Source organism: Dromiciops gliroides, chromosome 6, assembly GCF_019393635.1.
Source record: "Dromiciops gliroides isolate mDroGli1 chromosome 6, mDroGli1.pri, whole genome shotgun sequence".
Classification (NCBI taxonomy): Eukaryota; Metazoa; Chordata; class Mammalia; order Microbiotheria; family Microbiotheriidae; genus Dromiciops; species Dromiciops gliroides.
This window is the reverse complement of record NC_057866.1, coordinates 43,161,916-43,306,094: the sequence shown is the minus strand read 5'-3', so window position 1 is coordinate 43,306,094 and position 144,179 is coordinate 43,161,916. Positions and strand designations below refer to the sequence as shown.

General features: G+C 41.4%; 1 protein-coding gene across 5 annotated transcripts; it reads right to left on the bottom strand.

Annotated features, from left to right (window-relative positions):
• Positions 1-33,956: 33,956 nt before the first annotated feature.
• Positions 33,957-117,561, bottom strand: BDNF (brain derived neurotrophic factor). 5 transcript variants are annotated; one of them, XM_043971093.1, is made up of 2 exons: positions 117,281-117,561; positions 33,957-35,278 (listed from the first exon to the last, which is right to left on the bottom strand). In XM_043971093.1, the coding sequence occupies exons 1-2, from the start codon at positions 117,281-117,283 to the stop codon at positions 34,517-34,519; spliced, it is 765 nt and encodes a 254-aa protein (XP_043827028.1). In that variant the 5' UTR covers positions 117,284-117,561; the 3' UTR covers positions 33,957-34,516. The 5 variants fall into 5 exon arrangements, with proteins under 5 accessions (XP_043827028.1, XP_043827024.1, XP_043827027.1 ...); XM_043971089.1 differs by lacking the exon at positions 117,281-117,561 and adding an exon at positions 116,194-116,755; XM_043971092.1 differs by lacking the exon at positions 117,281-117,561 and adding an exon at positions 115,902-116,016.
• Positions 117,562-144,179: the final 26,618 nt, after the last annotated feature.

Sequence of the window (144,179 nt, the reverse complement as noted above, 5' to 3'; positions counted from 1 at the left end):
GACCTGGGGGGAAAAACACCTGGGAAGCCAGAAGACAAAGATGAGGAGACAGAGCAGTCCAGGATTTGGCCGTGGACAATAAAAATTCCAGGAGCCCAGAGATGGAGGTCTTGTGTGAAGAACAGCCAGGAGTACAGATGATTCTTCTGGGACTGAGGAAGGATTTAAGAGGAAGATTAACCCCAGGGTGATTTCTCCATTCGTAGCACAGGACAAAGGAACCGGGTGCTAGAATGTATAGTGCAACAACCTTCAAGTGTAGGGACCCGATTTAAAAAAAAAAAATTACACGATAATTTTATTATATATTTAAAAGGAAGTTGTGCATAATAGATTTGCAGTTTCATGTGTGATCATCTTTTTAAAAAATATACTATGGGGGGGGCAGCTAGGTGGCACAGTGGATAGAGCACTGGCCCTGGAGTCAGGAGTACCTGAGTTCAGATCCGGCCTCAGACACTTAACACTTACTAGCTGTGTGACCTTAGGCAAGTCACTTGACCCCAATTGCCTCACTAAAAAAAAAAAAAAAAATACTATGGGGGCAGCTAGGTAGCGCAGTGGATAGAGCACTGGCCCTGGAGTCAGGAGTACCTGAGTTCAAATCCGGCCTCAGACACTTAACACTTACTAGCTGTGTGACCTTGGGCAAGTCACTTAACCCCAATTGCCTCACTTAAAAAATATATATATACTATGCTATGGAAATGCATGTTTTATTCCATGAATTAAAAATAAAACAAGTGAAAATTTTTTCAAAAATCCTGTTTCTGCCAAAAACTCATTCTGTGAACTGGGAAGTCACTTCTCCTTCCCAGCCTCATTTCTGCATCTATAAAACAGACTTGGAGTCTGATCAGGTGAAGCAAACAGGTAGATTGAAGCATGAGGTATCAGCAAGAGCCCCAGAGAAAGGAAGATCTTAGTTTTAGGACGTACTGGGGAGAGGGGGAGGAAGGAGAACAAGGGAATATTCCAGTGATTTTCAGGGGTTACTCTGTTTCTTCCATAGCATCTCTCGCTCTCGCTCTCGCTCTCGCTCTCTCGCTCGCTCGCTCTCTCTCGCTCTCTTGCTCTCTCTCTCCCTCCCTCCCTCCCCCCCTCTCTCCCTCCCTCCCTCCCCCCTTCCCTCCCTCCCCCGCTCTTTCTCTGTATATGTGGGTGTGTGTATCTGTGTGTTTGTGTAACATATAGACAATACTTCCTGTTACAGACGAAGGTGAACAGACTGGAAAGCTCTCCCTGCCCTCCAAAAATGGAAGAAAAGCTTCAAGAAGAAAAGGAAAAAAAAATACACTGAGAAAGCTGAGGGGAATCCAAACATGAGCCAAAATTTTGGCTCATGGAAGAAGTTAATGCCGAGAAAAAAGGGGAAAAGGGACCTCTGAATAACTGGAGCTACATGATAAATTTGTGGGTTGTTGTTTAGACCTTCTCTGGAGGAAGCAGTTTTCTTTGCTCTGAATTGTGATTATGGAATGATGATGAGAATTTTCAGGTGAAAGGCTATCTATCTACTAGCGGCCACAAAGAGATGAGCCAAGTCCTGGTGGCTGGCAAGTCCCCACTGAGTGGTATTGAGATTGTCATGTTTCAACATGACCTTAACAGCTGGGAGGTCTTCTGTCTTCTGCTGCTATCTGGGATGTGATGGCAAGCCTCCCAGACTTGTCAAACCTGATGAATAGGACTCATTTTGCCGTGATTCACATGGAGACAAAAGATGCCTTAAGAGAGAAGTACAATCTGGCAGAAAGACCTGGATATAGAGTAAAAAAAAAAAAAAGATCTGGGTTTGAATCCGGCCTTTAGTATTTAGTTAAGCTGCATGACTCAGTTTCCTGATCTGATTCTTGGGAATAATAAAACCTTCAGTAATCCCCTCACAGAGTTGTGATGCTCAAAAGAGATGCTGTTTATGAAGCGCTTTGTAAATCTTTTTTAATTTTAATTTTTTTTTTAAAACGGGGCAATGGGGGATAAGTGACTTGCCCAGGGTCACACAGCTAGTAAGTGTCAAGTGTCTGAGGCTGGATTTGAACTCAGGTCCTCCTGAATCCAGGGCCAGTGCTTTATCCACTGCGCCATCTAGCTGCCCCTCATGCTTTGTAAATCTTAAAGCATGACAGAAATGACAGCTATTATTATGACCTTGGTGATGTCAGAGGATTGGTTTAGATTTCCTGGCTTAAGGCTTAGGATATAGACTTAGATGGGCAGCTAGGTGGAACTGTGGATAGAGTTCAAAGCCTGGAGTCAGTAATATTCATTTTCATGAGTTCAAATCTGGCCTCAGACACTTACTAGCTGTATGACCCTGGGCAAGTCACTTCACCCTGTTTGCCTCAGTTTCCTCATCTATAAAATGAGCTGAAGAAGGAAATGGGAAATCACTTCAGTATCTTTGCCGAGAAAACCCCCAAATGGGGTCACAAAGAGTTGGAATGATTAAAAAAATGTTCCAAACACAATTCATTGTTAAATTGTCTTTTGATCTCTTTATTTATATAAGTTATAAAAATGCTAATTGAGATAAAAGCCTGTTTTTGTTTTTTTTTTTGCAGCACAATGAGGGCTAAGTGACTTGCCCAGGATCACACAGCTAGTAAGTGTCAAGAGTCTGAGGTCATATTTGAACTCAGGTCCTCCTGAATCCAGGGCTGATGTTTCAGCCACCTTGCCACCTAGCTGTCCCTAAAAGCCATTTTTTAAAAAAGGAATAGCTCTATCAATATGCTCAAAGCAGTTAAATTTAATTCAACTAAAGATAGGTTTTATAACATTGCAATACCATGATTAAAAGGAAATGGACTTCTTAAGATTGGTCAAGTATTCAGTGAATTTGAAAGTCTTCATGTAAAACAAAACAAAAATCTTTTCATTGAGTTGCTTATGATTGTGAACCAGTCTAATTTTTTGTAGCCTTATTGACTGATCCCCCTTTCTTTTTATGGAGTTGAGTAAGTTTATGTACTAAAACCTTCTTCAGGCTTCTCTGTTCATGGTCACCAGATAGGATATCAAACTGCAACTTTATATTTATTTCTTTTTTATTTCTCCATATATTTTGACTGCTCCTTGAGTATCTTTTGTAGCTTTAAATCTAGCATGGTACTCTCTATCTCTTTCCAGCAAGCACATCAACACGTTCAATTTCTGATATCACTGTCAAAGTTTTCTTCTCTCTCTCTCTCTCTCTCTCTCTCTCTCTCTCTCTCTCTCTCTCTCTCTCTCTCTCTCTCTCTCTCTCTTTTTTTGGTGGGGCAATGGGGGTTAAGTGACTTGCCCAGGGTCACACAGCTAGTAAGTGTCAAGTGTCTGAGGTCGGATTTGAACTCAGGTACTCCTGAATCCAGGGCCAGTGCTTTATCCACTGCGCCACCTAGCTTCCCCCAAAGTTTTCTTCTCAAGAACACATGTAACCTTAAGGAAATTTAATGGTTTTTTAGGCAACTCAGTTAGCATTATAACAAATCATAAAGAAAAAAAAAAGACTTTCAAATATCTAATCTAGTGTTCTGTTATATGTATATTTCATGGACACATGATCTCCAGTTTTTCACCAATTTCTATCAGAATCCCTAAATAAACTCTTCTAAACAACTGGGACCCATAATCTCAGTTGCAAACACTGAAAAGATTTACCTTGTATGATAGATTTTGGAAGAGCTGATTCAGAGTTCAAAAAAAGAAGCACTGGAATGATTTCATGGCCTAAGGTTCTACTGGGAAAGTCAGTTGGTAGTACAGAGGATACAGCCCTAGGCTTGGTGTCAAGAAGACCTGAATTCACATCTGGCCTTAGACACTTACTAGCTCTGTGACCCTAGGCAAGTCATTTGATCTGTTGGCCGCAGTTTCTTCAAACATAAAATAAGGATCATAATAGCATCTACCTCCCAACATTGCTTTGAGGTTCAAATGAGATAATATTTGTAAAGTGCACAGCACAGTTCCTAGTATATAGTAGGTGCATGATAAATGCTTATTTCCTTCCTTCCTTCCTCCCTTCCTTCCTTCCTTCCTTCCTTCCTTCCTTCCTTCCTTCCTTCCTTCCTTCCTTCCTTCCTTCCTTCCTTCCTTGCTTCTTTCCTTCCTTTCTTCCTTCCTTCTTTCCTTCCTTCCCTCCATCCCTCCTTCTTTCCTTCCTTTCTTTCTTCCCTTCCTTTCTTCCTTCCATATCTCCTTCCTTTCCTTTCTTCCTTCTTTCCTGTGTGTTATGATAGTGTCAAGAATAACCAAGAAAACAGAGCTGCTCACTTCTTGTTTTACTTCTGTTCTATCTGCCAAGGACCATGGTCTTGGGCCTAAAAAAGGGAGAACAAAAATGGCTAATAGAAAGTAGATACATAAAATAAATAAAAGTAGTAAAAGAGAACCTGCTTGCCCTCAGTGAATTCAAGTTACTTGACCCAGAAGAACCACATTCTCTAGTACTGAAAAAAAACCAAACAAACAGGCAGATATGATTAGCAAACAAGGAGAGAAACTGCAGGACTAGAAAAAGGGTAAATGTCCTTGTTTTAAAAAAGGGAGAAATGGATTCTGAAAACTATAGATTGGACAAAATTAATTCTTGGCAAAATTCTATAATGTATTATTAAAGGAATGATTAGCGAACACCCAGAAAAGGAAGCAGTAATCATAAAAAGCCAGCACGACTTTATCAAGAACAGATCATGCCTGACTAATATCATTTCCTTTAATAACAGGCTTACTAAAGTGGTAGATCAGTGGAATCATGTAGATATAGCTTCCCTCAATTTAATTTTGTTATTTATTTATTTATGTTAAAGTTTTATCAGTCCTTTGATTTTTATAACCAAATTAATTTGCCAATATCCATCTCACTTTTCATTTTAATCCTATCTATTAACAAAAAAAAGGTGACATAAAATTTACCAACAAAACATTTGCATTTGACAGAGCCCCACCTTTCTGCAAGAGAAGTGAAGTTTTCTTCACCTATTCTCTGGGACCAAAATAGGTCACTTGGTTTGACTGCCTATTATTAGCATTTTTAAAAAGTTTAGATTATATAGTCAATTTTTTATATTGTTCTGGGCCTGTTTACTTCATGCTGCATCAGTTTATATATATCTTCCCATATTTCTCTGAATTTTTCATGTTTTTTTCATTCACATAACACAGTTCTTTCTCATATCCCCCGGTTGATGGGCAAACACTTTGTTTCTATTCTTTTGCTATTGAACATTTTGATATATGGAGAACCTTTCTTTCTATCCTTGATCCCATTAGTGGAGTAGCTCAAAGGGTATAAGTTACAACTTTTCTTGTATAATTGTTTTCCAGAATGGTTAGAATAATTTGGGGGCAGCTAGGTGGTGCAGTAGATAAAGCACCGGCCTTGGATTCAGGAGGACCTGAGTTCAAATCCTACCTCAGACACTTGACACTTACTAGCTGTGTGACCCTGGGCAAGCCACTTAACTCTCATTGCCCTGCAAAAAAAATAAGAATAATTTGCCACTGTGTACACACACACACACACACACACATACATACATAATGTATTATTACAATCGACAGTCTTACTAATAGGTCCTCCTGCAGCCCTTCCAAGATAAACTATTTTTGTCTCCTTAGTTTTGCCAATTTGAAAGGTGTGAGGTAAAGCCTTACCTTTTCTGTAATTTTCATTTCTCTTATAATTAGCACCTTTTTCATATCTACCAAGATTTCAGCAAAATATTTCATTAAGTCTTTTACATTATTCTTGTGGAAAAGACTGAGAGATGTGAGTTGGACGGTGATACAATTAGGTAGCTTCAGAAGTAGATGAATGGCCAGACCTAAAGAGTAATTAATCAATAAGCATTTGATATCAACTTGGATTATTCATTCTCCCTGCCTTACTTCCTGAATTGAGGTTTAAAGTTTTAGGGTTGGGCTCTGTAACATTTTGTATGGTCCTGATCTATATTAACTGGCATCCAGCTGCTGCCTTCTATGGGTATTGAGTGCTGTTTTCTAAAAGGATCTCAAGCTAGAAGATGCAAACTTTCAGTGGACCTTAAGTGGTTTTATCCAGGGCACAGTCTGATCATTGACAAATTGGTCTGAATTTTTCAGGTTCTTGACCTCAGTTTGGGTTTGGGCAGCACAACTGCAGGTTTGGCCATGGTGAGAGCTCCACTAAACTGTTACAGACCCCAGACCCTGTTCACCTGTTGGGAAGCTCTGTAGGTTCAGAGCAACAATTCCATTTAGTTCAATAAGCATTTATTAAGCACCTACTATTTGTTAGGCACTGGCTCACCTTTGGTCCACAGTCCACAGTCCATGCCCTTTTTACTCAGTGCAGGTTTGTGGACTGAATCCACAACCCTGATCCAGGGTCAGAGCAACAAAGCTTACAGGCCCACCTGTGGTCATAGTCCCTGTCCTCATTACATACCTGTGGACTGAATCATTATCTTAGCCTAGAAAAAGGACCCATTGTGGGTTTGCCTTGGATTTCCAATCAATACTTGGTCTGGTGCTCTTCCTTGATCTCTGTTGAAATAGTTGTAGGAGACAGTTGGGATATATTGCTTCCTCTCTCTTTCTCTGCCATCTTTGCCAATGTCAGCTTGGAAGGAGGTATTCAGTGGAGTACCTCAGTCACCTGAGCTTTAAATCTTTTTTAATCAATGGCTTAGATAAAGGCATAGAAATAATACTTATTAAACTAAAAATGACACAATGCTATTGAGAGGTGGCTAACGTAATGGGTGGCAGAATCTGGTTTAACCAACATTTTGACAATCTCCAACACTAGGTTAAGACTAATCAGGTGAAAACAAATAGGGATCAATTTAGTCCTTGAGTTCAAAAAGTCAACTTCACAGATACAAGATGGAAGATACTAGGTGAGAGAGCAGTTTGTCTGAAAAAAGAGGTGAGTGTTTTTGTGGACTACAAATTCAATATGAGTCAAGAGTAGTGTGAGAGGGTAATGGATTTTGGGATGCTCAGAGGGCCCCCCTCCCCCCACTAGAAGGGATTATATTAAGATTGATTGGATTGACTTTGCTGATCAACTCACTTAAAGTTGACTTGATTGAAACCACACCTACCTGAGAGCCTGGCCCTCAGGGGGTGTGTTCTCTGAACTCTGACCTCAGCACGTTCTGCTTATGGACCACCCTCAGGTCCAGTAAACCAATAGACTTGAGTGATGCTAGCCAATTAGCTTTGAGCAGTGTGGAAGGGCCACCACTTCTCCGGACCCAGAGGAAGCTTCCACTCTCAGTTAGGCTCTCAGACACACTCCTGGGGGAGGACTTGGAGGAAGAAGCAGGCCAGGCTGAACTCTAGGCTAGATAGGCCTTTCTTAACTTTCTGAGCCAAGTGTTCCCTCTTTACTAATATTTAGTATGTTTTAATAAATGCTTAATGCCCCAAACTGGTGCTAAAGCTTCTAATTTATAAGTAACACATATATTAGAAACCCCAGCTAATTTTCCCTAAACTTGGGACAGAAATAAGGCGACCACATATAATTTTAGATGCCATAGTAGGATATGTCAGGCAAAAAAGCCAACATAAATTTAGCCTGCATTAAGAAAAATAAAGCTTCCAGACATAGGCAGGTGAAAATCCAACTGTTTTCTACCCCAGTCAGACCTCATTTGCAGTGTTGTTCTGGGCATCACATTTTAGGAAGTACTCTGGCAAATTGAAAAGTGGCCAAAGGAAGGAAATCAGTATGGTGGATGGTCATGAGTTAATGTCAAATGAGAATTGAGAGCATGTCGAACATCTTGAAACCAGGAACGAACTTTCTTTCTTTCTTTCTTTCTTTCTTTCTTTCTTTCTTTCTTTCTTTCTTTCTTTCTTTCTTTCTTTCTTTCTTTCTTTCTTTCTTTCCTTCCTTCCTTCCTTCCTTCCTTCCTTCCTTCCTTCCTTCCTTCCTTCCTTCCTTCCTTCCTTCCTTCCTTCCTTCCTTCCTTCCTTCCTTCCTTTCTTCCTTTCTTTCTGTCTTTCTTCCTTCCTTCCTTTCTTTCTGTCTGTCTTTCTTTCTTCCTGCCTGCCTTCTCTCTCTCTCTCTCTCTCTCTCTCTTTCTTTCATCTTTTGATCCCCAGCACCTACCATAGTGCCTTACACATAATGGGCTACTAATAAATATTTATTAACTGACTGATGATTTGAAAGAACTGGGGAGCTGCCTCAAGAGGTAGTAGGTTCACCATCCTTAAAGGTCACCCTTTTTCTTCTCCCTATCTTGTTTAGTCTGGAAGTGCAGCAGACACAGTGGCCCAACCTCACTGCTGATGGACATGGGAGCTCTGACCTGCTCCATTTCTGACCTGGTTCTGTTCACCCCCACTCCAAGGGGCTCCCAGAATTAATGCCAGATCTGATTGGACATATCCATCCTGCAGCTCAGAACCCCCAGACTCAAGCAATCCCCTAGCCTCATGCTCCTCCAGTCACAGGAATTACAGGCATAGACCACCATGTCTGGCCTCACCTTGGAGGCCAGACAACCACTTGTCACGTAGGCTGTAGAAGGGATTCTTCATCAGATACAGTTGCCCTAGGTGGTCCCTGAGGTCCCTTATGACTCTGAGATTTCTGTAAGTCTGTGAAATTCTAATGACAAAAACAAATGATTCTGACGAAGAGGGAAAGGAAGAACTGTCTGGGTAGCTCATCGATGACTCAGATTTTAAAAAAAGACATGGAAGCAAGGATAGGGAACCAAGGATGAATACAAAAGAGTGGAGAGGCCTGCAAGATATGTCAGGAGAGCTGAGGCCCAGAATGAGCAGTGGCTTACCATGAATGCTAAGGAGAACAAGGAGGGTATTTTTTTAGCCACACTGGAGACAAGAGGAAGGTCAAAGAGGGGATGGGGATGCTACTCGGGGTGCATGGCATGATAAGATCTGGTGTACAGAATTCAGAACTGCTTCATTCTCCCATGCCTGGAAGATACTCCCTCTTCACCTCAATCTCTAGGAATCCTCTTCTCCCAGTTAGGCTCAGCTCGGTTGTGACCCAGTCCTTCTCTGTTCCCTCTACTTATGACAGAGTCCTTCTCTGTTCCCTCTACTTATTAATACTTTCTCCCTCCTCAACCAGTCTTTAATTTAGTTATCTGTGCAGATGGTATACTTTTGCCTATCCACAAAGGAATACAAGTTCCTTGAGGGCAGGGCAATTTAAACATTTTGTTTTGGCATTTCTGGTGCCTTGTACATGATGGGCATTTAGTCTGTGTTTTGGGGATTGAATCAGAGACTCTTGGCTGGGGAGGCAGAGGGCTTGGGTTCCCATTCCTTGGCAAACTCCTTGGTCTCTCCGGGCCTCAGTTTTAACAACTATAATATGAAGAGGTTGGATTACATGACCTATCAGGTCTGTATCAGTTCTCAATGTCTCATTCTATGAATTGCATGACTTAATTTCAAGTACCTGCCCTGCCTTTCCCAAGCGGAAGGAAGGATTCTCTGGAAGGCTTCCATTCCACCGACCTCTCAAGTAACATAGGATTTTATCTTGACTGTAAGAAGAAATGCCCCTGGAAGGTCAGGGAAAAGCCTTGGTTATAGGTCCCCAAAGCATTTTTTTTCTTCTCTGTCTCTACCAAATACCACCTGCTGGTCAGGCAAGCCAATGTAGCTGAAGTAGTGTGGCACCTTGCAGGGAGACAGCTTGTGCCAGGGAAGTCAAAACTCCACTACCATGATCACAACCTCCCCTCAGACCTGGACATAGTATGTAACCATGAACTCAAGAACCTGGGAATGCAGTGTCCCCCAGAACACCAGCCCGGCTTCCAGAACGGGCACCACCACAACCACTGTGGAGAAGAGGTTCACCTTCCTCATTACCGCCACCAAATATAAATTACTGACTGTCACCAACTGGCAGGCCAGCCAAAAAGCCCCTGGGGGCACCCCACTCACCCTACCCCCATCACTGCTCACAGCCTCCACTGCCATCATCCCAGGAGACAACTCTCATGGAGATGCAGCTTCATGACAGCTTCTATACTGCAGCCACGGCTACCCAGAAATGAAATGTCTTGCCACCAAAGTCCTTGGCACTGTCAAATGGTTCAGTACCCAAAACTGGCATTGTTCTATCAGTGAGAATGACATCAAAGAAGATGCGTTCCTTCTTTTGGCTTTGCCACCATACTTCAAGGACCATGAAACCTTTCCATCCAACTTGCATCTGGGCTATATCCTCCATTCAAATGCAGGTTTACTGAGAATAGAGATTGTCTTACTTTTCTATTTTTATCCCCAGCTTAGCACTTTGCATGAAGTAAGTACTTAGTAAGTGCTTTTTCAGCTCTCCATCCATCCATCCATCCATCCATCCATCCATCCATCCATCCATCCATCCATCCATCCATCCATCCTCTTTCTACTACAGTCTATCCCTGGCCTCCAAAGAAATCCAAATCTTAAAGCTCTACTTAGGAATTCAAGGGGGGAAGTCAAATGAAAAAAATATACACGCGCAGAAACATGGGCATGCTGAGTTACAAAGGGGTTACAATATCCTTTGATTTAATCCTAATTGGTTTTATCTCTCAAGCGCCCTTTCCACTCTCTCCCTGGGTGGGTAGGTTGGCATCCTGCCCAGATTCCCAGGATTTAGAGCTAGAAGGGGCCCTGGGAGATTATCTAGCCCAACCCTTTCATTTTCCTGGCGAGGAAACTGAGGTTTACCAAGGTTAATTGAATTTCTCAGGGCCACTCAGCCAGTAAGGAATATAGTTAAGATTTTTACCCAAGCTCTCTGGACTCCAAGTCCAGCATGCTATCCATTAAGCCATACTACCTTCCATGATTAATAATGGCTGTGCCATTTTAGAATCAGTAGACAGACCACTGCTAATCCTCCCCCAAGTACAGGCCCATGGCAAGGTCCACTGATCTGGAGAGTATGGCGGGAGTGCAGAGGTTCAAGCCTGGGCATTCTTAGAACACAGCAGCAGAGCAAAGATATGACTTCAAGAATCACCAAGTGCTTTTATACATCACTAGTCTTATGATAATCCCATGAGAGAAGCCATACAAGTATTTTTAGACCCATTTGACAGAAGAGGACCCTGAGGTTCAGAGAGGAGAAGTAAGTTGGTCAGGGTCATTATCATGCATGCATCACCCTGTTAGTAAATAGAAGAGGATGTTATCGCAGCTATCATCATTTCCACAGCATTTTAAAGGTTGCAGGGTGCTTTTTATGCATTATCTTATGAGAGCCTAATCCCAGATCTTCTGATGCCAAGACTGTTGCTTCTCTTCTACCACCACTGCCTTTCTATGATCGCCTTGAAATCTTGACAAAAGGAGTGCAGAGAAAACAGGGGGAAGATTTATTTGTTGGCCTGCTGCCCAGCTTGCTGGTTGGTGTTTTCCTCCTCTTTATTTAGGGGTTTCGTCTTCCCCTCTAGGAAGTGGGCACCTTCCCAACAAGGTGTGTCATTGCTTCCTTTGAAGCACCTGGAAATGGTTATGATTAGTTCATTTGTACTGTGCAAATAGACACAGGGGCTTTCTTGCTTGTCAGTCTTTCCCGACCTCCCTGCAACTGTCTTTGACTTAGCCTAGTGACCTCCCAACAATAGAGGTAAAAACCTTTGAAGAGCTGGAGAAAAGGCATCCTTAATTGTGTGCGTGGCATTATTCTTGCTCACGCCTTGAAAAGTGTATGAACAGAAACGAGAATAAAGTTGAGAAATGAGCCTGTTTTCATTTCTCCTTTAGTTTTCTTTCTGCTTGGCAAGCAGGGTCTATGCAATAATAATAATAATAATAACAATTAAAACCATTTGGTACCATGGGGGCCTAAGGCGACCAGTTAAAAAATCAAAAGGAGTAGGAAAAAAACACACTAAGATCGCAGAATCAGAACATGTTGTTAAGGCTGGTTTGACACCCTCCTCCCTAATTTTATAGGTAAGGAGGAGGGGAAAGAGCACTGGTTTTGTAGCCGGGGGATCCAGGTTTTTCCATCTGTGTAAAAGCATCCCACTTCTGACACCACCTGTGAGACCATAGGTGAGCCATGCACGTGTGGTAGACTTGAGGACCACTAAAATCCTTTCTAGCTCTAGATCTAGGATCTGTTGGGCACCGAGGGGAAGGAACTTCCCTGAGGTCCTGCAGTTAGTTAAGGGGCAGAGCCAGGACTAAAGTCCAGGCTTCAGTATTCTCTCCACTAAGAAAATGGAAGCCTGATCGCGCTCGAGATCATCTGGTCCAATGCTCTCATTTTGCAGCTCTGGAAATGGGCTTAGGGGGAAGAAGGCACATCTCCAAGGCCACACAGGAGGGAGTAATCCCGTTCTCATTATGCCTTGGCTCCGAAGACCCTGACGTTTTCAACAGCATTTTCCGGGGAAGGCTAGGACACGCATTCTCTTTCAGTGAACTTTAATCCAAAGAGGTCAATCTTGTGTCCATTAGAGGTGAGGAACCCGAGGCTGGAAGAAAGGAACCCCCGGGGGGTGGGGGGGGTGGGAATGTAGGGGAAAAATTTCCAAGTCATCATCAGAATATAAGATTATAGATCTAAAACTAGAGGGCATTTCAGGTTCTATCTATTTATAACCAACCTCCTTCACTGTCCAATCCCCTGATTTTATTTTATTTTATTTTTTCAATCCCCTTATTTTAAAACTGAGGATTGAGGAAGTCATACAATTTTATCAGAAGCAGGATTTAAACTCAGATCCTCTCTCACCAGTGCCAGTGCTCTTCCCCCTACTCCCCCCACCCCAGCTTGCTTATTTCCTGCTTTCCCATGCCAATCAGTAAAGAATATTATTGTTGTTGAAATAAATAATCTTAATGTAGAAATGCCTTCAACCAGGTTCTTATTGGAGGAACCTTAGAAAACTCTTGGCAGTTCCCACATCTGACACACACGGTGGTTTCTTCTCCCTGAAGCTGGCAGGAGAAACCTTGAACAGCTGGACTGTCCTGCAGACATGCTGTTTGGCTCAGTAGGGGCCCAGGGACATTTTACACCTGAAGAAAAGGGGCTGGTTTTGCAAACTCCTCAGATGCACATTTTCTTCCAAGATTAGGAAGCAGGAGGACAAACATTTGTAGCTGGAATGTGGAACGGATTAAAATATTTAAATTAAGATGTAAACATATGTATTTTTCTTCACTCCGAGTCAAGTCCACTTCGAATCCCGATTTCATTCATGAATTTTGGGAACTGAGGCTGGAACTTCATTTAATTCAGTTGCTAGATTATGAGGCTTTGATTCAGAGCATCGGGAAAAGTTGGCACCGAAAAGGGATTTTAGAGAGCCAATGTAGCCCAGTGTAGCCTTCCCTTCCCCACCTGGGGATGATGGGATGTAAAGGGAGACTCTTCTGAGCAGCATGGGATGGAATGCCTTTATTACATGTGAGAGGCAGCAGAGCTAGAGCAAGTAGAGGGACAGGCCTGGAGACAGAGAGCTGGGTTCAAGTCTTGCCATGGGCATGTAATGAATAGTGTGACCCCATGGAGGTTATTTAATCTGTCAGTGCCCTAGGCAATGCTCTGAGGCTAGAAATTACAGACAAGAGACAGCGCTGCATCAGGGAAAGATGCTTCAACACTAGAGAGTTATCCACATAGATGAAATTACATGCCTGGATTCTATCTCATGCATCTATCTATGAATCTGGTTATCAAAGTGTGCTCTCTCTCTCTCTCTTTCTTCCTCTCCTCTCCTCTCCTCTCCTCTCCTCTCCTCTCCTCTCCTCTCCTCTCCTCTCCTCTCCTCTCCTCTCCTCTCCTCTCCTCTCCTCTCCTCTCCTCTCCTCTCCTCTCCTCTCCTCTCCTCTCCTCTCCTCTCCTCTCCTCTCCTCTTCTTTCTCCATCTCTGTCTCTGTCTCTCTCCTGTCTCTCCCTCTCTTCTCTCCTTTTTCCTCTCTCCTTTTTCCTCTCTTCTTCTTCTTCTTCTTCTTCTTCTTCTTCTTCTTCTCATTCTCCTTCTCCTTCTTCTTCTTCTTCTCCTCCTGTTCCTTCTCGTCTGCCTTTTCTTCTTTTCCTTCTTCTTCTTCCTCCTCCTCTCTTCTTTCTTCTCTTTCCTTTCCCTTCTACTTCCTCTTCCTTTCCCTTTTCTCTTTTCTTCCCTTCCTCTTCCCCTTCATTTTCCCCTTCCCTTCCCCTTCCCTTCTCTTAGTGATACCTACTGTTTGCCACTGGAGCTCTTGTTCATCTTTGTCCTGGCTGGTCTGACTGGGCATGCCCTGTAACCTAAGGTCCAGGCTGCCACAAAAAAGAAGCATGCCAGGAAATAGCTACAGGATGGGGCCCAGAGTTTTACTTAACTTTGCCTTATTCTCAATAGGTGCTCAACATAACTTGAATTTTATAATTAGAAAGGGCTTTGACTTTATTATTTAATAGTATATTACCAGAGGAACCTGATGGTACTACAGCAGACAGAGCACTGGGTCTGTCATCAAGAACTGAGTTCAAATCTGAGTCTCAGACATTTACCAACTGTGTGACCTTGAGCAAGTCACTTAACTTCTGACTGCCTCAGTTTCCTTATTTCTAAAATAAGGATAATAATATTACCTATCTTTGCAGGGTTGTTTTTGTGATTAAATGAGATTATACTTGTAAACAGTGCTTAACACAGTGCTTAGAACATAGTAGGCTATATAAATGCTTATTCCTTTCTCTTCCTTTTATCTTATCCAAATTTTGTAAATTTAGAGCCAGAATCTATTAGGAAAGCAATAGACATTTATTATCTTTTATGTGCTAGTCACTGGGCAAGACCATGAATGAAAAGACAAATGCATAGTCCCTAATTACTAATTTACATTCTAAAGGAGACACGTACATGTATATATGATTATATACATATGTAATTATATAGACACAGATATAAATACAAAATCTGTATCTCCATATTACACACACATATAGACACATACAAACACACACATATATGTATAATACAACGTGGGCTATATAGGGTGCTCAGGGAGGACTAGGACATCTAGTGTGAGGGATCACCAAGTCAAGTCCTTTTCAGGGCTGATCACCCACCTTTAGTGTCCACCTTCACTGAACTCTCACCTGTGGCTCCAAGAAGGTGTAGCATGTGCAGTAGCCACATCCTGGTAAACCGTCTCAGTGGACAGGCTAACCCAGGTTGAGGGTAACCAACAGGCCTCAGACCGGTTGCTGAGTTAGGAGGGTATCTACCCCAAGCATATGAAGACTTCCTCTCCAGCAGAATGGGCAGATGAGAACAATTTGTTCTAATGGCCCTGAAGGCAGCTGAAGCAGGTGCTATGGAGTGCTAAGGTCCTTGGTCATGGAAGACACCAAGGCCGTCCACTGCATCCTGGGGCATCACTAGTCATTTTGATTTTTGTCTCGCTACTGGACTTTGTTGACTCGGGAAGAGAGTGTGGCTGAAGACTTCACCAAACTCCACCTCACTTAAATCCAATTCGCTTGCAAGTCAAGACATCACCTCATGATGTCATTGGTTCTTTTCAAATACAAAGGACAGATAACAACAACAAATACAACATGAACACAAGATAATTTGTAGGGGAGATGCCAGCAGCCAGAAGGAATCAGGAAAGACTTCCTAGGGGGGTAGCTGGGTGGCACAGTGGATAAAGCACTTGCCCTGGATTCAGGAGGACCTGAGTTCAAATCCAGCCCCAGACACTTGACACTTACTAGCTGTGTGTGACCCTGGGCAAAGCACTTAACCCTCATTCCCCTGTGGGGGGAAAAAAAAGACCTCTTATAGGAGGTGGCATTTGTGTTGAGCCTTGTAGATAATTTGGGATTCTAACAGGCAAAGGTGAAGAGGGGGACACATTCTGGACATGGGGATGGTCATTCTAGAGGAAAGGAGGTGAGAGATGGAGTATTATATGTGAGGAACAGGAAGAAGGCTGGTATGGCTGGACAGAAGGTGTGAAGAGAGTAATATATAATGAGGACATAAAGATAGGCTGGAGCTAGTTTGTGAAGAGTTTTCTGAGACAAACAGAGGATTTTGCACTGAGGTTTACTGAATAGGGAGTGACAGGGTCAGATTGTTTTTAGGATTATTGCTTTGGCGTCTGAATGGAGAATGGATTGGAAAAGGGAGGCATGTGGCTGGGAGACCAGTTCAGAGGCTACTGCAAGAGTCCAGGTAAGGGGTGAAGGATGGATGGAGACATGAATTTAGGGCTAGAAGGTCCTTGAGAGGTCCTCTAATACCACATTTCATGGGAAGCTTTACTTGATCTCTATAGCTTCAAGGCCCTCCCTAAACTACTTGTATTTATTTTCTATATATCTATAGCCACATCTATTCCATGTATAACTATATATTATCTTCTATATACATATATGCTATATGTCCTTATGTAGTATACACACTTATATATGTACATATCATCCAATAGAATGCAAATTCCTTCAGGGCAGGGATTGTTTCCTCCTTGTCTTTGCACCCTCAGTGCCTAGTGTAGTGCCTGGCACGTAGTAGGTTCTTTTTTCTTTTTCTTTTCTTTTTTTTTTGGCTGGGCAGTGAGGGTTAAGTGACTTGCCCAGGGTCACACAGCTAGTAGGTGTTCAATGTTTGAGGCTGGATTTGAACTCAGGTCCTCCTGAATCCAGGGCCGGTGCTTTATCCACTGTGCCACCTAGCTGCTTCCACATAGTAGGTTCTTAATAAATGTTTGTTGTTGGACTACCTAAAATGCTTATTGATGGACTAAGAAACCCACGCTGCCCATTCATAACAATCCTGTCCAATGTTAAGCAATATAAAGACCTTCCTCCCCATTTTTGTAGATGAAGGTGCTGAAGAAACTAAGGAGGCCAGGCTCAGCCCAGGGCCATGTAACTAGTAAACAAGGAGCAGGGGAATGCAGCTCTCCTTATCTACAAGTCTTTTCTCACTCTACTATCAAATATAAAATCCAGATCCAATTTGACATCCTCAATTTGGCCTTTAGAGCCTGTCATAAACTGTCTCCTTCTGAACCGCTCCAGTTTTCTCACATTTCACTCCCCTCCATGTGCTGTGATCCATGACACTGGCTGCCATCATCGCCTGGCCCCATTCCTGGCACCATTTCCCTCTCGCCTCTGCCCACATTTATTAAATGTCTTCTAGATCTGAGACACGGCACTAGACTCTGGAGGAGTGGAGATAAATAGTCTGACTTCCTCATTTTACTGAGGAGGACAAGGGAGGTTCAAACAGGCCAAATATCCAAGGCCACACAGATAGCAGAGCGAATTTGAATACCAGTTATCTGTCTCTGAGTCCCTTCTCTCCACTTCATTGTATTGGGTGCTGTATAGAGATCTAAGTCCACAGGTGTCCAACAGTGGCTCTCCAAAACCAAACCAGGTTGAAATTGAATTGGAAAATATTTAACAAAATAATTATAACTGCAATAAAATATAGATAATATCATATTTTAAGGTTAAGTCCCTATAGGGAGCCTTGCGGACAGATGGGTCCTGTTTCTATTTTAATTTGACAGCACTGATCTAGTCGAATGCTTTTAATTTTGGGGGTAAGAAACTGCTCCTTTCTTATGTTGATATTATAGTTACTGAAAGGGGGAGGGGGAAAGGACATTCTTTGTGTGAAAGACAGAGAGAAACAGCTAGAGGAGAAACAAACTGTTCTGAGAACGTGATAGAAGGCAGCTTTTCAGATAAAAGTTTTTGAGGAGAGAAATATAACTGGAGTGAAAGCATGCCCCTCCCAGGCTGGGGTACCAATAGATGACAAAGATGGCTTCAGTGTATTGTTTCTCAGAAAATAATGTACATAGGACTGTTTTTAGGGCTTGGAAGTTTCTTACTGGGAATTTCTAAGTCAAAAATTGCTTTGGAACTATGGGACTCTTGGCAAAGTAACTATGTGTGTCATTTATGGTATAAATGTGGATTTGGGGTTTTCTAGCTTAAATTAGAGCTGGGTCACTATGCATGAGGAGGCACGTTAGAAACTTCTTGGGAAGGCAGTTTGAGAAGCCACAGAGAAGCTGATGAAAGAAATGGAGAGAAGATGTTTACTGAAGCCAAGGTATCAGAAGATAGGAGACAGAAGGGGATGGAGAAGAAGAGAAAAAGACATAAGCTGAGAGAAGCTGGCTAGAGACTGATGAACTGTGTAATTGATGCAGGGAGCTGATTTGATTGGAGGAAAATAGACAAGCCCCAAATATTTATTAAGCACCAAGTACTGGGGATATAAATACAAACAAAAAAAATAGTTCCTACCCTCAAAGAGCTTACGTTAGAATGGGAAAATATGACATATAAAAGGGGGAAGAGGGGAGGAGGTATCTAAACGGTGACAAGGTGATAAAGTCTGGAGAGTCAGAAGCACATCGGGGAGAGTAAGGAAGGTTGGCCAACCTAAGTCCATCCAAGTCCAAGATGGAAGTACTAGAAGGAATTTGTTGAAAGGAAAAGGGGGCTGGAATGGCAGAAGGATATTCTAGAGTGAGAAAGTGATTAGATAAAGGGTCGTCCTACGCTGTGTGAAGAGCTGGTTGCTTCTAGAACCATTGATAACCTACAGAAAGTAAACCCTTCAAAGGTCTGCCCCCATTGCCCTTTACTGTCCTCTGTAGGTCAAGAGGGGAAATCCCTTAAAGACCAAAGACATAGCTTTGCAGATCCCAGGCTTAAAGAGACCAAAGACATAGCTTTGCAGATCCCAGGCTTAAAGAGGAGTGCTTTCCACAGAATGACATGCTGTTTCAGCAATTAGCCAAGGCAGTCAGACATGGAAGGCTCTGGAGACCCCAGGCTTGAGGCCGTGGTTAGCTAACTGGATTTAACATTGCTTCAGTGACCTAACAGTATGAGAAGAGCAGCTTCATCAAGCAGGAGAGCAGAGAGAATAAGAAGAGGAGGAATACTAGCTAGCAGGTGACATTTGACGTAGACTGTTCCCTAAAGAGACCACAGACCTCCAGGCCTTAGTCCAGAGTTGCTAGTTGCCTTGGGCACATGGGTTTCTCTACTCATATATCTCACTGCTAGGCTTCTATATGTTTGTACCTCCCCCCGCCGCCATGTATACTGTGTGCAGTAGTGGAAAAATGTGACCTGTGTTCATGATGGAATGTTATGTTTTGGTGATTCTTCCACCTATTTAGTAAATGTTATGCTATGATTATTCTTGTTTCTGCCTTATTTTCAGTCAGTATTTTACTTTTAAGAGTTAATGGGGGCAGCTAGATGGCGCAGTGGATAGAGCACCGCCCCTGGAGTCAGGAGTACCTGAGTTCAAATCCGGCCTCAGACACTTAACACTTACTAGCTGTGTGACCCTAGGCAAGTCACTTAACCCCAATTGCCTCACTAAAAAAAAAAAAAAAAAAAAGAGTTAATTGGGGGGTGCAGCTAGGTGGTGCAGTGGATAAAGCGTGGTCCCTAGATTCAGGAGGACCTGAGTTCAAATCCGGATTCAGACACTTGACACTTATTAGCTGTGTGACCCTGGGCAAGCCACTTAATTCTCATTGCCCTGCAAAAAAAAAAGAGTTAATGATACCATTGTGGCTGATTTGTGTAAATTGGAAGCACATTATTGGGGGCTCAGAAGTTACAGTCATGAGTGCAGACATGTATTTCTCCCATACCATGATCACCTCTCAAACACCAAAACTTGAGTTGTAACTGAATGACCATAACACTGACCTTTCAACCCTGAATGCAGGGAGAGGGAGGGAGGGAAGGAGGGAGGGAGGGAAGGAGAAAGAGATTGTAACTAGAAAGAAACATATCCTAGTCAAAGGACCCTGGATGTCAATGCCAACTGAAACTCATCAGTCCTTATGGAAAAGGCAGGTATCTATTACACTGACCTCCCTTCCATTTTCTTTGTCCAATGATACACTGGTTGAGGCTCACAGTCCAATTTTTTCAGCACCTAGTATTAGAATTTCTTCTATCACAGTACACAGGGAGAGTTCTGGCAAAGGACCCTGGCTTGAACTTGATACCATATTAACTTTGCTTTTTCTCTAGTATCTCTCATATATTTTCCTCCCCACGATTCCTGTGGGTGAACTTCTTGGTTGGATCATGCCTAGTACTAGAGATGCTTTAACCAAGACCCTAGTCTAATAGCCAATAGTCAATAATAGTCCACAAGAGCTACTGGGCTTGGCCATGACAATGTACCAAGAAGGAGCTAGATAGAATCAGCGAGGAGAAGAAAGAAGGGTGCCCAAGAATGGTGGTATTCAATGCTGGGAGAGTATTTCTTTCTTTTTTTTTTTTTAAAGTGAGGCAATTGGGGTTAAGTGACTTGCCCAGGGTCACACAGCTAGTAAGTGTTAAGTGTCTGAGGCCGGATTTGAACTCAGGTACTCCTGACTCCTGGGCCGCTGCTCTATCCACTGCGCCACCTAGCTGCCCCTGGGAGCGTATTTCTAAAGAGAAATCTAAAAGGGGATGTGTGGATATTAGAATGTAAGCTTCTTGAGTACAAAAACTAATTTTGTACCCCTAGCAATTAATACACAGTGCGTGGTGTATAGTGTTTAATAAGGGCTTGTTGATTGATTGGATTTCAAACTCTCCCTGGCTTCGTCAGTCATTCTAAATATGATTGCAATTGCTTTTTTTTTTTTTCAGGGCAATGAGGGTTAAGTGACTTGCCCAGGGTCACACAGCTAGTAAGTGTCAAGTGTCTGAGGCTAGATTTGAACTCAGGTCTTCCTGACTCCAGGGCCGGTGCTTTATCCACTGCGCCACCTAGCTGCCCCCCACAGTCACTCTTCTTAAAAATTTTCAGTGGCTCCCCATGCGAAATGCATTGTGGTATCACAGACAGAGTGCCAAATGTGAAGCCAAGCTTGGCTTGCATTCTTCCTTTGACTCTTACTAGTTCTGAGGCCGTGGGCAAATCATTTGAACTCTCTCTAAGCACCAGTTTCCTTATCCGTATCATAGAGATAATAATAGCTACTATATCTGCCTCCCAAGAGGCTCCAATGAGATAACATAATAATCCTTAAACATTTTAATGTCTATATTTAAATCCTTAAAATGCTATGTAAATATCTATTGATTATTATACAGGTGAGAAAACTGGGGCCCACCCAGGTGAAGTTAGTGAGAGATGAGTCAGAAGTAGGACCTTGAACCCATTTCCATTGCACTCTACTTTTCTTTTCCAAATGAGTGGCAATCAGACGGCTCCTAGTCAAGGTTCTCCAGGAAATATCAAGCTTTCATAAGCACTGGAATCAGAGCCAGGATTAAGGGGGAAGCAAGATGGACAGTTGCTCAGAGTACCCAATGAGAGTCCCTTATGCATTGTGTCCTAGATACAAGGCCTACCTGGTCTCTCCCGGCTCTAGCGCTGATCTAATTTTAAAAACAGGATATCTTTTGTTTTTATATCACATTTATTTCCTAATATATCTCTCCCCGGTCCCCTACCAGCAACCTATCCCGCATAACAAAGAATAAGGAGGAAAATGTAGGGGAAGAAACAGTTTAGCAAAACTGACCAATGCAACAACTGAGTTTAATGGGTATGCAATATTCCACACCCATCATCCTCCACCTCTGGAAGGAGGGAGGTGTTTTTTTTTTTTTTTAATCTGGTCCAGTTTTTTTCAAATCAGTTTTTTTCTAAGCAGACAGTTTTAACCTCAGAAAATTCTGTTCTTCTTCCTAAGAATTTATTTTGTGGTCAGTCAGGTTTCATCTGACAGTAAAGGTTCTGAACCTCTGATAAGCGGTAACATCTGGGGATGTAGGTTGCAAACCTTGCCTAGGGCACCCTGGTTTCAGCTGTTGCACATGCCTTTAGTTGCATCAGAATGGAAAACCTTCCTTTAGAACTCTTCCTCCCACAAAGAAGAGGTGACACCACAGGGCTCCTCCCTATTGGAATCTTGTATAAATGAAACACCTTGAAAAGACAAAGGGCTGAGAGGCATCATGGTGGGTTGTAGAGTTGTAGAGCAGTTCACAAATGGAAGTGCATCCAATTTTGCACTGTTCAAAGTTATAATTACGTAAAATATGGTCATTTGATTCAGCCCAATGGAAATATGGAGTGTGGATTGAAATGAGGTGAGCACTTGTATTTATTATTCTCACTAACTGAGACCTGGCTCTATTTGTCTCTTTGGTCATCTTCCTAAAGCCCATCTCTGGTCATAACCTTTCCTTCCTCAAATCTAGCTTAAGTACAAAGAAGTACCGTGGCATAGGGAATGGAAGGCTGGGCAGAGTCAGCAAGACCTGTCCTTGAATCTTGCCTCACATGGAGGAGAAGAAAGATTACATTTGGAGTCAAAAGAACCGGATTTGAATCTTGGCTGGGCTATTTACTTGCCATGGGACAATGGATGGCTCCTGTCACCACTCGGGGCCTCTTTCTCCATCTGTAAAGCAAGGATTCTAGTCTCTGAGTTCTAGGGTAGTTTAAATGACTTGCCAAAAGTCACAGGTAATAAGTAGATAGACAGGAAACCCAATTACTGGTGGGTCAACCTGCCTCAAGTCCTTCCCACTCCAATCCATTCTCCATTTAGCCACCAAAGCGATTTTCCTAAAGCACAAGGTCTGAAAATGTCACTCCCCTATTCAATAAACTCCTTTGGCTCCCTATTGTCTCCAGGATCAAATATAAGGTGCTCTGTTTGGTACTGAAAGCCCTTCATAACCTGGCTGCCTCTTACCTTTCCACCAGTCTTCTTTTTTTTTGTTTTTTGTTTTTTGCAGGGCAATGAGGGTTAAGTGACTTGCCCAGGGTCACACAGCTAGTAAGTGTCAAGTGTCTGAGGCCGGATTTGAACTCAGGTACTCCTGAATCCAGGGCCGGTGCTTTATCCACTGCGCCACCTAGCCGCCCCTCCACCAGTCTTCTTACACCTCACTCCCCAACACACGCTATTCAATTCAGTGATGCTGGAGTCCTGGCTGTTCCGTGAACAAGACACCCCATCTCTCAGTTCTAGGCATCTTCTCTGGCTGTTCCCCATGCCTAGAATGCTTTCTGTATCTCTGCTTATTGATTTCCCTGGCTTCCATTTTTTACCTGAAGCCCTCTTAATTCTGGTACTTTCCCTCTGTTATCTCCTATTTATCCTGTATATAGCTTGCTTTGTATAGATTTGTTTGCCCGAGTCTCTCCCATTATATTGGAAGCCTCTGGGGGGCAGGGTCTGTCTTTGCTTCTTTTTATATTCCTAGCACTTAGCACAATGCCTGGCACATAGTAGGTGCTTAATAACTGTGGCTCGATTAATTGGTTCTAGAGCATTCTCTTGCCCTCGAAGATTCTGGAACCCTTAGGATGCCAAGAATGAGGTATGAGAGCTCATCTTTGGAAGGAGCAGACTTTTCTGACTTGTGGCCACAAAGCACATTGGCTTGAGTTTCCTGTCACATTGGGAAATAAATAGAAGATCTATTAGATGCTACATCTTCAATATAAACATCTATGTACACATGGATGAAGGACTAATCTTATCCATTTCCTCATTTTCAGAAACCAGTCTCTGGGTTTGGGAAGAGGCTTATGGAGAGGGTAAGAAAAGCCAGTTTCTATTTTGAGACTCTGGGTACTTTCTGGGCTGAAAACTTCAGACCTCAGCTGGACTTTAATAGCTACTCCTGGGTATTAATTCAGGAAGCCTATTTAATTTGTGACCAATATAGTTCCATTTCATAGATAGAAGAAGAACATGGTTGGCAGGTACAGGGCCATGATCCCTATGTGGAATCATCTCTTCCTTATTCATTTGCTGCATATTGCATCCTATTTTTCTAGCCCCGTTCAGGCGTGTTTCAATTGATTACACCATCTATGCCCTGAATTTACAAAAGCTGTGCAGGAGCTTTGGAAAGAAAAAAAAACTAATTTAGCTTCACATTTCTACAGTGCTTTTCAGTTCTGACAAAGCCCTCTCCTCTCAGCCTTGCCTATCTGAAGGCACGGGTAATATTTTCCCTATTTTAGAGTTTAGGTGAAGTGACTCTTGTGGCTCCAAGCGTCAGATCTGAGAGTTAAACTACAATCTTCCAATTCTGAGGTCAGGGCCTCTTTCCACTGTAACCCTCACTGGGTGTCACAGTAGACAGAGTGAAAGACTTAGAGTCGCCAAGATCCAAGTTCAAATGTGTTTGCTTTAGATGCGTTAGCTATGTGACCCTGTGAAGGGGCCCTCCTTTCCCAGCTTGCCCTAAGTTTCATTTTTCTCATCTGTAAAAAGAGGATAATTGTACCTACCATACAGTGTTGTTGTTGGGTTCAAATGGGAGACTGTAGCTATCAAGTACTATAGAAATGCTAGCTATTATTATATTTGCCATCCCCCCCCCCAACAAAAACGCACCGATTTTCCAAACTTCTTTACTTTGGTGAGCATTTCCCAGTCCCTTTATTCACCCAGATTCACAATCTTTGAGCTATCCAGAGGGACATAAAGCCAGCCAGGTGGCACAGTGGATTAGAGTGCCAAGCCTTGCTAGAGTCGGAAGACCTGAGTTCAAATCCAGCCTTAGACACTTGCTAGGTGTGTGATCTTGGGCACACAGCTTTACCTCTCATTATTTCAGTTTCCTCACCTTGTAAAATGAAGATTATAAAAGCACCTACCTTGCAGGGTTGTTGTGAGGATCAAATGAGTGGCATATACTAGGTGTTATATAAATGCATTATTATATGGCAATATGGCAATATTGCTTACTGTCTCAGGGAAGGGGGAGGTAAGGGAGGGAGGGAGAAAATTTGGAACTGAAATTTTTTAAATTGGATATTAAAATTGTGTTTGCATGAATTGGGGAAAAATAAAATATTTTAAATGTATTATTATTATTATTATTATTATTATTATTATTATTGTAGTAGTAGTAATAGAAGAAGAAGAAAGAAGAAGAAGAAACACAGAACACATTACCTTTTGCCATAAGAAAAAGCCAGGCCTAACCATGATGCTTTTAGGTATACCCTACTACATCTCAGTTCACTTGACTAAAACAAACCATAACTGGGGGGTAGGTGGGGAGAGAAGTACTGTTCTTAGAAGGAAAACACTCTCTCTCTGTATGTATGTATATATATATATATATATATATATATATTTTTTTTTTTTTTTTTTTTTTTTTTTTGGTGAGGCAATTGGGATTAAGTGACTTACCCCGGGTCACACAGCTAATAAGTGTCAAGTGTCTGAGGTCGGATTTGAACTCAGGTCCTCCTGACTCCAGGGCCGGTGCTCTATCCACTGCACCACTTAGCTGCCCCAAAAACACTATATTTTTTATCAGCAAGTCAACAAGTATTTATTGAGCAACTACTATATGCTCCAGGCTCTCTGCTAAACCATTTGGGTACAATGAAAGGCAAAAAAAACCATGGTCCTTGCTCAAATTCTAATGGAGGAAATAACATGTAAACCAACACACACACACAAGAGAGAGATGGGAGATGGAAGGACATCTGAGAGGAAAGTCATGAACTGAATTGGGAGGTGGCATGTCCAGACTTGTGGTTTGGTTTTTTTTTTTTTTTTTTGATCAGGCAATTGCGGTTAAGTGACTTGCCCAGGGTCACACAGGTAGTAAGTGCTAAGTGTCTGAGGCCGGATTTAAACTCAGGTCCTCCTGACTCCAGGGCCGGTGCTTATTCACTGCGCCACCTAGCTGCCCCCAGACTTGTGTTTTAATAGTTTTTTCTTGGTGTTTTAAGGCTCTGTCTTGACTGAATTCTGAAAAAAAAAAAAAAAAAGATCTTGACCTGATGAGGTAGTAGCATGAGCCAGGATCCAAATTTTCAGTTCCAAAGTTTTAAGTGCTAGTGACCTTCTACTTACTGGAATATAACAAGGATTGATTTATTTATCCAAGGATGTCTCCCTCCTTTCACTAACTAGAGATAGCTCAGAATTACAGTCACAGAAAAAAAGTGTCTGGTAATTTTTCAAGGAGTCACACACAGGTCATTGACCCTGGAAGAGACCCAATCTAGTCCAATCTCTTCATTTTATCTTATTGAATATATTCATTTTGTACATGAGGAAACTGAGGCCTATGGAGGTTAAAAGACATAGCTAGTTAGGAGTCCAGTGAAGACTCAAACCCAAGTTTCTAGAAGCCTAGACTCAGTGGTGAATAGACCATGGGCTAGGTGTGCTAGTACATTCTGGGGAAACATTCTTAGACATCCTTTCCCTATGAAAATGCTTTCCCAGAATGTAGCAGGTGTGCCCATGCTCTAAGCATGTCTGTTTTCCCACTGGTCCAAAGGTCTTCCATTCTACTGCACTGCTGCTTGGTCTACAAATAAATCCCTTTTGTGACCCACTGGAGTCAGTTTTTGTAGCATAGAGACTTTCTTTCCTTCTATATAATAAATCCCTACACTGAGGCTTATTTGATTCAACTTGGACTGTTCATTGAAAAGTTATAGCCTGACTAAATGGACTTGAACTTGGGTAGGAATGCTGGATGTGGAATTTTAAAAAACATGACCCCTTGAGATACACCACTATGGTAATCAGATTAATCTATCTCCCATAGATTCTGCAACTCAACAGTGAGTTTCTACCCAGTGGCTTCCATCAGAGTGTGACATGGTATCAAAACCAGTGCTGAACAAATCTCTTTGTGCCCTTTTTTAATTGGAGAAAATGCACCTCGAGCTCAGCATTTTAACGGGAACCCTTGGGCTTTTATAGGCTTAAGGCATGCCCTGTAATTATCTGAACATGCATTTGTGGTGGGGGAGGGGAGATCCATATAGAAAAGAGCTTATTTTACCCAAAGAAAAAGACCTTCCAATTTTAGCTGGATGTGAAAAGATTAGCAGCTCACTATTAATGGGTCTATTGAACTGCAAAGCTTCTGGCCTTTGTGAGATTTATCCCATTCTAATTAGAAGAGTGACCTCTCCAATTCCATGTCACCATATACAATATGGTACTGGAGGCATTGTTGGCTTCAAACAGCCATCATAGTGGATTTTCTCACCTTTTACTCTCACTCTTGAGTTTCTAGGGGGTCCTCCTGAACCCCCACATGACTTCAGACTTCTTCTTTTTTTTTTTTTTTGGTGAGGCAATTGGGGTTAAGTGACTTGCCCAGGGTCACACAGCTAGTAAGTATTAAGTGTCTGAGGCCAGATTTGAACTCAGGTCCTCCTGACTCCAGGGCCGGTGCTCCATCCACTGAGCCACCCAGCTGCCCCTCAGACTTCTTTTTAAACTTAGAAAAGCAAGATGCCAGGTCTTATGCCAGTGTATCCTTTCCTCATTTTTGTCTCTTGGCATCCTGGGCTTCCTTCAAGAGTCAGTATGGACTTTGCCTTCTATAGGAAGTCTCTCCCAGTTCCTCCAGCCGCTTGCCCCTCCCCCTCTACTAATTTTTGTATGTGTCATCTGCCCCATTATAATGTAAGTTCCAGGAAAGCATGGACTTTCCCTTTAAAAACAATTTCTAGGGGCAGCTAGGTGGCATAGTGGATAAAGCACCGGCCCTGGATTCAGGAGGACCTGGGTTCAAATCCTACCTCAGACACTTGACACTTACTAGCTGTGTGAACCTGGACAAGTCACTTAAGCCTCATTGCCCTGCCAAAAAAAAACAAAAACAAAAACAAATTCTAAGCACATAGCGTAGAGCCTGGTATATAGTGGGAACTTAATAAACACTTGTTGAGTGATTGATTCTTTAAGTGGAACTGCCTACAATCCCAGGCTGCTACTTTAAATTCATACCTGGTGATTTTTTAAAAACTGGGATCTAATGCCAAGGACGAGAGGAAAATATTTACTAGTGTGCTTTCCCCAAACTTGAAAAATTAGGAGGGTTTTGCTGAACTGTATATAAGCCAAGGATTCATGAATAGAATCACTGAACATTTCCTGATGTGGGCATTTCATTTGGAGAACTTACAAAACCAATTGCCCCGCCATAATCCATATAACTTAACTTTCTCTGAGCACTGCCCAAAAGCATTTTTTTTTTAAAAAGGTCAATTTTCCTTAAAAAAACCCAACAACAACAACAAAACAAAAAGTGACCCAATTAGCTTTGTCTGTCATTCCTTTGGGATCTGATCAAATGGATGAGTCTGGTTAAAACAATACTGTCTCTGGTTGTCATAACCAATCCTTCCTCTGGTCTACTAATCATTAACAATGAATTATGACACATGAACAACTCCCACTGGATTGGTGGGGAAAGGGATCTGTAATTGATGATTTAGCAGAGGGAGAAATGTTACTGCATTTGAGCTAGCAACCGGGAGACCAAGGGGCTAGTCTTGTCTTTTAAATTAACAAGCTCTGTGACTATGGGGCAAATCGGTAGAAGTATCTAGGCTTCAGAGTTCTTATCTGAAAAAAAGAGAGGGTTGGGATGTGTCTGTGTGTGTATATATAAATACACACACACACACACACATATAAATACATTCATTCTAAGGTCCTTCTAGCTCTAGAGTCAATGTAAATAATAATTTTTCACATACATATACACACACATATATATAACTTTTCAGAATATAGCACTTCAAAGTGCTTCTTCCTCCAATAATCCTGTGACGTAGGTAGTACTGATAAAATATATTAATATAATTATATATATATATATATATCTTTATATAAATGGGGGAATTACAGATCAGGGAGGGAGGTTTAAAGTCATAGGGATAGTAACTGTTGGAGTAAAGGCCCAGACCTACTTCTTGGTTCTTCTAAGTCCAATGCCTTTTCTTATTTAAGTAATAGCATTAGCATTAGTAAAACTAAAAATGGAAGACATTTCCCTCCCCCACCCCAAACCAAAAAACCCCAAAAAACAACCAGGTGTACGTTTCAAAGAACAGAAACAAACCCTCACAGACAGTTGCTGTAACTCTAGGGTTTATTGGAAGCATATAAACTGCTAACTGACACACTCACTCATGCAGGAAGGGTATAAGATGGCCTATACAGTCTACCTCATTGCTACCCTCTGGCTTCTTGTTTTTCTCTAGCTTAGGGAAAATGAAGCTTTATGTGTATAGATTCTGAGGAAGTCAGTTTTATCTAATCATCGCTGACCCTTAGATGGGCTGAAGATGTTAGAGGCTAAGAGGTTTTATATTGAGGTAGCCAAAAGCAGATAGAGTTTTTTGAAAATGTACCAGTGAAAAGCAGGCAACCTCCAAATACTTTTGAGAAATCCAATCATGAGTAAATCAGAGAAGGTTAAACACAGGAGCTGGTAGAATCATTTGGAGACAAGGGATATTCATGGATATATATATATATGAGTCACTGTAGCCACCTCTAGCTACATACATTCCCTTCTTCCTTGCTCTGGGGGTGGGGAGTGGGGGAAAGGGCCTAGCCTAAGCCACCTGCGTCACCAGGCATATGTGGTTCTAAATTTAATCCTGCACTTTTGGAATATTTGCTTCAAGTTCTTTCCCCAAACCGAATTGTTGGTCTAAGTGACTCTCTAGTTATACACCTCATTGAATCAGTCCCTCTATTTCTAAAACTACAGGTTAAGAACCAATGTGATATTAATAGACGATGACTACACTGAAGTGGCCAATAGGCACATGGATCACATATCATCACGACGAAACCCACCAGATTCAAACAAAGGTCCAGGCACTGCTAGATTGCTGGCAGAACTCAGAAACAGTGCAGAAATTGATCATGAAAGATCGTCACACATTGGTGAATTCAGTGGCTACAGGAAAATACTTTTCTTTCTCTGACTTCATCTTCTGAGGAAAACTTCCTTGGACACTTCCCAAGCATTCTCAGTCTCAAGCTATTTGGACATCATGTTTCCTTTTCTCTCCTTCACTCTTTCAAAATACTTGTCTTCCTCTGCTGTGAGAAATAATCAGCCTTGGCAAAAATTTAGTAAAGATGTGACTTACAGACTTTTCTCTTTGTTTATAATACTCAGTCAATTTCTCATATGGATTAAAACCTAGTGATTAATCTTCTATCTGACCTTCCATCTACATAACAACACAATTTCAATGTTTGTTATGACTTTCTTTATCCTTATTTATAAGACAATACAAGAGGGAACCATGTGTCTATATTCAAAGTAAAAATGATGCAGTGAACAGATATCGTTCACCACATTCTGGGAATAAATGGTTGCGATTCTAATGGGAAGCCCAAAGAGCAGGAACAGATGACATTTTTAATGGCCCTTTCTCTAATTTAAAACACTTCCATTTATTTCTCTAAGATTTAGTGATAACTTTAAACACTGACTAATTGCCCAGAGGATTGGCAGCACTCACAGGGCCCATCTTTTTAGAAATACTAGCAGTCTGTTAGATCATGACTACCCCAGCCTTGGAGCCCTGCTCCATAGCACACAAATTAAATCACCATAATGGATATAAATAAATAAAGTCAACGGCACCACTTCCAAATGAAGGGCACATGACCTGGTTCTAAATATTGAATTTGCGTCTCCATCTTTTAGCTATTGACTTTCCAAATATGCAGCAATTTACTCTCATTACCTTCAAGTAAACCGACTTTGATTTTAACAGTTACTTTCTAATTGAATCGAGCCAGCCATGTTTGATTCATGGGTCTTGTTGTTGCTAGGATACATGGTTTGGAATTAGATGAAAAGCCCTTACTGCAAAGGGGAAACTTTCAAATTGTCAGTGGAAAATGATGCTTGGTCTTCCACTCTTGTTGATAAGCTGGATCTGAGGTCCTTACCAGAACCCTAAAGGTGAATGACTATTCGTCATTACCCTCCCCTTGAAACAAAGCAGCCTTTGCTGGGAGGGATATTTTATCCCTGAAACAAGTCAGATTTATGTCAAATGTTTTCATGTTCGCTTTACAGTGAAGAGAAAAAACCCAGAACCCCCAGATTTTATGTATTTTGAAAATATATTTAAAAACATTAAAAATTTCTATATTGAAACATATATTATATGTTAATTAGTACACTTAAATAGAACTTGTATTTACAATAGGATTCTGATGCTTTTAACTTTTAATGCCAATTTTTGTCAATAACAGAATTATATAAATAGACTAAAAATACAATAAATATTTATGTTTTACATGGTGAATAATATCTCTTTACCATAGAGAGAACAAGGCCACAGACATTTACTTACATTTTCAATGAGTATCACCATAACAAAGCTTTAGGCCCACTGCCTGCCATGCATGACACGCTTCTGCCACAAAGACCACGGCAAGACTTCAAAAAACAAAAGCAAAAACAAAATGAAGAACAACACAGAGAGATCTTTTTTTTTTCCCCTTTTAAAACAAAAATCTTTAACCAATTAAGACCACCAAGCCTGTGAGTACGATGCTTTAGCTTGGGGATGGTGAGAGCCAGTCTGAACGGGGGATGAATTTCTCCTGGCACTTTTCAGAGAGGGTCAGTATCAACATGTTGAGAAATCCCAGGGGACTCGGATGCCAGATATAAAGTGTGTTCTTTTGTTTTGTTCTCCCCAAGAGGAATCAGGAGGGAATTTCATGTACATCAGAAAGTCTGAACACTCACTACAGTGTTAGGACGCCATGACAAAGATGCATTAAAAGGAAACCCACAAAACAAACCTATAATAAATGGGGTCTTGCAGAGACTTTGGAAGACTGTTAACTTTCTTCTTTGAGGGCAGGTGTTTCAGAATGTTATTCCTTATGACAGGTTATATTGAGATGAATGAGTGTATGTATGTATGTATGGAAGGATGGATGGATGGGTGAATAGGTAGACAGATAGATGAAAGGAAGTATGGATGGATGGATAGATGGACGGACATTTTCTTTGCAGGTACTCTTTCCATCTTTGAGTTTGGACCTTAGGGTGCAGCTCTCTTTCTTGTATGCTTCTTAACACTATTAAAACAGAATAATACATAGGGTTTTCTTGCACACAAGGATATCATTTATTACTATTAGCCTCCTCTTCCAGGTCAGAGAATAGGATTTAGAGTCAGAAGACAGAAGTGGATCCTAGCATTGAGTTTTTTTTAGGATTTGGTTCTTTAAAGGGCTAATGAGACACTAGCCCATGTTCCCAGTCCCTGTATTGGCTTTTGGATTAACTCACACTGAGTTAAGTAGGCTGATTAGGCAGTGCTGATCTAAGGGAACCCTCACTCTTGACAGGGAAGTAGCAGGAGTTGAGGAAGAGAAGCAGCATTAGTTGAGTAGAGCTCTGAGAACCTATTTGAACCACTAGGAAATATCAAAGTGTCAAAGTCATGTCAAAGGCTCTTTGGCTTCCTTTTGCAGGAGGCAGTGTTGTACAATGGGAAAAACACTGGACTTGGGGGGTGGGGAATCAGGAGAGCCGGATTGGAGGTCTTAGCTCTGTGTAACCTTGGGCAAGACATTTTACCTTTACATTCATCTGAAGAATGGAGAAGGGGTGGGGGTGGGGGGAAAATAATAACATTTCTACTCCTAACCTCACAGAGCTGTTTTAAGAATCAGATGACATCACATGAATAGTGTAGTGGATTCAGTAAACCCTAAACTACTACAGAAATGTCAGTTATTGAGAGCCAAGCCCTTGGGCAATTGTCATTATTTGTGTCCCTGATAGATCTGCCTGAGTCTTGGTTGAGAAATCACATTGGAGAGTTTCTATTTCTATAAATTCGAGGGGGGTGGGGGTGGGGTTGGGGTTGCTGAATGAACCTAATTTTAGAGGGGATCAAGCTCTTCTTATAGCTGACACTGTGTCTCTCTTTGCATCTAGTAAATTATAATGCTACAACCAGATCTCAGAGTGAATGTCAGGCTATCTGGGTTTCCCCAGAATAAAATTGATATTCGGGTGGTGGGGTGGGGGTGGGGAAGGAAGGGGCTAGGTTGCCTGAGCGAGGCCCCGTTGAGTGAGGACCTCTTAAGCATAGTTAGATAATGTAGGCACTTGAAGCGTGAGGTACAAACAGCTCTGCCCATTTTGTTCCAGAGGCATTCCTGGGGAAGTTCTTCTGGTCCTGCTCCTTTCTGAAATGTCTCACATGCCACATCTCCACCCTTGCCTAAGTCCAAATGACTGCTGCTGCTGCTGCTGCTGCATGCAGCTTTGGGAATTCTCTCCTTACCATGCATCGACAACCTACCTGTTGAATCTATCCTCCACAAGGGAGAGCCTTCCCTTTATGGGGAACCTGTGATTTGATGGTTTCAATCTCTGGGATTCCCGGATGTGTATCTTAGGAAGTATACTCCTTCTTTGGATAATTTCTACTCCTACAACCTGATCCTGAAAAAAGTCTCACTGTATCCCACACATAGAAGTCTTCGATTCCATTGGTTAGTTGTTTTTGTTGAAAAAGTTGTGGTTCTCGCTTTGTATGATAGACTTGGTATGACAAGATACTGTCATTCACTTAAAGATTTAATGCTTGCAACCTTGGGAGGAAAAACCAAAAGGGAGTTCAAAAATCAGATAGGGGTGGGGGAGAGGTAACAGGGAAACCAGAAATAAAAATGAATGTGCTGGGGGCAGCTAGGTGGCGCAGTGGATAGAACACCGGCCCTGGATTCAGGAGGACCTGAGTTCAAATCCGACCTTAGACACTTAACGATTACTAGCTGTGTGTGACCCTGGGCAAGTCACTTAACCCTGATTGCCTCACCCCCCCCCCCAAAAAAAAAAAGTGCTGTAAGCAAACTTAGGTCTTTTGGAATGAACCTGGGCCCAGAGGAGTGTGAGAAGGATTGTCCAGAGGCTCTGAAATAAGGGAAAGATGAAGATTCATTTGCTGGGTTGCCTCGAGCTTTTTTTTTTTTTTCCTAATAGGGTGGTCTCTATAGCAAATACCTTTACAACATAACACACAGGGTGGGGATGATCCTGTCCCCATTCCCTCCCCCAGTTCCCTCTGTGAGAACTTTAAAAAACAAAACAAAATGAAACAAAAGAAACCCAATCCCTTCCCACCCCCCCCACCCTGCCACCCCCCACCCCCCTCCCAAAAGCCAGGAAAGCTATGACAAACAGCACCTTGACATTGTTTTAATTCCAACGCTATCAGAAGTCAAAAGCATTAAAACAGAGAGAATACTAACAGGACTGAAGATACTTTACTGTCTAAAATGGAAACGGAATGTTTGGGTTCAAATTTGCTGTATGTGTGTATGTGTGTGTGTATTCGCATGTGTGTGTGTGCACGTGTGTGTGTTTTCTGAAAGAGGACAGTTTATTATCAATTCACAATTAAAGCAGCATGCAATTTATTTATTTTTTTTTCAACTTTTTTTTTAAACGTTTTCAATTCTTGGCAACGGCAACAAACCACAATGTTATCGAGGAATGTAATGCAGACTAATTTTTTTTTTCAGTTGTGCGCAAATGACTTTGTTTCCCTTCAGGTCATGGAGATGTTCAATAAATAGATTGTAGAACCACTGTACTGTATAAACTTCATTTATACATGCAGTCCATAAAATTATTTTTTTTCTTACTGAATAATTTACCCTGTTATGTATATATACAAATAGATAATTTTTTTTGTCTCAATATAATCTATACAACATAAATCCACTATCTTCCCCTTTTAATGGTCAGTGTACATACACAAGAAGTGTCTATTCTGATGAACCTCCAGCCAACTCGCTTTTTATTATCCATGGTGAGCGCCCGCACATAAGACTGGGTAGTTCGACATTGGGAATTCCAATGCCTTTTGTCTATACCTCTGCAGCCCTCTTTTGTGTAACCCATGGGATTACACTTGGTCTCGTAGAAGTATTGCTTCAGTTGGCCTTTCGGGACTGGGACCTTTTCAAGGACTGTGACTGTCCCACCCGACATGTCCACTGCAGTCTTTTTATCCGCCGCCGTGACCCACTCGCTAATACTGTCACACACGCTCAGCTCCCCCCGACGGGCAGGGTCGGAGTGGCGACGGACCCTCATGGACATGTTTGCTGCATCCAGGTAATTTTTGTATTCCTCAAGGAGAAAGAGCAGTGGGGGTTCCAAAGGCACTTGGCTGCTGAGCATGACCCTAGACGTGTACAAGTCGGCATCCTTATTCTCCTCCCTCGGCTGAATATTCTGGTCCTCGTCCAGAAGCTCCTCTATCACATGTTCAAAAGTGTCAGCCAATGATGTCAGTCCCCTTGAACCTGCCTTGGGACCATTTAGACTCTCCAGAGTTCCGTGGGTCCGCATACCCGGGTAGGCCAAGCTGCCTTGTCCTCGGACACTGGTTTCTTTCATTGGGGCAGCCTTCATGCAACCAAAGTATGAAATAACCATAGTAAGGAAAAGGATGGTCATCACTCTTCTCACCTGGTGGAACTGTGGGGAAAAGACAGAAAAAAAAAGGAAACGAGACCAGTTAAGGTTTTTGCTGGGACCCAGTGTGGACACATGGACCTCGCATGGCTGGCTCAAGATTCAGTGATGCTCTGCAGGGTCAGCGTTTATTTATGCATTGGCGATAAACTCCAGCTGCACACAGACACAAATTAATGTCAGTGGTCCATTATATTTAGTTTAATACAAAACAGAAACATGCAGTGTTTTCCCCAGGATTAGATTCTTGGCTGGAGTATAAACCCAAGATTAGACAATTGCTAAGTAAGTAAAAAAAATTGGGTAAATGGCAGTTCCCCTTTTCCCACCCTCTCATCCAGGGACTGCCACTTTGTAGGTTCAATATTTAATGATCCCTCCTGGTGCTCCCTCTATAACAGTGATATCTGAAGTGTTACTAAGCAACAACTGTGAGGGTACTAGCAATGTTTTCCTGCCTTGCGCTTTAAAGTCAGTGATATATGCTGCTCTCCTGGGGACATGAGATGGAAATATCAGTGAGCCTGAGGGTCTAAGGACTCTTCAGGAGACAATTCGGGCAGGCACAACAGGTAATGGAGAGCTATGAGTTGGCTTCCCTCTTCCCAAACTTCCTCTCCCATATGCCAGTTACCTTGAATTATAGTCATTTAGCACTGGAAAACAAAACACAACTTTTAAAGACCACCTAAGTCCATCCCCTTCGTTTTAAGAGGTGAGAAAATGGGGATCCAAAGGGGAGTGACACTCCCAGGGTCACCCAGCAGAACTGGAGCTACAACCCATGTCCCCCAACTCCTCATCCAAGGCTCTTTGGTGGTAACATCAACTGGCATTTATATGACACTCTCCATGCACAATCTCATTCGATCCTCATGTCAATCCTGTTAGGTAACCATCTTACAGAAAAGAAAACCAAGGCTTAGACCGCTTAAGTGACCTATCCAGGATTTTACCACCAATCGGTGTCAGAAGAGGGATTTGAAACTAGGGTCTTCCTGACTCTCAAGTCCAGGACTCAAGCGTCTACCACCACAGGTGGTTTTTCAAAGGGTTACCCCAGTCATGATGAATGTTGTGATCCTTCCCACCCTTGGATTCTGATGAAACATCCCTTACACAAACGGACATCACAGTATCAGTGTGTCTGTGTCAGAGTGAACCTGGGAGGCCCAGGATTCAGGGGGATCTCGCTTCCTCCAACTCCTTGTCTGAAGTAGGAGTCTTTGTTAAACAATCAGTGACCCAGGCTCTGTTTGGCATTCTCTAGCGACCTGCTACCCATGGAAACTTGGGTCAGGAAGGGGTCCTATCTCTTGCTTTAAAGTTACAGCCTTAGTTTTCTTATCTTTAAAGTGAGAGGCTGGATTGGGGGATCCCATCCAGCTCTCAACCTGAGATCCTTTTACATACAGCTCATTCCCTTTGTGGTTAGCTAAAATGAGTAAGTTTTTCCTTAGACTAAGCTGAAGTCAGTCTGCCTGTATGAAACTCCCAATCATTGTTCCTACTGAGTCAAGGAGAGTAAATAAAGTTTACTCCTCTTCGGTGTGAAAGTCCTTCGAATATGTGAACAAATGTTCACCATTAAGTCTCGAGTTCTGGATTTAAAATTCAAGAATCTGGGTTCAAATCCCACCTCTCCTACTTATTAGCTAGGCTATATCCTAGGACCCTGGGCTCTTTATCTCCCTGGGTCTTAGTTCTCTCACCTGTAAAATGACAGGGTAAGGAAGGAAACAAGCATTTAATTAAGCACCTCTAATGTTAAGCCCTTGAACCTCATGCCAACCCAGGTGGTGGTGGTTCAGTTTTGTCTGACTCTTCTTAGCCCCGTTTGGTTTTTTGTTTGTTTGTTTGTGCATTTGGAATTTTCTTGGAAAAGATACTGAAGTTGTTTTGCCATTTCCTTCTCCTGCTCATTTTATTGATGAAACTGAAGCAAACAGGGTTAAGTGACTTGCCCAGGGTCACACATCTAGTAAGTGTCTGAGGCTGCATTTGAACTCAGGTCCTCCTGACTCCAGGCCTAATACTCTATCCACTATGAATGCCCCACCAACCCTGGTAGAGAGGTGCTGTTATTATCATCTCCATTTTATACTTGATGAAACTGAAGTTAAGTGACATTGAGCCAGGATCATACAGTTAACAAGTATCCGAAGTCAAATTTGAACTCAGATCTTCCTGACGACAGGCCCAGGGTCCTGTCCTCTGTGACAACTCTTAGACTAGTTGACCCTTGAGATCCCTTCCAACTCTAGATTTGTTATTCTGTGATAATCTTCTCTAAGGCTAAATCTCCCAGGACCTTCTACCACTTCTCATGTGGGGCATCCTCCAGAAAACCCCACCATCCTTCCTGGTCATACCTATTTGGAGAGGGTCTAGGTTGTTAATATTTCTCCTATAATGTGGGACCCCAAACTTGACCCAGTGCTTTGCAAAGAATTAGCATTAAGAGCAGGGGGCTGGGACAGGTAGGTGCGGTGGATAGAGCAATGGCCCTGGAGTCAGGAGGACCCGAGTTCAAATCTAACCCCAGACACTTACTAGCTGTGTGATCCTAGGCAAGTCACTTAACCAACTCTGCCTAAAAAAACATCCCAAAACAAAAACCAAAACCAGAGGGTCTACCAACTTCCTTGATCTGGACACTGGACAAACTTGAATATAGTTCGTTGCATTAGCTGTACGGTCAGCCTTAACTCACTGTTGATAAACATTGAACATGACGCCCACAAAAAGTGATCCTTTTCATATTTGCTATTTAGCGATGGCTCCCTCATCATCAACTACTTCTTAACACTTTGCATAGTAAAGGCCAAAAAAGCTGACAATACTCTTATGCTGTCTTGGTGTTTTTTGTTTGGTTGGTTTTGGGCTTATAACTGATTTAATTAGGAAATCACAGTATCAGATTCAGAGCTGGAGGGGAACTGCAAAGTCATCTTATCCATACCCAGCCACCATTTTATAGATGGAGGGGCCCTTGAAAACCTTCTAGGCCAACTCTCTTTTTACAGAGGAGGAAATTGAAGCCCAAAGGGTTGGAATGACCTGACCAAGGTCTCCCAAAGATGGGGAGAGGGGCAGGACTCGAACCTGTCTTCTCTGACTCCAAAGGCAGCACCACCCCGTGTGGATTTCTCAATTTCCATCACGGCTTCTAAAAAGCAGCAACATTTTTGCTCATTTCTGCAAAGCCAGCTGAGGTTTATTTATATGCCTTTGAAGTTTTCGGGGAAGTCCCTTAGCAGCACACAACATTGCTTGTCCTTTCCTAGCTTGCCAGAGGGTTGCTCTAAGTTTGGATCTATGTCCTACAATCGTACTCTGGGAAGCCAATTAGAGAGAAAGAGCGAATGAAGAGAAAATAATTCTGCAAGACTGATACCAGATTAGCATCCTGCAGGGAAGGACATCAGACTTGCTGACCTGAAACACTGTGTCCATTAGTCATATTTAGAAGAGGCTTCCCCGGGTCCCACCCTCTGACAGTATCATTGCTGCTTCTCACATCCACTGATGGATGATTTGAATTAAGATGCATCCCAAGTGTTCACAGAAGCATAGGGTTGGAGCTAAATGGCATCTCTGAGGCCATCTCCGTCAAGCCTCTCATTTTGCATATGAGAAAACTAAGATTCCCAAAGAGGATGAATGATACAGAGGGGCAGCTAGGTGGTGCAGTGGATAGAGCAACGGCCCTGGAGTCAGGAGGACCTGAGTTCAAATCTGGCCTCAGACACTTAACACTTACTAGCTGTGTGACCCTGGGCAAGTCACTTAACCCCAACTGCCTCATACAGACACACACAGACAGACACACGCACACACAGAGAAATATATAGATTTATCAGAGACAGTATTTGAACCCAAGTCTGCCTATTCCAAAGCCAGAAGAATCCTTTCCACTATTATCACACTGCCCGCTTAGCACCTCATAAATTGATAGGAAAGAGGATATAACCTGAAGATAATTCATAGTATGGTAAAAGACCTTGGACATCATTCTGTACAATATCTTCATTTAATAGAATGGGACTCGAGGCCTGATTTATTTAACTTCATAGAGCAAATTAGCAGCAGAGCTTGGATTAGAACTCAGGTTTGCTGACTCTTAGTCACCACTCACCTCAATTATTATAACAGCCTACTAAGTGGTCTCCCCACTTCCAATCTCTTCACTCTCCAGCTCATCTTCCACATAGCGGCCAAATTGACATCCCAGAAGCACCATTACTCCCAGCTGAAGAAACTCCAATGGCTCTCTCTTGTCTTTAGGGTCAAAATCAAACTACTTCATTTGGTATTTAATGCCTTATACCAGGAATTGGCAAATAATGGCCTGCCACTTATTTTTTTATGGCTCATGAGCTAAAACCATTCTAAGCTCGTGGGTGATATGAAAATAGGCGGTGGGCTAAATATGGCCCATTAACTGTAGTTCACTGACCCCTGGCACAGAGTAAGCACTTGAATACTTGCTGATTGTCTGACTGCCACAGCTAGTAATGATGGAGCTTCAAAACTCAGGTATTCCTGACTCTAAGGTTCTAATAAAATCTTTACAGGCTTTTTGAATATGACTCTCTCTTGGATCAAAATAGGCCTCTTTGGTTTTCTCTCTATGCAACATCCCACCTCCTGCCTCCATGGGTCTTTGCACAAGCTGTCTTCCATGTCAGGAACACATTCCCTTTTCACTTTTGTCTTGAAGAATCTCCAAATTCTTTCAAGGCTCAGTTGGAGTGCCACCTCCTACAGAAAGCCAATCCTTCCCCCAGCAATTGCTTTCTTTTGATTTTATATTTATTTTTCTGTATATAAACTGTTTTCCTCCCTCACTCCTATCCCCCAATAAAATGTAAGCTTCTTGTGGGCAAGGATTATGTCATTTTTTGTCTTTGTCTCTCTGGTACCTGGCACATAATCTACCGTTAATAAATGCTTGCCAAATTGAATTGGGTTAGTCCAGTTCTCTTTCCATCATATGTGCCATCCCATGCCTGAAACCCCATGAACCAACAAGGCATACTGACTCTAGTTAATGGGTGAGGACAAGAAGTGGCTGAATCAGGCTAAGGGTTGCTCTTCCCACTTTTGCAAGTGATGACGTTATGCCTTCCACCATTAGGAAAACCTCATCATTTACTGAGCATGCACCAATCTTCCAGTACATGTCGGTCTAACCTTGTGCTGAGAACATGCTTACACAGATTCCCTCAGGTTTCACAATGGACCAGTATTGCCATGTCCCTGGGAGGGGTGAACAGGTTTGGATGAAACAAATAATCCCATATTCTGAGGGTCACCTTTGGGAAGGTTCTGATGCTGCTTGGGAACAACAGATTTTTGTTGTTGGGGAGGATGGAGGAATATATTATCTACATTGATTTTTCTCAATTTTCTCAGTCTGAGGGCTAATTCACATTTGGGTATAAGAACATTTGGGCAAAGGCTACTCCTCCCAATTAGTTCCCATTAGAGAACCTCATATAGATTGGGAATCCTTTTGATTGCCTTCTATTTATTCTATCTTCCAATTTAGTTGTCTCCTTCTTTTATACCTCCCTCAAGCAATCAGTAAACATGCAATTAGTGATTTCTCCATCACCTGCAATGTTTTAATCCAATCGGACAGATATCTATCAAATATCTTTTATTTCCTTGAAAGTCACTTTGGACAGAGAGCCAGCCTTTGAGTTGAAGCCCCACCATGACTCACTGTATTTGTCGACTAGTCAACAAGTATTATTACTATGCATCAACCAGCCAGCTAAGTGCCAGGAATATAAAGAAAAGCAAAAATACTCTCACAGTCTGTATCCTCCAAAAGTGTAAGGAGAGAGATCACATGTTAATAAGTAGGTACATGCAAGATACATACAGAGTAGATGGAGGTAACATAAAAGGAGAAGCCATTAGCAGTAGATTGCAGAAGGTACTATTTGAGCTTATCCTTGAAGGAAACCAGGAAGTCTAAGAGGTAGAGGTGGATTTGGGGAATAACCAGTGCAAAGTGTAATTGAAGTATCTAATTCAAGGAACTGAATATAGGCCAGTACAGAGTTTATGGAAGGGGGAAAGTTATAAGAGAAATGGGAAGTTATGGAGGGGCTAGGTTATGAAAACTTTAAATGGCAAAGGACTTTGGATTTTTGATATTTGATATTGTAGGTGATCAGAAAACACTGGAACTTATTTGAGTGGGAAGGGGTGTGTGTGTGTGTGTGTGTGTGTGTGTGTGTGTGTGTACTTTCTGCATGTTTACTGTTTGTGTGAGACAGTATCCCAGGCAACTTTAAGTTGCAAAACAGTTGCTGGTTTGCATTTCTAGAAGGAGTTTCTTCACTAAAAGTTTCTTTCACTAATGACATCACAGGTATGGACCAAAATATAGAGACTCCTGAACACAATGACTTTCGATCTAGGTCTGTTTCTTTATTCTTTGACTGATCTGATGGTTCTCTGGATTATCCATTTAGGGTTTCTAGCTCTCAATATGTCTCAATGTGTCTCAATATGTGATTGGCCTGTATCCTTTTCGAGTCATACATATCTTTTATATGACTTCTCACACACATGTTATTGCATGTAACATGCCACAGCCGGCTTCTGTGCACCACACATCTTTTCTTTGCTTATAATTTTAATTCTTCTGAGATCTAGCTGCTCCATGATCCATAAATGGAAAGTATAACCAGGGGGGCAAAGAGTTATGTTGAAGAAATGATAAGGGACAGTTTGGGATCACCAAAATCACTGTCTACTTCTCAAGGAGGATACACCCCAATCTCTTCCTCCTGCTCAAATCTGACCACAGTTGGTATACCATCCATTTGTAGTACCTGTGCAAGATGCCCATACTGATCAAAAAATACTAGATAAGTTGCCCATTCAGTGATGCCATAGTCTAGGCCAGGGGTTGGTCAAATTGGGCCCATCTCTTGTTTTTGTTTTTGGTTTTTTTTAAGTGAGGCAATTGGGGTTAAGTGACTTGCCCAGGGTCACACAGCTAGTAAGTGTTAAGTGTCTGCGGCCGGATTTGAACTCAGGTACTCCTGACTCCAGGGTCGGTGTTCTATCCACTGCGCCACCTAACCGCCCCGGCCCATCTCTTGTTTTTGAGCTTATCTTTGAGCTAAGAATGGTTTTGGCTCCTGGGCCCCACAAAAACAGGCACTGAACCCAATGTGGCCATCAGTCACACTTTGCTGTGTCTAAGAACCATATATATTTCATCTACTTTGATTTCTAGCACAGATGTAATATTAGACTAAATTTGAACACTTCTACGGATTTCATGAAGGGGTCTTTAAAGCGTTCTGGAATAGGGATTAGACCTATGATTTCATTGGTTTGAGGCGCCCCAACTTCCAATGGAGGCCAGCAGTTTCACTCTATCTTGTAGTTCTTGCCCAGAACACTGAGGAATTAAGTGACTTGTCCAGGATCAACCAGTATGTGTCAGAAGTAGGATTCGAGTACAGGTTTTCCTGGTTTTGAAGATTACTATCCACTATACCATGCTAGCTCTCATTTTTTTTCTGGGGCTGGATTCAAATATTGTGAAACACAAGCATTAGTAGAATTTTGACACCAACTGAAAAGCCCTTCCTTTTCTTTGTTTTCCCTTTTTTTTTAATCTTCCATAACACTGGTAAATGTGTTAGCTTTCTTCCTGTTTTATACATTTCTTAAAGTCAATCCTCAAGGAATCACAATAAAATTATTTCCACAGTTATATCTGGCATAGAGTCTTACATAATTTTAATATAAATGTTAAAGATACCTTGAGGAAGAACCTTTGAGGTTCCATTTCACCGTACTGAGTCAAATAGTTTTCTTTTCTTTCTTTCTTTCTTTCTTTCTTTTTTTTTTTTGGCAGGGCAATGAGGGTTAAGTAACTCGCCCAGGTTCACACAGCTAGTAAGTGTCAAGTGTCTGAGGTCAGTTGAACTCAGGTCCTCCTGAATCCAGAACCAGTGCTTTATCTACTGCACCACCTAGCTTCCCCCTAGTCAAATCATTTTCAAAGATAAACAACAAACCTGGGGATATTTCTCTTCATTTCTTAGTTGGACTATATGTAAGGTTATAAAGATGTGTTGTCATAGAAAATTATCTGTGAAATCCTGACTTTCAAGCTTTTATCAAGGATACCATCAAAATGTACATAGACTTTTTTTAGTCTAAGAATAGAGATAAAAAAAGCAGGCATATGGCTCTGGTGGTTGTTGGTGTCTCAAAGCATGCCCGTCATTTCTCTTTGGTTAAAAGCACAGTCTGCAATCTTTTCCATTTTGGAGAATCTTCTCTTCAAAATAGGTTAAACATTAGATTCCTGAGGATCTTTAAAATTATGTTGGCTCTGGCATGGTTTTCCTCCCACGACAATTAGCTTCAGATCCAGTTAGTCTTTTGCAAGTTCTAGTGGGTCAAACTCTGGTTCTGATGTCAAAAGTCCCCGGTTCTGTTCCTTATTACCTATGTTACCTTATGCAAGTCAACTAACCTCTTAGATCTCAGTGTCATCATTTATAAAAGAAGGGGGCTATATCAGATGGTCTCTGAAGTTCCTCACATCTCTAAATGCCTCGAAACTATGGATTCTAGGTATCTTCTTCCAAAATTCTAGGGCTACTTGCTCACATAAGAAATTAGGTTCTGAGGTTCACCATTAAGGTTTTCAGTGATCTAGAAATCTAAATTAAAGATAGCATCCAAGTATAACTTGAATTTTCTGTCCCCTTCGTCCCACCTCCCACCCCCAAATGTGGATATTCTAAAAGGCTTTCTGCTTTTCTCTTTTTGAATGCTTTCCACTAGAGACGTCATTCATTTTCATAGTTTCGACAACGCTTCTGTGTTGATAATTCCCAGTTTTACATCTCCAGTCCTGGCCTCCCTCCCTCCCAAGCTCCAGTTCTGAATGTCTAATTGCCTACTAAACGTTTCCAACTAGATGTTTCATAGTCACCTTGGACTCAACATGTCTAAAATTAAGCTTATTATATTTCCCCAAACTTCTCCTCTTCTCAGTTCTCCCATCTCTGCCAATGGAACCACCCAGTAACTCCCAGTAACTATCTGAGAACCTTTGACTCATTTCTCTCCTGTCTCTTTAAGTCATTTCCTCTCCTTTCTATCTTATTTCTACTGACCTTGTTCTGGCCTTTCTTTCCCTCATGTCATGGATACAGTAGGCATCTAATAAATGCTTGTTGACTGACTGAAGCTTGGTTCATTCAAACCATTTATTAAGCACTTAATGTGATACAAAAAAACTGTGCTAAGAGTTGGGCTAAACAATCCTTTGGACCTCTTAAACAAGTATAGCTTTTTTAAAAATCTTAGTTTAGAAAAGGACCAAAAAGCCTGCAGAAACACAATACTCCTAGGATTTTGTGAATCTACCTTCTGTGTAGAAACTGTCTTCATGACATAGCACAGTACTGCTCACAGCAACCCAATGGGAGTCTTCTGAAAGTCATTGGGAATAGTGCTCACAGCCAAATGTGAAATTTCAAATCCTCTGACTTCCTTTTCCTTCCTTCCCTCCTCTCTTCAATTAGTAAGCAGCCAATTCCCAAGGAAGTATGACCAATTAACTAACAGCCTCCATGACTACAAGTCTCATATTCCCAAGTCCTACTTGCAGGCTTCTTTGGCCTTCCGAATGACCTATTTCACTGCATCAAAAGAGATGTAAAAGATAAAGGAGAAGATCATTATTGCTAAATATATTATGAGTTAGTGGTATGTATATATATATATATATATATATATATATATATAGAGAGAGAGAGAGAGAGAGAGAGAGAGAGAGATCCATATATTTATAATGCTGTTATGTATATATGACTACCATTGTATACATGTAAGTGCATAATTGACCACTTAATTCTTTTAAAGCCTAAGGTGGCGCAGGGCATAGAACACCAGTACTGGAGTCAGGAACACTTACTTCCCGAATTTAAATCCAGTCTCAGACACTTACGAGTTGAGTGATCTCTGGCAAGTTACTTCACCCTGTTTGTCTCAGTTTTCTCATGTGCAAAATGAGCCGGCAAAGGAAATGGCAAACCACCCCAGTATCTTTGCCAAGGAAACCCTAAATGGGGTCATGAAGAGACTTAACAAGTGCTACCTACCTTCTCCATAAAGCCTTGCGTATCCCCTTGCTTGGTAATGAAGGATCTTTCCTTGCCCATCAAGTAGCACTGTGTTTGTGTCCTACCTTCTTACTAGACTGAGAGTTTACTCCATTAGGGGTTATTGGTTTATCTTAATTTTTTGTCCCTCTCATTCAACAAATTCTTATTAATCACCCACTCCCTGTGTTCAAGGCTTACAGTATGTCAGGTGATGGGGATGCAAAGATAGAGAACAAAATTGTTCCTCTCCTCCAGGAGCTGCAGTTTTGCTATGAGACCTCACACAGAACTCTGCACACAGCACTAATCATTGGTTTAATATGCTCATTCAACAGATGAGAGGCAGTATGGATGGAAATCTATTCCCCAGGCCAGGGATCAAGTCCCTCCTCTGAATCCTTAACGTCCCAATGTCTTAGGCAACTCTCTAAGACTCTTCAGTTGCAAAGAGGGTGTCAACCTGCATTAGTACGGGAAACTTCCTCATCTAGGAGATACAATCCAGATCCCCACTCAACAAACATTGAATTGAATCACAGAATTTCAGGGAGTTGGATGGGAGCCGAGAAGCCATCTAATTTAACTGGATCATTAGTTCTCCTTCATTCTGCTCTACAAATAGACAACATAACCATGGCCACTGTATTCAATGGAGGTTTTCATCGTTGGCCTATCCCACACTAAAAAGGAAAAAATAAGAGGGTATCATATAGAGCTAAAATGGAAACCCAAAGAAAGCTCTAAGGAGAGCTCAGCAGGAGACACGTGCACACATCAGAGGAATTCTGAAGGTAATACGTTGAAAACCTCCACTCACTAAGAAATCAACCAGGTGTATGTGTCCAAGCTACGGTGCCTTAGTAATGCTCCCTTCCCTTCATGCATCAAGGAATGCTTTCCCCGCCATGGTGCCTCTGCCTACTTCTCCCAATAGCCCTAGGATATTGTCAGGGAAGGGACTCTTTTCTTTCTTTCTTTCTTTCTTTCTTTTTTGTGGGGCAATGAGGGTTAAGTGACTTGCCCAGAGTCACACAGCTAGGGTCAAGTGTCTGAGGCTGGATTTGAACTCAGATCCTCCTGAATCCAGGGCCAGTGCTTTATTCACCGCACCACCTAGCTGCCCTGATTCTTTTCTTTCAAGATTATGAAAGTCCCTTACCTCTCAAGGCCAGTTTTCTCTTCTATAAAGTGAAAGGCTTAGACTAGAGAAGCGCTATGGTCCTTGGAATAATGAAAAGAACATTACCTTAATGTGTAAGAATCTTACCTCTGATGCTTATTATCTGCTTAAACTCGGGTAATTAGTTAACCTTGCTATGACTCAGTTTCCTCATCTGTAAAGGAGGGCTATGAGATCCTTAATCTATAAGCCACAGCGGGTAGTGGTCAGGGCAGAGGCTCAACCTCACTCGGCTTCCAGGATTGGGAAAGGGACTGGAACTGATTTCATTAACAGAACTCCTAAATGAGAAAACTTGCTCCATCAATGAAAGTCGGCACATTTTCTGGAACTTGAAGCCTCAGAGCTTTCTTTGGGTTTTCATTTTAGCTCTATGTTATATCTCTACCTCCATCTCCATCTCCATATCTATCTATAATCCATCCATCAATCTTACATACACATACATACATACATACATACATACATACATCTATTTGGTATGGGGTAGGCAAAGGATGGAAACCTTCATAGGACTAGTAAGGGTCAGAGGTAGGATTTGAACCCTGGGCCACCTCTCTATTCACCACTCCAGGAATAAATGATTATAAAAAAACCCGAGATTTAAAGAGCCCTAAGTGAATCTATTTCTCAAACAAAGCACATCATATAAAATTACCTTTTAATGCAAGATACTTAGAGACTCTTATTCAAAATAGGTAGATAGATACGTAGATGGACAGATAGACACACACATATATTTGTTGTTTATGAAGCCAAGTCCCCAGTTAGTAAAAATAATGAATTCCTAAAATGGTAACATTATTCAAATCTACATTGTATATTTCTATCAGGCTGGAACCAACCAATAACTAGATTTTACATAATTATAATTTCAGATAGTGAAAATCTGAATACATGCAACCACTTGATGGGAATTTATTATTTAATCAGGACCTAGTTGTACCATCATTATACTCGGGCATTATTCTGCAAACAGGCTACACCTTTTCAGAGACAAAGTTCCATGGCCAAAACCAAGGGCTAGACTGAAGCAGTAATCCATCTATATAATTCAGACCAAAGGAAGAGAAAGCCTGGTTTGTTTCCATTCACCAGGTAACCTAGAGGTTATGCAGACACAACCAAAAGACCCAGCTGCCCATGTAAGAGGGTGTGACAAGCAATGAGGACCATGCAACCCCTAACTCACGCCTCAAAAGCCCATCTAAGTTGAATACCAAGAGCGGTGAAGGATCCAACCTTTAGAGGTCTACAGCTCAGCTGTGTAAGGAGCCCCAGCCCGACTTACTCTCATAATTGCTCACTCTCCTGTGGAGTTTTACAAAACTTACAGTCTTGTGAAGAAGGGAGGACAAGTACCATCATCTTCACATTACTGATAAGGAAACTGAGGCACCAAGGTGGGACTTGTCTAGGGGGCCACACAATTAGTGAATAGAAGACCCAGGATTCGAATGCAGTTCTTTGGATTCCAAGACCAGGCCTATGAGCTTCTCTTCTATGAACCTTAATACAACAGCTGGGGCAGCTAGGTAGTGAAGTAGATAGAGTACCAGGCCTGGAGTCAGGAAGACTCATCTTCCTGAGTTCGAAACCAACCTCAGATGCTTACTAGCTGTGTGACCTTGGGCAAGTCACTTAACCCTGTTTACCTCAGTTTTCTCATCTGTAAAATGGGCTGGAGAAGGCTAAGAAAACCCCAAATGGGGTTTTCATGACTGAAAAAATATTACTAACCAATAAGAAATGTCTATATCAGTTCAAACAAAAACTCCTTCACCCAACATTTGACTTCTGCTCTAAATAAACTGGACCACCACTAGCCAAGCCCCAGGATCCCTTCGCTCCTGGCATTTGTGAAGGCCATTCCTATGCCTGGTGTGCATTGTTTCCCCTTCTTAACCTGATAAAAACTTCTTCCTCTGAGGCCCAGCTTCAATGACACCTCCTTCACAAAATCTTCCCCTACCCCCTCACTATCATTCTCTAATCCCACCCATCCCTACCCCACACCATGGCAGAGCGGTTCTGATGTTCTAGAATTAGGATATGGTGACCGATCCCATTTCTAAAGCTTTTGTCTGTGTGTCTCTGGGTGATTCACTTGATTTCCCTAAGTTTCCCGATATGTATAGTAAGCGGGGTTGGATTGGATGGCCTTTGGGGTCCCTTCCAGAGATCCAAGCTCCTATGACCTTGATTAAAATTCTAGGTATTCCATTTACTGCTTGTATGAAATCAGCCAAGTAACCATTTCCCTGGGCACCTGTTCATTCATCTGCCAAGAAGCGGGGTACAGGAGGGTTTGAGCTAGACGACATCTATGACCCCTTTTACCTCTAAATTTCTCGTTTCTCCTCTGAATGTCCTAATGCCCTTTATCTGGATCTCTCCTTTGCTCCCATTACATTCTACCTTGTGTATTGCTTACTTATGTACATGCCATCGACTTATTCAATTGGGATCCCCTTGTGGGCAGCCCCCGCACCAAGCACAGGTGCTTAATAAGTGATGGTTGAATGATACCCTTAAGAAGGTGCAAGTCACATAACCTGTCTCAGTCTCAGTTTTCTCATCTATGAACTGGACTTGATGTCTTCTAAGGTCCCTTCTAGCTCCCAATCTGTGATCCTAAGAATGAATAAATAAATGTGACAGAAGGGACTTAGCTGAGATAAAGGATCATACTATCCCCAAAGCTTTATGAAGAAGCAATTATGAATGACAACAGCAACAGCAACAATAAAGACCCTGTTGTTTTTGTTTGTTTGTTTGTTTTTTGGTTGGGCAATGAGGGTTAAGTGACTTGCCCAAGGTCACACAGCTAGTACGTGTCAAGTGTCTGAGGCTGGATTTGAACTCAGGTCCTCCTGACTCCAGGGCCGGTGCTCTATCCACTGCGCCACCTAGCTGCCCCCCAGGTTTTTTTTTTTTTTTTTTTTGCGGGGCAACGGGGGTTAAGAGGCTTGCCCAGGGTCACACAGCTAGTAAGTGTCAAGTGTCTGAGGCCGGATTTGAACTCAGGTACTCCTGAATCCAGGGCCGGTGCTTTATCCACTGTGCTATCTAGCCGCCCCCCTGGTTTGTTTTTTAAAGGCCAGGATTCCTATTACCCATTCCCAATCTCCTTTATAAATTTTAAAAAATATTTTCAAAACAAACAGATTCTTTAGGAAGATGTGTGTGTGTGCAGGGCTTAGGGGTAACATCCCCTGAGTGAGGAAGGAGGGACCACAAACTCTCATTCCAATTATAGCTGCAAGTGAACTTTGATTCCACTGTTCAGCACTTTTCTTTCAAAGATCTCTAAATGCTTTACAAATATTAAGTAATTAAGACTCACAGGACCCTGGAGAGGCAGGTAACTATAATTATCCCTGTTCCACACAGGAGGAAGGAGAGGCCAAGAGTTTTTAATCAACTTACCCCTGCTGCCGAGGCTCCCCTGACAGCAGAAGGTCAAAACCCCAAATTCTGTGTACAATCATCCCTTTAGCTACCACTTTCCTCTACATCTCTGTGCAATGGCCAAAAATGGTCATTTTTGGTAAATACTTTGCATCCTGTATGCCTTGCCTAGCCAAGATGTTTCTTTTTTTTTTTTTTTTAAATCTCACATTCTACTTAAAGTACAAGGAAAATGAGGCATTTTTCATGCTGAATTGGATTCACATTAGGGAAAACAATGTAGTTGCCTTTATAGTTGTGTGCTCATTTCAATGCCCATTCAACCAGAAATAATGGCTTTGGTGACTAACACCTCATAATGGGGAAGCCACATGGCTTTGAAGGGACTCTCTTTTAAAAAGCTACTTTTCAAAAATAGTGTTGTTGCAGAACCATAGATCTAGACAGACTTAGCTGTGCTTCCTACAAAGTACAAAGCTTGAACAAAGAGGGCTATTAAAAGATACTCATAACTTTACCAGGCATGCCTTGTTATTGCCATCCATTTGGGTGTAGGACCAAATAAGGGCTCTCAGACCTGATCTGGGAACAGAAATTCAGCTTTGTGTGTTGATTGGAAGTCTAGGCAATGAAAGGTACTGGAATATGAGAGAAGAACGAGGCACTGTGTTAAGTGCTAGGGATATAAATGCAAGCAAAAATTTTAAAAAACAAAACAGTTCCTGCTCTCAAGGAATTTTCATTTTAATGAGGGGATATGAGATGCAAACAGATAAAACATTTCTCTTACAATGGTCCTGTGAGGGAAGAAGTAGCACCATCCTGGCTTTAAAGACGAAGAACCAGGCTCAAGGCTTGCCCAGGATCTCATAGCTATTCAGTGGCAGGGCCGTGACTCAAATCCAGATCTTGACTCCCAAGTGTGACAATCTTTCTATGACACCAACCATCTGGGCTCATTTAAAGGTTCTTTCCCTATGACTTTTGAATTTTGCATTCCTTAAAACTGATAGGATCTTTAGTGGTGCAACTTCTGAATTGCATTTACAACAACCTATTAGATTCAGCATATCATCTAACAAAGAAGACTCTGATGCCAAGGCAACAGCGCCATTATCTAATTTATCCCAGGAAATTTCTCTTATTGAGGAGATCAAGAAAGAAACAAGCAAAGAGCCCAAGATAAACAGCCCCTTGAAGTGAAAAATTATAGAAGCGTGAGATGCTGGGCTGAGGGTGACTATCTAACATCTTTGGTGTTCACTTTGGGGAAAAGCTCGCTTTTTTTCTTCTACATCCCCTTTTCTGAGCTCCAAAGCCATGCATCTACTTATACACTTATAAGACACTAATCTGAGTCTATCAGAAAGGTGTAAACATAGGCATTCTCTTATTTTAGGAGAGATACAACACATGGATTATTGAATTTACAGAAACCAGGTAGGGATTTTTTTCTTTTGCTCTAACCAAACTTTCAAACTTCAGCAGTTTTCTGGCTGAAGTAAATTATTCATTAAGTCATAGCACTAATTGGCTGACTGATACTGCAACTGCATTCATTACTGTAAAACCTCAGATAAAGGAGGTAGGAGATGAGGGGCAAGCAAAGTTCCCATAACTGTAGCTAGGGCAGGGAAAAATCCCCCTGGTCCAAGGGCTCAAGGCAATGTGACGAGCTAAGAGAAGAAGGGTGCAAAGTCTAAAATAGAGTAGCTTTGAGAATGCAAAGGACTGCTGAAGGATGTAGGGCTCCACAGCTTAGTTTCTTGATCCAGTTTAGTTTATTGGGAGATTTATTCTAGGTGAACCTCTCCTGGATCTATTTTTGGGGGGGGGGTGCAATGAGGGTTAAGTGACTTGCCCAGGGTCACACAGCTAATAAGTGTCAAGTGTCTGAGGCCATATTTGAACTCAGGTCCTCTTGAATCCAGGGTCGGCGTTTTATCCACTGTGCCACCTAGCTGCCCTCCTCTTTAAAAAACCATTTATTTATCTATCTATTTATTTATTTGGTTTTTTGTTTGTTCATTCATTCATTCATTCATTCATTCATTCATTCATTCATTCATTCATTCATTCATTCATTCATTCTCTCCTGGATCTTATCATGGCAGTCAAGGGGACAGTAGGATTCATTTTCTATAAACCAGTTTACTACCGACTCGGCTGAATGACATGCACACCCTATAAATTGTAGTAGACCTGCACAAATAATATGTTTCATTAGACTGCACTTAATATCTATCCTTGGAATCTGGATTTTCATTCACCTATTAACTGTCCTTGTAATGCTGGAAGGCATTTAAACAAGTTGTGGAGACAATTGATATAAAGCATTCTATAAACTTTAAGGTACTATAGAAATGTCAGTTATAAATTTTATTCTTCCCCTACACATACTTTATTGTTTTGTTTGTTTGTTGGTTTTTTTTTAGTGAGGCAATTGGGGTTAAGTGACTTGCCCAGGGTCACACAGCTAGTAAGTGTTAAGCGTCTGAGGCCGGATTTGAACCCAGGTACTCCTGACTCCAGGGCCGGTGCTCTATCCACTGTGCCACCTAGCTGCCCCCATACTTTATTGTTAAAAGCAACTTCTACCATCAGATCTTACTTATAGCAGGTATTTAATAAATGTTTGTTGAATTGAATTAAAAAATATAGGTAATAAAAACATAAGTAATAGTAGGGACAGCTAGGTGGTGCTGCAGTGGATAGAATGCCAGGCCTGGAGTTGGGAAGACTCATCTTCCTGAGTTCAAATACAGCCTCAGACACTTATTAGCTGTGTGACCCTGGATAAGCCACTTCACCCTGTTTGCCTCAGTTTCCTCATCTGTAAAATGAGCTGGAGAAGGAAATGGCAAACCACTCCAGTATCTTTTCCAAGAAAATTCCAAATGGGGTCATGAAGAGTTGGACACAACTGAAAATGCCTAAACAACAAATAAATAATAGTAACCACTATTATTCTGTAACAATGATCACTTTATAAAGGTTTTCTAAGGGTTAAACTGTAAATGATCAGCTACAAAAGTTAGGCATACCTTCCCAGGCAAACTAATATTACTTTATCTTTCTTTTCTTAGACCAGACTTACTTGTGACTTCACTGGTATAAGGTATTCCCTGAAGAGGAAATATTCCCTACCAATGCAAGATAGAAAATAATCTGCAACTTAGAATAATAGTTGAGAGTTGCCTGGGTCAGCAAGAGGTTCAATGACTTCTGCAGGGTCACAAGGCCAATATGTCTAAGAGGGGGCACTTGGATGCAAGCCTGGCTCTCCATCCCCTAAATCACACTGCCTCATTTGATGTTTCTATAGCACTTTTTCAGCCAAGTATCTCTAGTCTTTTGATGAGCTCATTATATCCAGAGATAGCAAAGCTGAGAGACCCAGGCAGGGGAAAGTGACTCACGGGCACAGTGACCAATGCAGTTTTAATGTCTGTCCTTCTCCTGAACCCAACAGATGCATCTGTCCTTACTCATTTTAATAAAAAAATTAAAAATAGAAATCACTTTGGGGAGTAGGATGGACAAATTTAAAAAATCAATTCTTTCTACATTGTGGCAGATGGGAGTCCAACAAACCTACCTTTTCAGAGGCATCTAAGATTGGGTTAATGAAACATCAAAGGACCCTCAAAGGACCAAAATGAGTTACAGTATCATGGAAAAAAGGAATAAAAACATGCTGATGTGATGAAAGTAGTAATGTGTGAGGGGTGGGGGTTGGGAGGGTAGAGTGTTAACTTAAGGCATACACTGAGTGCCCTATACACACCCATGATCTTGAGTACAAGAAAAGGGCTACGTAACAAGCATTATTTGGCCAAACCTTGTCTTTGGTGATTTCCTATTGCCTAGTAAGGAAAGTTCAAAGTCATTTGCTTAGCATTCAAGGTCCTCCACAATCTTAACTTCTGAGGTCTTATCTCCTATTACCTTCCATTGCACACCAGCCAACCAGGATTACTTCTTACTCCCTGAAAACATCCAGATATGGCAACTTCTTTGCCTTTGCTTAACCCGTTTCCTGTCCCTGAAATCTCCCTCTCCCCTTCCTTGGCCATTTGAATACCTTTGTATCTTTGCATAAGCTGCTTGGGTATTACAGACTATCCCAGGTAACTGGAGAGGGAGGACACCAGGTTTGAGACTAGCACGATGCCACTTGCTTTCTTTACCTTTTCACCTCCTAAACTAGTCCTTTTTGTGTCTCCCATGTCCTTGGTTCCCTGAATCATCTGTTCTTCTCTTAGGAGCTCATCCTGGATACTTTTTGGTGGGGATGGGGATAGAAATAGGGGAAAGGCTTAGTACAGAGGAGATGTAGATAAGGAATATCTCTCTATCAATGTAGATCAGCATCCTGTCTGAAACTTCTAGTCTTAAAGGGGTGCATATTATACTTTAATATCCAATTCAAATGCTGCCTTCTCCATGAGGACTTTCCTGAGCCCCCATCAGTAGTATCCTCCCCCTCAGGCCAAACATAGCACTTGGTTTGATACTTTTCCAATTATTAAGCACTGTGCCAAGCACTGTGCCAAACCCTAGGGATTCAAAGAAAAGGAAAAGTAATCTCTGCCCTCAAGGAGTTTACATTCTAGTAAAAAAACAACACATAAATTAATGGACCCCTACAAGATATATATGGAGTAAATAGAAAGGAATGTCATAGGAGAAAGCTCCGGGAGCTAGTGGGGTGCAGAAAATCCTATTGCAGAAAGTAGTATTTGAGTTGGGCTTATTGGCACACACCTTAAATTCCTTCTACTGTGAGGCAGCTACATAGTTCGGTGGATCAAACACTGAGCCTGGAATTAGGAAGACCTGAGTTAAAATCTGGCCTCAGATACTTACTAGCTGTGTGACCCTGGGCAAGTCACTTAACCTTTGTTTACCTTAATCCACTAGAGAAGGGAGTAGCAAACCACGCCAGTATTTTTGCCAAGAAAATCCAACGGATAGTACAAGTATTCTATGGTCCACAGGGTCACAAAGAGTCAGACACAACTGAATAACAATAACAATTGGGGAGGCTAGTTAGTCACTTGATCTCAGGAGTTCTAAGCTGATTGGGTATCCATACTATATATTACCAATATGATAAAAATAGGGAGGTTCCTTAGGCTGCTGAAAGAATAGCAAACTAGCTCAAGTCAGAAATAGAGTAGGTCAAGACCTATGCCAATCAGAGATGGGACGGGGCCTGCACTTCCAGCCTGGGTGAGAAGGGGACACCCAATCTCAAGGGGCAAAAAAGTGGCAGTTGAGTTGTCTTGAAAAAAACAACACCAGGGACCCCAGGAGGGAGAGCATTCCAGGCATGGGAGAGAGCCAAGGCAAGGACAGGAAAGGTCCTCCAAGAACAGAAAGTTGGTCATTTAACTCCATTTGACAAGTCCTGGTCTGTATTCTAGCTGTACTGGTTTCTTTTCCCCCTAATACACTCTAAGATTCTTAGGGAAAGAGACTCTGCCTCAGCTTTGCAGCTCCCAGGAAGGTGCAGCATAATTCTCTTTTTGGAGTAAGTCCTACTTATATTTTTGGTTGTTTGGGCCAGTTTGATTCTGTCCTCAATCAAACAGGCAGCCCTACTGTCACCACCGAACGAATGCATTATGCCTCTGTCGGCATAATGCAACATACAGCCATGTTCTTTTCCCACTTGCATGCCTGTAGACTCAGCCCTCTGGAAAGAACCCCTTTTCCCCAGCTGGGTTCATAAATGAGGACCGTAGCAAGGAACCCAAAGAGACTCCAACAAGCTAGAGGGTTTGTGGATGGAGAAAGGGGAGGGTTCTGCGATGCAGAGGGGTATCAGCATTATGGAATTTCAAGGAAGCCACTGTCATCCAGAAAAAGGAATATAATATAATAATAGTCATGGTAATAACTGAATTTATAAAACATTTTGGAGTTTGCATACTTATATGTATATAAGTGTATAGGCTATCTTCCTCCAAAGAATGTCCTTTCCTTGAGGGTGGATATTATCTCTTTTTTTATTGTGTATGCCCAGGGTCTGGCACACAATAGGCATGTAATAACTACTTGTTGACTGATCGATCGATTTGCAAAGAGCTTTACCATATCTCATTTTCAGCTACATGACAACCCTGGGAGCTAGGCCCTACAGGTATTTTTTTAAGAGGCTCAGAGGGTTTAAGCAACTTGCCTTGGGTCACACAGCTAACACTTTGTCTGAGGAAGGATAGAAACTCAGGGTTTTTGTGGGTTTGGGTTTTGTTTTTATTTTGGCCTCCAGGTTCTGTAAACGATTCATCTCAATTCCTTAAGAGTATTATTGTTGTCATAGGACCATAAATTCATAGATCTCAAGCTATAAGGAACTGCTGGGGCTGTCTAGTTTCTGACCCCTTCATTTTGCAGAGGTCCTTTCTGAGGTCCAGGGACGTTTTTAATCAGAGGTAAGATTTGAATCCTGTCCCTGCCTCTAGAATCAGTGCTCTTCCCACTGAATCGTGTAGGTGAAATTCAGAATGCCTTCACTGCATTTCCTTCTATATCACCCCAAGTAATATCTTATCCTTCCTTGCCCTACCCTACCCTTCCCCCATAGGCCAGCACCTGTACTATCCCTAGGTAGAATGGAAAACAAGACACACCCCTTTAATGGATCTATTTTGAAAGTGTGCCTGATCACCATCTTCAAAGGACCAGAACCCTCCAACAAACATGCTTTGAGCCTAAAAATGTAGGGCTGACTCACCCGTAATGGGGAGGGCACAGGGTACCCTAATAGGCAGTAACCTTCACAGCTGGGTTAGACCTAGGTTATAATGGGAATCCCCTTCAGAAAAGGAAGTTTGCCATTATGTGGGGCTTGGGAGTGTGCCAAACCAACTACAAATTAAAAAAAAAAAAAGAGGTTGAGATCTGAGCATCGTGTTTCAGTCTTTTTTTTTCCTCCAGATCTGGCTCCTTTCTGTCAACAAGTTGTTCTGAAATCGGTACTGGAGGGTTTCAGGAGGTTCTGATGATGTGGGCAGTGCTGGCCCCCTGTGTGAGAGCATTGCCTATTCCACCCCAGGCTAATAAAGCAGGGCCACCAGAGAAACACCTTCCTTAATGGATAACAGAGCCACTTTAAAAGGCAAGCCCTTCCCAATTTTTCCATGGGTTGGCTCCTCCAGGTTTCCATAGCCAATTTGCTCCTGCAGTTAATTAGTTATCTCTGACAATTTCCATTGTAGAAAATGTATCTGCACACAATTAGGCCAACCTAAGATACAGACTGGCATGTCTCAACTTTATTTGATCAGAAAATAGCTAAATGATGGAGTGGGATTTTCCTTCCTGGTGAAGGGACACACCTAGCAAAGAATGCACAAAGTTATAATTCCAAAAGATGGGGGGGGGGAGGGAGAGAGAGAGAGAAAGAGAAGGGGGGTATATTGACGGGCAAATGGAATAGGGCTTCCATATCTATGAAATACATCATAGAGGAATTCCAGGGGGGAAATAAAATCAGCTTTAAAAAAGCTCACCTTTATGAGACCATTTTCTGGGCTTTGTTTGCTCAATTTTACTGAAGCACAAACGCACGCACCACAGCTGTCCGGGTCCTGATGTACAGTCTTACACAAGTGTGTGGGTAGATGCCAAAACATGTGTGGACATGCAACCCTCTTTTTGCAGAGACTTAATGTTCCCTGAGCTAACGAGGATTAACCTTGTGAACACATGGAGGAAGCTGGTGGTTCAACACATCCATCAGTTGTCCTTGGGGTTATTTTTACATCCAATGCTATAATTTCTGTTAATTACTGTAAAGCCCAGGGAAGTGCTCATTATTTGTAGCTTAATGCAGGAGGGTGAACAATTGAATGCTCTCCCTTCCCCCTGTCTATAGTTCTAGGGGCTTGAAGTTCTTCTGAGCCCTGTGGATAATGAGCCACATGGACCTCGTGGACAAAACTAGGCCCCCACCTAGAACCACCATGAGATGCAAGGATAATAGTGACATCTTGGGTGATGGGTTTCAGCCATTAGGATTCATCTGGGTAGAAAGACAGGGAGATATACTTACAGGTTCCCCCCCCCCAACGCCATGTTCTATAACTCTATGTCTTTGTATAGACTATTCTCCAAGCCTGGGATACATCCCCTCAACTTCTCCCAATCCAGAGCTTCCTTCAAAGTTCATTTGAAGACCTCCTTCCCACAATAAGGCCTTTTCTGATCCCTCCAGGTACCAGTGCCACCCCTCCATTACTTTGCATTTACTGCTTATATATCCTAAACATACAAAGAGGCAGCATGGAAGAGTGAAGAGAGAGCTGCTCTTAAGAGTCTTTGTAGACCAAGGTTAGACCCTTGGAAGGCTATCCGTATGTGAGCGTAGTCAAGTTATTTCAAAAAGCAGGATCTCAGTCAACTCCCTAAGCTTATTAACTGCAGTCAGTATTGATCTATATTGGTAAAAAGAGTTTCCTTATTGGTAGGTCAACATACCAATGATATCATAGGTCCAGTCCAAATATAAACATAGACATTAAAACATATATGTAGAGAGATGGAGAGAAAGGAAGAAAGAAAGAAAAAGAAAGGAAGCTAGATGGTGCGAGAACCACCCACCTGCTGAGAAAGACATGAGAACCAGGGCTGCGCCACCCTGAGGAAAAAGCATGTGACTAGCATCAGGAAGTTACATCTATTCATAGAACCGCCTGTAAGTCATGTCAATCAATGCTACCAGCCAATTAGCTTGGAGCTGTGTGTGGGGACTGCCCCTCTTGTAGTCCCACAGGGAGCTTCCTCTGGAGGAGAATGGGGCATCCTGCTTGCGGTTGGAGGTCAAGGTAGCAGCAGCAGGTCCAGGAAGCTAGGCTCTTTCTTTCTGAACTCCACGTGTTCTTCCTCTCTCTTTTGCTAACTTCTAAATACTTTAATAAATGCTTCATGTCCAAAGACTGGTGCTATAAGCTTCTAATTTAAGGCAACCACACATTAGATTTTTAGTCACACATTTAGATTTTAAACATCACAATGGGTGGATAAAAAGATCAATTGATAGATGATAGAAAGATAAAGAAAGGTGGATGATGGATGGATAGATGAGTGGGTGGGTAAATGGTTGGATAGATAGAAAAATGATAGATAAGATAGAAAGATAATAGGGAGATAGATGGAGAGATATCTAAATATAAAAAACAGATAATAGATAAATAGGTGCATGGATGGATAGATGAAGGGGTGCGTAGGTGGATGGGTGGATGGATGGATGGATAGATAGATGATAGATAAAGAAAGACAGATAATAGGTAGAAAGAGGGAAATGAAGAAAGAGATACACAGAAGAAGGTAGAGAAACACAGAGAAAGGGAGGAAGGCAGAGACAAAGACAGTGAAGATGGAAGAAAAGGAGATAGAGGAGGAAGGAAGAAGAGGAGGAAGAGGGAGAGAAAATTTACTTACATGTGTGCTTATTATTACTTGCAGGAGAATGGAAGCCCCTTAAGCAAAGGGGCTATTTAATTTTTGTCTTTTCCTCTCCAGTGCCTAGTATATTGGAAGTACTTAAAACATACTTGTTGAAAGATAGAAATCCCCAACCAGAGGCAGTCATGTGACACAAGTAGTCTGATAATAGCCAAGTGCCTTCTTTTTCTTTCTTTCTTTCTTTTTTTAAATACAAATCCTTCCAGATGCTATACCCTATTCCCTGGACCAACAACCTTATTCTAGGGAAGATGGATTAGAAGCCTTATTTTGCAGTAAAGGCCATGCTTGGTGCCAGAAAGACCTGAGTTCAAATCTTGTTTGTGACACATACCACCTATGAGTGCCACTTCAAGTCCAGGTGTCTCAGGCAACTTTCTTAGTCTATAAATTACAGAGTGAGCTGCCTTCTGAATAAGTGGAAGGTGTTTCCACACAGGGAGCTCCTGCCAGCAAATGAAATCACATTTCTGAACAAAAACAAAAACAAGAAACCTTCAAAGATATCTTTGAACATTTGATAGAATAAAAAGAAATATTTCCCCATTGATGTTGTGATAATATAAATTTGTTGCATTATGATCCATGTCTTCTATGCCTGTCCCTTACTTATTCATTTGACTAAATTCTAACACAATGGCAACTCATAAGAAGCTGAATTTGTAAATTGATGCCAACAGAGAGATGACATTTTGGTTACCAAACATGGCGAACACCGGAGATGGAGTTTGAACCTAGGTCTCTAGCGATTCTAAATTCATCCTCCCACCTGTCTTTAATCCCCAGGTGTCTTCTATTCTCCATCCTGTGCTTTAAGCCATTTTCATCCCACTCTCCTCCCCCAGTACCCACATATGTTTTCTACCTCTAGCTTTTTGAGTAATCATCAAATCTACAATACAACCTACATAGCTTTATTCATCATTCCTGTGATATCCCAGACCAAGAGACTTCTCCCTGGCCACCATACTCTTATATGGAGTTGGCTTCTCCTATTAGAATGGAAGGTCCTGGAGGGTAGGGACTGTCTTGCTTTTGTGGTTCTATCTCCAGTACTTAGCATAATAACAGAGAAATAGTAATGCTAAATAAATCTTTCTTCCTTTCTTTCTTTCTTTCTTTCTTTCTTTCTTTCTTTCTTTCTTTCTTTCTTTCTTTCTTTCTTCCTTCCTTCCTTCCTTCCTTCCTTCCTTCCTTCCTTCCTTCCTTCCTCTTTTCCTTCCTCCTTCAATATGTACACCCTTCAAGCTTCCTAGCTCATCTTACAGGATCATACTTGAGTCCATACCCACCCAAATATTTTGGGCGTGCACACACTGCTCTCCAGTGAGAGTGACTTTACTGGAGATACACTCATCATTACGCCTTTATTATAATCATGTCATTAAAACTTTCCTTTGCACACGAGTATAAGCTGCCATTGGCCTGGATAGCTAGATTTCTGGGCCACTCTCCTTGGGATCCATACTACTGGTCTTTTCACAAAAACACAAGTCTTCACTGGGGAGTTCTGACCACAAAAGAAATCAGTGGACACCACTAACTCCCCCTTGGAGCCCCAGGGCATTTCAGACATTTGGATCAAGAGTAAATGACCCACCATGGAAGAGTAGGCTGGCAAACAAAACTTCCTAGAAAGAATGTGGAGACCAACTGAGTTTCTAAAGGACTCCAACAGAGAGGTGTAGCCTTCAAGAAGCAGGAACTCCCTTTAAGTGGACGTTTGACCACCCATGCATCTGGCCTTTTAGGATCATAGATCTGAAGCTCTAAAGAACCTGAGAGGCCATGTATCCCACTGCCCTCATTTTATATATGGGAGAGTGAGATCAAGGTCACATAGCTACCAAGTATTGGAGGTAAAATTTGAACCCAGATCTGGATTCCAAATGCAGCACTCCATCTACTACGCCATACTCCTCCAGGAAGGACAGAGGAAAGACTAACCCCCAACAGCCAAACTGAGTTGATGCTGAAAAATATACCTTTGCTGAGGCTCTGGTCACATGAATCTGGCGAGGAGCCGTCCACACAAATGGGAAAACAGTTTGCTGGCACCCATGGCTAGCCTTTCGGGGGAAGCAGGCTCCCAGGGCAGCCGCCGCCAGGGTGATCATGAGGAAGAAACTGGAAATGCCTGTTATGAAGGCCTTCACAGGTATTAACAAAAGAGAACATCTATCTCTGTCAATGGTGTGTCATGTCAGGCACCCTCTGGCAGTCTATCTTCTGTGCATGCTCAATCAGGAAGGCCGACCTGGGCAAGGGAAGAGGAGGAGCAGCAGCAGCAGCTCCCCAGGGGAAAAGAAAGGCAGCCATGGCAGGTTTGCCCTAGGCAGGGAGGTTGGGTAACCCTCCAGCCTGACCTAGAAGGTCACGTTTGTCTCAGAAACTGCACAAGATGGAATTTTTCCCAAACAGGTCACACTGGCCCTCACTTGGCAAGATGAGATCCTGGGCTTGGCCTTCCAAAGCGGAATCACCGGAGTTATCTGAGGAACGCCCGGAATATGGTTTTGGATGTGCCAAGATCCTATCATGGCTATAAATTCTCTGGATGGTCCATGGTAACCAACCTTACCATCCATAATTACCCAGAAAACTTGTGGGCAGCTCATAAAGGAGAAGAAACTTGAACTTGACAACAGCACCACTCAAAACTTAAATTGTATAATGAACTGATGGGCTTATCTTGTAAAGCAGAGCCCTAATTAAATAATTACAAATCATGGAAAGAAAGAAAAGTCATAGATGGCAGAGAGCAACCCCCGACAGTCCAGGGCACAATTCCCAATTACACTGTGATTTTTGGGTTAAATCCCTTCATCTGAGGCCCTGGGAACAATGTTAATTTTGCCTGAGAAGAATCCAGAAGGATTTTTCCTTCTGTTGAGATGAATGTTGGTTTCCCTTCAGCTCCAGGGCTGATGGTTCTGTGAATAATGGATGCATTTTCAACTTTCCATTGCAGGTAATTCTACAAGTGGCAACTCGGGTTCATTTCATACATGTCACCAGATCCAGGGAAAGGCCATGACACAGAGGCATGATTTCCATCAGAAGTGATGCCTGCCCTAGCTTTTGGAACTGCTCTGTTTTCCCAGCACAAAACCTAAGAAGAGCCAAGAGAGTGAGCCACCATCACTGGAGCCTGAAGCCAAGGGTGCCATTACCCAAGGTCCCTGGCCCTGACTCTGGTGCCACTCGTCCCCCTTCCTTTCACCCTACAGTCCTCATGAGCTAATACAAGAGGTATCGGTCTTTGAACTGTGGGAAATCATAGGATAGGGCACCTTCAAGACTATCTTACACACTTACCCCTCCTCATTTTACACAACTCATTTTCAGGCAACCAGATGGTGTAATGGATAGAGCACCAGACTAGAAGTCAGGAATTCCAACATATGGCCTCTGACACTTACTAACTGTGACCCTGGGCAAGTGAGTCGTCTTACCTCTCCCCACCTCAGTTTTTTCATCTATAAAATGGTCATAATAATAGGATTGACTACGACAGAATTGTTGGGAGCCTCAAATGAGGTGACATATTATGAACCTTTAAAACCTTAAAGTGCTGGAGGCAGCTAGGTGGCACAGTGAATAAAGCACCGGCCCTGGATTCAGGAGGACCTGAGTTCAAATCTGGCCGCAGACACTTGACACTTCCTAGCTGTGTGACCCTGGGCAAGTCATTTAACCCTTCTTGCCCCGCAAAAAAAAAAAAAAAAGAACCTTAAAATGCTACTTAAATGCTAGCTATTATTATTATCTCATTGGAAAGCCCCTCTGACCCTCTGAAGAAGCCTGTGCAGTATGCACCATTTTATAGAGGCAGAAACCAAAGCCCAGAGAGGTACAGGACTTCATAGACCACAGAGCTAGCTTAGGGCCAAGGAAGACCTGAGTTTGAATCCTGCCCCAGATAATTACTAACTGCATAAACCCGGGTAAGTGGCTTGAACTCTCTCAGCCTCACAGTTTCCTCATCTGTAAGATAGAGATAATGACAATATCTACCTCACAAAGCTGTGAAGGTCAAATGAGATTTTATATATAGAACAGATAGAGAGCTGTGTATAGAGAGATGTCTAGATTTAGCTCAAGGTAAGACATTTCTGTATCTATATCTAGATATGGGTATAGACACCCATCTATTTGACTGTGTTCAGTTGTTTTCAGTCATGTCTGATTCTTCGTGGCTCATTGGGGGTTTTCTTGACAGAGATCTTAGAGTGGTTTGCCATTTCCTTCTCCAGCTCATTTTACAGATGAGGAACTGAGGCAAACAGGGTTACAACACTGGTAAGTGTCTGGGGCCAGATTTGAATTCCGGAAGATGAATCTTCCTGACTCCAGGTCCAACACTATCTACTGTGCCCCCTAGGTACCCCAGCTATTTATATCTATCTATATTTATATAGACAGGGAGGGCCAAAAGTCACGATGTTTTAATAACTCTGAAAATTAGTTTTTCTTTATTTTTTGCTATTTATGAGATTTGATTTTTCACATGTAATATAAATTCATTTCATATATATATACTGTACATGATGCTATGGTATTATAAATTAAAAACAAAAAAAGGAGTTATTAAATATTAAAACCCTTTTGTGACTTTTGGTCCACCCTGTATGATCAATCTATCTACCTATCTACCTATCTATCTATCTATGATGTATAGACATGTCTATATATCTATCCCTATATGCATATGTGTGTATATATATATGTTTAGATAAAGATGTAGATAGACATATATATATATACACACAATATACACACATGTATATATGTGTACTTAGCACAGTGCCTGGCATATAGTAGGTGGTTCATATTGAAATGCATATATATGTGCATATATAAATACATAAGTATATGTAGGCATAGGGATATACGTATATGCATATATATTTGTGTATATATGTAAACATACATAAAGTATTTTGCAATCTTTTTTTGTTTGTTTTTTGGGCAGGGCAATGGGGGTTAAGTGACTTGCCCAGGGTCACACAGCTAGTGTCAAGTGTCTGAGGTCAAATTTGAACTCAGGTCCTCCTGAATCCAGGGCTGGTGCTTTATCCACTGCGCCACCTAGCCGCCCCCCAGTATTTTGCAATCTTAAAGCATTATATAAATGCTAGTTATTCTTATTCCAGATGCAGAAACTGAAGCCCTAGAGAGGTGAAATTATTTGCCCAAGGTCACCGTGCTATTAAGTAGCAGAATTAGAATTTGAACTCAAGGTCAACTGGGCGGTTCCAGGATCGTGTACGTACCTCTTACAAACGACCACCGCACGGCGCTGGGCGGTGTGGGTGGGTGGATGGAGGCTGGGGAAGAGGCTCTTTGGGGGAGCAGGGGGGCAGCCCCTTCCCTTTGTGGGGGAAACAGCCACTGGCCAGGCGGAGGCAGCCGGTGCTTCTCCCCATCAGGATGCGGGAGGAGGGCAAAGAGCACAGAATTAGGAGCCAGAGTCCTCCAGATTCTTTTCTCTCTAGGTCAGGACCGGGTGACTATGCCCGCTGCCCCTAATGGCCCCTGCCCACCAGCTCTGGGGCTAGGGAGGCTGGCACACCATCTGTGCCCCCAGCCTCAGTTCCCAACATGCCTTCAGGTAGATCTGACATGAGATTCCTATCAGGTCTCCTCATGAGGGCATTTCCCCAGAAGGAGACATATGAGTCCTGAGGGAAGACCTCCGCCCCCTCCCCTAACACACAGCAGCCCCTGCAGGGCTGGAGGGGGAAGTAGCTGGAGCCTGCCCCGCCCCTGCAGGGGCGCCTTTGTTCCAGGGGGGCTTACGATGGACTCCCGGCCCTGGAAAGGGGTCAGGGCCCGGAGGATGACCTGGGGGGGGGCGCCCCCACAGGCCCCCCTCGGCTGTGGGGTGGGGGTGGGGCTGCTTGGTGAGTCAGGACACTCCCCGCTGGGGGCTGAAGAGGACCACCCATGTGACACGTCTGTAATAGAGCCAGGTTCTGGGGTGCGTGGGGGTCCCTGCACCTCCCTGCCATGCCAAAGGAGACATGGAAACCCTATAGTAAAAGTCTCTTTGGAGGGGCGGGTGGTTGAAAGGGGCACGGTCAACCTGTGAGAGCCACGTGGGCAGGGCGGGTCTGCCTCCCCCTGTCACCCTGCAGCTCGCTGGGCACCAACCAGGGGGCAGAAGGGACAAGGGCCCCCTCCCCTTTGCGGGCCGACGCGGGGCACGCTTGGCCCAGGGTGCCCCGTCCTGGCAGGAGCCCTGAGGGTTACCCGTGGAGAAGCCTCACCGGGACACAGAGAACTTGGAGGAGATGAAAGGGACGGAGGCAAGGAGCCAGGAGGAGCTCAGGGATCCACCCCGGTGTGGCCCACCTGGAGCAAAGCATGCTGGGACTCAGGCAGCACCTCCCCAGCAAAGGCTGAGCCCGGCCATCGGACCCCAGGGAGAGGAGCCCTGCGGACACCGCTGTGGGTCGGTCCATCTAGGTTCCAGATCCTTCTGATCCGTGTGGCCCAGGCCAAGACGATCCCTTTCTGCGGGAGCCCAAGATATAAGATCCTGTGCCTGCCAGCATCCAGTGTAACTCAATTTAGCAAACATTTGTGAAACGCCTACTATGTTCCAGGGATTGTGCTAGGTACTAGAGATACAAATAAAAACGCTACAGCTTTATTTAGCCTCCAGGATTATCCCTACTGGGGGGGGGGGGGAGCCTCACGTACACAACGTACACAGATAAGCAAACCCAAATCATATACAAAGTAGACACACAATGTTTTGGTGGGTGAGTCGGAGAGAGATGGGAGTAAAAAAAAAAGCAGCAGGCGAGGCCTCGACTAAGAGGAGGGGACATCTGAACAGATTTTTTTTTTAAATGAAATTTATCAACAAACAAAATTTTCGATATATAAAAAAGGATGACATATGAACCTGTGAATTTGTATTACATATCATTTGAAGTTTTAAAACTGCACATTAAATTTAGAAATAAGTCTTGAAGGGAGCTAGGGACTCCAAGGGGAAAAGGTTGAAGAGGGAGAGCAGTCTGGTATTGGCACGGAAATGAGAGATGGATAGACCTGTTCAGGGAACAAGTAGGCTGTTGTAGCCAGAATAGATTCCATAGACTTAGAGCTGAAAAGGTCTAGGTCCAACCCCCTCATTTTACAGATGAAGAAATTGAGGCTCAGAAAGGTTAAGTGACTAGTCCCAGGTCACAGAGGAAGTAAGGAGCAGCCAGGATTTGAACCCTGGCTTTTAGACTTTAAATGGGCATGCTTCCCAGACTCTCTCCACTGCCTCCAAAGGAATGATTTAGATAGTATGGGGTAAACCATTTTGAAGGTTTTCCTCATTGTACAGAAGTAGAGTAATAAATACATGGGGAAGCTTTTAACTGTGTTTCTACATCAAAGGCATCTTAATTATAACTATTCACCACAATCCTTTGGCATTACAAGAGAACTATAGGATTCAGCTCTGGAAAGAACCAATACCCTCAACTTTCCATCAATGACTTTCATGGCAAAAATAATTTTCTGCCCTGATGCCCATCAGAGGCATACAATCAGACAACTTTTCAGTCTATTTTTTAGAGGCCAGGATTCAGATTAGCCAAGCAGCTCCCTACATCAAAGATCTAATATCTCTTTTAAAAAAAATAGACCACTTTTTTTTCTTTTTCTTTTTCTTTTTTAGCAAGCATAGAGTTGAAAGGACTGAAATAATTGGCTTTGGATGATACAGCAAGGAGGGAGGTATGATAGAACTTATTTTGTCATTATAAAGTCCTGCTGAGGGGACAGCTAGGTGGCGCAGTGGATAAAGCATCAGCCCTGGATTCAGGAGGACCTGAGTTCAAATTTGAACTCAGACACTTGACACTTACTAGCTGTGTGACGCTGGGCAAGTCACTTAACCCCTGTTGCCCCGCAAAAAAAAAAAAAATGGATAAAGTCCTGCTGAAGATCACAACTAGCTGTGTTCTTTCTCTGTGTGGACTTGGTGAAAGGGAGACCTGTCTATTTTCTCCTTTGTTGCAGGGAAACCCGAATTCCAAATGTTCTCTAAATATTATTTCTGCGCTCATGAAGTCATAAGTTAATAGATTAAGATCAAGAAGAGACCTTAGAGGTCATCTAGTCCAACCCGCTCATTTTACAGAAGGGGAAACTGAGGCCCAGTTTTAAAGGTTTAGCAACTTATCCAAGGGTTACTGAGGTAGGGAGGAGTCACACCTGGGATATAGAATTCCTCAGGTTCCAAATTCATTATTCTTCCTTTGGCCCCACACCACTTCCAAGAGGTACCTTGTAAAACTAAAAAGTGCTATATGGGTTAATTTTAAAGGAAGGCCACAGAAAGGAGACTATGATCCCAGCAAACAGGGAATAAATTGCACGTCCATCTGCTCCACTCATCTATTAGCACCTGTGACCCACAATGCCCTTTGAACAATTTATGAGGAGTCCAATGTCAGCCATTGGTAGCAAAGTGACTTATCTATATTTACCTAGAACCTAGGCTCATTTCTTACCAGGAATCTTTAACCAGGTTTAGTCAACTTCCTGCTGATTAAGGTCATACCCTAGTCTATAATAACCTTCTCATAAAGGAAACAAGTGATTAAAAATCAACCAATGGGGGCAGCTAGGTGTCACAGTGGATAAAGCACCGGCCCTGGATTCAGGAGGACCTGAGTTCAAATGCAGTCTCAGACACTTGACCTTGTGACCTTGGGCAAGTCACTTAACTCTCATTGCCCCCCCCCAAATCAACCAACAACCATTAATTGAACATTTATTATTCAGCCAGCCCCATGCAGGGTGGGTAGTGGGGAGAGACCTGAGTTTGGAATTGATGGACCTCTGTCTGCTATTTACTGGCTGTGTGACTTTAGCAGAGTTCTTTTACTTTAGTTTCATCTGTAAAAATTGGGCTAAATCTCTAAGATCTCTTTCCAGCTCTAAATTCTGTGGTTTTATGATATGGTTTTTGCCCTGAAGGAGCTCATGAGCTAGTTGGGTAGATGGCTAACATATGGTAAGAATGAACAATACAAATTGTACTGTACTGAGGGGCATGATAGAAAAATCTTTGTGTGTAGAGGTCAGGAAGGAGAGACTGGTGAGGTCCTAAGTAGTCACGAAAATGTTTTGAGAGGAGGTGGACCTTGGAAGATGGGTGGGGCTTGAGTAGATGGACAGACAAGGAGAAGTTGTGAACAAACAAAACCAGAGAAGTTACCTTCCCATGGATCGAACGGAACCGTATTCTGGTCTTTTAACATGGACAGGGATCGTTCTGATAGAATTACAGAATCTCACAGGCTCTCCAGTCCAGCCTTCTCTCCACAGCCAGCACCCTCTCTACAAAATCCTAAACACGTTGTTATGTGGCATCTGCTTGAATAATCACTCTAATTTTTGAGGACAATTTTCCTGACACCAAGTCTCAGTCTACCCCTCTATAACTTGCCCTCCCATCCTCCTTTTTCACTCTCCAGGTCCAAGCTGAACAAGTCGAATGGAAATAAGATGGCCCTTTGGACAGTTGAAGATGGCTACATGCCCTCCCTAAGTCTTCTTTTCTCTAGATGCCACATCCCAGAACAGAGTGGACTCTGCTTACTGTTCCCATGAGCAGAAGTGACTTGTAAGGATCCTTGCTTCTACAGAAAGTGTTAAAAAACCAGGTCATTAGGGAGGAGGTTTATTGTTCCTATATATGTTTATACATAGGAAACTTCCCCTACCCAAAGCCTGTTCTAGAAAGAAGGCAATGAGCTGAGATAAACATAGCATTCTATATCTGCTATACAAGGTTGGTGGATAGAGAAATCCCATGACTTAATCCTTAGTTTGAAAAATTAAAATCCTGGGGGCGGCTAGGTGGCGCAGTGGATAACACTTACTAGCTGTGTGACCCTGGGCAAGTCACTTGACCCCCATTGCCCTGCAAAAAAAAAAAAAAGAAAGAAAAATGAAAGTCCTGCTGTGGACAGTACGGCTTCACCTTTGTTTTTTTCCCTTAACTGGCCAGGGTGATCCACACCTAGACCTCTCTGGGCCTTGGCATCCTCGTCTACAAAATGAGGAAAGTGTCTATCCTTACCCACCCATTTTACCCAGTCAGATGAGATAATGAGTATGGAAGCTTTTTCTGATGAGATGATAACAATGATAATAATAGCCAACATTTATATAGAAGTTTAAGGTTTGCAGACATGCTATCTTATTTAATCCTCACAACTCTGTAAAGCAGGTGCTATTGTTATCCCCATTTTATAGATGAAGAAACTGAGGCCAATACTTAAATGACCATTTGTAGACCAGTTAACAGCCAGAGTAAGGGAAAAACACAGAGTTCTTATGAGAGCAATGTGCCTCTTACAAAATGCCACTATTCCTTAGTTGACTGGTAGGATGTTTTGAGTACTGGACGTAGAGTCAGGAAGACTCATCTTTGTGAGTTTAAATCTGGCCTCAGATACTGTGTGATCCAGGACAAGTCACTTAACCCTGTTTTCCTCAGTTTCTTCACCTGTAAAATGCGGTGGAGAAGGCAGTATCTGCCAAGAAAACTCCAAATGGGGTCATGGAGAGTCAGACAGGACTGAAAATGACTTAACAACAACAACAAGACCCTCATACCATTTGCTCAGTATATATTCTGTAAATAAATTCTCTTTGAGAGTTAGACTATGAATGGATAATGGGGCCTGTGTGAAGAGGAGTCAAGGAAGAAGTCAATTTTACAGAACTCAAGGTCACCCAGTTAACAAGTGCTAGAGAGGCAGGATTTGAATTCAGGTCTCCCAGACTCCAGCAGGGTCCACAAACAGGGTAAAATGTAATTGGGAAATATTTAACTAAATACATCAAAATACAACGCAAAAATGTTAATTTGTGGTTTTCTAAGTCAATATGGGACCCACAGGGAGCCATTTCTATTTGAGTTTGACACCACTCCATTGAAAGCCAATATTCTGTCTACTGACCACTCAGCTGCCTCAAATACGCAATGTACTTTATTCACCTTAAAGTGCTATTTATGAAAGTTAGCTCTTGTTATTATCATCATTGTTGTTTGAAAGGGACAAAACATTCCACCAGCGTACAACATTATTATCGAAAAGCTTTCTTCTTTTACACTGAGGACATTAATGGTGACGATTCCATAGGGATCTCAGCACAGGAAAAAGCTACTCAGTCTTGTGCCTAATGCAAGGCCTAGTAGTGCAGGCTCCTCTGTCAAGAAGAATCACCATGCATTCACAAGGGGCTCACTATGTGTCAGGCACTGTGCTACAAAGAAAGACAGAAACATGTGCCCTCAAGGAAACTTCTTGGGTCCGTGTGTTCACAGAATCACAAAAATGTTAAGGGTTGGAAGGGCCTTCAGCAACCATTGAGGCCTTTGACAGAGCTTGTCTGCTTGTGGGATAGTTACACGCATAAGGGAAAACCCACTGCCCTCAGTGTTGAGGCTTGACAAAAGGTGGAACCAGGAATGGAAGTCATGTCATTCAATCTTGTCTATAAAATGATAATAAAATGTCTACAACTTAGCCTACAGGGTTTTGAGCAAAGAGTTTTGCCAATCTTAAGTCACTATAGAAATGTGAGGCTTTGGTTAGGAAAACACTATATAGATCCATGCCTCTTGAGTATCTATGCTCAACCTCTGTCCATAGCTTTGTGGTGTCAGTGTGTCTCCTCTAGGGTCTAGGAATGACCCAAAACAGACTTAAAAAACACACAGGGAGTAGCTAGGTGGCACAGTAGATAAAGCACCAGCCCTGGATTCAGGAGTACCTGAGTTCAAATCCAGCCTCAGACACTTGACACTTAGGAGCTATGTGACCCTGGGCAAGTCACTTAACCCCCATTGCCTTGCAAAAAAACAAAAAACCACACACAACTATCTGCAGATCGATTTATTTTAGTCTGATTGTAGACTTGAGATCATAGGATTATATCTCATCAGATCATATAGTAATCAATGAGCATTTATTGAATGTTTACCGTGTACCAGGCACTGTGCTAAGTGCTAGGGATAGAAAGAAAAAGCAGAAACAGTACCTGCCCTCAGGGAGTTTACTGCTAAGGTCATCAGAGCTACAAGGGACCAGAGTGCTCTAATACAAAACCCTTCATTTTTATTCTTGAGGGAAATGAGATCCAGTGACTTGCCCAAGGTCATGTAGGTAGCAAATGACTTGTTTGGCCCTGAAGAGAAGAATGAAAAACTATGGGTAGAAACTGAATTTGGGCATTTTAGACTTGATGCCAGGTTAAATTGCCTTGCATTACCCAAAAGTGGACTGGGTTGCCTCTGGGAGGTAGGGGACCCCTCTGTTGGTTTTATATCAAAGAAAGAGTGACCATTTGTTGGGTATGTTATAGAAGGAACCTTGCAAGCATAAGGGTTGGGCTAAACAGCCAATGAGATTCCTTGTATCTCTGAAATTCTGTAATCATTCAAAAATGCCACAGTGAAGAAAAATTACAATTAACTCTCTCAGAATTCCCAACCCAGGCAGCTCCTGCTGTAACCACTTCTGTAACAATACCATTAGGATGAAGGGTTGCCCAATCAACATACTCAAGTAAGCAATTACAGCAAACAAATCTCCAGACTTTCAAAGGTGCCTTTTGTAGACAAGGAAAAACTTAGAGATCAGGAAAAGCAGACCAAAATTTTGAAAGAGTACCATGCCCTCTCCCAGAAAGCCAGCATTCAGTAGTTAAGAATGGATGCTGGCAGGGTGTTCTTCTAATTGCTGAGACCATTTTACCATTTGCTCAGCAGATTATTTTTTAAGCAAGCCTCTCTCAGAGTCAGAATATGAATGGATAATGGAATCTGTGTAAGGAGTAATCAGTGAAGCATTATGTCTTACAGTACTTAGAGGCAAATGATTCAGGAAAAGGGTTTGTAAACTTAGGTGATGATACCTCAGCTTTTATTTTTTTAATCTGAAAGCATTAAAATAGGAGAACACAGAAAACATGTGAAGTGTGACAAATGTTGGAAATGTGACAGGAGAGAGAGAAAAAGAGAGAGAGAGAGAGAGAGAGAGAGAGAGAGAGAGAGAGAGAGAGAGAGAGAGAGAGAGAGAGAGAGAGAGAGAGAGAGAAAGAATGAGAATGATGGCTCTCTTGGTCCAGGATGCAGTACAACATGAATGAGGCATGAGGTTTCATAATAGATTACTGCAAGATGATGGGCCTCCCATGACCTTAGTTTGCCTCTTAGTGGCTTGGTGAAGTTGGATACTCTCCAAATAATGTATAGAAAAACAAAACAAGTTAGGGACTATGTGAAGCTACTCATATTGCAACTCCTGTCTTCAAGAAGGAGCAAGAAGAAAAGAATCCCAAGAATAAAATAAAGACATTGTAGCCTATAGTAATACTCTCTTGGGAAAGGGTTACAGCGTCCTTGGACTATTTTCCAAAACAAAGAAAATTTTCAAAGAGAAGTCTGTAGCTGAAGATCAGAAGGTGCTTGGAGGCACAAGGAACACTGCAACTTCCAAACTCAACGGCACAACTCCAGAAAGATGCTAAAGCTCAAAAAGTCTGTTTCTTCAGCCATTCCTGTGCCTGAATCTGAACATTCAGCTTTTGTCATTGGTTCATTTAAAGAAAAGAACCGTCTTTGAGAATCACCATGCATTTATACTTACAAGTACTGAAGAAACTACAATGAATGACTTGACTTAGAAACAGAAATGATTTTATCAGCCAGTTCACAAACTACCTATCTCTTGGGTCCAAGACTCAAGGAAGAGACAGACCAATGGGTCGATGGTATTAGTACTGCTTTTCAGTGAATTTAAAAGAAATACATTTATCATCACAAAAGCTCAGAATCCTGGAAAGCACTTTATAGGCTGGCTATTCCAATTCCCCCCCCTATTGAAGCAAAGAATCCTTTGCAAAACATTTGTAACCCCAAACTGACTACTTCTTAAGATAGTTGGTTTCAGTGTTGGACAGCCCCAGCTATTAGAAAGTTTCTCTTTGTACAGTCTCCATTCGACTCCATTAGGTCCAGTACTCTAAAGCAATAAGAGAGAAAGTCTGTTTCCCCTTCCCAATGACAGCTGTTCAAATATTTGAGAGCAAGAACCATGGTCTCTGTTCTTCTCTTCTGGGTTAAACAACCATTCCTAATATGGGACATGGTTTCCAGATCACTCACCATCTTGGTTACTCTCTTCTGGATATGCTCCAGTTTTTCCATCTTAAATATGTTCCCCTTGAACCACAGGACCCCAACATTTAACATGATACTCTAGATGTGGTCTGGCCAGGCTAGCATAGGAGGCATATCTGTGCCTTGGGCTAGGTTAGACATTTGTGCCCCATGTGTATTCTTGTCCAGTGGGACTCTCGGCCTTGACTGTAACACATTTGATATGACTTATGAGCCAATAAACACCTATATTCCTTACAGAGAAGAATTTCCAAGTCTAAAAGTGGTGCAAATTCTGCCTCTGACATTTGTGGGCTGTGTCACCATCGGCCAAGCTGCATTTAGCCTTTCTGAGCTTGAGTTTCTTCATCTGCAAAATCAGGGTATTAATAGCACCTATGTCATGGAGGTTTGGGGAGCGGGGAATAAGATAATGATTAGATGTAATCTCCTGGAAGACAGGGGTTGTTTCATTTTTGTCTACGTATCACAGATTATATCAATTATATCACAGCAACTCTGTTAATTGATGAAAGTGCTTTGCAAATGTTAAAGAGACATATGAATGCCACTAATATTTAATACTAAGGTGTCCCTCATTCCAAATTTTTCCCTAAGGGGCTGTCTATCTTGTCTGCCCTAATCACAGTTCTGCTAGGCACTATACTTATATACATATGGCCCAAGATTGTGCTATTTTTATTTTGTTTGGTTTGGGTTTTTGCTTTATCTATTATTTTTTTAGCAGCCAGGCTGCTCATATTGAGCTGAGAGTTAACAAAAAAACTGCTGAACTACTTACAATTAAGCCACGTCTCTTACAAATGTATTTGAGCAATTCATTTTTTGTCCCCAAATGTGGGGATTTACATTTATTCCTGTTCAATTTCACCTTGTTGATTTTGGCTCAAAGTTTCCAGCCTCTGTTTGTGAATCCTGAGTCTGTCCTTCAACATATTAGCTATCCATATGTCTTGGCTCTAAGTGTCAACTGCACATTTTATATGAAGGTCTGCACACTCAATAAGCATTCCAGTTGTTGATTAAAAGGCTAGCCTCTTCTCTGCATTCCTATGACTACCATACTAGCTAAAGTTTCTCATTACTCTCTGGCCTGAATTATAAGAATCATTTAAATGTTCTACCTGTTGCCAATCCTTCCCCTCACCAAACCACCATAATAATCTTCCTAATGCCAAGGTCTGCTCCTGTGAATCCCCAAATCTTCCAATGTTATCTTAATAAAACTGGGCTTCATTGGTCACCTCCAGCACTAAATCTATGATTCCACTTTTCTGATTTTATTTCACTCTGTGGATCTTTATTTTGGCCAAAAGGGACATACTCATTGTTCCCAGATCTGGTTCTACTTTCTCCCACTTGCACACATTCCTCTAAGCTGTTCCCAAAGCCTGGAATGAACTTGAATTTTGCCTGTATTTCTCCTTTACCCTTATCATAACATAGAATACCTATTTGGTAGGTGGCCACTATGGTGTCATGGAAAGAACCCTAGATTTAAAAATCAAAAGATCTGAATTCAGTTATTTATACTATGTATGGCCTTGGGTAAACTGCCTTCCCTGTCTGGGTCTCAGTGTCCTTAACTGTAAAAGGGGAGAGTGGATTAAATGACCTCAAGGTCACTTCTAACTCAATATCCCAAGAACCTCTATGGAGTTTATATCCTATCCCACCCCCATTAGACTGCAAAGACTGTTAGCTCTTTGAAGATGGGTATTCTATAACCCCTTGAAGGGAAGGAAGTGATCTAGATTTGTGACTTCCTATAGGGAACTCCCAATGAGAAAAATCCCTCTTCCAATGTAGTTTCATAAGTGCCCAGCAATTTATTGTCTGAGGGAGGAACCTGGAGCACAGAGTTCAGTGATTTTTCTGGAGAGTTAAAGAATCAGCCCATATCAGAGGCAGGATTTGAGTCCAGGTGCTCCTGATTGGACTCCAGGGCTGACACTCTAGCCTCTGTTCTATGCTGCCTCTCATACAGTACAGACCATAGGAGGCACTGGATAAATAGCTGCCAAAATTAATATGGAATCGTCTTTATGCTAAGACTACAATCTGGGAGTTGGCCAATCATTCCCCTCCCCTGAACATGGTAGCAACATCTTTGATTTTCTAATATTTCCAATGCTTCTGTCTTCTTCATGATGAGGAAGCAACTGGTCTACATTTGGGAATTCCCCAAATTCCAAAATACACTAGCAAAAAGATCATCTCAATCTGGTCCCACTTTTAGGTCACAGGCCCACAAATCTAGACCTGAAAGGAACCTCATAGGCCCATCCTTGTACAAGGGCCTTAGGCCCAAAGACATTGTGACTCGCCCCATGGTCACACTAGTAGTTAGCATCAGAGGCAGGATACAAAATCATCCAGAGAATTGTATAGTGCGTGACTCATAAATTAAACTGCTTTTATAGCAGTTCCCAGTTTGAATCCAGGGGTTGGCCCCAGAGATTATCCCACCAACATATTTCTGCCTTGGTGTTTTATTTTATTTTATTTTTTTGGTGGGGCAATGAGGGTTAAGTGACTTGCCTAGGGTCACACAGCTAATAAGTGTCAAGTGTCTGAGGCCAAACTTGAACTCAGGTCCTCCTGAATCCAGGGCCGGTGCTTCATCCATTGTGCCACCTAGCTGCCCCCGTGACTCGTAAATTAAAAAAAAATTATAAATGCTTGTTGATTTATCAATTAATTGATAATTGTATTTGTTTTATAATAATGTAAGTGACTGGTCTTTCTTCCCCTTACATCTCTTAAAATTGCAAAAATGAAAAGATGTAAAGTTTAGCAGCTTAGGTCCATCTATAACCAAAAAATAAAAACACTTAAAACCAAATTCCTTCTTTCCTTTTCTTTTCTTGTCTAGTCCTGTGATTTCATGTCAGTGAGAGACTCCTGGTGTACAATCTCTTTCTTCCAATACGGACTAAAACCTTATCTCTAATTTATCTTTCACTTTCCCCAGACAATTCTCTAATAAAAAAGTATATGCAATACATCTTTGTAATTGATGTCTGAATGAATCACATTTTAGATTTTCACATGCCAAGCATGATTTTTTTAAAACAAAGAAAGTTACATGTGATACTTTTTAAATCTCACTAAGCTAACAAAATGACTTTACATTGTAAATGGGGCTGGGGAAAAAGTATTGTATATATTTCAATTTCCCCTAAAACATATGGTTTTACCCCTGACCCCCAAACACGGTTTGTTTGGGTTTTTTCTCCATGGCATTAACATTTTTAGAAATGTCAGTCTCCTGTGTAACAGCACCAAATCTGTAACCCTCTATCAAAGAGTTGCATTTTTTAAAAAGATCAAATATCTTTTTTCGGGGGGAGGGGGGAGGGAGATAGGGAGAAAAGACATTTGTTTAATTCATGGTTATGGTCATCTGAAACCATTTCTTTCTAGGTTATTAAATGCCTATGACATGAGACTTAATTTTATCCTTGTATTTTGATCAAGATCTATGATTCTGCTGGTGCAGAAAACTCATTGTGTGAAAATTCTTTCTATTGCTGCAGACCAACAACCCCCCTCTGTATCTCATGGTGGGATCATAAGCTCAGAGAACTTGGTCCCAGTTCTAAAGCTGGAAGGAACCTCACCTCAAGCCCATGCAGTCCAAACCTCCCATTATAAAGATGAGGAAACTGAGACCAAGAAGGTTTAAATGATTTGCTCAAAGGCACACAGGGAATATGTTTCAGAGGTGAGATCTGAATCAGATGAGTACTTTTACCGCAATACCTGATCCACTCTTGCTAGTGTTTCCCAAAAAAACTTGTATTAATTTATGTACATAGTTATATCAATGGTCTAAAGTTGGAAGGATCTTCAGAAATCATCTAGTATAGGAATAATTAACCTTTCTTTGTGGGTCACAGACCCCCTTTGGAGTTTGGTGAAGCCTATGGATCCCTTCTCAGAAAAAAGTTTTTAAATAATTGAGGAAGGAAATTCTCAATTTCAATGAGAGTTTGGCAAAAATCAAGAGCTAACTTCCTTCCCCCCACAGAAGTTCATGGACTCCTCCTCCCAAATCTGTCCATAGATCCCAGTTAAAAATCTTCTGACACAAGAAAACTCCCACATTTTACTGATGAAAAAAATCAAGGGCCAGAGAAGTGACTCCCCTGAGATGAAGCAGGGAGTAAGGGGTAGAGGCAGGATCTATGTACCAGACTGTAAACTCCTTGAGGGTAGAAACTTTCACTTTTGTCTTTGGCATCTACCACAGTGATAAGTGTATACAGGAGGAGCTGAATGAAGGCTAATTAATCTATTTCTATTGTCTGGGACACTGAAAGATCATGACTTTCTAGGTTCACAAAGTATGTGTCACAGGTGAGACGAATCCCCATCTTCCATTAGAATGTGAACTCCTTGAGAGAAGTGATTTTTTTTTTGTTGTTGTTGTTGGTTTTTTTTGGTATCCCAGGACTAAGCACAATGCCTGGCACATAGCAGGCCCTTGTTTAGTACATGGTTATAGTCATTTGAAACCATTTCTTTATAATATATTCTTGATAATATATGATTAGTAAGTACTTATTGACTTGATTTCCTGACTGATTCCAAGGCACTCATTGGTTCTCTATCCAATACATTACACTGTCTGTCTTCATCCTTAGATCTTCTCAAATCATACTTTTTTTCAAGTTAAAAGTAAATTATAGGAGCACATAAACTCAAAAGTTTTCTCTCTTCCACTTACTTGTTATCCCTGTACCTTAGAAAACATCAGAAAATGCCAGAGACAAATGACTAAAAGCAGAACCTCTCAATTTACTATCCTCATAAATTTCCATGGAAATAATAAATGTGAAAGCAACATCGGTCCACAGATAGCAGGAGGTGCCGTTATATTGAGTAAAGGGCCGTTTCAAAAGGTTCTGCCCATACATTACTGTGACAGGATCTCTCCTTCAGCAGTAATCTTGGCTCTAAATACTTGACAACACTTCCATATCCCTTTGTTCCCTAGCCCAGACACAAGACACACACTCTTTCACCCCACAAATGACCCAAGAAGAAAACCACCTCGAAACCCTAAAAAACGAAAGCATTGGATTCTGGTTCTCTTGTAGCCCATTGGAGTCCTTGGTCTTGGCTGGGTAAGTTGGGGCTTTCCTCCCTAGGTGGCACTAGTGTTCCAGTTTCTGGGACATTGGGCAGAGGGCTTCATTGACAGGGACTCGCTTCTTTCATTTTCCTAGAGGTTCCTTTTCCACCAGGCTTCATTTTATGGGTAAATACCTTTAATTAAATGGCAGGCTCTCTTCTTCTAGGCTTTATGCTAATAAGCCCCATTTGAAATTCAGGGCTGTTTCCATAACATTTCCAGGCACTTCCCTAGAGGAATCTGAAATCCTACCTTAACTGCCCCACAGTGAGAAGTCATGCTTAGAACACACAGAAGGTAATCATAAAATTTCCATCAGCCCAGAGAAAGTAAGATGAAAGCACACGCCAGAGAGACTAGGTTCTGTGGGCTCTCAAATCAGTGGATGGCTACCATGACAACGGAGGAAGCGTTCTTTTTTAAATGAGCTTCTTGAAGAGGGCACGCTCCATAACACACGGACGCTCTTTGGGGTTCCCATCAAATAAACCCGTCCCTTTTTATAGCTGTCAAGGAGGCTCGTAAATTAGCTTATTTTGCTCTTAGAAATAAAAATTCAACTCATTTAATGGAACCCACCCTCAAAATTTACCTTGGCTATGAATGAGGGGCGTCAGACTGGTAGGTGTATACTTTCACTCCTTCCTTCAGGACATGTGTTCCAATCCTAGTTTTGACATTTAAATACTTTTGTCACCTGGGGCAAGTTACTTCCCTCCCCTTGACCTCAGTTTCTTCCTCTGTAAAACGAGGAGACTGAACAAGATGGTGTCTGAGATGCCTTCTAGCTCTAAGTCTACGATGTCACGCTTTTCTAAAGTCACTATGAGATTTACGTTTATGATCCTGCGATCTATCATGGGACTCATTTTTAAGTGAAAGAACATGAGTGGATCCACCCTTTTATTTAATGAAGTGAGACTATCATGAGTTGAATTTAGAGACCAACTGCTGGTCCACAAATTGGCTTCAAAGCCAACACATTCCTATTCATTAGTCAGTTGTTCATCTGTGATGGAATGATAATAATTCCTGAACTTAAAAATGCTTTAAAGTTTACAAATTGCTTTATATATATAATCTCATTTGAGATTCAAAACGGAATAGGGTAGGAAGTATAGCTATGATCATCGTCAACATTTTCACGGACAAGGAACTGAATCTCAGAGAAGGTAAGTGACTTTGCCCCATAGGCATCCAGACAGAAAAGAGCTGTTTGTTTTTTGTGTGTGTTGGGAATTCCAGAATTATGTTTTTGCTAACATACCTATTAAAGTAAATGTCAAATTTAATTTAGAAGTTAGTGAAAATAGATTTATAATTTCTTTTTTCTCCATCCAAGTTCACAGACCTCCTGAAATCTATCCATGAATTCCTTAGGGGACATCCTATGGATCCTAGGTTAGGAACCCCTGACCTGGTGGGATTTACACTCTAGTTTCTCCAGGTCTCAATTCTGCACCAATAACTATAGTACATATGTCCTAACTTTAATAAGGACAATAGCTAGCTCTTATATAGTGTTTTTAGGTTTGCAAAGTGCTTTAATAATTTTTATCTCAATTTATCCTCGAAACAATCCTGGGAAGTAGGTGCTATCCTTATTTTACAGATGAAGAAATGAAGGCAGAGGTGAGCAGGGTCACACAGCTATTTGATTTAAGCATTTTAGAAAATAAGTGATGTATGTAATATAAAATCATGTTTAGAATTTCAAAATTCTGATCATAAGTAGAAATCTAAAGGGGAATTGATTACTTATATGCTAAAAAAATACCCATTTTCCTTTTTAGTTGCTGAATCTGGAGTTGAACCTCACAAGGAAATGGCATAAGGATTTAATTCAATAACATAATATATTACTTAACTTTACTCTGTACAAAACAGAATGACTGAATGAATGGTGTAACCAGTTCATCTGTTCATTCACTTTTGAAGCACATCTGTGTGCTGTTCATCCTAATAAAGAAAATTTATTACAATGGAAGTTAATGTTATTTTTGTCATCCACATGGTTTCCACCTCCACTGAAAGTCTTCCTTGAAGCACTCTAGTTGAAAAGCTAGAATTGTACTGAATTCTTTCCCTGCTTCCTGTTTAAAATGCACTTCACAGTTTGAGATCACAGAGCCTGCCAGGGTCTGAATTGCTGCACTAGATGATTGAGAGTCTTTCAATTAAGCAGCAATTTTGCAATTAGTGGAAACTGAGTGCTCATAACAATCGTTTGAAAACAAGTCTAGACAAGTTAGTAATTACCCTATTAAAGGGATATATCCGCTTACACTTGAGCCTGTGCTGCTTCATGAAAACTGAAATCTTCCATGCAGGAAGATCTAAGCTGAAAATTACATTTTAGCCATTAAAATAAATCAATAGTACAGCTGTCTAAAAGAGGGGAGCGACTTTCATTTTAAAAGGAATCCTAAGCTTGGCCATAGTGCCAAGCTCTACTATCACTGTTTACATACAGGAAGTCTGAAATTTTTCTTATTTCCTCTCTTGGTCTCCTAATAGGCTAAGCACTGAAATTTCACTGTTATAATTATTATTTCTATGATAATGATGATGGTACCTTTAAAATTCATTTCTGTTGCTCTTCTTGTTGACTCCTGGAGAAAGGTAGATATTTTTCACAACAAAAGTCGGAGGGTGTGTTTTATTTCATAGTTTTACTACCCGCACAACTGCAGCTTCTTTAACAGAGCCACCAGGAAAAAGAATAAAATACATTTGTTGAAAGTTCTTAATATTAATGAAGAACAACTGTAACCCTGCCCTTTGGTCTACTTCCAGGTGAGCATGCTCAGCTCGCAGAGGGTCTAACTCTGAGGGCTGTTTTGCCTTGGAAAGAAAATATAATTATCAATCATTTCATTTTGGTCACTGAAGAGTTTAGACACTCAACTATTCCAGTAAGAGGAGTATAGAATAACGTGCATCCTAATGGCGCCCCCTATTAAGCTGGAAATCCAATCACTCGTTGAAGGATTTCAGAAATGCACATTAGCTATAGTTAATTTAAAAAACAACAAAAAAAAAAACACAAAACAAAACAAGGCGGGAATGCAGGCTTTCAGTGATGACATTTTAAATAGGAAAACTCCCTTTTCCTTTGTCATTATTAGGTTTGCACAATCAACCTGCAGTAGCAAAACAATTCAAATGAATATTCAATCTCTTCATTTTTAGTTAATGACAATTTTCTGAATTGTTTTTGACTTAAAAGTAAAGCTGCCCATGTGTACTAGATTAAAAAGGGCTTGTTAGGATAGATTTCTTGAATACCTTAGCTGTCAGAGGTTCAGATGTCTAATAGCTATTGATTTTATAATGGTAACAAGCACCTGGACAAAAACAAAATTAAAAGTGTGTAACTTTTCCTTGTATGGGGGTTGGGGGGAAGGCATTTGCAATTATTGTATTTTGCTTTTTAAAAATGCAATGCTTGAGGAGGATGTCACTGTTACAGTGGTCTCCAAAACATGTAATCAGCTGGGAATAATTCTGATTTGCTTAATGTAATTAGAAAGATAAAATGTTCTCTATAAAAATCTCATTCAGCAGACAGCAATAATCTAGTATCTATTTTTTATTGCTGCATTTATCTTTTTTTTGTAATTAAAACAAAAGGAGAAAAGGAGTAAGCCTTTAGGGTGCTGGAATTCCAGTTATGACAACCAACATGTTTTAAATTCCACTCCAGGTTATGGTTACATTTCAACAAGTGTCTTTTTCCTTTTCCCTTACCTCTGCAGCTAGTCCAGGGGTAAGCAAGCTTTGAGCAACAACAATTTCCCATTATTACATTTGCAAGATCAGACAATATGGTTTCAGTGAATGTTATACATAGACCCTAATGCATACCCTCTGCCAAAACTTCCTGGTGTAATTTCTACATGATATATGAGCTATAATAGCTTGAAGCTGCTTGGCCATGCCACATCCAAGTAACCTTCAACCTAGGAAATTTTATGTTGCATAAAGCAAACAGTGAGAAACTCCCATGTTTATACAAATTACTTCTTTTATTATGCAGCAATAACAGAGGATGGAAAACAAGACAAGATCAAATTTTAGGGTCAAGGAAAAAAAGAAGAAAGCTTTGACTCCAGAAATACGGATAGCAATTTGAAAAAGAGGAAAAGAACATTATTTTAGAAGAGTTTTTTATTTTTGGGATATCCTTCAGCATCCCAATCCCATTTTCACCCAGTTAAAAACCAAAGTACCCAAATGTATACAATATTGCTTTCCGGAAAGAGGTACAGTACTCGGTGGATTAAGCTTCTGAAATAAACACTTAGAAATATGCTTTCTCTAGCTTACAGCCAAGAACATTCCTTCACTCTTGTCAGAAAATGTTCACTGGTTACTGTTGATATGGTTGGGAGCGGGGGGGGGGGGGGGCGGAGAGGAAGAGAAGCTACTCGGACCCTCATACAGTTCAGTTAAAACAAGGCAAATGGGCTAACACTGGCAAGCATCCTTTGAAGCCGTACAGGGATGAGAAAGCCAGGCTTCCCTTCTAAATGCGTTCCAGACATCACCGTACAACACGTCAGAAGCCCTCCTGCGTGTACTACATTGTTGGATCCAGAGGGACCACTCCGCGGATCCCACCTCCTCCTGCTCCTAGGGGTACCTAGCCCGAGGTAGATCGTAACTGGAAGAGAAGCCTGGGAACCCCGGCCAGTATCCCCCTCCCCCTCTTCTCAACGCAGCCCCGGGGGTGGGGAGAGCCCAGGCCAGCCTCCCCTCCTCCCCTCCTCGTCGCAGCCCTGGGGGTGGGGGAGAAGCCCAGGAGTCCCTCCCTCTCTCCCCCCCCCCCCCCAGCCTTGCAGTTGAGCTTCGACTCTTCCCCGGCAGAGGGCACCCTTTACCTTCCCTAACTTCGCGGTCCCCCGCCACCCCCCCCATCTTTCAATCACCCCCCCCCCTCCCCCAACTCTCCACCCCACCCACCCCCGCTAGCAAACACAAACCCAGTCGCCTGCGACGCTCAATCCCCAGAGACGCGCGCGCAGTCTTCCTTCCCACTCGGGCACCCTCTTCGCTCCTTCCCCCGCCGCCCCAAGCACCACGGGGGCTCCCCCAATTCTAGTGGACTCCTCCTCGCTCTTCCCTCCCCACTCTCATTCATGAAGGCAGGAGTCTCTCTGAGCCCGGCCACATCCTCTCGTCCCTCTCTCCCTCCTCTCCCGTCTTCCCGCTCTCCTCCGGCTCAGCCCCAAGTACCAACCACCCTTAAGCTCGCTCTCCTCCAAGTCGAAACTTTTGCACCTCTTCCCTCTCCCCTCTCCCTTCTCCCAAGAGAGCAGACAGGGGCTCTGGGGACTTGGAAGCGCTAGTTATGGACTTGTTAGCAAAGCCATCCACGGAGGGAGCTGGGGGAGAAGAGAGTGAGGTTTAGAGAAGTTACTGTTCCCGAAATTCGGCATCCCGGGGCGGGGCCAGGTGTGGACGGTCAGGAAAAGCGAAGTTTTGAGATACTTTCGCCCTGGACCTGTCAGTTGCATTTGGGCTTGAACTCTCGGGAAGCAGGTGACTGTAGCCTAGCTGCTCCCACCGGGATGGGGCCAGGGGGATGAGGGGGAGGCCTGGCAGTTTAATGGAGGGGAGGGGGTTCGAGGAGCGGGGCGAGTTCAGCTCTTAGCAAGGAAATATCCCCTCCTCAGTTCCCAAACCCTTCGAATCCCTCCTTTGGCCGCGCCAGCAGAAGCTGCAGTCTTGGCCCCCAATTAGCCCACGGTCCCCTTGCCGCCTCATAATGGGATCCCCGACGTCCCTCATCCCCTCAAAGTAGCCGGAGACTTCCCAAACCTCTCCCACCCCACTTTGCTCGCGTCTCCTCAGCCTCCTCTTCTAGCACACGCACGTCCCACTTCCCAGAACCCCGCTGAGTCCGTGCCCTCGCTCCTCAGCCCCTTCTAGGGCGCACTCTCCAAGTCCCAGCAACCAGCCCCCCATTTTCCGTGGGGACACACGCTTTGTTTGTCTAGGGATGTGAGGTCCCAGAACTTATTCCAACCCTCTAATCGTCCTCGGGGAAGGGCCAGAGAGAAGAGCAAATCACCCCTTCCCTATCTTGGAGGCCCCTGAGCCCTGCGTTCGCGTCCCCTGATTCCCCGAGCAACTTTCGCGGGGGAACACCGGCTGGTCCCCCGCGCAAGCTCGTCCTGTCCTCCCTGGCACGGCTCGACTCCGAGGCTCTCCCCTACCTTAGAGTCCACACAAAGCTGGTTGGGTCCCCTGCTCCGGAGAGTCACATCCTCCTCTTCCTCCTCCTCCTCCTCCTTCTCCTCTTCCTTCTCCTCCGCGCCCCGGAGCCCAGTCCGCGCCCCAGTCCCAGCCGCCGCCGGCACGACCAGCAGCAGCAGCTCAAGTGTCTCATCAAAGCTTCATGAGGGGGGTAGCGGGGGAGGAGGGAGGGCGGGAGATGGGGGGGGGGGAGCGAGCCTGGCTCCCTCACCCCCCAGGATCCCGCGGCTGCCTCAGCTTGTGTGTATGTGCGCGCGCGCGTGTGTGTGTGCGCGTATGTGTGTGCGCGCGTGTATGTGTGCGAATGTGTGCGCGCGTGAATGTGTGTGTGAGTGTGTGAGTGTGAAAGAGGGAAGGAGAGAGGGAGAGACCTACAAGCTCCTGCCTTCGGCTTTTTGTCGGTCAGAAATTATTTAGATCCCTCTTTGGTCTTCCATTGGTCAAACTAACCCCAGGAGTAGCCGCGCCAGAGACACCAGCGCTGGGCCGGAGGCTTAAAGGGAAAGCGGCGTCTTTTTTTCTCCCCAGTCTCAGCCCCAGCCCCGGCTCCTGGTGAATTTTAGAATTCGCTTTTTCCACCCGAGGATCTAGGCACTAAGCATCGCTCCCGAAGGCAGCGGGTCTGCCTCATTCAGGCCTCTAGTCCACCCACCCGTAGGTGTTGTGGGTCCCAGGCGGTGGCAATCTCCCCCACCCCCACTGTGCCGCCACCACGACTTGACACATTTGGCTGAGACGCAGAGACCTAGAGCTCTCTAGCTTTGCTCCCCGAAACTGGGCAGCCCAAGAATGGGACAAGCGCCCCGGGCACCCCCGGACAGTGGGGCTATGGGGAGGAAGGAGGTGGTTTCGGGGCCAAGCGGCATCCCAGTTTAGTGGGTCTGAGAGATATTGGACATGGATAACTCGCGATTAAGCCCAGTCTTCCTGTTTGTCCCTAATTCTGCAGCGCCTTGGGGAGAGTGGGGGTGGGGTGGTGGTGGGAATGTGTGGAGAGAAAGGGCACAGGGTGGGGGGTGGGGAAGAGAAAAACCAGGGAAGTAGGGGCAGGGGAGCTTGAGCGTCGGCAGCTCCACTCACTGCTGCGACCCCCACTTTTCAACTTTGCTTCCCCTGTCCGAAGCAGACAAGCTGTTCTGTGCGAACTCCCAGGGGAGAGAGGCCGTCGAATCTCCTGAGAAAGCCGCCCCTCCCAACCCCCACCGCCTTGCTCCCTGGCAGAAGGACCACTGGGGACGTCCCCGCGGGATGTCCACAATCACTTCTCCCAAAGCGTGGCTAAGAGTGGTTTACTCGTTGTCTTAAACACCCGCCCGCTTAAATATAGTGCGCTCGCTGACCTCTCCATCCTTTGCCTAATAGGAATTCAATCAAGATAATAACAGCATTTTTTATTAATGAATGCCCCGGATAACGTTACGCTAAGTTACTTTCTGGGGCCACGCAGCAGCCGGAGGCGTGACGGGCTCGATCCTAAATCCACTCGCTGCGGAGCCCTCACCGAAGAAGGAAAGGAAAGCAACCCACCTTCTCAGTCACTACTTGTGAAAGTCAACATCGAGACAGCCACGCCTGGGGAGGGGGGGAAACTCAGCCCGAAACTCCCAATTATCACTCCCTCCGCTTCCCCTCCGTCCAGATCAGTCTTTGGTGCCTGCCTGGGTTCCTTCTGTTCTGCAGCAAATCGATTAAATTATTGATAGTGGAAATTGAATGGTCCAGGTAATAATGGTATCCCCTGATTGTGTGGCTCCATTTGATCTTGGTAGAGGCAGAGAGATTTCATGCTAGCTCACTAGGGTTAGCGAGAGAGCTGGATCAGACCTCTCAGGCTCTGAATGGGAATGTGGGTGGGAATCCACGAGAGGGCTTCTCAATTGCCTTGACGTGCAATGTCATATGATACCTCCGCTGCCTCTAAATAGACACTCTCCTGCACGAATTACCAGAATCCAAATTCAGTGCATTGGGAAGGATGCATCTTTTATTAAAAAGAGTTCCGTTCCAGGGCATTGCATGCTTTTGCAGATGCTCTTTTCTCCCCGCCGTCCTACCAAACGTGCATCAGGCCAGCCCTTTAGAAAACCCAGGGCAGGAAGAGAGATGAGGGTTCCTCTGGAGCCTTGCTTTTAGCTAGCTAGTTTGGGGTACGTTTGTGACTCTCTTCCATCGAGACAGACATCAGTGCTGAGGTCAGAAGGGACCTAAGATGTCCAGATGTTCATTCAATTAAATCGACAAACATTTACTGTTTATCTACTACGTTTTAGGCACTAGACTCGGCTCTGGGGATATGAAAACAATAGAAACAAACCAACTACAAAACAAAGCCGGACGCTGCCCTCTGAGAGCGTACCCTCCTCTCTTTGGAAGAGCTAAAAATCCTTCTTTTAGCTGGCTTTTTAAGCCAGATCAGCTGAGCTACCAAAAAGCCTCACAGACTACGTGCGGGGAGGATTAGGTCCGTTTGACAAATCTTTTCAAACCCCCAACCTCGGGTTCTCCTTAAAGGTGATCCTGTTCCCACTGGTTAAAACAGTTTGGAAGCACAGCAGGGTGCTAGCTAGCTGTTCAGGGTGTTGTTAGTGCTCTAACAATTTCCCCAGGAGAGCCAACCTCAAACTGGTTAATGGTCAGTGAAGGGAAGGGCTTCCCAACCGACTCATTCCAAACCAGAAATCAATGCAAGACCTTAGGCATTCCAATGATGGAGACGAGAGGAAGGTGGACTGTCTCTACCCCTACATTCCAGTCAATAAGCTTGATCTCCTAGCTATTTTGTTCTCTGGGTGTATGATAAATAACTCAGTATGCTGGATCGAATGTGTGATTATTCAAATATATGCACAGCTCCTTAGAGTATGTATGGCACATTTAGCTTGGTACCTATGTCAATATGACTGATCATACAACCAATACAAACAACCCCAAGGCACCTATAGGGAAGAGTTTATGTGGACATATTGAATGCATTTTAAAGATGCTTGCTAACCAGAGTGCTAAAGGACAGTGCTTTGGTGACAAACCTGACATATTTTTCAAAACAACCCTAGCATTGGGTCCTAATGGAGAATTTGAAATGCTATAAATCATGAAAGTGATTTCATTGGCCATAGTTTTAGGATTTATACTGTGTAAAACTGTAAAAGACTATTTCACTTTATTGGGGGAGGGAGCAGGAATCAGGGATGGATAAATTCTGCTCCAGTATTTTTAAAAATTCATAAACAAAAATGTATCCTGACTTAAGTGTACCTTAAAACATGCACCTTCAAACATGCTTATAAAAGAAGGGTGCCAAAGATCTTTAAGCCCAAATACCTTATTAGAAACCTATGAGATAGGTATTGGAGATTATTATTGCCATGATTTTATAGAGGGGGAAACTGAAGCATAGATAATTTGAGTGACTTGCCTAATGTCACAGAGCTAGTAAGTTTCCTAGGGGATGTTTGAATCGAGGTCTTCCTGATTATAGGTCAAGTATGAACAGTCAGACACGACTGAAATGAATGAACAACAAACCCTAACCACTTGGTGATACTGCCTTCCCTGTAAAGTAGGTGAATGTGGGCCAGCTACAAAGATCACTGGAGGTTCTCAAATGCTAGTCATTAGAAATTAGACCATCTGTTCAAATCACCTTGCATATAGGTCAGTATCTCTGCTTTGGAAATACCATGTTTATTTCCTAAACTTGTCATAGTGACTGGAACCAGTCCTCCCTTTCCATCCCTCTTCTTCTGACCTCATGGGAACTATTTTGCATCTGCACTGCCCAGTGTATCCTGTGGTTTTACAGAAGGCAAGGCAGAAACGTATTTGTGATGAAATCACCAGGAACGGTATGAATATTTAACAAACAAATGGGAAGTGATTTCTAGTTCAGGTGAACGTTACTTAGAGTCAGAAACTCCCCCCCCTCTGAATTCCTTGACTCTTTTTCAGGGTGCTTATCTGAATGTATCAAACCAATACAACAGTTTACTTCAAATACCTCCCCCCCCCAAAAAAAATGTATGTGAGGAGAACACAAGCTTGCAAAGTTGGAAGGGATTTCAGTGGTTATCTGGACCAATCCTCTTCTTAAAATATGTTCCCTAGGGACAGCTAGGTGGTGCATTGGATAAAGCACCAGCCCCGGATTCAGGAAGACCTGAGTTCAAATCCAGCCTCAGACACTTGATATTTACTAGCTGTGTGACCCTGGAAAAGTCACAACCTTCATTGCCCCAGGGAAAAAAATGTTCCCTGCATAACATTTCATAAAAATCCAACAGCCAAAGCTCTCTTTGAACACCTTTAATAATGGGAAACTCATAACTATCTCATGAAGTAGTCCATTCCATTTTTGGATTGCAGTGGTTATTAGAAAGCCCTTCCTCATAAAGATCTGAAATTTGTTGTCTATGACCTGGAAATCATTGGGTACAGTGAGACCATTCCCTCCTTGGCATTCTATGTGTATAAACCCTGTAATTCCCTCAGTGTAGTGAATTTCTTGTTTCAAAATTATCTGCTCTAGCTAGGTGGCACAGTGGATAGAGCACCGGCCCTGGAATCAGGAGGACCTGAGTACAAATTCTGCCTCAGGCACTTAACACTTACTAGTTGTGTGACCCTAGGCAAGTCACTTAACCCCAATTGCCTCACCAAAAGAAAAGAAAAGAAAAGAAAAGAAAGGAAAAGAAAAGAAAAGAAAAGAAAAGAAAAGAAAATTATCTGCTCTGATGAAGATCAAGAACTGGCAAAATTAGAAAATGTCTAGAGGCACCACGTAACTTGCCCAAGGTCAGCTAGTATAGGTCAAAAATAAGACTTAAACACAGGCCTTCTGGCTCTAAATCTAGTCTATCTATCCACTGAATCATGCTGGCATTTCTTGTATACCAGTCTTCCTCTTAATATATTCCATTTCTGGATAGATAAAATGAAAGACTGTATCTTAGTCTTCCCACAGATTTCTGAATAGTTTTCTTCTTTCCATTTTATCCTGGTGGCCTCTATGAATTATATTTAAAGGTCCAAGATGAAGCTTCTGACTGTCTTTTTGACTGTGATCAGAAATGATGCCAAGAAAGAAAAGCACAAATTTTCTGGACCTGCCTCTTCCAGGACTAAACACAAACATGTCTGATGATGGGAGCAAAGACTTAAGAGTCATGTTCTGTAAGTTTATGGTCTTAACATTCCCAACCCAACCAACCCCCAGTAAAAGGAGGAAAAGTGACATTTTAGTGCATTAAAGGAAACAGCTCTGAAGGAAAAGGAGTTGATTCTTAATATCTGTCAAGATCTTGTGGTTTAAAGAAACAAACACACAACTTTGCCTGTGGTTGAATCTTTTTTTTTTTTTTTGGTGAGGCAATTGGGGTTAAGTGACTTGCCCAGGGTCACACAGCTAGTAAGTGTTAAGTGTCTGAGGTCGGATTTGAACTCAGGTCCTCCTGAATCCAGGGCCCGTGCTGGTTGAATCTTAATATTGGATGTTTGATGTTCCCAACCTGATGTTTCAGAACAGCTAGAGTCAAGAAGAAACGTTTTTGGATTCTCATTTATGCTTGTCAGGAAATATAAATGAATCCACATCGCTCAAGTGGGAATAGTGGCAGGAGGCACCAATCTGACACCAACATATTTTTTTCTATTAATAATTTTAATTGGCTGAGGTCAGTCCCACTCTCACTACAAGCATTTGATGTTTAATTATGTTTATTCAAGTCGCCTAGTTACTCCTGCTCATGATCTCCCTTGTAGAAAAGGGAAAAAAAAAGTTGTCCGGAATCAAATGGACTTGACTTCCAAAGATGCTGCAAAGCTGACTAATTAATGTGGAAGAAGGAGAGTGTAAACCGAAACACTCTTACCCCAGTTTGGGGTCTTGTCAAACTCTAGTTTTAAGCTATCCCAAGTTAGAGTGTGCCATCCCTATATATTGGAGGTAGGGGTGTCAAGCATGCTTGTGTAAAACTACTAGTGTCACAGAAAAAATGAAATGGGGAGAATTCAATGGTCTCTTCATTAAGTAAGCTCATTGGTTCTCAAACTTTTTGGTCTCAGGACCTCTTTTTACTCTTAAAATTATTGAGGTCTCCCTTAGAGAGATTTTGTTTATGTAGGTTATATCTATTGATACTTGTCATCTTAGAAATTATGTCAGTATTATTGTGAAGATAGTTTTGACTTTATGGGTTACTTGAAAGTATCCCTGGCCAATTCTCGGAGAGTTGTTATTTTAGTTAATAGGGTCATAGAGCTAGAGGTGGGAGGGGTCTTCAAGCCAGCCATGTAGTCCAACCTCCATTTTACAGAAGAGGAAACTGAGGTCCAAGGTGGTTAAGTGACTTGCCCAAAGATACATAGTAAGCATGTGTCATATCTAGGATTTGAATCTTGGTTACATGACTATATCACAGTGTCTGAAACCTAGAAATCCTAGGTCAACTCATTTAGTGTGTCTGCTGGTGCTGCCCAACAGGGTTGGTGTTTATGTTCTACTCTATTGAAACAGATTTTTCTTTACTCTTGTAACTGCAACTATAACTTTATTGTTGACAGCCACCTGGACTGGGAGGCAGCTCTAAGGTGGAACAAGGAAGCCTGAGTTCAGGATGTCCAAAAAAGGAAGCCAAAATAATGACAACCCTTGGGAATCCTATCATCGCAGTCAGAGGTTTTAGAACTGGATAGATTTGTAGAGATCATCTAGCCAAATTCCCTCATTCTACAGGTAAGGAAATGTCCCCTAGTGACTCATTCAAGGTAATACATGTGAGTATAAACTAGTAGTACCTAGCTAATAAGTAGCAGGGATAGGATTTAAAGCCAGGTCTTCTGACTCTAAATTGGACATTCTAGACTTGCTCTGAGCCGTGAAAGTCTGAAAACCAGGAGAATCTCACTCCACTGGGTAGTGGCTCAACTCTTTGTTGAGACTAAGAACTCCTTTGCTCAGCATCCAGTCTTATTCAGGAACCTCTGGAATTCTTATGTGTTTTTAGGATTTGTTTTGTCTTAGTTTCATAGTAAAAAGGTCACTTTAAGCCTTCAAGTCACTTGTGCGGGTCTTTATAGCAGAAAAGGATTGTTTTGTTTTTATTTTCACTTTTTTCTTTCCAAACAATCTGATTCAAGAGAGATGAAGTCTGAGGTGGGAATGTGTGGGGTGAAGGTCACATGCCCCAAGTCACCAATAGGTGGCACTGGCCAAAGGGAAACAACAGTTCTAAACCAGAGAAAACCTGCCAAAATAATGAGATAGAATTCTGGGAGTGAAAATCTGTGACATTATTGATCCCCTCTTTCTGCCCCACAGTTTTAATCTCCTGAATAAGAACTCACTTTCCCATAGTCCTTTAAGGTTTACAAAATACTCTCTTCACAACTACTCTGATAGGCTTAAGGGAGGCCGTAGATATAGTTGTCAGAGATGGAATTTAAACCTGGGTCTTTTAATTCCCGAGAGCCAGTACTCTTTTCTGGATACAACTTTCCACTGAAATGCAGAGAAGTGAAATGACTTGCCTAACTTCACTCAGATAGTAACCTATGGATTCAGGACTCAAATTCAGGGCTTCCTACCCAATTATCTTTAAGGAAAAACGAGTATGAAACAAAGAAAAGAGAAGGGGGGGTGAAGACTCACAACCTAAGTAATTAAAGGATCCCATAATCACTAGGTAGAAATATTAGAATGATGGCCTTGAAAAGAATAGAAAGGGTGTGTAGATTGTATCCTTATTCTTGGGTCTAATACACTAGACCAAAGAAGGAAACTTCATTAGGAGCTCATTCTAGAGTTGACTAACCATATCAAATAAATAAATATGTATGGAAATAGAATGTACATACACCCATATATATATAACATACATGTACATGTATATGTATGTGACTTACTTTTTTTGCTTAAAATTTATGTCTATCTTATTTCCTCTTGTTCTAGTAAGGTTGAATAGCTGACTATTGACTTCCTCCTATACTTAAGGACCATTATGAAGTTGTCTCTTGGTGCCAGATTCCAGATCCCACAACCTTTGTTCATAACTTTCAACTTCCAACCCATTAATCATTTTCATGGTTGTTCCCTGAATCAGCTCCAAGTTCTCCATAGTCTTCTGAAAATATGGAGCCAAGAACTACACATGTGTGTAAAATCACCGAAGTCTAAAATAGTTTTAGGAATTGCAGATGATCTAGATAGAACTGTGAGAAAAATCAAAAGAGATTGATATCTCTGGCACTGTAATAATTATTCCTCTACCTAGGAACTTGAAATCTCAAATTGAGCAAGTTGGAAGGGAAGCTAGAAGTAGTTATTTAAGAAGAAAAAAAGCAATATGAATGCCCTTGATGACAAAATTTTGAGGATTTAGGCCGATAGAGGAAGGACAGAACACCAGAGTCAAAAGACCTAGCTCTGTAACCCCAAGTAAGACATTTAACCACTCTAGGTGAAGATTCTTCATCTGTAGAATGGGTTGATCGGTCTCAATGATCTCTAAGATTCCTTCCAAATTTCTCATTGTGAGATTTCAAATAAAAATCTATTTCATGTCACCAAACAAAGCTTGGTATTTTGGACATTTTTCTTAATGAGATATTGTAAAAATAAATAAGTTGACCATGATCCTTTCATGGATATGTATGTGATCTCATGTGAGCATTCCTTCTGTCCATACAGAACACAAACTGTCCTGTAGAATTCTTATTCATATTCTCCCCCTAATCTTCTGCAGGAGGTCCATCCAACATGCAGGGGACCTTCCTGTGGATTTCTTGAGGTTGAATGGATAACAATGGAGCACATGGTCTATTAATCTAATTTACTCACTCTTGAGAAATGACTGGCCTGCCTCTTTTCCCAGGTACACATCTCTCAAACTTTTTTTATCCCACCTCTGATGTGCAGTTCTTTATGGGTGAATGCTGCTGCTGAAAACTTTAGGTTTTCAGAAACTGAGGTATTCTGTAGCATTACCAAAAGAACATTTTTTCTTCTTTTTTTTGGTGAGGCAATTAGGGTTAAGTGACTTGCCTAGGGTCACACAGCTAGTTAAGTGTTAAGTGTCTGAGACCGGATTTGAACTCCAGGGCTGGTGCTCTATCCACTGCGCCACCTAGCTGCCCCTAAGAATATTGTTTTTAAAGTGAGCCTTTCTTTTAAGGAGAAACTTGGACATTAAAAACACTGTTATTTCCTAAGCACAATCCAATCTAGTCTCTCCTTTCTATGAAATTTTAGGCCAATATTATTGCCCATATACAGTCTTTGTCCATGCTTATACTTTACTAGACTAGTTTTATAAGTTATCCATTCAACTATAGGTAATATTCTGGAAAATAAGCATTTTTCATATACTTGACTTTTTCCTGGATGGATAGTTATGTTGAACTATTTAGGGTGATTATGCATGTCTTTAGGATGGTTTGCAATATTATAGGGGTAATTTAATGTCTATGACTAGGAAAATCTGAAAGACTTTACCTTCTAATGAGACCCCCTCTCTTCCATTATCAGTGATTTGTGTGGACCAGACTAGTGATAACAATGATAATAACTCACGTTCATTCAGTGTTTTATAATTACAAAGGGTTTTGGATACATCAACTCATTTTACCTTCACAATAATACTGTCAAGGTAGGGAGGGCAAGTAGTGGTAAATATTATGTATTGTCTTCTCTCATTAAAAATATAAACTTCTTGAGGAGAAAGATTGTCTTGCCTGCTTAATTTGTGTCCCCAGCACTTAGCACAGTGCCTGAAACATAGTAAGCATTTAAATGTGCTTTCTCTCTCTCTCTCTCTCTCTCTCTCTCTCTCTCTCTCTCTCTCTCTCTCTCTCTCTCTCTCTCTCTCTCTCTCTCTCTCTCCCTCCCTCTGTCCCTCCCCCCTCCTCTCTCTCTCACATTTGCATTTACCCTCACCCACCATCTTATTGTTAACCCCCATGACCCTCATATATAAGCACTATTCAGGAACAAAAACTTATTTAACTGAATTAAAGAATTAAAACAGGCATATTCAGGTCTATAGAATGTCAAATAATCACTTTGTCTAAATGTTTCACTTTACAGCCATGTCTCTGTGATGACGGCAGAATTAGATATGACTAAAAGATTTGGGGAGTCTCTAGTTGGACATGGTCGAACTTCACAACACTACAACTAACAGACACACAGAAATACCATTGTCACTCCTCAGGGAGCTACAGCCAATGGGAAGCATTTGGAGTGTCCAATGGTGCCATTTTTTTTAGATATGGTGGAACTCCAATACCAGTTTGGTTGGATCAAGTCAAAATGAGATCAGACTTAAAGAAAATCAATGGTAGTTAGAAAAAAACCCAAAAAACCCCCACAACTTACCAAATAGCCCAGAAGATTTTGAAGGGACTCTAGTGCTCATCTAGCCTAAGCTATTCCCTTGAAAAGTATGGAAAAGTTATCAACTCAAGGTAACAAAGCAAGTGGTCAAGAAAGGACCAGAACTCAAGGCTTCTGACTCAAAGTCCTTTGCTCTTTTCACTGTACTACTTCCCTACCTTTCTTTTTGAGTACTCTTTTTGGAAGTCTTTAAGAAATTCCATATTCAGAAGACATTCTGAAGGAGATTTGCTATAGGTATCTTCCAATGTCCTTGTCAATGCTGGGTATCATGGACCAGGAATATGAGTACATTTAGAAGCTTAAGGGGATGATTATGTTGGACCAGGTAGACAGGGTCAATGCAGTACTGTGGAGTAATTTCTACAGCCAGGTGGGAGTGATTGGGGAATGGTTGAGAAACCCTGGGGAACATAAATTAAAAATTTAGGCCTCCTTCAATGAAACATGTTGCAGGGAGATCTTAAGAGTTACAGCTAGGAGGGACCCCAGTGGTCATCTAGTTTAACCTTTCCATTTTACAGTGTGAGGAAACCAAGACACAGAGACATCAGAGACTCACAGAATCATAGACTTTGGCCTAGAAGGGACCTCAGAGGTCATCTCATCCAACCCCTTCATTTCATCGACAAAGACACAGAACCTCAGAGGAATTAAGCACTTTATTCAAGGTCACAAAGGTACTATTGGGACTGAATCAGGATTCAGGATCAAGCCCTCTAGTTAGAATAAATCATTCTTTTCATTGCCTCATGCTGCCTTCTCTTTAGTCCAATGCTCTCTCCTCCTCACTCACCCTGAGGAGCCCCCTTGTTTTGGCTGCTCTGGAAATAGCTCTGACGACAGCGCAGAGGCCTAAGGCTGGGCTTTCCCTGTTGGAATTCAGATGTTGTTGCTGTGACATTAATTAAACACAGTTCTAGAAACCAAACTCAGACCACAGTCAGCCCTCTACAATTCAGTGCCCATGATTTGTGGCCAGCAATACTTGCTTGAGTTACATCAACTGAGATCCAACCCTTTACTTAATAACAAATTAAACAGAGTGATCATGGGTTAGAAATTCTTATTAATAGATTGGTGAACACGTAAGTATGTTTCCCTTAAGGCACTGGGACCAATGAACCGAATGTTTATTATCCACTGAAACCATTCCCATTGCTGATGGCCAAACTAAGTTTGGAATCTCCATTGTTTCATGTCTACAATAATAATAACAGGTGACATTAATTTAGCAGCTCATAATGACAAAGTACTGTACACATATTGTCTCATTTGGTCCTCATAATAAAGTTGTTGTAGTCCAAGTACCAGGAGACCTCATTTTATGAATGAGTAAATGAGGATCGGATTCACTAAGCAGCTTTCCCAGGGTCACTGGACAAGCAAATAACACAGCTTAACCGGAATCTGGGCCTTCCAACTCCAAATTCTATGTCCTCTCCACTATGCCACAGCTGCCTCTTATTAGTCTTCTTGTAACGAATGTTGAATTGAGCCATCAGCTTCACGTGTTAAACATTATTTTCTAGAACCATTATTTTAAAGTCAGTTTCTGGGACCTAGAGGACTTTAGAACTAAAAGGGATCTTGGAATTCATGTAATTCACAGTACCTGTTCACGTTTAACAGATGAGGAAACTAGGGCAACAAGATGTTAAATGTCTTGCTCGAGGTTAGATGGGTAAGTAGTTGGCACAAACGAGATTTAAACCCAGGTTTCTGTCTTCAAGTTAAAGCTAAACTTCTCTTCACATTGGAGCCAGTTTCAAATGAAAAAATGTTGAACTAGGGTTCCAATGAATCATAATTATCTTTTTTTTTTGGACTCACCATTTAGCATGTAATATTTATTTCTTAAATTACTTTACAACTTTTTTTACATTTAAAAAAATTCAATTTCCAATGATTTTCCAAACTTATATTTGTATTTCCTCTAACTGGTTTATTGGTTCTCACAAGAACTGAGATTCAGAATATGCAATAACCGCATTAGGGCACGCTGACAGCATACTGAGATGCCTGGCATATTGGAAGAGCTTAATAAATGCTTGTTTATTGATTGATACTGGGACCTTTCTTTTGGGTCCAACTTGTTATTTTGTTAGTATTGGGATCTCCTGGTGAGTAACTTTCTTTACTAAGGAAGATTAATATCTGCTCAGTAACTTGGAGTCTCAGAGGGTTTCCTGGGGGGCACTGAGAGGGTAAGTCTCACAGGTAGTATGTGTTAGAGATGGGACTTAAAGCCAGGTTCTCCTGATTATGCTCTTATTTATTTAACAGTCCCTTTGCAAAGGAATTCCACCCCCGCCCCCAAGCTTTATTACCTTGTCCTCCTTCAGATAGCTTGAAAACAGATCCCTCAGGATGCTCAGAAATTATGTCACCTCCAGAACAGCCCTCCTCTGTGTACACTTGGTCTGCCAAAATGCTCCCCCACCCCCATAACATTTTTGTTCTGTTCCACCAGAGCTCGAACTCATGGAACATGATGGTCACTCAAGAAGAGAAGTTGTCCACTCTGAGGGCAATGGAGAGGTGTGGGGTAGTGTGAGGGTAGCTGACAACACATGGAATTACAAAGGAGAAGGAAATTATTGCATGAAAGAAGTGTATGAGGGGGAAGCTAGGTGGTGCAGTAGATAAAGCACCTGCCCTAGATTCAGGAGGACCTGAGTTCAAATCCAGCCTCAGACACTTGTGTGACCCTGGGCAAGTCACTTAACCCCCATTGCCCCGCAAAAAAAGAAAAAAAAAGAAGTGTATGAGGGCGAATAAGAGAGATGGATTTGTTGCATGGCCAGAGCAAGAGATAAAAACTAACAGACAGCCTGCCCTTTTAGTGGATTCCTCATAGTCCCAAGCAAAACTGGGGAAGCCCTTAAAATTGGGTGGATCCCCTCTGGCAAACATATAGAAGGCAATGAAATTTATGGAAGAAAATGGACAGAAGTTATGCAGGTCAGATGGGCATGGGTGGGTGGTGATCTGCATTACTAGGTGGAATACTACATCACAACAGGATAACGGATTCATTGGAGTATTTTAGCACCAGTCAAGAGAATTTGAAATTATTTTTAAAAGGAAATAAAGAGGGGAGGGCAGCTAGGTGATAAAGCAGATAAAGCACCAGCCCTGGATTCAGGAAGACCTGAGTTCAAATCTGGCCTCAGACACTTGACACTTACTAGATGTGTGACCCTGGGCAAGACACTTAACCTTCATTGCCCCTTGCAAAAAAAAAAAAAAAGGCAGTGAGGTTCTATGGTAGAAGGACTAATGGATTTGGAATCAGAAAACCTAAATTAGTTCAGTACTGCAATTTATGAGCTATTTGGCTTTAGGGAAGTTACTTTGTCTTTGTGTGCCTCAGTTTCCTCATCTGTAAAACTTGGAGAATAATGCTTGTAATATCTATCTCATAGGACTATTAAGAAGATCAGTTTTATAATGAAGCAATGTTATATAGATGCAAACCATTTAGTATTTCTCCCTAAAATTAAATAAGAGGAAACATTTCATCTTGGGACTTTTTCTCTGATGTTTTAACAGCCACAAACTACTCAGTATTATTGTTGATTTTCCTCATTTTTTATTGTTGTTGTTCAGCCATGTCTGACCCTTCAGGACTCCAATTGGAGTTTTCTTGGCAAAGATACTGAATGGGTTTGCCATTTCCTTCACCAGCTCATTTTACAGATGAAGAACTGAGGCAAACAGGGTTAAGTGACTTGCTGGGGTCACAAAGCTAATAAGCCTCCAAGGCCAGATTTGAACTCAGGAAAGGGGTCTGTCTTCCTGTCTGAAGAGCTGGCATTCTATCAGCTCTACCACCTACCTGCCCATGATTTTCCACATATGGATCATCTCATGCAACAAAAGTAGCTTTTACCACCCACTAAAGAAACTGGAACCAAAAAGGATACCCTTTCCCACCAACCAAAAGTATGCAATAGCATAGGAGGCAATGATAACGTGCACTTAAAATTCCTTTAGTATTTCATCTAATTTCTTGGTATTCTTCTTAAAGTCTTTGGAGTACTTAAGAAGTTTATAGGGTAATTAGGTTTCTTTATATTTCTTGGTACCTTTATTAATTGAGAAAGGGCTTATTTGCATGCTGTTAACACTTGGTTAATTTCAGCCAATGGTAGTTTACTTTTTTTTTTAATTTAAAAAGTGGAACTTAAATGAGTTTAACTATCAAGACAAAAGGAATCTAGAACTAGGGTGGCTCGAGTTATTCAGGAAAAAATTTTCATTGCCCTTTATTTACTTCTTATCCATAAAGGTGGTTTAACTAAAGTATTTCCCACTGATGTCATTAAGACATAAGCACTCCTGCATCAAACCCCACTGGAACTACAATATCCTTTTACCATTAGTATTCCATACTATCACCTGCTAACATGTTATTGGGTATGTTCCTTTACATATCAAAACATCCTTCTAACTTAGAGGGACTGGCATGGTGGAAAGCATTTATACAGTACTTTAAGATTTGAAAAGCACTTTATGAGGAAACTAAGGTATAGAGAGGTTAAGTGACTTATCTAGGTTCACACAGCTAATAAGTATCTGGGATAGGATTTGAACTCAGTTCTTCCTGACTTTAAGTCCCTTACTCTAGTAGTTTCCCACTGAGCAAAGGCTAATGCAAATCACACTGTGGGTGTCATGAATGCATTTTCCATAAATGTCATGTAAAAGAATCTCAACACATTGGATTTCTTATTTCATTTACTCAAGAACCACTTATTAAGTGTCTACTGTATTCTGAGCACTGTACTAGTTACTGGGGGGAGATATTTTAAATAGATCCCTGTTATTATTGAGGGCAGAGCACAACCCATCCACACCCTCTTATTCAGTGAGTCTCTTCACATAGGGGTCTACACAGGATGCTAAAGGGTATCTTCTAGAATAGGAATTCTTAACCTTTTTTTGTGTGACCCCTTTGGGCAGCCTGGCAATGCTTATTTCAGAGTAATGTTTTTAAAGCTTAAAATAAAACACAGGATTACAAAGGAAACCAATTATATTAAAATATAATTATAGGGGGACAGCTGGGTGGCACAGTGGATAAAGCACCAGCCCTGGAGTTAGGAGGACCTGAGTTCAAATCTAGCCTCAGACACTTGACACTTACTAGCCGTGTGACCCTGGGCAAGTCACTTAACATTGTGTAGATACCAAAGGTACACCCAAGGTATCTCTTGCTCTTTCCAAATGATCAGTTCACCTTTTCTTCTGGGCATTCAAGTTACTTCTCTTATAGTAAGGCACAGCCATGTACAAGTGTCCATGGACAACTAGGAACATCCAAAGGCTACCACTTAGAGAACTGCTTTTCCATTTGGACTCTCGGTTGCACAGCTTCCCATGATGGGGCGAAAGCCTCCAAGGAGCATATGACTCCTTGTTTTATGCCTAGCTTGATTGTAATAAATTGAGTTTTTTTCTTCTGTTATATCTTTCTTTCTTTTTCTTTTTTTTGGGGGGGGCAATGTGGGTTAAGTGACTTTCCCAGGGTCACACAGCTAGTCAGTGTCAAGTGTCTGAGGCCAGATTTGAACTCAGGTCCTCCTGAATCCAGGGCCGGTGCTTTATCCACTGTCCTACGTAGCTGCCCTCTTCTGTTATATCTTTCAAAGAATCTTATATGATTTTTACAGATTCATGGGATGCATTGTACTGGGAGAGTATCTTTATAGTAGTACTTTGCTCTAATGAGTTAAATGCTCCCCCCGCCCATACAGGAAACCATAAGCATAGTGAGATTGGGCATTCTCTATACCTTCCTAATGTGATCTGTGTGTGTGTGTGTGTGTGTGTGTGTGTGTGTGTGTTTTAGTGAGGCAATTGGGGTTAAGTGACTTGCCCAGGGTCACACAGCTAGTAAGTGTTAAGTGTCTGAGGCCGAATTTGAACTCAGGTACTCCTGACTCCAGGGCCAGTACTCTATTCATTGTGCCACCTAGCTGCCCCTTCTCTAAACCTTCCAATAAATTGAATAAGTATAAAAATGTGTTTTTCTAGAGAACTGGGGATAGGAATGAGACCTATGATTTCACTACTATAGGAAATTCCCAGAGTGAAGAAACTCCCTCAGCCAAACTCCCAAAGCCAAAGCAACTCATGGACTTAGAGAGTTGTCTGGACTATTGACAGTATAAGTGACTTTCCCAAGGTCATACAACTAGTAAGTGTTAAATGTAGGATCTGAACCCAGGTCTTCCTGGCTTCAATGTCAGTTCTATCCATTACACCTTGCTGGTATAGAATATCATTTGAAAAAAACCTGCCTATTATCTTTTTGTGGAATAAAATATCTTTCTTCAAGGACATCTTTTTTCAGGGGTTATTATCCTGGTGTCCATGAACTTGTTTTCTCCCCAGTATTTTGATAATTGCATTTCAGTGCAATTGTTTTTTTAATAATCCCACATTTTATTTTATACATTTACAAACATTATTCTGAAATGGGATCCAAAGGCTTCACCCAATTGCCAAGAGGTTAAGAACACCTGCCTTACATGCATATGTAGATTATTTTCATAAAAAATGTGTATAAATTGGAAAGTGGACACTTGTGTCCAAAGTTCTTGATATTCTCCCAGTGAAACAATGCAAAAGACTGAATAAGATAGTAGTCCCTGCTCTCATGGAGCTTACAGTCAAATCAAGGAATACAAGGAAAAATAGAAAAGAAATCTTTGAAACAGAAGTGAACCTGATCAAAGCATGAGAGGGGTAGAATATATACGAAGGAAAAAAGAAAGGTAATTCCTAAATTCTGGAAAGATTTTATTAATTATTAATTTATTAAATGAAAGACTAAGGCTATATCAAGGCTATATATATTTGTGCTAGCCTGGGATTATGGTCGCTTCTCCCTATGCTTGTAAATTACTTTCACCTGGGTGTTGCCCTGATGAAGGGAGGAGGGAGAGGAGAATTCATGAAGACCTCCAATGTGGTACATTTCCCTATTGATTAGTGCTTCACCAACTCTGAGTAAAGAATAAGATTCTGGGGCTGCTCCAAGGTCTGCATTTGAGGAAACATGTCAAGAATAGAACAAGAAACATCTATTCTTCAAGACTCCCACCCAGAAAGAGTTGATATTCCAGAAAAAAATTTCAAATTTGGAGCAGGGCTTCAGAAGAAGAGGCACTTTATTGAATAAAGACTGCCAATAAACATTAGAGTTGGGGTGTGTGTGGGGACTGTTATGAGTATCCAGATCCTTGAGTTGCAAACAGGGAAACAATATATTCACACTGGATGTTTGTATCTCCCATTTGTGTTTGGAAAGGCCCTTCCTCCAAGTTACTGCCCAGAGTATTACAGTCAATAACAATTTGGAAAAAATAAACTTAATTAAATAATTTACAAACACATGAAACCTTAATTTAAACAATTTATTACATTTGTTACTCAATAACTCAGAAGTCAACCAAATTTGAACCTTCCTAAGCCAATTAAGAAAATGCTACCCCACTTATTATTTTTAATAACTTCAAGTAAGTGGTAGGGGAGGGGGCGCTGCAATCAAAAGGATCCCTAGTAGGAGAAACCTTCTGCATTACCTAACAAACTTTTCTTAGTTTGTTGGCAAGCCTCTTTTAAAAATAAAGATAAAGGGGTTTGAAACTCTTGAGCTAGTAAATGTTGACTTCTTAAACCTTTTATCTCTCAGGGGAGCTCAAAGCAACTTGAAAAATTACTATTGTTTATAAGCTTTGAGCATTGAAAGCTTCTTAGATTTTAACAAGAATATTTGCATTGATTTCCTGAAGGGCAGGCATTGTGTTCACATTTGTCTTTGGATCACTAGCTTAGCATGGTGCCTATCTGGTACGTAGGTGCTTACTAAATGGTTGCTGATTAATTTTACTGATAGGAAGGAAATGGTAAACTGATGCTAAGGCAAGAAGAATGATGTATATAAGGAGTCACAGAATCAGAGTTGGAAGGGACCTTAGACACCATCTAGCTCAAATCCTACCTGAGCAAGAATCCCCTTTCAGTCCCATATGAAAAGTGGTCATTCCATCAATAGTTCCAGCGAGGAATACAATACCTCTAAAGTCAGCCTGTTTCACTCTTTGATTGCTTTAGTGATCAGGACATTTCTCCTTATGTCACACCTAAATTTGTGTCTTTACAATTTCTACCTATTATTGCTCCTAACTCTGCCTTCAAGCATAATAAAGCACATAACAGCTTATCTCTATATTTGAAAATAGATGTCATTCCTTGACTAGAGCTATTCTTTTTTTTTTTTTTTTGAGTGGGTCAATGAGGGTTAAGTGACTTGCCCAGGGTCATACAACTAGTAAGTGTCAAGTGTCTTCAGCCAGATTTGAACTCAGGATCTCCTGACTCCAGGGCCGGTGCTTTATCCACTTTGCCATCTAGCTGCCCCCTAGAGATATTCTTTAGACTAAATATCACCATTTCCTTCAATTGACCTTTGCCAGAGTGGATACATGGCCCTTCAACATTCTGGTTGCTGTTTTCTGGATGTTCTACAACTTATCAATATAATTCCTAAAATGTGGCCCTTAGACCTGAACTCAGTCCTCCAGATATACTATGGCCAGGTAAGATTATTGTAAAATTATCACCTCCTTATCCCTGGATACCATACCTTATAGAATGCAACCTGACATCACATTAGCATTAATGACCGCCCCATCATACTGTTGACTCATACTGAGATTTAGTTTCACTGAAACCCTCAAATCATTTTCAGTTAATCATGTCTAACCACATTTACTCCATCTTGTCCTGGTGAAACTGATTTTTTTTTTGAGCCTGGGTGAAAGTTTACATTTATTCCAATTAAATTTCAATTTAGTCCCAAACTTTTGCCTGCTGAGATATGTTTGCAATCTATCATCAGTTGTGTTAGCTAACCTTTCTAGATTTTTTTTGGTAATTGGCAAAGTTAATCGATGGAAAACAGATAGTTGAATTGGGTGGTGGTTTTGTTATTAAATACTAAACAAATGGTTATTGATGGGATTTTTCACTTTTTAGCCAATTAGGAGATGGAGCCAGAATAATCAAATTCAGGGCATCAACATTCCAAGGGTAGACAAGCCCCATGATAATAAGAGTGGGGAACAAGATTATCATCTTCTTAATTTCTTTATTAATCAGTACCCTTCTACTCAGTAGCTGTTACAAAGATATAGCATTTGTTTTCACAGGGACTGTGGGGTTTTGAGCTTCCTTTTATCTATGGACAGCACAGGAAGAAACGCCTAATGGCTCTTCTAAGAAAGGAACAATGGACTAACAACTTCTTTACTACATTTTCTGCCCCAGTATGTTTAGGGAAGACAGGGGGGTATTTATTGTTTGAGAACTCTTCATGGCCACTGAATGGATGTTAAAGACTGATCAAGTAGGTGATTTTTTCTTTCGTTAAGCAGCACTCGAAGTGGACTAATTCTGGCTTGGAGACCCATGACAAATGTAATTTGGGGACTATAAATGTTTCAGTTGGCATAATGAATACAATTAGCTTTTGATTCTTTGCAGTATTGGAAAACAAAGAGAACATGAAGGAAGGAAAAACAGAGACAATAGCCGGTGGTGTGACTTAAATGCTAGAATCTCAAGGGCCTTCAAGTCATATAGACTTCTGTGGTGGCAGCCATGTCTGTCATAACATCTCCCAATGGAGGGATTTGGGAGCAGTGAAATAATCCAAATGCAGAAAGCAAAATAGCAGACTCTTGGTTTTGGAAGAGCCTCAATGGCTCACTGGTGGATCCTGAGCCAAAAACCTCTTCTGTAATCCCTTTTCTAAAAGGGTCACAATGGTGGGAACCCACCATCTTCTAATATAGTCCATTCCACATCTGGATAGCTCTAATAGTTTTTCCTGACCTAATGGTTACCCTAAACTAGGTTTTTTTTAAAACTTCAACTCTCTGCTCCTAGTTTTGCCTTTTGGGGCCAAACAGAATCAATCTAATGTTTCTTCCATCAAATATCCCTTCTGTTACTTGAAGATAATTATCATGTCCCCCAGTCCTCTTTTCTCCAGGTCACATCCTCATTTCCTTTCATTTATGTTCCTATGACATGGATTTAAGGACATTTAACATCTTAATTGCCCTCATCTGAAGGGTTTCCAGCTTATCACTGTCTTTCCTAAGAAGGACATAGATAATCTGTAAACTGCATATTCTTCTGCTACTGAATAAACAAAAAAATTAATGACAAAACCCTTAGGGAGAGGATATTACCATCTGGGTTAACCCATAAAGATTTCAGAGAATGAAGTTGGAGGGGACATTGAAGATCATCTAAGTCAAGAATGTATATTTGAAAATATTGAATTCCAAGTTGACTGCAGAGACCCAACATCTGACCACCTTGAAGGAATGATAGTAGTAGCCGAAAATGGGAAGGGATAGCTAATACACCAGAGGTCAGAGTCAGAATCCAAAAGGATATTGGCAGGCTAGAACCCTGGGTTGAATCTAGTAAGATGGAATCCAATAGGAATAAATATAAAGACCTATACTTAGGTGTAAGATTATACAAGTGAAAATTAGGGGAAGCAACGATAGGTGTCAGTTGTTTTTAAAAAAAGATCTGGGGGCAGGCTTAATGGAATGAAAGTTCAATATGAGTTAGCATATTGATGTGACTACCTCAAAAGCTAATTTAATCTTGGGCTGCAGTAAGAGGGGACAGGCTTTGGGGAACTCGAAGGTAACAATCCCATTGTATTCTGCCCTCATCATACTTCATCTGGGAAATTGTTTTCAGTTGACTACAGGGAAGTGGCAAATGGATTGTGATTTATTATCTTGAAGGATTTATTAATCCTTGGTTAGAATTACAGATTCATAGAAATTGAGAATTGAAAAGAACTTCCGAGGGTCATTTTGTTCTACTTAGTACTGGAAGTAGGAATCTTCTCTACAAAAAACAATTAATAATAACATTCATAATTATACTAATATCAATAAATATGATATCAATAAGATTAATAAAATAATATAAAAACAACATGTGCTTTGCTATATCATTTTGTGCTGTCTCACGACAACCCTGACAAGTGGTCATCCATTCCCCATCTGAAGACTTCAGACACAGGGAATCTACTATCTTCTATTCAATTCAACTCATTCTATTTTGGGATAATCCTGATTGTTAAGAAAGTTTTCCTTACATTAAACTGACATCTGCTCCTATGCCTCCTTTATCCACTGGTCCTACATTTGTCCTCTAGAACCAAGCAAAACAGCTCAGATTTCTTATCCATATAGTATTTTGTAAGCCTTGAGAGACAGGATGGGGTTATGGATGATTCAGGAGAGATCTGGATTTGAAAATTCTTTTAACTTTTATTTAACTCTTCTGAAGTTCATTTAATTTTTCTGAACTTTAGATTCCCCATTTGCTCCAAAGGGAAAATCACACCTACCTCATGTAGTTCCCATGAGGGCTAAAAGAGACAGAGTATTTGTAAAGTACTTTGCAAAATCTGAAGCTCTATGTAAATGTTGGCTCTTAACACTGTTGTCTTGGACCCCAGGACAGTCATTCTGGTCTCTATCAGAATGATAATTCTATATGGACATGAGAGTAATTTGTTTTATTGGCTTCTAATCCCCTTAAATTTTCAGAATGCAATTCCATTGTGAGTGTCCTCAAAACCCAAGTGGCAGTATAGAAACAACAATGAAGCATTAACTGCAGAGTACTCTGTTACACCATGAGAGAGGACACACGAAATTTAGGTTGATTTGGTCATTACTCTTCTGGTGTTCACCATGGAGTTAGTAAGCACTACCAGACAGAGAGATAATAAGGATAATGTAGCCAAAAAAGCATCCAACATGGAATTGGAAGTTTTGGGTTCTAATCCTGACTCTGCCATTTTTTTTTTTAGTGATGCAATTAGGGTTAAGTCACTTGCCCAGGGTCACACAGCTAGTAAGTGTTAAGTGTCTGAGGCTGGACTTGAACTCAAGTACTCCTGACTTCAGGGCTCGTGCTCTATCTACTGCGCCATCTAGGTGCCCCTCTGCCATTTATTTTTAAGCTGTGAGATTTGAAGCAACCTCTGTGAACTGTCTCAGTTTCTTCATCTGTAAAATGGGAGGATGATACTATTGCTAATAAGAATTACTCAACTCTCAGGGACTAAATCAGGTATAGAATATTGAGTGCTATATAAATGGGAGTTATTATCACTTTGGCCTCCAAATTTTCTGCTCCAGGGAAGAAAGGCCCGAATATACAATTGGGCAACACGTTTCTCAAGAGGTCTTCAAGTGTTTCTGGCTTTATCCCGATGGGCCTAAATAAAGGGGCCACTTGCTGTTAAGTAGGGAAATAGCCTTTAAAGTATTGGGAACATTTCAGTCTATATTTTGACATTTGTCTTAATTATAGAATTGAGAAAAGAATCCTGTCATCCCCCTAGCTTCAGAAGTTATTTTAAAGATGGCATCTTTATAAAAGTCAATAGCTTCCTCTTGAAAGGGCATTCATGTCCCGAGTGGGCGGTTGTGTCGATTGTTTTGGAACCCCTGCAGTAAATCTAACCAGTCCTGGTGAATGGCTTCCAGGCTTTCTACACCCACATTTCTTCTTAATTATCTCCACCAGGCTGAGTTAGTTAAGGACAGATCTATAGCATTTCCTGGATGTCAAAATGCCCACACACCTTCTGCAGTCCTTGGGCTACCAGCCCCCCTTTCATGTTCCTCTTAGTTGGTCCATCTAATTATCTATTATCATGTCAGGTCCATGCATTATTCATGAAGCCCAGGGAATTTCCAGATGCAGTACTTTGGGATTTAAAAAGAAACCTGTGTAATTAGAACTTCCCTGGCACTGAGGAAATAAACATGGAATTGGATCATGTGACTCCCATTCCATTTCCCCATCAACAATGAACTGGGACATTCTGACATTGTGGTGAAAGTTGAGCCTCTCCAAATCATCACTTCTCAGTAAACAATAGATTTAGCCTCTGGATGTTGGTTTCTTTTAGGGGGTGAAGTGGCTGTTTTTCTTTCCACTATGTGCTACTCAAAGCAATAAGAGGCAAGTAAAAAAGTTATAGCACAGGGAATTGTGACTCAACCAGTGCTACCATCCAAGGTCAAGGTGAATCAGGCCTTCCATAGTAACCAGGAATTCTTTATCATTCAAGATTTTAAAAAAAAATTTCAATCAGGTAGATGCCCTCTATCTTAGTTCAGGCTCTCATAAAAAAGCCTCCTAATTATTAGTCCTTTTGTTTCCAGTATCTCCCTTCTCTGATCCAACCTTTACACAGTTTTCACACTGATATTACTAAGATATAAATGTGGCTTTGTCACTCCCCAACATCTTCAATGGCTCCTTGTTGCCTCTAGGAGAAAATACAAAATTCCTCAGCCTGGTATTTATAGCTCTCCACAATCTAGCTCCTATTCACTTTACCAAGTCTTATTTCATATTACTCCTCTTCATGAACTTATTGTTTTATTCAAACTGGCCTGTTAGCCATTGCATATTCTATTTACCACCTCCTTGCCTTTGCAAAGGTCCTCATGTGTGTAATATACTTCCTCCTCATTCTACCTCAGGTCCTCCCTTGTGCCTCTTTTTCTTCTTCCCTCATTTCCCTAGATGTTAGTGTCAGGTTCCTCCTTTAAATTACTTAGTATATAGTTTGAATTTACTTATTTGTGTTCATGTTGTATCCTACCAGTATAATGTAAGCTTCCTGAGGGCAAGGACTGCTTTGTTTTAGTCATTATATTAGCTAAGCACCTTAATGCCACCAAAATTCTAGGCATTTTCAAATCATTCAACATAAGAAATAGATATGGTTTTATCTATAAGGATAAAATCGAAGAAGATGCATTGACATCTGTTTGCAGATGTCTTCTAAGGATCACTGGACATTTCCATCTGACTTGCAGCTGAAACCTCATATATGTTACTTCCCTTGATTAGAATGTGAACTACTTGAGAGCAGAGTTAGTCTTGCCTTTATCTTTATTTTTTGTTTTGTTTTGTTTGTTTAGGTGAGGTTACTTGCCCTGGGTCACACAGCTAGCAAGTGTAAAGTATCTGAGGCCAGATTTGAACTTAGGTCCTCCTGAATCCAGGGCTGGTGCTCTATCTACTGTGCCACCTAGCTGCCCTGCCTTTATCTTTAAATACCCAACACTCAGCACAGTGCTTGTTACAGTGTGTTTGATAAATATTTTTCATTCATTCATTCATTCATTCATTCATTCATTCATTCATTCATTCATGTTTAGTAAATGAAATTAAAATGAATTTCAAAGGCTATCTACCCAGGAGAGAATATGGAGAACAAAATCATTAGGTGAGTGTATCTAACTTTTTAAGCATGTTCTTCACAATAACCCTGGTGGATTGATCCCCTTTATGAAACTAATAATAAGACATAGACACAAGGACAGGTAGTCATGGACCTGAAATCATCTACTATATACATTATTAGAGGAAATGCCAACATCTATATGTTTACAGATTCATTGGAGTATTAGAGTTATCCTGTTAAGTAAGGTAATGCAAATGCTATCAACAAATTCTCAGATGGAGAAACTGATGACTAAATAGGTGAAGTAATGTTTCCAAGGTCACATAGCTAGTTAGTGAGTGGTGAAGGCAGAATTCATAAATTTAGGGAAGACCAAGGTTTTGTTTAGTTTTAATTTTTTTTCATTATGCCATGGTACCTTGGCACCATTTTCTACCAGTCACTATGAAAAGGTGTGGGCTCTGGAAGAATCACAATTATCTCAAAGGTGAGCAAATGTTCAGAGGCTAAGAGCCAGAGAGAAAGCAGGTTGAAGAAGCAAAGTGAAAAGACCTTTAATAGGCACTTTCCCATCTTCTTATTCTTTGGAGTTCAGGAAGACACAAAATGTGTTAACCTTGGTCAGATTCCTGGTGTCTCCTAGCCTCTATTAACTTGAAGCAATGAGGAAAAGAAAGGTTGACCAGGAAGGAGGGCATTGATTGGTGCCTTCTTTCTGGGCTCAGTATGATCATTGTAGGTCCATAATATCTTAGAACTTATTTACAGCCTGCATTTCAAATGAAGACAAGAGTTTGGAGGAGTGTGTGTGTGTGTGTGTGTGTGTGTGTGTGTGTGCGTGTGTATGTGTGTGTGTATGTGTGTGTATGTGTGTGTGTATGTGTGTGTGTGTGTGTGTGTGTGTGCTCGTGCGCTCGCCTTTGGGCTTGTGTATTTATATTCAGATGTTAGTGATTAAGTCATCATTCTAGATAATTTTTTCAATTACTCAATTTAAAAGACTCATAACAGACTTTCAGAACTTCATGGGGGGACAGAGAGTTCAAGCTCTGGTCTGTCTCATAATTTTAAAAGCACGAGTCTACGCAGAATTACAGAATGTCAGAGCTGGAAGAAATTTAGAGATGATCCAATCCATCTTCACCATTATACAGATTAGGAGACTGAGGGTTACATAAACAAACATATCACCATCTTTTTTTTTTTTTGCGGGGCAATAGGGGTTAAGTGACTTGCCCAGGTCACAGAGCTAGTAAGTATTAAGTGTCTGAGGCTGGATATGAACTCAGGTACTCCTGAATCCAGGGCTTTATCAACTGCACCACCTCATTGCTCCCATATCACCATCTTTTACCAGGCCCCAAGACCCAAACTAGTGTATCATACATATAGAAAGTGTGGTTCAATGGAAAGCCTAATGGACTTATCATCAGTAGGCCTGAGTTCAAATTCAGATTCTGATACTTATCAGCTATTTGACTTTTCATGTTTCTGAGTCTTAGATTCCTCATCTGAAAATTGGTCATAATATTACTTGCACTATCTACCTCAGAGGACTGTTGTAAGCGAAGCACTTTGTCTACTCCTAGATCTACGGGAGCAAATATTACTAAAGAGCAAGAAGAGATTCCACATTCTTAGAAATCTGTCCAGTCTTGGGCAAGTGTAAGAAAGCCACTTCTTTTTCACCGTGATTCCAGGAATTCAATATTTCTTTTTCTAAAGATTCTCCATGCACATTACATACAGAGGTGAAAAGTCTCAATGCTTATTACACTAAAAAAGGGGGAAAAAAAGTATTAGGCAGCAGCTGAACAGAAGAGTAAAAAAGAATCTGGCAAAAGAAAGACCATTTGGGAGAGAGAAATCTGAGGTAGCAGTTGTAAAATTAAAATAGGCAAGTCATTAAATTATCCATAGTGGGGAAAAAAGCTATAAAAATAGATATTTCTTGGCAAGTCAGTACTGAACAGAAACAAATTTAGTTACGGAAGAAGCTAAGTTTTTAGTCAGATCAATTCAGTTCATATTTATCAGAATAATATTCGTGTTTGGATCAGTTAGTTTTAAATAAAAACAAATATATCTTTATTGGTTTTTGATAGAAATCTATTTGAAACATGCTCACTTAAAATATTTTTAAACCGACAGCACATGAGCACATAAAATTTGGTATCAACAGAGAACTTAGAGATCACCTGCTTTACCCCACTCATTCATTTTACAGGTAAAGAAACTGAGGCTCTGAGAAGTTATCAGACTTGCCTAATGTCACACAGATGGTAGATTTGAACACATATCATCTGATTCTGGATCCACTGATATCTCCACTACATAAAACCCCTAAGCTGGTTCCCATATCTGTGAATTTTTACTATCAAGGGAATTAGTATTGTAAACTTTCCCATTAATTAGATGCAAACTATCTAGTTCAAATAATAGCTGGAGGTTGCCCCTCTCTTTCCTTATCCTGCTGCTGGATGAAAGTTTCTATTGGAGGAGTGGCAGGGGAAAGGAAATCAGTTGATCACCCCACCCCCCCAACACTTCTGGATGTGAGAAAGTTGGGATGGAAAACGAAGGCTGTGCTTACCTGTGGATTTCACTTTTGATTTATGTAGACACATAATAAGCACTTTCTAACATATGTAGACATCTGACAAAATCTCATTTAACGCCCTCACCCCCAACTTCTATGGATAGTCATTCACTTCCCTTTCATCGTTTGTATGTGATAAGGTTATCTTTAGATTAGATGGAGAATGTGGACCTCTAGAGAAGATTGTCTATATATGCCAGTGTGTGTGTGTGTGTGTGTGTGTGTGTGTGTGTGTGTGTGTGTGTGTGTGCAAATTTAGGATGTTGGGTAGATTGCTTCCACAGATACTCAAATTTTAAAAAATGGTATATGCCAGTGGGGGCGCTAGACCAAACTAGCATACATGAAAATATTCTCAGGGACTTCAAGAGGACTCGTTATTACTGATGAAAGAGGAAAAATGACTTTTTTTTTTCTTTCCGTCAAGTCCCTCAAATCTCCAAACCACAACACTCTCCTTTACCCTTTCTGGTTCAATCCAACCAGAATAACGGATATCTGTCTCCATCTAAGGAAGTTGCGCAGGATTCTAAAGAAAACAGTAAATATGTTTAAGTGCACCATTCCTAAAGTCCTACTCATCTCTAGTGAGACTTTTCCACGAAACCCTTGTTATCGCACCCGTCCAGAGGTGTGCGCCTGAAAGAGGGTGACATGACACTTTTGAGGTTTATTTAAGTTGTTAAATATCTGGAGGTTCCAAGAATCAGGCTGTTCGGAAATTTCCCCTCCCTCCCAGGGACGGGAAGCTCTCTACAATTTTCTCGGTTCAACTGTCAGATAAATTGGCAACTCTGCTAAAAGGATAGTACTCCCTTAATGATGCATTCATTAGAAACCCTAGCAACTGTATTAGGCAGAGGCTACGATTCGCTAACAGGGCAACAACGCACGCACTGGGAAGGGGAATTCTACAATTTAGAGTGACAGCTTTTTCTCCCCCCTCCCCTCCATCAAGCCGGCTCGAAATGTCACAATATTTACACCTCTTCCTCGGTGAATTAGAACGTGGGGTGGGGGGAGGGGAAAGGGAGAAGGAAAAATTCTACAGATTGCTTCCAGACAGTAAAGTGGGCTTTGCGCCTTTAAATTCTGCTCCCCTCTTCAAGCCTCCCCCGAGCCCCCTCCCCCACCACCATGAGTCCCCCCGCTTTCTGTTTTTCTTTCTGCAATAAATCTCCTGGTTCAGCGTTCAGCCCTGCAGATCCGTATTTAAAACAGCACCATCTGGAAAGGGTGGGTGGCGATGGGGATGGTGATGCGGGCGCCTCGGAGTTCCTTTGCAGCACGCTTGGAATTGCATCAGACTGATCAGAAGCCCTCCCTCTCTCCCCTCCTCCTTCTCCCCCTCCCTACTCTCCTCCTCTCTCTTCCTCCGTACCCCCCTCCTCGTCCTCCTCGTCGTCCTCCTCCTCCTGCTCCCCCTCCCGCTCTCCCGCTCCCACTGCCCTCCCCTCCCACCCTTTTCCCTGCCGTAGATGAGATAGAGAACCCGCCCGGGTCTCCGAACGATCCCTGCTCCGTTCGCCACGGGCTCGCTCCTCGGTGAAACCTTACTTGGCTTTTCCTTTGTGTGTGTGTCGAGCAGCCTATGACTGTCATCTGATCCTGACACTTGATTTTTTTTCTTTTTAATAAATCATTTCCACACTAGCCTGGCGCGCCCAGCAGATCCCTCCCTTTGGCAGGCGGGCAGGCGGGCAGCTGGGCTGACTTGCTTTCTCCGCCCCCCCCCCCCGCCCCTCCACCCCAGAGCCCCCAGGCCTGGGAGTTTCGAAAATAGATTTTCTTCTCCTCGCCATCCTGCGGTCTCTTGGTGGCCCAGCTCCCCTCCCCCTCCCTCAGTCCCCTCCTCCTAGTGCTCTTTCCGTTAATTAAAGGGAGCAGCTCCAAGAAGGCGAGGTGGCGAAGCTGGGGAGGGCAGTAAAGGCGAGAAGTAGCTTTGGCATAGGAAGGCAGTGCCGCGGCGGGCCGGCCGGAGCTCAGAACAAAGGCGTGGGGGTGGGGAAGGAAGCCCAGGGGGCTCGGGGCCGGAGCGAGGCGGAGAAGCGCCAGTGCCCCAGCTTCAGGAGGAGGGGCGGCTGACCTACCCTACAACTACTAGTTGTGGCCTCCTGGCCAGAGGCGACCGGCTGCGGGAGAAGAGGAGGAGAAGGTGTGGGGGGCAGCAGGAGAAAGAAGGGGGTGGGCCTGGCCAGGCCAAGGGGCCCCAGCCTCGGGCGGGGGTGGACAGCGGCGGCCTCGGTGCTCTTGGCTTCCTGCCGCCCCGCGCCCGCCGAGCCAGAGGAGAGGTTGCCATCAGGACGCAACCTCGCCAATTCAAAGCCACTGGAGTGCCCAGCTGATTGGTAGCTCCGAGGTCTGCCCGCTCTGGAGCCACCCAAGTCCTTTCCTACTCCTCTTCCTCCTACCCCAGCAGCCCCACAGACAACCTTTCTGCCTCTTCCTCCCTCAGCCAGACCCACCCCCTCCTCTCAAGCTCGCTACCTTCCAGTCAAGGAATTTACCTTCTCCTCATAAATGGGGGCCCCCCTTTCCCTGAGGTACACGGATTAATTCGGACCTGGGTTAAAGAGGACTCGCACGGGAGGAGACATCCGGCAAGGCAGAGGAGGCAAGCTGTGTATCGGTGGCTCCCCTTTCTTTTGGGCAACCGCAAGCCCTCTAATTAAGTGATAGGAACTTAAAAGGAAAGGAAGAAACACCCAGAGAAGCAAGAGAGAAGCAAGAGCGATGGAGAGGAAGAGATTTGCAGGATGTGTTGCGGTCCGGGGGAGGGGGGGGGCAGGAATGGGGAAAGGAGGGGCGGAGGAGGGAGGGGGGAAAAGGGGGGAGGGGAGAGAGAGAGAGAGAGAGAGAGAGAGAGAGAGAGAGAGAGAGAGAGAGAGAGAGAGAGAGAGAGAGAGAGATATTCCTATCCAAAGCATATCTCCTTTAAGGATCTGGAGACCCCAAAGCGAAAATACCTGTGAGGAGCGAAGCCTTAAACTGCTGACTTCCCAGAGCTTATTTTTAGCTCCGAGACTAAATATTATTAGCTACATTTCTACGTAGGAAGAATCGAAGGAGAGAGGGAGAAGGGGAGAGAGAGAGGGAGAGAGAGAGAGAGAGAGAGAGAGAGAGAGAGAGAGAGAGAGAGAGAGAGAGAGAGAAGGAGAGAGAGAGGAGAGAGAATCGAAATTACCTTGATTCGATTTTTGTGTAGAGATTTAAGATTAACACAGCCCCCTCCCCCACCACTACCCTCCTTTCACTACAATACACACCCTTTTTTTTCTCCTTAATGACAGTAAAGTCGGATTTTAGGAAACTGAGTGCTGGGCAAAATTCTCACATTCAGTAATAAATCTACTGCACGCGCACACACACACACACACACACACACACACACACACAGATACACCGATACACACACCAACGGAGAGAAAGGAAAGCTAGAAGGAGGTGAAGGAGAGAAAAAAAAATCTTACATTCGATTCAGACATCTGCAGCTCCAAGTTAACCAAACTCATTAAATCCGCAGAAAAAATCATGCATTTTTGCCTCCCTTCCCGCACAAGGACTGACACTCAGGGTAATCTGAACTCGACAAATAACAAGGAACAACCCCCACCCACACTCTCCTCTTACCACCCCAACCCTCCGCCCCCCATTACCCCTCCTTTCCGGAAGAATGAGTGAATAGCTTCAGATTTTGGACGCAGGGGGTTATCCCCCCCAACTCCCCAACCCCCGCCTCCCCACTCCCACCTCCTTGCTTACCTTATTCGCGGGAACACCACAATCAGTGGCTAGATCCTTCCGATAAACACTTGCATTTCCCAAAGTTAATACAGTATATCAACCCGGAGCTTGCAAAGAATCTATTCCAGCCCACACCGCTAGGAATTCAACTTCAGCGAGCTTAAGAGGGGCGACCAAAACTGGGGCTCGGTTTCGAAAGGCTCCAGCTCCCAAATCTAACTCTCTCCTCCAGCCCTGATCTCTGTGTGAATCTAGTCTCAGATAAGACGCCTTTTAAGGGCGACAGTTGGGCAGCTTTACTCCGGGGTCGAGGAAACTACCTGGGGCACTTCCACCTCCAGCAAACCCATAGCCTCTGTCCAAGGTGCTGAAACGCTCATTTCCCAACGCTCCCAGTGACACACCCGGAGCAGTGGGAGGAAAGGGCTCAGATCTATACTTTAATTAAATGATACTTGATATCGCTCCAGCCGATTCCTTTCACTTCCTCACGCTTTGTCACGTGAAGATTGCCCTGCCAAAACCATCCTGTTAATAGCTGATCACATGTTGACGAGACCCTTTTCTCTGTGAGAGGATAACCGGTTTCATTACCAGCTTCCATGCACTTCTGACTTATTTCTCCCACCCCCACCCCTTATCCCCCAAACTCCCACCTTCCACCTCATCCTTACCTTACTCCACTCAACCACACGCTCTAACCCCAGCTATCATTTCTGATATGGGAATTAACCCCCTTACAAATGTCAACTCTATGCCTACATATAAGTCATACAATATGCTATCTCACACACATACACCAACACACTCGTACAAAAAGAACTGAATGATAGCAGACCGTAAGAGAAGCATCACCACTGAACAGTCAATGTGCCCCCCCCCATCTCCAGCTCCAAGTTTGTTCCACGCAGTTCTACGCTGCAGTGTTAAATCACAAATGATTTCCAATTTAAGTTGCACTGTCTAAAACCCCATTCAACTGGCTGGAGTGGCTTTTATTCTTTGGCGTGTGGAGTGCTAGAAAGAGGAGCGTGATATGAGATCCTGTTGTTAAGCAACATGTCAGGATTTTGCAATTATCAGGCAGGGTTTTATTGGTACTCACCATTTTTCTTTGCTGTCCTGGAGACACAAGTGTCTTAAAATCCCGTCTCCCCAACAGATGCAGGAAGGTAATGTGTCTTGTTTGAAGTCATCATGTGAGAACTTCGGCTTTGCTCAGTGGATCGCCCACCACTTGGTGTGACTTATGAATCTAATAACCCTTTGCAATATCCGCAAGCTCAAACTCTTAACCACCTTGGTGCCTACAGAAGACAAAGCAACTGCCAGCGATTTTAAAAAACCTATAGATTTACGCAAACGCCTTAGCTCAGAGACACGTTTCCCTTTGAGTCCTTACGTGATTCTAATGAATGAGAGAGGTTACCAATGATTGTCCAACTGTCCTGTTAGAAAGCAGGGCGTCAGGTCCTGCCTACCCACCTCCAATAAATAGACACTGGAACAGAAAGTTCCCAGGGAAAGTGAGTAGTTTCAGGACACTACACAAAATAAACTCAGGCTCAACATCACTTCCTTTCCCACCTCTCGATTCACACCTGGGTTTCTGGCAAGCTGAGCTCCGCTGGGGGAGATTTCACGTTGCCAGGTAAGGAAACATTTGCCTTTTAAAAAAATGGTGTGTTCTCTGGCTAAGGCAGGAAGACCGCTGGGGGACTTGTTGCATATCAAGGACAGCAGGCTACTGCTTGAAAGAAAGAGATTTAAAAAGGTGGGGGAGGGGCGGATAGGGGGAGGGGGCGGGGGACAACGACGGTCGGTGAGTCTTCATGAGCAATTCATTCTGAATCCCTTGGTAAAAAAGAAACTTCTTAGAAAAGTTCATCCTCCTCCCCCTCCCTTCCCCCAAATGACTAAGGTTCTATTTGTCGAAAGCCCTGTTGTGATACTGATAGATGAGCAAGTTGGGAGTGTGAGTGTGTGTGTGTGTGTGTGTGTGTGTGTCGGGGGGTGGTGAGTGAATTGTCATTCCGAATCACTGCGGGTGACCCGGTTCAGAGCATCAACGCACTGGGCCAGGTAACTTTTCGCCTCTCATCTTAAGGGACTTGGGACTTTATGACAGAGAGAGCCACTAGTTGCAAATGGGAGCCTGTGTGAGCCGAGCTCTCTAGCGGCTAAGTTGAATGAAGTTATGACTGCGTATGCGCTAATGGGCTATTGCTTCTCAAATGTGAGTAACAACTCCCGTGTAGCCAATTCGGCGTCGTGCGCCCGCCCGGGGTGGGAACAAGCAGAGCGGAGCAGAGCGCAGGAGAAGGGAGGGGAACCAGCTCGGAGGCGCTCCGTCACCCAGAGAAGCGTTCCTGCATCATTCTGTGTCTCCCCTGCTGCTGGGCTGAGGAGATGCGCGCTGCTGGGAAGAAGGAGCCCTCGGTATACAGATATGGAGCTGAGATTTACTGGCGACGCCTGTGCGCCCTCCCTCCGGAAACCCAGCTGGTGCCTAGCGCGAGAGCGCGTCCTTGTGCCCAGCCAGGGAGAGGATGCGCAAGCGGAAAAGTTGATAAATCACGTGTTGGGGGAAAAAGTAACTTAAAAGTGATAGGATGAGCAGCCATTGAGGGGGGAAAGCCCTTCGTGTTTGAAATAAAGTCGAACCCTGAGGGTGTGTGTGTGCGTGTGCGTGTGCGTGTGTGTGTGTGTGTGTGTGTGTGTGTGTGTGTGTGTGTGTGGAGAGAGAGAGAGAGAGAGAGAGAGAGAGAGAGAGAGAGAACGAACTGGGGGGCTCGCTGGGGATCCAAAGGACAGAAAGGCAAGAAATCAAGTCAAGAGAAAGGATCCCGAGGGTTCTCTGTTCCGTCGGACGTAGGAGAGAGCCAGACTATAGAATCCTAATATATAAAACCTGTATAAAACCTTTATAAAGCATAGCCACTTTCCCCACCCTAGGGACTGCAGACTTTACCAAACGCTTCCTTGATTAATGCAAACGTTGTTATGGAGATACTGTGAGGCCGGTGTAAGGAACTGGAATGTCCACTGCTGTCCCTCTGCACACTCCTGGCATCAATACCATTGTCTCTGTCGACTCCGAGCTGGGGGGGGGGGAGGGGCAATAGCCACTGCCATAGAAACTGGCCAGTGTTGGACTAACGCAGACGTCGATTCTGTGGCGAATGTTGCTTATCCAGCTGTGATGTTAGAGACCACCTAACCAATCCCGATTCATTTTTCCTGTCAAAAAAGGTTAAACGTGTGTGTGTGTGTGTGTGTGTGTGTACATGTATACAAACAAATACATTATTCACAGGATCGGATCGTCGTAACAACAAATTCCATTAATACTAGAAGGACAGCGTGATCTTCCCTTTCCACCCTCAATATCATAACCAGGGCTGTCTGCTGACTTGTTTCATCCTAGCAGCAATATTTTCCTTGTTATTGTCATCAATGAGAGAAGCATATTCCATAGAAGATGCCCCACTCAAATTGTTTCCAGAGTGAGTTCTCAAGTTTATCTTCAGCTCCAAACAAAATGTGTATCCAACAGAATCCCTCCCCCCACCCTGCCCCCACTTCAACTACATTTCCACTCTTTCAAGGTAAGCTGGGTATGCCTAGATCTCTCAGTGGTTCACTGTGAAAAGATGTGTTTGCATTCTACATAACTTCTTTCATACTTCTCCAAAACCACCCTAGCATTCAGTGGTGAACCAGTTACCTATGCCTGGAAGGACCAGACACCACCAGAAATGACACTTTTGTCGATCCATGTATTAGCCAGCAGATGCTGCCCTAAGACTAGTACAGCTGGCACCTTCCTTGTTCTAAGGTCTTGGGGCACAACCATTGTGGGAAAATCTGATTTCCTGCTAATGCAACCCATAACACTGTTACCAAGCTACTGACAGATTCAGAGACTGCAAAGGAGTCCTATGAGCTAGAGCTGGCTCAGGCAGAGAACTAATTTATGAATGTACCTCTCTACTCATTTGTCACATGGGACACACATATGACATATGCCTGACTCACATGCCGGATATATGTCCCATATGTAGTCTATCAGATTTTCCTCTGACGCTTCCTTTTCCTTTTTCCAAAAAATGATCATCCTATTTTAAAGCTTGATGCTCTTGATCACTGACCAGGGCACCTGAGGATTCAGGACACGGATGATTGATGACTCTGATCTAATTTAGATAATTTATTATTGCACTGAAAATATTTCCCAGGGAATATCTTTGTCTATGACATCTTTCCCAGTGCTACTATAAAAGTCAGCACCAAAGATCCACAAGAAGGAAATTACTAATTATCTGCAAAGAAAAGGTGTTTAAGATCCACTGTTTCTTCCTCCTTAATTCTCAGTGTTCTTGGAAAGTGTCTTCTTCCATTGATGCATTATCACTTTTCACAGCCCCTTATTCCCATCCACTAACTTTCATGTTTCATCTCTTTCCCTCTACAGAAACCCAGCATCTAATTGAGGCAAAGATTCTGGTTGATTCATTTGTAAAGATAGATGCTAAACATTGTTACCTACCATGATTTTATTCTTAGCCTGCTCTTGTTTCTGAGATCATTTTATCTCCTTATAGTCATCATTCTGTCATAATATGAACATCACACTTTATTAGGTTCATCTTAACCTCACTGTTCTTAGTGACCTTAATGTGAGAAGCTTCCAAACAAAGTCTTCTCATTTGGTAATATCACCCAATGCTACATCTTACAGACCTAATTTTAAAAAACTGTGTATATATATATATATATATATATATATATATATATATATATATATACAGACACACACACATATATATATACATATATGAATACATATACATATATATATATATATACACATACACACAATATACTTACTCACAGGTCAATCCATATTGTAGTATTGTTCTCTAGCTGGTCTTTCAAGCTATGAATGGCATAACCCTAGATGGCCTCCACAGATGAGTTGCCAGAAATATATGCATGGCTCCACCCCCCAAATCTCACTTTAAATGCTTCACAATTACTGCCTTCTCTGTAATGGATTCCACACAATTTGAAAATAGTTATTTTGATCTAGACCTGTAAATTCATTGACGTGAGTAAGTCCTTGGTAAGGAAAGGACATTAGCAAAACAGCTTGGCAACTACTTCATAATTTAAAGTCTTTTTTTTTTTTTGCAGGGCAATGAGGGTTTTGACTTGCCCAGGGTCACACAGCTAGTAAGTGTCAAGTATCTGAGGCTGGATTTGAACTCAGGTCCTCCTAAATCCAGGGCTCATGCTTTATCCACTGCTCCATCTAGCTGCCCCTCACAATTTAAAGTCTTACAGAATGGCTGAGGCTCCTGAAGGGTTAAATGTCATTCCCAGGGTATTGATGCCAGTATATCTCAGAGGCAGAACCTGGCCTCAGGTTTTCATAACCTGGAGGCCAGGTGGCTCTTTATCCTCTATAACATGTTGCTCTCAGTAGAGATAGTAATAGCAAGAGTAAGAGTAAGAGTAAGAGTAACAATAAGCATAATAGATATAGAGCTAGCCTTGGAGCCATGAAGACCTGGGTTCAAGTTCTACCTTTGTTACATAGTGACATCATGATTCTGGGAAAGTCATTTAATCTATTAGTGTTCTAGCAACTAAGAGTATAAATTACAAAGAAGCTGCATGATAAGGGCAGCTGGGTGGCACAGTGGATAGTGCATGAGACTTGGAATTAGAAAGACTTGAGTTCAGGGTCAGCTAGATGGTGCAGTGGATAGAGCACTGGCCATGGAGTCAAGAGGACCTGAGTTCAAATCCGGCCTCAGACACTTGACAATTACTAGCTGTGTGACCCTGGGCAAGTCACTTAACCCCAATTGCCTCACCAAAAAAAAAAAAGAAAAAGAAAAAGAAAGAAAGAGAGAAAGAAAAAAAAAAAAGAAAGACCTGAGTTCAAATGCAGAGTCAGACACTAAATGTATGACCCTGGGCAAATCACTGATGCTTACTTTCCTCATCAGTAAAATGGGGATGATAATAGCACCTATTTCCCATGTTTGTTGTGATGTGTAATGTGTTGAGACTAGTGCCTGGCACATAGTAGGTGCTATATAAATGTTGCCATTGTTGTTGTTGATGATGATGATGTTATTTGAATTGGCAGAAACCATAGATCAAGCCCATATTCTCATCCCTTTACAAATGAAGAACTAGATAAATCTCTAAGACTCTAAGTTGAAGAGAAAGTTCCCATCTGAACTGGTATGGGAAGCTTTTTCAACCAAGAAGTTCTCAATACCAATGAAATCACAGGTCCTAAGCCCATCTCTATAGTAGCTATAGTAATAAGTAAAAATACACCTCAAATATAGATTGTACTACAAACATGGACCTCAAAATATTTTCGAGAAATTCAACAAATAACCTGGATTGGAGCCAGAAAATTAGACAAAACTGTTGACCCACAATCACTCAAACATAATATTCATCCATTAAAAATAAGGACATTTCAAATAGATGTTCCCATGCCAATTGCTATCTCCAAACTATGTGGAATTAAAAGCTTTCAAAATGTAGAGACCAAGTGGGAGAAATAAAAATTGCATGGAAATATGATTGGGATAGCTATTATCCCTGTCATCCTGATTGCTACTGTAGTTATTTATCTCCAAGATGCTTCTAGTGAACCTACAGAAGCTAAGTTGACATCCAGATACTTATGCTTAATTGCAAAAAGTAGCAATTTTTCATGTGAGCAATAATCGTCAGAACAATAAAAAGAAAAAAAAAACAATGAAATCATGACAATGTGCCAGGAACATTTCTATCTGAACTTTATTGAAAAGAGAGACAAAGAAAATAATTATAACAATAATGAGAGGCAGCAATGGTTCAGTACAGTGGTTCTCAAATATTTTGGTCTCAGAAGCCCTTTACATTCTTAAAAACTACAAAGGATCCCCTCAAGGAGTTTTTGTTTATGTGGGTTATACTTATTAATATTTATCATGTCAGAACTTAAAATAAATATTCTTGTCAAAATAGCTTTGACCTTGAGACCTTCCTGACAGGGTCTCAGGAATCCTGCTGGGGTCCTCAGACCACTTCTTGAGAAACAGTGGTGTAGTTGATAGAGAGCTGGTCTTGGAATCAAGAAAAAATTCAAATCTTGCACCTGAAACATACTGATTGGGTGACTCTAGGCAAGTGACAACCTTTCAGTGCCATAGGAAAATCTCTAAGACCATAAGTTACAGAGGAAGTCCTGATTTTCATTAATAAAGTGTGCTTCTTTACCAGGAGTTCCCTATGCAATGAAATTACACATGTGGTAAAAAAAATTGTATTTATATGGTGGCTGAAGGTTTATAAAGCATTTTCAATACATTATCACATAGAGACCTCACAACCTGTATTATTCCCATTTATTATTTTCCCCCATGGAATAGGAAGATAGGAAGAGAATAGTAAAAAATCAAGGAAAAGCAAAGCTTACATCTTAGAATTCATGAATAAGGGACACTTCAATGACCAAAGCTGAAATCAAAATCAGAAATCAGAAGTGAAAGATGTATGTCTGGTCCCAATCAATCTAAAAACATGCCAAAGGATTAAATCCTACAGATGTAAATCTGGTTCTTTACATTTGTAAAATAAAATTCAGAAAATATTCCAGGTCATATCAGAGTAGGTATCTTTATTCTAAAATGTCAGCTGTTAAAGTTGGATGTTCTGAATCTTCTCCAACATAATTCAAATAGCAGCAATGATATGGAATTTACCTGGAGGAATTCAGGCTGTATTTTATTTCTTTGTTCTCTTAATTCCTTTCATCATAATTCTTGAGTCAATCACCAGATATCCTCCTCAGCTTTTGTGTAGATTTGTCCAATGTTAAATCTGAGAGTCAGTGTATGATTTTTACTAAATACTACATAAATCTTCAGATTGCTGCTTCATTCAAGGGGAGATTTCAGAAATATAGGGAGAATATTTTCTTTCCACTCAGATTTATTTACCTTAATAGATTCAGATAGGAAACCTGCAAATGGCTCCTAATGGTGAACTCAGGCTCATTAGAAAGAGCTATTGAAGACATTTTCAGTATTTTAATCACTTATGATTTAATCATTGTGGACATCCTTTCCACCCACATTGATTACATGCCCTCTGTAGATGGCCTTCAAGAGTTGCTGTGGCTGAAAGACTCATAACCTTGTGACCAAGCCTGGTGATGAACTTCTCTGAACTTACATTGGTCCTTGAACAAAAGACATAGTCTTTTACCAATCCTACACTTAAAGTCTTCCCAGAGTAGAAGCAAGCAGGGTTTATACTTTGTTGATCCAGTCTTTGAGAATCCAGAGACACCCTCATACTCCTCCAATCTAATCCAATTAATTGATAAATCAACAATAATTTATTACTATCATGAGGCACTGGAGGAAGATATCAATGAAGGATCAAAGAAAACAATACGAAAGGAATTTGTAGACTTTGAAAAATAGTCATTCCAAAGTTCTGTCAGTGACATGAGGAATGGTTTTGTCCAGGTAGGAAGGAAAACCAGGTGACTTAAGTGGATAGAGTTAGACTTGAAGTCCGGAAGACTTGAGTGGAATCGAGCCACTTGCTAGTTCTGTGACCCTGGGGAAGTCACTTAATCTCTAGCAGTCTGTTTCCTCATCTCTGAAATGGGGGTAACAATAGTGCCCTTTTCCCAGGGTTGTTGTGAGAATCAAATGAGATAGCATATGTAAAACACTTTGTGAACTCTAAAGTGCTCTATAAATGCTAGCTATTGTTGTTGTTGTTGTGGGAAATGGAAGGAGAGACAGGCAACCAGGACATAGAGTTTGGAAAGCTTTCTGAAAATCATCATGGTCAGGATGGCTAAAGCTTGCCAAGGAATTTGTAAACAAATATCTGAAAATGACCTAAAGATTCTTCTCTCTACACACTTATTGACATCAGTAAAGAGAATTCTAGAAGTATTGATAAGAAATGAGCTAGTGAGCACTTGGAAAAGTAAACATTTGATTTGATAACTTGAGACACATTTCTAACATTTTTACTGTGTGTCTTGAAAATCAGACAACTATATGATGAGGACAAAGCAAGATTGTTCATACACAGTATTGACTATGGACTATATGAATCCTACCAACTTTGTTATCAAAGAAAAATAGCAAAATTAATTTATTGAAAAGATATTGAAAGCTTACCATTTTCTTTTAAAAATCATTAAATAATTCTTCAGTCATCTCCTGTTATATAGCCTACATACACATTGACTTCTCCTTTGTGAAAACACATATGCACACAGAGCAAGATTGACCAACAAAGCTGACAGCTCATGTGATATTCTATATCTGTAGTCCTCCACCCTTCTACCAAGAGGAGAGAAACGTTTTTGCTCATGCATTCCCTACAACCAGTATTATTATTATTAATTTTTTTGTGAGGCAATTGGGGTTAAGTGACTTTCCCAGGGTCACACAGCTAGTAAGTGTCAAATGTCTGAGATCGGACTTGAACTCAGGTTCTCCTGACTCCAGGGCCAGTGATCTATCCACTGTGCCACCTAGCTGCCACTAGCAGTATTAATTTTAAAAATTGATCTGAGTCTATCTACCTTTTAAACATTGTTTTCATTAATATTTTTAGCCATTGATTATTCTTCTCTTCCTTTTCACTCTGAATCAGTTCATGCGAATCTTCCTGTGCTTCTCTGCACTTATGTTTATTGTTTCTCATGGCACAACAATATTCCATCACATTCATATACCACAATTGGTTCAAGGAATACTGACTTAATTTCCAGGTTTTATTTTGTTTTTGTCAATTTTCTGCCTGCTACTTTTGAGGAACAATGCAGGAGGAACCGAAGGGGATACACAGTTTTTAAAGGGAAAGGAACATTTACTTGAAGGAGGCAGATAAGGTAATATGGTGGAAAGAGCTTTGGACATTGGGTCATAAGACCTAATTCTGTTAATTATTAGCTGGGTAATTTCAGACAAGTAACTTAACTTTTTTGAATTTCAGTATCCTCACCTGTAAAATGAAACTAATCATACTTGTCCTGATTATCTCAAAGTCTTGGGAAGAATACTTTGTAAACAGTAAAGTGCTTCATAAATATGTTATCATTATTATTATTAACCAACAAAATAAAAACATGGTTAAATATAATCCAATATTGATAGAAGCACAAAATGGAAAGAGAAGGAAAAGAAAATTCTCTGTGATGTATATAGCATAGGATAATACAAAGCTAAATAAAATGACAGCCAAAGTAAAATGGAAGGAAACATTTTAAAGCATCTACACTATGCCAGGCACTGGACTAAGCCCCCTATGACTATTAGGCCATTTGATCCTCACAACAATCCTGGAAGGTAAGTGATATTATCTCCATTTTACAGTTGAAGAATCTGAGGAAGACAGAAGTCAAATAACTTTCTCAGAGTCACACAGATAATAAATGTCTGAGGCTGGATTCAATCTCAGGTATTCCTGACTCCAGGTCTGGTCCTCTATCCACTGTGCCACCTAGCTGCTCCTAGATGGAGAGAAAAGAGTGTTGTAGAAAAGGATGTTTTCTTGGAACCTCATGCACCCAGAAAATCTGCAGAAGAATAATTTGTCCAGAATACTCTGTTTTGGTTTTTTATGTTTATGCTTATTTGCTTTCATTCTAGTATTTTGTCTGTATTACAGCCACATCAGTTGATTAACTGTATAATTTTGTTAGTAGTTATTTTCATATACATTCTGCCCATTTTGTTATTTTGTAGGCCTAATGATATTATTATTATTGCTTTGATTTTGCTTGCTGTTATGCATATTTACTTGTGTTCTGTGGTACTGTGCTGATATGGATACACACACAGACAGGTGCACAGGTGCACCCATGCACACATATATAATGTTCTATGTGGAATTTAGACCTATAGTCATTGAAACTGTTTGTCATTGAAGTACATTTGTTGGAAATGGTACCTTAAGGTGATTACCTGGGACATTGGATTAATCTTCCTTGTGAAGTTCTAATGTTTATATTGTTGCTGTGAAGTATAATTTTGGATATCAGGTATTCCTTAGGTGATTTTGCAAGGGACCACAAAATTCCGCACTCTGAGGATGAATATTATTGGATATTAGACTTTGGTATGTGGCCTGGGAAAGGCTCTGAAACCTAATTCTATAAAGTATGGGAAATGTAGTTCTGGACAAAGAGCACTGTTTTCCTCCATTTCATGGAAGACATAGTGTATATTTTTAAAAAGTATTTCATTTATTTTTTAACATTCATTTAAAATGTTTTTGAATTCCAAAATCTCTTCCTTCTTCCAGTCCCTCTTGCACCTATTGAGAAGTCAAGCAATATGATACCAGTGTGAAGTCATGAAAAACCTATTTTTCTATTAGCCATGTTGAAAAAAAACTGAAAAAAGTCGGCTTCAATCTGCCCTGAGTCCATCAGTTCTCTTTCCAAAAGTGAATAGCGTTTTTTCTCATAATGAGTCCTTTGGAATTGGCTTAGATTATTGTATTAATTAGAATAGCTGTCTTTCACAGATCATTGTTACAATATTGCTGTTATTATTTACAATGTTTTCCTGTTTCTGCTCACTTCTCTTTGCATCAGTTCATATAAGTCTTCTCAGGCAGAAAAGAGATGTTCTTGAAGGAGCTTGTTCAGCTACAGTGGATTGAGAGGGGAATAAGTTTGAGTGGCTCCACATGAAGTTTAATTGGAGTTAATATTTGGAGAGGAACACATGTGGTTGGAGTGGCATAAAGTTGGTTAGAGATTGATAGAGAAGCCTTCATAAGATTTTTGTGATTTAAGCTCAGAGACTAAAGTCTGAGTGTTGCAGCCTTGGCTCTAGAAGCCAAAACCTTTGGTTATTTTGAAAAAAAAAAAACCTTGATGGGGGAAGCTAGAATGAAATGAGGCTTCTGGATATTGTCATTCCTTTGAAATCAATGTAAGGAGAGTGAAAGATCTAACTCTTTTCTCCCTTCTCATTTTTTTTTTTTGGCCTGGAAGTATCAGGAATTTTTCTACATGATTTCTCTATTTCTTTTAGCTGTTTCTAATTTCCCATTTGCTTCATATAAAACTATGATCAGTCATTACTTTTTTGTTATTTGTTATGTATTTAATTGTTAACATGAGGGCTACAACGGAGGAACTCATGCATAGCTTATGGTAGAAAAATAAAGAAAGAGGATGCGTTTTGTCTGTCTGACTGTCAAGGCATCAGGGAAAGGAAAGTTCTCAAAGGAGCATCACAGTTTGATTTGAAAGTGGATAATCTCAACGTTAGCCAAAATGAACAAATAGCAGCTGAAACGACTCTTGGAAAAGATGTGTTTCTAACACTGTAGTCTAATCTGAGAAATATGTAGCCTAAACACAAATCCATTTTCTACCCTGATGATCTCTTGGACTTCATTATTGTCTTTAGGAATTCATGTTCTCAAGATTGCATCAACTTTCAAACACACACCACCTCAGTAACCTACTTGGCCTTGGATCCCTAACTTCTTTTGCTTGGAGAGAGTGGACATTGGAGAGCTCCTCAAAGGTCCTTAAGATCCTCTCCTTATGGAGGGGGCCCAGTGCAGTCACCTCATTATTTTCCACCCAACCTCAGTTCTTCATAATGCTCCCACACCCACTACCCTTCCTCATTCCACTTTTCCAGCTTCTTTTCATGTGTTGTCTTTCTCCATTGGACTGTAATCTCCTTGAAGGCAGGGACTATCTTTTTCCTTTCTATCCCCCCTACTTAGTACAGTATCTGGCACATAGTAGGTCTTTAATAAATGTTTATTGACTGACTGGTATACTTTTCTAAACTCATGGAAATGTCAGGATCTTTTACATGACCAACATTTTCCAATTAATATAGTCAGCAATGTTGGCGACAGTTTGGACTGAGGATTGTAGAATTCTGGAGTTGAAAAAAAAAAGATTTTAGGGATCATGACACTGAGACCCAGAGAGGTGAGTGCAAGTCACATGCTGGCTGTAGTATGCTCATTTCAATACTCTCATGGATCCATAACCTCATTATCTGTCCATCACTCCCACCAATATGCACAACACCTTTACTGCTCCTGACTGCATATCTTTCCTTAAATCTTCCAAGAGGATCCTCTTAATGTACTGAAGGCCTTCCTTAGAGTATTCTTAATATGTTATGGGTACCAGTGCAGCTTTTTGGCTGTCCACCCTTCTCTACATGGTTGGCCCACCTCCTTTTCCCACCATCCATGTTTCTTTGCCACTTCTTACATGCAAATCATCACTGGCAATATGCTTTATACTATTTATACCCACCATGCATCTTTCCATTGACCTTTGGGTTCTATGTAATGGATAGGGCTATGGACTTGGAGTCAGGAGGACCTGAGTTCAAATCTTGCTTCAGGGACCTACTAGTTTTTTTACCTTGGGCAAGATATTTAACTTTCTTCTGTGCCTCAGTTTTCCTCATCTATAAGAAGGTGAAGAAGGTGTACTCCAGAGCCTTCTAGCTCTAAATGTATGATTCTCTTTATGTGTGTATGTATGTATGTATGTACGTATGTATGTGTGATGGTATTCTGTAACTCATACCAAAATACCACCAGAATAATGGCATTTAAAATACAATGTTTTGTGGTAGTGAGAAGCTTGAGATCATTTTGACAAAAATAATAGCTGCTTGCAAACTACAGAAGTGCCCTATTGGAGAATGGTTAAATAAATTGTGGCATATGAATACAATGGAATGTTATTGTTCAATATGAAAAGAACAGTTTCAGGGGAAAATGGAAAGACCTTAATGAACTGTTGTAGAATGAAGTGAGTAGAAATAGAACAATTTATATATCAACATTATATAGAAAAACAATATTGAAATATTTTAGAACTTTCATTAAGCATTGATATACCATGAGTCCAAAAGAATAAAGATAAAAAGGCCACTCATTCCCTGAAAGAGAGGTGATGAATTTAAAATACAGAAAGTGACATGTATTTTAGGACACAGCTAATCTAAAAACTTGTTTTGGCAGACTATGCAGGTATATATAGAAGGCTTTATTTTTCACTTTCTCTCTCTCTCTCTCTCTGCCCCCTCTAACTTATGATGTCATCTGAATAGGAACATTTATCAAACATCACTATTGAGAGGAAATCCACCTATTTGGACTCATGGCAGGTTGTTCCCCATGATACTGATTGATCTCTTATGTGTACATATTTAATGTTTCATGTTTACTTGATGTTAATAATTGGTGGAGTATTTAATTGAGTTAAGTAAATGCTCAAACCTATAGCAGATTTTAACATACACAAGAGATACAACTTATTACAAGGCAGCTTCAAAGATTTTGCTTTGTTCTCCTAAATCAATTGCTCTTATTTTTAAAATGACAAAAATAAATCCAGTAGCATCTTATACTTCCTGTTAGTCTTTTATGTGACTGAAGATGTGATCTGGTATAAGAAATAATGTTTTAGTCCAGGATACTTTTGGTTCATGAATAGGCTATCTTATAAAGATGAGGAAGTAAGTTTATGGGCTAGAAATCACTGATGTCATCTTGGAATTTCTTTTTAGGTATTAATGCTAATTATAATTACAATCAATAATTAAAAACTGATTGCTAATTTGCATCAGCAGAGGGAGTCTCCTCTAGTCTGAACCAAAAAATACCCAAATATCATTCTCTCCTTTCTCTCCCAAATATTAATAAAAATGTTCAATGATTATTTTCCATTCTTTTGGAATTTTCCCCACGCAAACATATAGTTTACATACATTTGGGCACTTTTCCCCAAGTGTATCTTCTTAAATGTCAACTCCACATCCTTCATATCAGCTACTGTGGTCATATAGTAGAAATATGTTGGTTCCCTTATAGATTCTGATGAGAATAAATTACTATAGAAAAACCTACAAATCTGTTATTTTTCATGCCTATTTGTTATCTTCATCTTGGTTTTATCTATAAATGTTCTTTGAATGATCTGGCCTAGCTGTATTTCATAACCAAATTTCTGTGCACACATAGATCACTATATTGTCATTTTTTTATAGTCATCTTAATTTTTTTGTTTTACAACTGTTTTGTAAAGTGATATTATGTATAATAGTCTATCATTCTCCTTTGTAACATTCTGTAAATGATCTTGGGCCCTAAACTTGGCTATCATGTCTCTTTGGTTTGCAAAGGGATCACAATTTTTATGAGGTGGTTCTTGGACTCTTGGCCTCTTCATTATGGTAACTACTTGGCATCTGCTAATCCTCTCTAATAAATAGTGGTAGAGGCAATGTTTTAACTTTGGTCCATTTATTATTTTTCAGAGGTGGAATCTTATTTAAATAGGTCAAGTTTAAGCTGTTGTCATGGCATAGATTGCCTTCTCATCTTTATTCTTCTTATTTAGTATTTGCACTGAGTTGAGGATTTGACTACTAACAGTGAGCTGATTCTAAAATTAACTGCTTTGAGAGTAATAGTTGTTTCTTCTCTCTTGAGATATAGTCAATTTTCATATGTTGGAGTAGCTGAGGAAGATGAGAACATTAATATACTGTGGGTGGAGGTGTGAACTGGTATATTCATTCTGGAAAGCAATTTAGAATTATGTGCCTAAAGTTACTAACTGTGCATATCCTTTGACCCAACAATATCAGCCTATGTACGAAGCCTATATAGAGTGACTTTTTAAAAGATGAAAGGGAACCATATATACAGAAATATTTCTAGCAACTCTTTTTGTGGCAGCAAAGAACTGGAACCTAAGGAGGTGCCCATCGATTGGGAAAGGGCTAAACAAATAATAATATGTGAATATAATGGGATTTTTGTTGTTCAATTGTTTCAGTTGTGTCCAAGTCTTTGTTACAGGGTTTTCTTGGCAAAGATACTAGAGCAGTTTGCCATTCCCTTCTCCAGCATATTTTACAGATGATGAAGTGAGGCAAACAATGTTAAAGTGACTTGCCTAGGGTCACACAGCTAGTCAGTGTCTGAGGTCAGATTTGAATTGAGGAAGATGAGTTTTCCCGACTGCAAGCCCCAAATTCTATCCACTGTGCCACCCAGTTGCCACAGATAGTGGAATATGATTGTGCCATAAAAATGGTAAAATTGACAGTTTCAAAGAAATCTGATATTTTACAAAGTTTACAGAATGAAGTGAGGAAAACCTAGAGGATAATTTATACTATAAAAACAACCTTTTGAAAACAAACAACTACAAAAGAATTAAGAACTCTGATCAACACAATGATTGACCATATTTGCAGAGGAACAATGATGAAGAATACTACCCAGGAAGAGTGGTGGTATCCTAAATATTTGGAGTGAGACACACATTTTTGGACATAGGCTTGAATAATCTGTTTGTTATGAGAATTTTGTTTTTATTTACTTTTTGCAGTGAGGGCAGGGAGAGGGGAGGAATAAAAAAATAAATGCTTGTTAATTGAAAAAAGGAAGGGATTCGCAATTTGAAAAAATAGAGAAGAGTGTAAAAAGACAGTTAACCTCATTTTGTTGTGATGTTGTTTCTTGCTTGTAATGTTTAGCAATTTTCAATTCTCTTCCTGAGGAAAGAAATTATGAACTACAGTCATGAGACTTTTAGTCTTTTGGTCCCCTTTCATTTTTTTGCATAGAACCAAATTTTCCAATGTAATTTACCCCTTTATTCCTTGATTGCCATCTTTGCTTTTTAATTACTATTTGAAATATTTACAGATTTTTTATTTTATTTTATTTTTGTAATAAACATTTTTATTTGTAGTTTTGGGTTCCAATTTTTATCCCTCTTTCCCTCCCTCCTCTCTCCCCTCCCTGAGGTGGCAAACAATCAGATATGGGTTATACATGTATGATTATGTAAAACATGACCTTCTTTGTCATTTTGTACAAGAAAACGATTAAGAGAAAAAAATGAAAGAAAGTGAAAAATGGCCTGCTTCAGTCTGTTCCATCAATTTCATTTCTTTCTCTGGAGGTAGATAATATGTTTCATCAATAGTCCTTTGGGATTGTCCTGGATCATTGCATTTTTTTCAGACAAAGAAATCAAAACTATCTATAATCATATGAAAAAATGCTCTAGATCACTATTGATCAGAGAAATACAAATTAAAACAACTCTGAGGTATCACCTCATACCTATCAGAGTGGCAAATATAATGAAAATAGAAAATATTAGATGTTGGAGGGTATGTGGGAAAGCTGGGATGGTAATCCACTGTCAGTGGAGTTGTGAAAAGATCCAACTATTCTGGAGAGCAATTTGGAACTATGCCCAAAGGACTATAGAACTGTGAACTGTGTATACCCTTTGATCCAGCAATACCACTGCTAAGTTTATATCCCAAAGACATCCCCCAAAAGAGAAAAAGACCTATTTGTATAAAAATATTTATAGCAGCTCTTTTTGTGGTGGCTAAGAATTGGAAATCAAAGGAACACCCATCAATTGGGGAATGGCTAAATGAAATGATGGTGATGCAATATTATTGTGCTATAAGAAATGACAAGCAGAATGACTTTGGAAAGGCCTGGAAAGAGACATGTATGAAACGATGTGTAGGGAAGTGAGCAGAACCAAGAGAACATTGTGCACAGAGACAGCAATATTGTTTGATGAAGAACTGTGAATGACTTGACTATTCTCAACAACACAATGACCCATCTTTGCTTTGAAGTCGCCAAGTGTCCAGATATATACTGACTTTATTTAGAGGCTTTTGTCATATTTATCATAGATTCATAATTTTCTACTTCTTCATCCCTGAATGAAGCAGATGTTGACACATAACTTGCCATGAATTTCATACTCTTCTTTATCATGAGCACTGCAAGGTGAGGAGACCATGTAGCTTAAAATAATGTCTTGTTATCTTTGGATAGATGATGAAATAAATTCCATCAACTCCTTTGTTCAGCTCTCCAAGGAGAACCTTTGAGCTCTATTGCAATTTAGCTGTAACTTCCTTGTATCCTATGGTTTCACTTGTGAAAATGTCAAAGAATGGTTTTGTTCCTACAGTAGTGTGTCACCTCATTGGCTCTTGGTCAAAGATCTCAAGTCAAAAGCACTAAAACATTTGTAGACAGTCAAATACTTGTGTGGTTCTTATTAGTACCATCTGCATCCTCTCTCATTATTTTATTCTCATCTATGATTCAGCAGAAGAGGTCCACACAAGACCAAGTGCAGTTTTATATTTTTGTATCACGAGTAATCATTGCCAAAATAATTCATTACCTACTGATCAGACATCTGCTTTTCCATCATTATCTAGGTTGATCCTTGGACAAGAGACATTGCTTTTTGCTAGGCCTTATCCTTGGTCATAACATATACACCAGAAAAAGAGAAAAACCATTCTAGAATGTATTGGCTACAGAGTGAAACCGAACAGAAATCAGGAGAAATTGTTCTAGTAATATAAAAAGGACTGGTTAAGTCAGAGTATGATATAAGTACTGAGCTCATTCTCGGTTCCTTTCTATAAATAGGATATTGTTGAGATAGAAAAGGCACAGCAGAAGGAAACCAGAATGACAGAGGGATTTGGGGAATTTGCTTATGCTGAAAGGTTAAAGAAACTAGGTCTGTTTTCTTTTGTAAGAAGCAGGAAAGATGGGACTTTACAGAGATGACATAATTCCAAAAGGCATGGAAATAATGGGATGTGGCAGGACTACCTGAGCTCATGTCACAGTCAGCAACAAAAGGAGACTTGTGTTAAGGAATAGGCCCATAAAGCCTGCATCCTCTGATGCTCCCATTTGCAAACTTTCATTGGCTGCAAGAGAGTGGATCCCACAGAAGAAATGAAAGGAAGCAACAGGGACCTTCCTTCTTCCTTTGCATCTTCATTTAGAAAGATTCCAAGTAGAATTTTATTAATCCTCTGCATTCAATCAAAGCATGAGATGAACTTTACCAAGAGTCCCAAGACTGAGGCCAAATGTCTACAGCTCTGATTCTATTACATGGTGTCACAATCTTCATTTTAGCCAAAATGATGTTTTCATCAGCAGAATTCATGTTTAATCACTTCCCAGTACTTCTGTTGAAACTCCCAATAACAAGTAAGGTTCTGATGATGTGTTGTATTGGGAAGAGTTTTGGATTTGGAGTGAGGAGAGATTTGAGTTCTAATTCTTCCTCAGACAGTTACTAGATTTGTGACATAACCTTTCTTAGCCTCAGTTTCATCTGTAGAGGGACAAGGACAGAGCTTGTCTTGCGCTTTCATTGGTACAGGGAATTTCCATATAAGGAAGCTTTCTCTACCAATGTATGTCAATACTCAATACCTTCTCTGTAATTCATAGTCTTAGGAAGTTTCCTAGAGCACTGAAAGCTTACATTTCAGAGGAAGAACCTGAATCCAGGTCTTCTTGGTTCTAAGATCAACTCTTTCTTGGTCATTTGTAAAATTGAATACAGCATCTGCCTCACAAGGTTATTATGAGGATCAAATGAGATAGCATATATAAGGTGCTTTGAAAACCTTAGTGTGTTATAGAAATGCTAGCTATTAGAAAATCATTTAAACTCTCTGAGCCTCAGTTTCCTCATCTATAAGTGGGGATAAAAGACATGTAGTAAATGTCTCACAGAGTTGTTACAAGTATCATATGAGATTATGAATATATAAAACTTTATAAATGCTGAAGTGCTATATAAGTTTCAGTCACCATCTTTTTCTTCTTCTTCGTCATCATCATTGTAACCATCTTCCTCATGGGTCCATTTCCCCTTATGTTGTTACATTTATATCCCCAGTCTTTGCCACAGAGCCTGGTACATAAGAAATGCTTAATATATGCTTTTCACTCCTTCATCCACAATGGGTGAACCCCTGGTGGAGAATTTATGGAAAGAAATAGTATGGAAGGGTATCATTGAAGGGAGTCTCCAAATCATTGAGATCACAGATCTGAAGAATCATTGAAGTACTATTTCATAGTAAGTGCAGGCCTTTCCTCTTCCAAATAGAAGTAACATAGCTCAATAATTCTGACATTTCCAAAAAGCCTGGATTTTTTCATTTTGGGACAGACTTACATTCTAACTTCATTAATGTCTGGGATACAAAACAGGATTGGAGCTGGGAGAATTGAACTCCTAACATCCCATGCACAAAGGATGCTTGAACTAGTTATTTGTTGTGTCACTCTGGATAATGCCTACCTCTTTCCTCTGAGTCCTGTTGCTTTGGACAAGAGAATAGCTGATGCATTGTAGAATGGTACACTATTTAGCCAAAAAAGCCCACCTGTGTACAGGCTCTCCTTGAGACCCTGGGAGCCACAAATCAATGATGGGGTGAACACTTCAAATTATGGCATGTTAACATGATGACTCAGAATCTCTGAATGGGTCTGAGGTTACAAATCATTGAGGAGACCTTCCCTAAGTCTTGACAGGTCTATGTGAAAGAAGAAACAAGGAAATTGCAGTCTTCAATATTGCTGTGGTTCAGAGTCTAAATAGTGACCCAAACATCAGAAATGTCAGCCAAGAAATGAGGAAAGAAAAGAGCAGGCCAAAGAGGGAGACTCAGATAAAAACTAGCCAGCAAAACCACTCCAAATGGGAGACTGCCAAGAACCTGAGAAGGAAAGCAAAGAATGAAGGAGGGGGATGGTGAGAATGGGAGTGGGGAACCTGAGAGACAACTTTACTTCCTGGGAATCAATTTCCATTTCTATTGCATTTTGAGTACAATGATCAAATGAGTGGGATATTAAATGTTTCAGAAACTTATGCAAATACTTATGGTCATATTAATACCACCACAAACTGTATTATTAATTCATCTCACACTTCAACTGAGCCATTTTGTAACAACGGAAGACTAGGGCTTATAGGTGAAATCTGCATTCACCTGGGTAGCATGCTTCATTCAGGAAACTTTGTGAAAAAAAGAACCCCCCCCCCCCAATCAAATCCATTGGGAAAACCCCATTGGTTTGTTATGGCTCCTAACACTTCAACATTGGAGATTCTTTTCTCTGGAATGGGGCATTTTAAACAACAAATATACACACTGGAGGGATAATGGTTAATAATAATGGTTATGGTTATGGTCATTATAGGTGAGGCAGAGAGAACAGAGGAAAGAGCCTTATTTTTGAAGAGGACCTGCTTTGGATTAAGACTCTTCCACTTACCACCTCTGTGACCCTATCTGAGCCTCAGTTTCCTTATGTTTCCAATGGAAGGTTAGGATCTGATGATCTTTAAAGGCTCTTCCAGTTCTATGAATCTATATCCGTTGGCCCAATGAACTAATCAACATCTCTGGACCCTGTTCTTCCAGGCTGGACTCTAGAGTTACAATAAGAGGTGGAATCTAATCTGGAGACCTTGCATTCATTAATAAAGCCTGTGGCATTTTCTGGAAGTGTCAGATATGAGCTTGACCAGATTCCAGCACAGATAATTGCATTCTGCCAACTTAAATTCCCCTTAGAATTTCAACTGGATGTGAGGTAGGTCATCCTTCCTCTACCAAATTGCTTTGCAGAGCTATTCTGTGTGATTTCACAAAAGGGGCTCAGCCTTGGGGAAGGTATGTTGCTCTTTCTTGTAAGTGGGTGTGGGTTTGTTCTGCTCGTTGGGAATAATTATTTTTAATGGTTAAAATGTTGAAGAGCTAGGGCAGCTAGGTGGCACAGTGGATAGAGCACTGGCCCTGGATTCAGGAGGACCTGAGTTCAAATCCAGCCTCACACACTTATCACTTACTAGCTGTGTGATCCTGGGCAAGTCACTTAACCCCAACTGCTCTGCAAAAAAATGTCGAAGCACCCTCACCCACCTCCATGTGTTCTATGTGCCCAGATGAACTGATTTACTGGATTATTCCCAGCAGGGTGGTAGACTTTAACATTCTATCTCCCATCTCCACATCTTTGTGAAAGCGGTCTCTCATTCCTGAAAGGTACTCCCTCCTCCCCATATCTCTGGTTTTCTGATGAATCCCCACCTACAGGAAGCCTTCCCAAATCCTCTTAGTTCTGAATATTCTCTCCCTTCCCTCTTTACATGTCTATATACGTGATATTTTCCCAGTAGAATGTGACCAAGGGCAGAAGCTAGTTTTTTTTTTTGTTTTGTGGGGCAATGAGGGTTAAGTGACTTGCCCAGGGTCACACAGCTAGTAAGTGTCAAGTGTTTGAGGCTGGATATGAACTCATATCCTCCTGAATCCAGGGCTGGTGCTCTATCCACTGTGCCACCTAGCTGCCCCGGCAGAAGCTTTTTTTAACTTTGTCTTTGCATCTCCAATACCTAATACAAGGCCTTGCATGGAATAGGCACTTAATAAATGTTTGTTGTATTGGGTTGTCACCCTGGGTCAGTTCACAACAGGAAACTTCCAGCAACTGCATTCACCACTCTTACTTAATCAGAGGCAGATTGTAGTACAGTGGATTAGGGAAAAAGTCTTGAAGTCAAAAAGACCTGGGTTCAAGAACTACATCTAACACATCCTGGCTGTGTGACCCTGAGCAAGTCACTTAACTTCTGTTTGCTTTAGTTTCCTCAACTGTAAGGGGAAGATAATAATAGCACCTACCTCCCAGGGTTGTAGTAAGGATCAAATGAGATAATTGTAAAGGGCTTAGCACAAGTGCTTGGTACATAGTAAGTGCTATATAAGTGTTGTTATGCCTCTTAGCACTGCAGGCAACCCTGAGAAAGTATAAGTTACAGATAAATTCTCTTTAAATTAAAAAAAATCTTTTTCCAATTCTTAATAGATTGTAAGCTCCCTGAAGGCAGAGACTATTTCTTTTATGTCTTTGTATACCCAGGGCCTAGAAGAGTGTCAAGCATGGTAGATGTTTAATCAATTATGCTTCTTTACTGGTTGATTGATAAGTATTGGTAAATAGTGTTTCCTACACCTTGAAACCACAGGCCAGGACCAATCCCCTTACGGCAAACCCAAGGTTATTGTATAAGGATAAAAATCCTTTTTTGATTAAAAAGATATTAAAAGACATAAAAACCTGATCCTTCCGTAGGAGGCAAAGTTCGAAAGACAGCTCACCTGGGAGTTGGGCAATCTGACATACAACAATTTAGAGGAGTCACCTTGGCAAGTCAGTTCATTTCTTTAAGACCCAGTTTCTTGAATTTGTAAAATGAGGGGGTTAGTTGGTCTTGGGTTACTAACCTTTTTTATGTCATGGGCCCCTTTAGTGGGCTGATAAAGTCTTCAGGCCCCTTCTCTAGTATGTTTTTAAATACATAACATTTAATGCATTAGAAGGGAAGGAAATTAGATTGAAATTGAGTTATCAAATTTTAAAAAAAATTCACAGACTCCCAGTTGAAGATCTGGTCTAGATAATCTCTAAGGTTCCTTCTTGCTCAGACATTCTGCAATGTTTTCTCATTCCCATATTCTATGTTCTAACCTTGGTCCTCAGGTTCCTTCCAAATAAAATATTCTGTGATTCTATTATAAAAGGTGGACAAATTCTGCTCTGAGCCATTGCCTACAGCAACCACATAATCATGGCTCAGGCTTATTAGGCCCTTTATACCATTGCAATGTGTTTCCCACTGGAAGAGAGTCACCCATGTAGGGAAGGGTTTGGGAAATTAGAGTGCCATGTCAAAATCGGGATCAAAATTATTATGACTCTCTGTTTTTCTTTCCATCTTTGTCACTGTGCTCATTCAGAGCAGGACTGATGGCTTGCAACTGGTTGTTACATTAGGTTGCCATGAGAAATTTCTGAAATTCCATTTGCTTAATATCTAGAAGGTAATTTAACCCATTTTATGAGGCTTTATTTCATGAGAGGTTTCTATAATGGGCTTGCAGATGACTGCCTTTCCCTGGCTATCACAGCATCCCTTTCCTAATAATGATGAAATTTACTCCATTCCTTTGATGTTTGTGTTAATTGCTGTCTATTGTAATATTGAAATTCAGAATGAGAATTAGCTCCTTCCTTGGAACTGTTTTTTAAAAGGAGACAAGTTATGTACTTACCAGCCTTAGTCATAAAGATTAAAAAAAAGATTGAAAAAAGAACACCTTAATCAAGAATCCAGGTCTGCAAAGCTCTGGAATGGTTTATTAACTCCTCTATCTTGAAAATAAATTTTATTGGCATCTTTTGTTCTTATAGTACCCAAATTTCCCCCACTGTTCATCCCTCCATTTTATTCCTACATCACCTAAATTTCTCCCCCAATTCCTCTCCCTTTTCACTGATCAACACAAATGATCCATGCATTGGAAAAAAATCTAAAAATATGTGCATTGTTTGGCATCCAGAATCCTTCCACCTCTGTAAGTACTGGGGGATGGTGTCTTTTCCTAGCTCTTCTTGGAGTTCATGCTTGTTCTTAGTGATTCTGCAACAGTCTCTTTCAAGTGTTTTTCTTATGGTTACACTTTCCATTTATGTTGTAGTAGTCAATGTGTACATTGCGTTCTATTTCCACTGGAAATGACTTTTATGAATGTCTTTCAACCCCTGAAAAAAAATGGCAGCCACTAAACCATTCACAAGTATTCCTGTGGGCTGTATATTGATTTATTTGTTTTTGTTTTTGTTTTTTTCTTGCAGGGCAATGAAGGCTAAGTGACTTGCCCCGGGTCACACAGCTAGTCAGTGTCAAGTGTCTGAGACCGGATTTGAACTCAGGTCTTCCTGAATCCAGGACTGGTGCTTTATCCACTGTGCCACCTACCTGCCCCTTTATATATTGATTTAGAAAATTATAGATCAACATTATCTATGTTTTATTGTATTTTATTAAATATTTGGCAATTACATTTTAATCTGGTTCAGACCTCTCGGGAGTTCAGGCTGCGTGTTTGACACCTCTTGCATAAAAGATTCATTCACTCATTTAAAGATGGGCAGCTTTTCATTGTGTTTGTTTGTGCTCATTTTTTTGACAAGGATTTTGTTCCATTGCTCAGTTGATGAAGTGCCTATATTTAATCTTAGAGCTATGAACTATAGATATCCCTGACGATGCTTAGGGGCAGGTAGGTGATGCAGTGGATAGAGCACTGGTCTTGGAGTCAGGAACACTCATCGTCATGAGTTAATTTCTAGCTTTAGAGACACTGGCTATGTGACTCTGGACAAGTCAATTAACCCTATTTGCCTTAGTTTTGTGTCTGTCAAATGAGCTGGAGAAGGAAATGGCAGACCAATCTAGTGTCTTTGCCAAGAACCCCAAACCGGGGTCACAACTTGATTGAACAAGTTTTGAACATGATTGAACAACAAAGACAGCACTTAATTCAGCAGTATAGAATCAAGTGAATACAGCACCCAGTTAGCAGGATTAATTAGTTAAAATAGGAAGTTACCAAATGTTGGGGCTTCCTTCCACTGAGAAAGTGCACCAGTTAGGATGCATCTAGAGTTGGAGTCATCACTAGGTAATATACTTATGACTCTGTTCATGAGAAGAGTATGTGTGCCATTAAAAAAAATACAGTGGGCATTGAAAAAGACATTATGATGCACACAGCAAGAGGATGATGCTCCAGTAGGCAGAAATTCATGAGCCATTCAAATATACAGCTTAAAGAGAAGCATCACACGAATCTCTAAGCCCAAGAGCCATTTCCCCATTGGATAGAAGTAAGTAGTTAAAGGATATAAACAAACAATTCTCTTGGCAAGGATTGCAAACTATTTCAATCATAGGAAAGAATGCTCTAGATCTCTAATAATAAGAGCAATGTAAATAAAAGCAGCTTCAAGGTTCCCCTTCCACCCAGCAAATAGAAAGAATGACCAAAGTTGGAAAAAGTCAATGTGGGTGAGGCTGTGTGAAAACAGGCACACCAATACATCATTGTTGAAACTTTGATTTGGTCCAACCATTCTGGAAAGCAATTTGAAATAATGCTTTGAAAATGACTAAAATGTCTAAATCCTTAATCCAGAGATCCCACTGGTATAGACTCCAAGGAGATCAAAGAAAGAAAGGAAGATCACATGTATCAAAATATTCATAGCTACACTTTTTGGAGTCATAAAATCTGGAAACAAAGTAGATGCCTATCAGCTAAGGAATGGCTAAATAAATTGTGAGATTCCATAATATAAAAGTAATGCAATATTACTGAATATGAAGAACTCAAGGAAGCAAGGGAAAGCTTATTTGTCCTGACACAGAATGAAGTTAGCAGAACAGTCATAGCAGACTAGAGCAATGTAAAGGGAAAGAATAAAAGTGCCCCAAATTGAACACAGTTTTAATAGTAATGACTAAGCTTGTCCCTGCAGAAGAGTTGAGAAAATGAATCTCCTTCCCTTCTTTATAGAGGTGTGGAAATGTGTATGGAGTTCTAGAGAAACCATCAGATGCAGGGGACACACTGTTTGTTTTTGTTGAATTGCTTTTTTCTCTTTCCTTTTTAATCTTTGTTGCAAGGTGTGGCCCAATGGGAAGAGAAGGAGGAGGAGGAGGAGGAGGAGGAGAGAGACACATTTTTTAAAATGATAGGGATGGAGGCAGCTAGATGGTGCTGTGGATAGACTTTCGGCCTTGAAGTCAGGAGGACCTGAGTTCAAAACCAGCCTCAGACACTTGTTAGTGGTGTGACTCTGGACAAGTCACTTAACTCTGGTTGCCTAAAAAAACACAGGGATGAACCTACTTTCACCTATTTTTCATTTTTCAGAACAAAGAACTTTTTAAAACAAAATATAAGAAATAAAATGATAGGGATGGGGCCTGGACCTGTGATTTCATTGGTAGAGGGAACTCCAAGGTGAGGATACTCTTGCTACCAATGCAGGTCAGCATTTTCTCTGCAACTTGTAGACTCAGAGAGTTGCCATAGGTAATTTGTCCAGGGTCCCATGAGTAGTATGTGTCCAGGGCAAGACTTGAAGACAGATCTTCTTGACTTGGAGGCCAGCCCTCTTATGTGCTACACCACAGTCTATCATTTTTAAAAAATTAAAAAAAAAATTTTTTTCTCTTTTTTGGTGAGGCAGTTGGGGTCAAGTGGCTTGCCCAGGGTCACACAGCTAGTAAGTGTTAAGTGTCAGAGGCTGGATTTGAACCCAGGTCTTCCTGATTCTAGAGCTGGTGCTCTATCCACTGTGCCACCCAGCTGCCTGCACAGTCTCTCATTTTAAAAAAAAGTTGGTATAAAAATACCAAATATATATATATGTATATAAATACACATGTATATCTCTAGATGTATGTATATATTTATATATAATGCATATAATTTTATGTGTGTATATGTATTTTGTTGTTTTAGTGACTAGTCATGTTTGACTCTTCATGATCTCATTTGGGATTTTCTTGGCAAAGATGCTGGAATGTTTTTCCATTTGTTTCTCCATCTCATTTTATAATTGAGGAAACTGAGGCAAACAGGGTTAAATGACTTGTCCAGGGTCACACAACTAGTAAGTATCTGAGGCTCGATTTGAACTGAGGTCTTCCTAACTCCAGAGCAGGCACTCCTTTCCATTGTATCACCTAGCTGCTCATGTGTGTATATGTTGTGTATGTACATATATGTATATTTTATATGAGAGTTTATATATAATACACATACATATATACCTATACATATAAGACATAGGTATATAAGTGTATATATACATTATATGCACCTATACTTATATATAGGTATATATATTCATATATATATACCTATATATAAGTATATTACCTACCTTTTATATATACCTATATTACCTATATAGGTATATATAAAATATACATAGGTATTTATATGTATATATATAAAAGAAGTATCATCCCTATATTATTTTTAGGCAATTGGGTCTAGCTTCCCTTAAGCCACTAGACATATTATTCGACTGTTTCCTTGGATATGAAGCAGTTATTTCCCAGACCCAGACTACTCCAGCTGTTAGCCATTTTAACCCATTGGCCACCATAACAAGCGGCAAGGAGTTAGAAGACT

Bases quoted from the DNA above. Each gene is read 5' to 3' on its own strand.
- BDNF (XM_043971092.1), bottom strand. From the start codon at position 115,964: ATGATTTTTTCTGCGGATTTAATGAGTTTGGTTAACTTGGAGCTGCAG. The intron at 35,279-115,901 runs GTAAGATTTTTT...TTTTCCCCACAG, and splicing joins TGCAGATGTCTGAATCGAAT to TTCCACCAGGTGAGAAGAGT.